Source organism: Scleropages formosus, chromosome 11, assembly GCF_900964775.1.
Source record: "Scleropages formosus chromosome 11, fSclFor1.1, whole genome shotgun sequence".
Classification (NCBI taxonomy): Eukaryota; Metazoa; Chordata; class Actinopteri; order Osteoglossiformes; family Osteoglossidae; genus Scleropages; species Scleropages formosus.
This window is the reverse complement of record NC_041816.1, coordinates 20791743-20934287: the sequence shown is the minus strand read 5'-3', so window position 1 is coordinate 20934287 and position 142545 is coordinate 20791743. Positions and strand designations below refer to the sequence as shown.

The 142545-nt window shown below is 41.0% G+C and overlaps 8 protein-coding genes, 1 long non-coding RNA gene, 1 pseudogene and 3 gene segments (V, D, J or C); 6 read left to right on the top strand and 7 right to left on the bottom strand.

Moving 5' to 3' along the window:
* Positions 1–8321, top strand: part of LOC108940907 (brain-derived neurotrophic factor-like) — a 21590-nt gene extending 13269 nt beyond the window's left edge. For 2 of the 3 annotated variants that reach the window (XM_029256331.1, XM_018763310.2), the window contains exon 2: positions 7474–8321. In XM_029256331.1, the coding sequence (XP_029112164.1) occupies positions 7495–8280 (786 nt within the window). In that variant the 5' untranslated portion in view covers positions 7474–7494 and the 3' untranslated portion in view covers positions 8281–8321. Of the gene's footprint in view, positions 1–2770; positions 2841–7473 lie in introns of those variants that run through there. The other variant, XM_029256332.1, reaches the window with a different exon arrangement.
* Positions 8322–12320: 3999 nt separating this feature from the next.
* LOC108940981 (protein lin-7 homolog C) lies at positions 12321–18038 on the top strand. The gene is made up of 5 exons (XM_018763398.2): positions 12321–12496; positions 14778–14896; positions 15380–15451; positions 16392–16601; positions 16966–18038. The coding sequence occupies exons 1-5, from the start codon at positions 12460–12462 to the stop codon at positions 17131–17133; spliced, it is 606 nt and encodes a 201-aa protein (XP_018618914.1). The 5' UTR covers positions 12321–12459; the 3' UTR covers positions 17134–18038.
* A 7291-nt stretch (positions 18039–25329) lies between these two features.
* On the top strand, positions 25330–53444 carry LOC108940906 (leucine-rich repeat-containing G-protein coupled receptor 4-like). The gene is made up of 15 exons (XM_029256552.1): positions 25330–25380; positions 30041–30112; positions 40209–40280; positions 41938–42009; positions 43378–43593; positions 43750–43821; positions 45162–45230; positions 45889–45960; positions 46366–46437; positions 46960–47028; positions 49009–49080; positions 49187–49252; positions 50575–50646; positions 50829–50900; positions 53074–53444. Exons 2-15 carry the CDS (start codon positions 30051–30053, stop codon positions 53318–53320), a joined length of 1305 nt encoding a protein of 434 aa, XP_029112385.1. The 5' UTR covers positions 25330–25380; positions 30041–30050; the 3' UTR covers positions 53321–53444.
* Positions 53445–54004: 560 nt separating this feature from the next.
* LOC114911895 (leucine-rich repeat-containing G-protein coupled receptor 4 pseudogene) lies at positions 54005–56666 on the top strand (annotated as a pseudogene).
* Positions 56667–58712: 2046 nt separating this feature from the next.
* On the top strand, positions 58713–62904 carry LOC108941026 (coiled-coil domain-containing protein 34-like). Its single transcript, XM_029256455.1, has 5 exons — positions 58713–58908; positions 59854–59961; positions 60778–60936; positions 61345–61483; positions 62369–62904. Exons 1-5 carry the CDS (start codon positions 58780–58782, stop codon positions 62494–62496), a joined length of 663 nt encoding a protein of 220 aa, XP_029112288.1. The 5' UTR covers positions 58713–58779; the 3' UTR covers positions 62497–62904.
* Positions 62905–69416: 6512 nt separating this feature from the next.
* LOC108940904 (T cell receptor beta constant 2-like) lies at positions 69417–72361 on the bottom strand (the record flags this gene model as incomplete). The annotated part of the segment is given in 5 exon segments: positions 69417–69850; positions 69943–70049; positions 70331–70348; positions 70596–70922; positions 72232–72361. Coding segments are annotated over 5 exon segments (612 nt in total), but the record flags the coding sequence as incomplete, so codon positions are not given.
* Positions 72362–80510: 8149 nt separating this feature from the next.
* On the top strand, positions 80511–81372 carry LOC108940776 (uncharacterized). Its single transcript, XR_001966590.2, has 3 exons — positions 80511–80587; positions 80967–81051; positions 81201–81372. It is a non-coding gene; the product is annotated as an uncharacterized LOC108940776 (long non-coding RNA).
* Positions 81373–81989: 617 nt separating this feature from the next.
* Positions 81990–82575, bottom strand: LOC114911883 (T cell receptor alpha variable 13-1-like). The segment is given in 2 exon segments: positions 81990–82371; positions 82516–82575. Coding segments are annotated over 2 exon segments (387 nt in total).
* A 6713-nt stretch (positions 82576–89288) lies between these two features.
* On the bottom strand, positions 89289–89884 carry LOC108940903 (T-cell receptor beta chain V region C5-like). The segment is given in 2 exon segments: positions 89289–89704; positions 89836–89884. Coding segments are annotated over 2 exon segments (465 nt in total).
* Positions 89637–104314, bottom strand: LOC108940902 (uncharacterized). Its single transcript, XM_018763306.2, has 11 exons — positions 104191–104314; positions 103542–103886; positions 95291–95386; positions 95090–95114; positions 94898–94965; positions 94771–94798; positions 93994–94049; positions 93786–93811; positions 92133–92342; positions 89832–89957; positions 89637–89704 (listed from the first exon to the last, which is right to left on the bottom strand). The coding sequence occupies exons 1-10, from the start codon at positions 104312–104314 to the stop codon at positions 89946–89948; spliced, it is 990 nt and encodes a 329-aa protein (XP_018618822.2). The 3' UTR covers positions 89637–89704; positions 89832–89945.
* LOC114911882 (uncharacterized) lies at positions 96739–103428 on the bottom strand. 6 transcript variants are annotated; one of them, XM_029256286.1, is made up of 6 exons: positions 102248–103428; positions 102040–102074; positions 98121–99205; positions 97677–97832; positions 97469–97570; positions 96739–97242 (listed from the first exon to the last, which is right to left on the bottom strand). In XM_029256286.1, exons 3-6 carry the CDS (start codon positions 99189–99191, stop codon positions 96949–96951), a joined length of 1623 nt encoding a protein of 540 aa, XP_029112119.1. In that variant the 5' UTR covers positions 99192–99205; positions 102040–102074; positions 102248–103428; the 3' UTR covers positions 96739–96948. The 6 variants fall into 6 exon arrangements, with proteins under 6 accessions (XP_029112119.1, XP_029112122.1, XP_029112120.1 ...); XM_029256289.1 differs by having other exon boundaries at positions 98121–98311; XM_029256287.1 differs by having other exon boundaries at positions 102040–102314; positions 103141–103428.
* A 6101-nt stretch (positions 104315–110415) lies between the features above and the next one.
* On the bottom strand, positions 110416–121536 carry LOC108940777 (neuronal acetylcholine receptor subunit alpha-3-like). Of its 2 annotated transcripts, none has more exons than XM_018763132.2 (6): positions 121284–121536; positions 120255–120394; positions 117013–117057; positions 112794–112903; positions 111487–112600; positions 110416–111190 (listed from the first exon to the last, which is right to left on the bottom strand). In XM_018763132.2, the coding sequence occupies exons 1-6, from the start codon at positions 121345–121347 to the stop codon at positions 111062–111064; spliced, it is 1602 nt and encodes a 533-aa protein (XP_018618648.1). In that variant the 5' UTR covers positions 121348–121536; the 3' UTR covers positions 110416–111061. The 2 variants fall into 2 exon arrangements, with proteins under 2 accessions (XP_018618648.1, XP_018618649.1); XM_018763133.2 differs by lacking the exon at positions 121284–121536 and adding an exon at positions 120483–120504.
* A 5443-nt stretch (positions 121537–126979) lies between these two features.
* Positions 126980–130165, bottom strand: LOC108940901 (neuronal acetylcholine receptor subunit beta-4-like). The gene is made up of 5 exons (XM_029256371.1): positions 130028–130165; positions 129169–129213; positions 128658–128767; positions 127434–128469; positions 126980–127159 (listed from the first exon to the last, which is right to left on the bottom strand). Exons 1-5 carry the CDS (start codon positions 130139–130141, stop codon positions 126980–126982), a joined length of 1485 nt encoding a protein of 494 aa, XP_029112204.1. The 5' UTR covers positions 130142–130165.
* Between the last annotated feature and the right edge of the window lie 12380 nt (positions 130166–142545).

Here is a 142545-nt window from a genome sequence, read left to right as displayed (position 1 = left end):
AGCGAAAGGCGGGGTGGGTCAGTGGCGCCCAACCGTTAAGTGTTTCATTTTGTCGGCAGGTGTTGTTGGCTAAGGTGATCTAGCCTTTAGCTGGGTGCAGCTGGAGAAATGTTTACCGAAGAGAAAATATCAACACGTCTTTTAGCGACGTGCCCAGCTGCTCGGCTCATAAGTTTTTACATTTAGCGAGGTATGTTTATTCATTTAGGTGACATTTTTTTCCAGAGCAAATTACAATTATTTACCCATTTATACAACAGAGTGATTGTCCTGGAGCAGTTTAGGGTAAGTGCCTTGCTAGAGGTAGACATCAAGCCTGCAGCGTTTAGGTCCAAAGGCAGCAGCTGGAAGCACCGTGCTACCGACTGCCCCCATACACTAGCTTGTACTGCTCTTGGTATTAAAACTAATTTCAATAACACGAACGCGCACCAGGAGGCTCACAAGACATATTCCGGTTTTGCAGAAACAGATTGGATGGGAGTGTGGGTGCATCCCAGCTTTGACACTCTGTTTACAGCTTGTACACATTTAGATACTGAAATAACATAACAATCCAGTGGAGGGGGAGGGGGGGGGCACAGGTTTAATAGCACCAGCACTGTAAGTGATAACAACAGTAAATTATTGAGTCGCGTTGACACGCTGATTAAGCGGGTAGGTGAAACTGTTGAAGGACAAGCCCCCGGGATGTTCGCAATGAATTGTGAGCAATCTGTAAACTGCAATTATTCTCTAAGTGAAAGACAACCTCTGTAGATGATCCATACATATCATAATTACCCACCCTGATGTGGTTATATGGCACGTGTGCGTAACAAAGGCCCCGGAATCACCGGTACCGAAACAGCCTTTTTCTTTTTTTTTGGTTGACATGATACGCGTACATCCTGCATGTGGCGTCTGCATCCACAGACCGGGAGAGAGTGGCTTGTTGAAGGAGACTCCCGTTTCCTTTGGCCACGGGGGCAAGTGAGCAAACAAGGCTGGAAGTGCGTCAGTGGGTGTCAAGACGCCCCTGCGAGAGCAGCCACGAGCGCCTGCATTTTAAACAGGGTCATAATTAGCTCGCGTTAGCATGAACGTGCTCCGGGGCGCTCGACTTTCGGACGCGAGCGATCGCTGCGGTTCGAGGAAGGACGACGTGCCCCGCTAATTAACTAGTGAATCCACGTGCGGAGCGTTGCTGGGCGAGAGCCAGATGTCCGGACAGCATGGGGAGGGCTGCCCGGTTACGTTTGCATTGGAAATCGTGCAGGTGCCTCATTTGAGAACTGACCACTGCACCTGACCGCAGTTCAAGAAGTTCCCGAACATGTTCATTTAGCCGATCCCTTTCTCCGCTGCAGCTTACAGTGTTAAGGTACATATAGTTATTTACCCATTTATACAGCTGGGTAGTTTTAGCAGAGCAATTTTAGGATAAGTACCTTGCTCAAGGGTACTACAGCTGCAGGTGGGAATCAAACCTGCATCCTTTGCATCTAAAGGCAGTAGCTCTAACCACTATCCCACTATCATTAAAGGGTCTCCTGTGGGGCTCTGAAAGGATCATGTGTGTACAACCAGTGACTGAGCTTTCTCCATCACAATCTTTTTCTGCACATCACCTTGTCCGGTTGGGTAAATGGTGTAAATGGAAGTACCCTAATGTCTGCGGGACATTGCGGCAGAACAGCTTTCCCTTAATTGTGAGATCATTTGGGTCGGTTGTAGTGGGGACGGGAGGTGCTGATGTAACAGAGAACGGGGCTTTATTTCCTTAACGTCTTTGTAAATGATTAAACTGCTAGAAAAGGACTCTTGGATACGCAGTTGCACAGCTCTGCAAAAAGTGTATTAGTGAAATCCCCACCGAGTCTAAAAGATGTTATTCCTGTGCACTCCTGGCAGACGCAGGTAAAGGTATTAAATCATCGGTAGATACCGCTTTCGTGTTTTTATTAATGAATAATACATTGTTTTAAGCGTGTATTTTTTTGCCAGAGAAAGCACAAGCCTTTACATCTCTTCCCCCCAGGGATCTGCAGGTTTTGTTTGCGGTATTTTTCGTTTCCTGTGGTGTGAATTAGACGGAGATCTGTGTCCCACAGCAATAATGTGATTCACTGCTTTTATTGCACTTTTATGGCTGCATTCTGCTTAGCAGCTTAAACAAATGGCACATTTTGTCTTTAAGTGGGAAGAGGAAATGGTGACTTGTTTTTTTCCTCCGCAGTTTTGGAAATTTGAAAAGTCGCCGTCTCGGTAGGAAACGGATGGCATGAAAGGCGCAGTTCCACATGGGGACGCAGGGCAGTGACGTCAGCCAGCGCATCCGGCACCAAACCGGTGCCTGGGGCCCGCCTGCGCCACCCGTGGGCTTCGTCTCGCCGTCTCCGGGGAAGGGCGGAAGTGGGAGTTTCGCAGGGAGGCTTGGGTTGGGTTGGGTTGGGTTGGGTTGGGTTCGGTTGGCTTGGGTGGGGTGTGGGTCTAGGGTGGGATCGCTGTAATGAGAGCTGGGACAGGCTAAGCTCCGTGGCTCTGCCGGCCTCCCGCCAGTAAACGTCTAACCGAAGCCAGACCTCGTCCCTGTAGCTGCCACCGCTGACGGAAGTGGTTTGTCCTCGGGCTTTGAATCAAACACGTCCCCTGTGGGGCTTTCCTGAGTGAGAAACACTGCGTCTGGCCACCAGAAGAGCCTTGTTCCGGATGCTGCGAATGTTTGGCAGGTGATCCGCATGGGACGGGGAAAAACATCCCAGCCATATGAATGATTCAATTTGGGTCAGGCATTTTTGCAGCAAACACATGAACAGAGGACGTAAATAGTAACTCCGTCCGGTGGAAAAGCTCGACAGGTACCTCCTGCGTCTTTTGCGTCTCCTAAATCCAACACTTTCTAAATCTCACAGAAGTATGTACCTGCTGTAATGTTTTGTTGCTGTGTCGCTTACGCAGATTTCGGTCGTTTGGCTTGCGGGTGTTTTTTACGTTGGTGCGTAGTCTGAGCGGACGAAGTGCTGGATGTAGCACAGCCGATGGGTTTTTCGAAAAGCCGGCGTGCGGACAGCGGCGTGCGGAGTTTGACTTTATTCACGGTAAATTTGCGTGAGCCGTCCAAGTCGCCCGCACGTAAAAGGCAATCAAACGTGCCCGCGATGCGTGCGTTGGCAGTCGGAAGCAGTGTGTCAGGACGCAAGTCAGCTTTACCTCGTTGCCGTGACTGATTTCCGTCTCCCGGGTCCTACATTTCGAAGAGTAATCCATCGGTTTCTGTGGAGGAGCGAGCAGATTAGGGCTGCGTCCCTTTGAAAACGCGTGTCATTGAGCTGCGGCGGAACTGCTCGGTAGCTCATTAATAGGGAGGATGTAATATTCTGAACTGGGACTGTGGGACTCCCAGCTCGCCTATTTATAGGTGTAACATCTCCATGGTAGTCTTCGCAGCATCGTCAAATTCATGACTACCACCCTAGATACCAATTATGAATGAAACAACTGCATTTAAATTGCGCAGCTCTTCCTTCCCATTCGCATGTGGCCTTCGGGGTGCCGATCCGCTCCGCTCGCTTTCTGGATCGGGGCAGGGCCACGTGGAGGACACCGAGTCAAAGGCTGTCAAAGCCCTGCAATCCTGGCTATTTTTACATGTCTTCTCTGGAAGCGGGAGGCAGAGCAATGCACGTTTTCTGAGATGTCCGCAAATACGCTGCCGTTTATGAACTCTTGGGGCTTTTCAAGGTAAGAGGCTTTTTCCTGGTCTGCTTAGAGCCGAACGGCACAGATGGGCAGAATTCTCGCGCTCCGGGTTATGCTCGTATTATTCCGGGTTTAGCTCCGTGTGCCTTTCTGCGAGGGACCGAGCCGCGATGCTCTCCGACGCTTCTCGGCTTTAACTTTAGCTCTGCGGACAGAAAGGAGATGACCGTTTTGACACGGGTTTCGATAAGGAAAAATCTGCACGGGCAACATCCATTTGCATTGACTCGGTAGCTCATATTGCGGGTGGAATGATTATGAAGTGTATGAAGAATATTTCCGCACAGAAAAAGAAGCTAGTGAGCGAATTGATACATGTGGAGCTTAAGAGCGATGAGCGAATGAATGCATTCGGAGAAGGTTCAGAGTTCCGAAACTATAACAGCAGCTGTGAAAGTCTTCCTTTTCCATTTTTTTTTTTTTTTTTTTGTAGAATTTTTGGCAAATCTTTGTTTTTTTTTTTTTTTTTTTTGAGAAAAGGGCTCCTGTGAGGATTTCTGACCTGAATGACAAGCACAGTCTGTGGACACACGTGGTCGGAGTTGACCCACTTGGCTCCCTCAGCCACCCGGTATTTAGATTTTCCATTATTGTTTATATGAGAAAGTTAATCATTTCTATATAATCTTAAGCTCCTTCATAGAGCAGAACCCCTAACCTATAAGAAAAATAAACAAATGGTGCTGTGTGAAATTCTGGGATGCCTCTTTGTTTCGTTTTTCTGTTTTCGTTTTTCCAAGCGTACTCTTGGCATTATCGTCACATGAGGAGCAGCACACGGATCAATAAAGTGTCAAGTAAATGCAGCCTTTGCGGAGAGACAGAAAGGTGATTTTTGTCACTGATTGCTTGGAAAAACTACCACGTGAAAAATATTGCGACCGCAACATTTATGTTAAGTTTCGATAAATATTGAAGATTTTTTATGACGTTGGAGTTTCTTGGAAACAAAGTCAATCCGCTTCCGTGGGAAAAGGAACCGAGTGAGTGTTAATAATCCTGATTGCCTCTTTAGCCTGAATATAGAGACAGGGACCTGGTAGGGGGTATGTTTCAAGGAGCTCTGTGTGTTGTGGTATAGCAGTATCAATGATCTAGTTTCACACACTTGTGTAATTGTACAGTAAAATTCTGGCTTCCCTTCATGAAACAATTAAGACTTGTCACAGTTGCTTTGCAAACTCGCGATTTTGCACCTAGATATGCGTTTTGGCAGTTTTTCAGCATCCGTGTTTCGACAGTTAAAAGCATGTTTTGGTTACAAAGACATTGCTGTGAAACGGGGTCGTACCAGTGCAGCCAAACACTTTCACGTGGTTTCAGCTGAGTCGCACGGTGCGAATTGGGGAAGCGGTAGGCAACAGTCGAGTGAAATATGGTGAGCGCAAAACATAACTCGGCAAGAAATTGGCTAGTTTAGACTAAACATAACTTCGTACGGTGAAGTTTCAGAGTCCTGTTGAAACACGGGGAGAGCTGGTAGAGTAGTGATTAGAGCTGTTGCCTTTGGCTCCAGAGGTCACAGGTTGGATCCCCACCTACTGCTGTAGTACCCCCGAGCAGGGTACTTTACCCTAAAAATTGCTCTAGTAACATTACCTAACTATATAAATGGGTGAATAACCCTCTAAATTGCTTTGGGGAAAAATGACAGCTAAATGTAACATTGCAGAAATGTTGGTTATTATTACAGTATCATTTTAGTTGCATTGCACCCTATGGTTTAATGAACTCTATCAACACAACGTGCTATAAAAGCATGAAATATGTGTTAAAAAAACAGTAACTGTGTACATCGAAGGTGTCATGTCAGGTTTGAACTGATCAGACAGTAGACAGTACTGTTGGTTAAAATAATGTTTGTATTCTAACTTTTTAACCAGACATTTCATTTTTAAATATGAAAAACTTAAATGAAATAAGTCTTGCTGCTGATATCTGATGGTGATAAGGCAGATGTACAGGAGTTGAGGAGCAGGCCGATATACCGAAATGAGGCTTGTAGAGCTCGACTGCTTGGGATTCAGCGGGTCAGTGGCCTAGTTTGAGCTGCTGGAGGACAAGAGAAACATGGTTGTCCCTGGGGACCCACCACACACATCCTCTAATGATGCCGTAGGTGCTGCCGCATTTAGCTCCTTGTAGGGAGCTGACAGACGTTCTGCATGACTAATGACGTTCCAAAGGCTCCCAGTTTACACTATGGTTTAAAAGAAAAAAACATAAAGCAGCTGTACCCATCTGAGGAGTTCGATCTAGTAGTAACAGAAAGTAAGAATTGTTTTCATTTTCAAAGTCTTTAGGAAATTACTGGATCGTATTCTTTTGAGTAAGGAGTTTCTTCTGTTTCCAGAAGACTGCTTAACTCTGGCTCCTTGTCCTACAAACACGACTGGGACCGGGAGGCTGTTTGTATATTGATTTGTTCATCATTCCAAAGTCACTACTCAAAAGCAATAAAAGCTTAATAATAAAGAATTCCCTTGACATATTAATAGTTTAAATTCTGTAAAAGTCTAGGATATAGCTATGATAAGAAACAGTTAATATAATTGCTATATAGGAAATACTCTACTAAATATAATACTTTATATTACTTGATATTAATGTAAGGCTTGCTAATTTTGTTCACTGTACATTTAAAGTAAAAAAAAAAAAGACTGATAATAAGAAGACTTTGTGTTTATAAACTCCTGCTCGGCTGTCATTCATAACTTATTTATCCCATTAGCTTTTGAAGCATGTGCCATCTTGTTATTGGTCACCAGCGCTCATGAAAATCATACAGGACTTGTAAACAGCTGTAGTGTAGTGTTTAGAGCTGTTCCTTTTAGACCCAAAGGTCACAGGTTTGATCTCTGGCTGTAATACCCCTGAGCAAGGTACTTACCCTAAATTGCTCCAGTAACACTTATCTAACCATATAAATGGGTAAATATTTGTAGGTAGACTAACATTGTAGGTTGCTTTGGAGAAAAGTGTCAACTAAATGAATGAATGTAAATACTATAGCAGCCAGTGGAATTAAGTCAGACCCATTCAACTGATTGATTTGCTTGATTTTACTCACATCTACTGGCTGGAAGTGTAAATACATGTCACACTCGACAGGGAAAATATACAAAAATGCAATTAAAAGGAAATGGGAAAATTAATATCTTCAGACATTCACAATTTACAAGTATTTGCATTTAAAAGATGCCTTTTCTCCAAAGCAACATTCAGCTCAGAATAAGGTGACTGTTTCTAATATGAGAATGTGTATTATAATTGCATGGGGGGCATGGTGGTGCAGCAGGTTTGGCCAGGTCCTAATCTCTGGTGGGTTTGGGGTTCAAGTCCTGCTTGGGGTGCCTTGCGACGGACTGGCGTCCCGTCCTGGGTGTGTCCCCTCCCCCTTCAGCCTTACGCCCTGTGTTGCCGGGTTAGGCTCCGGCTCACCATGACCCTGCTCGGGACAAGCGGCTTCAGCCAGTGTGTGTGTGTGTGTGTGTGTGCGTGTATTATAATTGCTTAGCCAACTCTTTCATACAGGCCGAATAATTTTCCATTTTTAGAGGCAAGTGTTTTACTGGAGTGATTCAGGTTGAACACCTTTCCCATCTTTCAGGTTCCAAGACCAGTGCTGAATGATTACGCCACCTATTACTGTTTGTCTCAAGTGAGATGAACTACAGATTTATTTTAGAATTCATACACGTTTTCTCTTTTATCCTCCTTCTTTCCCTGCAGTTCCACCAGGTGAGAAGAGTGATGACCATCCTGTTCCTTACTATGGTTATTTCATCCTTCAGCTGCATGAAAGCCACCCCCATGAGAGATGCCACAGGAATGCGGGGGCATAGGGCAGACGGCTACCTGGGAGCCACAGCACCGCAGGGGCCGGGGGGTCTGGACACTGCAGGCATGGCCCCGCTTAGGGGGTCACCATCGCTCACGGACACGTTTGAGCAAGTGATTGAGGAGCTCCTGGAGGTCGAGGGGGAAGCAAAGCTGGCCAGCGGTGGATCTTCCCAAGAAGGGCGAGGGAAGGCCGCAATGGAGCCCGAGGACGGCGACCCGTACTCCTCACGGGTCATGATCAGCAACCAAGTGCCTTTGGAGCCGCCACTCCTCTTCCTCCTGGAGGAATACAAAGACTACCTTGATGCCGCCAACATGTCCATGAGGGTCCGGCGGCACTCGGACCCGGCGCGGCGTGGGGAACTGAGCGTCTGTGACAGTATTAGCCAGTGGGTGACCGCCGTCGACAAAAAGACCGCCATAGACATGTCTGGCCAGACGGTCACGGTCCTGGAGAAAGTTCCCGTGCCCAATGGCCATCTGAAGCAATACTTTTATGAGACCAAATGCAGCCCCATGGGATACACAAAGGACGGCTGCCGGGGGATTGACAAGAGGCACTACAACTCGCAGTGTCGGACAACCCAGTCATATGTGCGCGCGCTTACGATGGATAGCAAAAAAAAAATCGGGTGGCGATTTATAAGGATAGACACTTCCTGTGTATGCACATTGACCATAAAGAGGGGGAGATAGTGGGAAAAAAATGTGTAGATTTTATTGAGAGTTGAAGAAAAGAACAAATATCTATTTGTATATATATATAAACAGGGTAAATTATTCAGTCAAAAGAAAATTTTATGGACTGCATGTAAAAAAGATGAAGTTTATACAGTAAAAGTGATATTATAGTCTATTTATTGAACATATTCATGACATTGTAAACAATAAAAAAAAAAAAAAAAAATTTAATCATTTGCGCACAGTTTAAATTACAATATTACATTCCTCAAGACATTGTGGTTTGTTTACGTTGCCAAGAATTTGAGGGGGGAAAAAAAGGAAATCGAAAGTGAGGAACAGTTACATAAAAATCCCTGCATGCTGCTTCAGTTGTGATTTGAGAAACTGTCCACTTTGGGGAAAAAGATACAGTTCTGACCAAAATATTCCATTTACATTTTCAACAGTAAATGGTCTTTCTTCTTCTCGGTACTTTATCTGTTTACTGCTCTAAACTTCTCAAGGTAATGCTGAAATTTACATACTCTGTTCAGGTGCTGTTGTCAAAGCTTTGCTGTTTATTTTTTTATCCCCATGTTAAAAAAAAAAAAAAAAAAAGATCAATATAAAATTGGTTCATTGACATAATGTTCTGGATTAATATAATTCATTTTGTATGTTGTGAAGTTGTTTGAAATATAAATTGGACTATTTGAAGAAATAAAATGACTATAGGCAACTGAAAACAAAACAAATGTCAATAAAGTTTGAGCTCTCGCTTTCCTGGTCTATGCTAGGTTTGCAAAGCCGGCAGGACTAACAACCGAAGCCTGTGCTCAAGTTGTCTCTGACCGCTCTTTTTGTTTTCATCCCTATGTACGTAACATAATCATCCTCCATCCATATTTACTTAACGTGTTCACTCATGTAAAACATGTTATGCTGTGTGTAGAATACAAACTATAAACTGTACATTTGTAACTTTTACACATTATTGGTAGCAGTTTGAAACAAAAACAGTTTAATCATGAGTTATTATAAGAAGCATAGCAAGTACCTAATATATAAAAATTAGTGCTGAAACGGGCATTCATGTTTAAGTGCACAAAATAAGCTATTTGTCTTCTGTCTAATGGTGTCCACAGTACGCTATATTTATATACATATAAATATGTTGTTTCAAGTGTTCAACACATGGTGCTAAGATTTTAGCAGAAATGGGGTACTGTTGCAGGGACGTAAAGCTAATAAAAGTTTAGTTCTTGGCACCAATGCAGAATAACTTCTGTGAACTTCTCATCGTATTCCGTTAATGGCCAGTCGTGTTAGTCTTACCTACATTAATGTCTTATTAGAATAAAAAAACATTACAAGTTAAATAAAATTTGATTTTGCAATTTCCCCTGGGGCTGAATATTGGAAGTACTGAAAATGTACCATTGATCAGGTAGCGGGAAGGGGCTGGGCTCAGCTCACCACGTTTGTGTTGCACTTTATTCCAAGACCAAACACTTTTATCACCCGTTACACCAACTGATGAATGTTGCAGAAGGGTTCATTATATCAAATATCAGTCAAAGTGAATATTGTTACACTTAACATTAACAAAGTGATTTCTTTTTACTGCCTCCAGTTCCCAAAAAATAGACAGTGACACGATATAAAGAATTACATTGAACGAAAGAGTATGAAGCAGGTTCGAGTCTCACCTCCTGTTGTAGTCCCTTTGAGCGAGGTTCTTACCTTAAATTGCCCCAGTAAAATTACCCAGTTGAATAAATGGGTAAATAATTATAAGTCGCTTTGGGGAAGAAAAGCATCACCTAAATGAATAAATGTAAATTTCGGTGTAAGACTACATGTTTACAGAAGCAACTGGCACTCAGTGGTATAACGTGAGGTCCCCTCCTGAGATTACAGTCTGGTTTTAATCATTACCGCAATCACTGCTTCCCACAGCAGTCAGCTTCGCTCAAAGCTTTCATGTGTCAAAAGGTATAATCAGAGCGGTTTACAGCCACATTGTCCACAGGCTACTGTTTCCATGTCTGCTTACATTTACCTTTTATGTTTTCATCATTATTTCGCAAAATCAGGGTCATGTTCTCTCTTTTTTCAGTTAATAGTGAATATAGCATGGGCTACCTACACTTGAACTTGGGCTCCAAATGTCTCTTGCTCAGAATAATCAAAACTATTTTGTCTACGCTGACAAGTTTATTGTATTTGTCAGAGCCCTAGACCCCGTTCCGAACACCAGAGGGTATTGAAATACTGCTGGCGGCTAAGGTCAGAATGCATAATATAGGATGTTTCCCACAGGTCCGTGCCGCTTCTGTTTCCTGCCGGCAATATCACGTCCCGCTCTGAAGCCGTTCAGTCCTTGAGACGTTCGCAGCGAGCTGGGGTCCAAGGTGCACGGCAAGAATTTACACTTCCAAGGAGTCCTCTAGCCAGACAGGAAATCTGAAAATGTCAATCATCTCAAGAGGCTATCTTTAGGACATCAGAGGAGAACGGAGTGGGTAGCAAGGAATGGAGTGAAACATACACAGACCCCCCCCACCCACACACACACACACACACACACACGCAGAACAAGTCTGAATTCCTAAACTGTTCTGCCTATTTTGGAAAATCCATCTTATCCAAGTATTTCCTTCTTAGATTTACAAAAAAATCCCAGATACCCATAAAGGTTAGGTATAACAAGATGAGTCAGGGGGGGTTCAAGCAAGTCTAATATGCCACCCCTCAGTGTATGACTCCTATGAAGACTGTTGTTAGGGCATTCTTCACTTGATCAGTGTCTTCACCAGGTTAAGCGTTACAATATAATACATCCTTGAAATGTATACTGTATATTTTAATATTTGCTATATTAGAATATAAACATGTGCATTTGAATTTTAGTAAAAGAAAAGCATTCATTAACATAAAATAAAACCTGTCAAAATGTAACTATGTAATTATGCAAACAAATGATATTTAAGTGTAGAAAATGCACAGTAAGGAATCACTTGACTTGTAATGAATAAGGGTTAAGGGGGCAAAAGGAGAAGATGATCTTCAGGAGCCCCATTCAGTGGTGACGTACAAGAGGGTGACCAGATGTATGTGTTTGGACGAGAGAGCGGGGTGGAATTAGATATGAAAGGTCAGGCTAATATGGACCGTAAATCCTAACGAAGGAAGTCATTTGTAGCTCCAGCATTTGATGTTCCGGCCAGTGACAGGCACACCATAGGTGGCCAATGATTCAGACTAACAGGGGCAACGGCCAGCTTCTGACAGTGCACCATCTGTCCAGAATTAATACGTGTGGAATCCAAGCAACTTCAGACTTCTTCCAACAGCTTGAAGCGCTAAAGATATCCTTAGTGTGGATTAATATTATGAATAAGTCACAATATGAAGAGGCTAATAGCATGCAGGTACATGGAATTCGCCTTTTTCGGCTTGTCTAACCCACATGTAGCATGTGGCATGTAGACTTTCCTGTGCGGTCTGAGGTTTGGGAATCGAGCTTGTGGGGATATTTAGGTCAGATATATTATGATTCCACAGTCAGCGTATCACTCATCTGAAAAGTGACCATGTGGCTGTCCATATGTTTGCATTGTAAATCATACTCCATCGTGATGTTAATGACTGGCACCAGCCATTAATTATTTATTACCTCATTGACTACTTGGAATTTTTTGGCCTGACAAAACTGAAAACAAAGACCAATATAATATTTTTCACCCTTCACTGAACTTGTATTGTGTAATTGCAGAAATGCTGCCAGGACATGCTGGCTGTCAATCTGTCTGTTTGTCTGTCTGTCTGTCTGTCAATCTGTGTGTTGGTCTGTCTCTCTGTCTGTCTGTGTGCCTGTTTATTATCTATCTGCCTGCCCGTATCTGTCTGTCTGTCTGCCTACCTGTCTGTCTGTCTGTCAATCTGTGCGCGTGTCTGTCTGTTTGCCCGCCTATCTATCGGTCGGTCGGTCGGTCGGTCGGTGGGTGAGTCTGCCTGCAGGTCTATACGCACTCCGACCAGCAGGGGGAGCTGAAGCGCGTTCACAGAGCCCGAGTGGCCATAAAGCTGGGTGTAGCGCGAGAGACGAGCGCTGCGTTTAGGATGACTGATTGGGAGCCGTTCGGGCTTCCGTGAAACAGCGGCTGTTCCGAGCAGAAGGAACCAGAACGAACCAGCTCGTCGCGAAACATGGCTTCTCTGGGTGAATCGGTGAGGCTGGAAAGAGGTAAGAGCGCGAGCGATAGTAGCGCTGAGGCCGAGTGGATAGCGCGGTCCGCGGCGGCGGGTTGTGCTACTACTAGCCGCTGCCGGTAGTCGGTTACGGTAGTTGGTCGTCGGTAGTAGTCGGTACGTGGTAGCCGGCGTCGTCGGTGTGAGGAAGCGCACCGCACGCACGGACTCGGAGCCCTCCCCTCTGTCCGGCGTCTTCCCGTCCCGGCCGGTGTGGCGGAAACAGCACCGACACACAGCCAATATTATAAAAATTCTTGTGTTGCCTGCGCTTCGCTTTCTCTCGCTCGGTCGGTGTGTGATTTTAAGAAGAGAAGAGAGTCAGAGACTGGGCGGCCTCGGAGTCGCGGTTAGCTAGTCAGTATCAGCTGCTGTAGTTTAGCAAGCAAATATATAAGTAATAAGACTCGGATACACTTTCGCCGGATGGATGGTCATGTTTCTGCTGAACGTACTACTAAGTGTCATGTAATGTCATATTTCTGATTCTGTCACCTCGTCGTGTAGCCGGATGGGTTTCGGTGCGCCGAGCGCGTGTCGAGTGAGTCCTGTCTCGGCTCGCGCCCATCGTGGTCGTCCTCCCTTGTGCTCTAATCGTATTATTAATAATAATAATATTATTCACGCAGGAAATATCTGTAGGCCTGCCTGGTGTGTTTATTAATCATTACGCGTGAATTATAATTACTATAAATTAGTAATTTAAATTAATGGTTGTAGACAATGAAAGAGCCTGATTGCAGGGCATTATTATTATTCCCCCCCCACCTCATTCTTTTTGTAATCTTGCAGGGAACCGTTTTCTACGTTGTGCTGTTTTTCGTTTTCTCAGTTTTTTTTTTTTTTTTTTTTTTTAGTATCTGAGGTTTTAAATCATCACACTTGAAGTGTCTTAAGTAATTTTGTTATTGGTGAAACTTTACTATGCGGTAGGTGGTGCGCTGTTCTGTTGGTCATTTTATTTGAAATTGCTAACTCTTATAGTTTTTGTTTAGTTCACACTTTTTGTCCATAGTGACTTATGGTGTTAAGATCCTTATGCTGATTTTTACTATATCAATTCAGGGTAAGTTCCTTGCTCAAGGGAACTACAGGAGGTGGGATTCGAACCTGCAACCTTTTAAGTCTAAAGAAATATAATCACACACTCTACATTCCCTTATTTCTGTAGAAGTATAGTTGTTGGTGCTTTGTCACTTTAATTCCTTGAAATTTTAATACTTTTTTTTTTTTTTTTTGGAAAAAGGATGCAAATGACTAGGGGGGGTCGTGGTGGTGCAGTGGGTTGGACCGGGTCCTGATCTCCAGTGGGTCTGGGGTTCGAGTCCCACTTGGGGTGCCTTGCGGCGGACTGGCGTCCCGTCCTGGGTGTGTCCTCTCCCCCCTTACGCCCTGAGCTGCTGGGTTCGACTCTGGTTCCCCGCGACCCCGTATGGGACAAGCAGTTCAGAAAGTGTGTGTGTGTGCGGAAATGACTAAAAAATAGAAAGTCAGACCTGTGTTGTGGGATTTGACTGTATAGTGTTTTAATTCATGTCAAATACCATGTTGTGATAAAGTGATTATTCATATTATGGAGACAGCTGGTAGTGTAGTGGTTAAAGCTTCTGCCTTTAGACTGAGAAGTCACAGGTTGGAATCTCACCTCCAGCTATAGTACCCTTGAGCAAAGTACTTACCCTGAATTGCTCTGGTAAAATTATCCAGCTCTACAGATGGGTGAATAATTGTAGGGAGATAAACATTGTAAGTCCCTTTGGAGAAAAACATCAGCTAAATGAATAAATCTAAATATTATAGATTGCACAGATTTTATTTGATTCTGTTTGTTAGCATTAGTGCTTTTAATTTATGTGAGGAAAAAGTTAAATTCCTAATACTTGTAAAGTGATGGCTTGTTTCTGAGTGTAAGTCTGGATGAGGTGGATTGAGAAAAGCAGTAAAGCATAAGCTTTCAGGTGTGATCTGATGAGTAATTCTGAAACAGATCAGCAGAGCACCTAATAAAACCTTTCTAGAGGAAGTTGTGCTGAAATCATCTTGTATTTTAACTGCATAATAAATTTTAACATTTAGTAACAATATTTGCATTACTACAGTGTTTGCTGCTACATATGCAACACAGTACACTAGTAATGTATGCAAAACAAAAAAATGAAGTCTAGTTTTATTAGACAAAAATGAACAAGGGAAAAAATAATTTTTTAAATGTTTTCAAGTATTTTGTTGGTTTTGGGATATTACCAGAGGTTTTTGACTTGAGTGCTGTTTTGCAGACATCTCGCGGGCCATCGAGCTCTTGGAGAAGCTGCAGAGGACGGGTGAGGTGCCCCCACAGAAACTCCAGGCGCTCCAGAGGGTCCTGCAGAGTGAATTCTGCAAGGCTGTACGAGAGGTGGGCAGAAACTCACGCTTGGTTTACTCAGCAAATCACCTGCAGAAATTACCTGTGCTGTTAGAGTATCTGTTTCTCATGGTTTTACTGTATCCATATTGTTTATTTTTATACTGCTTATGTAATTTCCATGATGCCATCACTGGAACTTATTCCACTGTTTTCCGCTCATTTTGAGCATAATGGGTTGCCGTGGTCTGGAGCATAAGGTATATTGCATGCTAATAATGTTTGTTTGGTTTTTTTTCCTCACCATATTGCTCTCTTTTAACTAAAAATGTTGGATCGTGTAGATGTTACTGTTGCCATTCTTTGTGCTGTGGTGTCTCGTCCCACATCTTCTCATTTAGTTTTTCCTTCTGAGTGCATTTGTATTTGATTCTCAGAGTGATGGATGTTTTGTGTCTTAAGAATTTATTTGTATAAATTTCAAATATGGGTTGTGTCAAGTTGATAGTAATGGTTTCCTAATCTGTGTTTCAGGTCTATGAGCATGTGTATGAAACTGTGGACATCAACAGCAGCCCAGAAGTCAGAGCAAATGCTACTGCCAAGGTTTTTTTTTTTTTTTTTCCCCTCCTTTTTTTTTTTTTTTTTTTTTTTTTTTTTTAAAAATCAAGTTTGTCTGATTGCCTTTTCAGGAACAAAATATATGGAGAACTGCATGGTTAATATTGTATCTATGCTAAATATGATTGGAACTGAACTTTTAAAAACATTTTAAGTAGCTCTCATGCCTTAATTCTAAGATATGAGTTGTTATAGAAATTACTTTTGTTTCATCTCTGTGAAACACAAAGCCACTATGCAAAATATCTATGGTGAACATTGAGACAAAGGCATCATTAATGTATTACAATTACCTACGTGTCTGTTTTCATGTCTTTCCCGATTTCCAAATTTGAGTTTTAAACAAAAGGGAGAAAAAAAAAAAAAAAAAAAAACTCTATATAATAAGTCAAAAGGTATCAAAAGTCCAGGTCTTAACTGATCATTGTTTTTCTTTTGTGCAAGATTTATAAAATTAAGAACTGATGCCATCACTTATTTCACCGGAAGTTTTGTTTGTCATCAGTAGGGCTTGCTGAATTCTGCCAAAAGCAGTTGTGTGAGATTCTGTACTTGGACATCAATTTCATAGTTATTGCACTCTGCTGAAGTACACATACAGAGTGAAAGAGCAAAAACTGAATTGCAGTACATTATACAGACTGTACCTTTTTCTGTATGTTTTAATTACACATCCTCTAGTGAAGTTTAAAGTTTTGGCTCCGTTGACAATATTTAATCCCATAGGGAGGTTATTTGGGGTAGGTTGCTATAGGTTTGTTTATGATGGTGTTGCGTCTTTCGCTCCAGTTCTGCGGCACAATAGTTGGATTGCGGGCTCTCTAATAGTTGTGGACGAGTGATGGACTGAAGGGACTTGTGTCCGGAGTGCTTTCACTGTTTCCATCAGGAGCATAAGTCTTTCTTCCCTCTCCTCATTTGGCAGGCCACAGTAGCAGCATTTGCAGCCAGTGAGGGCCATTCACACCCACGTGTCGTCGAGTTGCCCAAGACTGAGGAGGGCCTGGGCTTCAACATTATGGGTGGCAAGGAACAGAACTCTCCCATCTACATATCCCGCATCATCCCCGGAGGCATTGCTGACCGGCACGGCGGGCTTAAGCGGGGCGATCAACTGCTCTCCGTCAACGGGGCGGTGAGTGTACTCTCAGTGATGCAGGACACGCTCCACTTAATTCTGTTCTGAGGTCTTTATTTGCATAAAGGCAACAAAGGAAGCTTTTCCACCTAGCTGTCATTCACTTTTAATGGATCATAGTGAACGTAAGTAAAGTTGTATGAAACTGAAGATTTCTGCCTTTTTTTTTTTTTAAATTATGTGACCCACATTACATGTTTTTTGCAACAGCTGTATTTTTCTATTTGGTTGTAATCTCTTAAAGCATATGAATGATTAATGTAATACTTTATATGCCTTTTAAAGAGGGGGGGGAAAAAAAAATCAGTGTAGTGTGAGTGTGCTGCCAACTTTCCATGTCTCTCCCCCCCCCCCCTGACAGAGTGTGGAAGGGGAACATCACGAGAAGGCTGTGGAGCTCCTTAAGGCAGCCCAGGGTACTGTGAAACTTGTGGTGCGCTACACCCCCAAGGTCTTGGAAGAGATGGAGTCTCGCTTCGAGAAGATGAGGTCCGCCAAGCGTCGACAACAGAGCACCTACCCCCAGTAGCTGCCTTTTCAGACCCCACTCCATGTCCTTTTCACTGCGTCTTACACTTCTGCCTTTTCAGTCAGGTCTTTCCTCTTGGCTTCTCTTTTCTACAGTACCAGCAACTCTGCTCATGTGTCAAGATGCATGGATTCCTTTCCCCCTTTACAACACTTTGTGCCACCTGCACTATGAATGTCAGCTAATAATGCTTAGTCTTTGGTTCAATTAATCATGGTAATAGGCCTGGTCAGAGATACTTTGGCTATACCTTTTTTTATAGTTTTACAACACAGAATAATGCAGTAATAAGAGTACAGTCCTCATAGAACAAAAACTTCCACAAAGTTTGAGTTCAGCACTTCTGCACAGTCTTTGTAATCATGGGCACTGTCCCATATAAATTCTGTAAATAGCTCACCGATAACTTTGCGTTCTGCACGAATGATCACAGCCTCGTTAATCATTGAAAGTATCTTTTTTTTTTATATTGAGTCAAATTTTTAATTAAGAGCTGTTTCATTTTAACTTGGTTTGTGATGCTGGAGAGCTGTGCCTGTACAGGCTGTGGTGGTGATGTACCATAATCCTTTTTTGGGTCAGTAAGGGGTGTGTGTGCATGTGTGAATGTCTATATATTGTTTTTAACCTTCTGTAAAGACACAAAGAAAAGGAAGAACAAAAAGTCATTATGGTTAAGATAAATTTCAGGCTCCCAGTTTTTGTGGTGATATAAATATTCTTTGACATGGACCACTAAATATAGCATTGGTGAAAATTCATTTTAAGCTACTGCATGTGAATTCATGTAGAAAATTCCATTTTTTTTTTTACTATACGTTTTTGATCCTGTAGATGTTAACCCATTTGAGAGGGTAAAATCCAATTCACATGCTTACATATCACCTGATGCAAATGAAGTAAGGTATTTTTATGATTTTTCTGCTGGTATAAAACATTTATTTCAGTGTGTGCTGTTAGCAGGTTGAAAGGAGTATAAATAGTCTGTGCCCAAAACTTAGATGAAAACATCATTGTGGAAACTGCAAAAGTGTGAGCCATAAAGTGAGTTTCACTGTCTACTGTTATAAAGTGGGAAGGTGTACAAATATACCTCTTTAATTTACTTGATGTTCAACAGTCACCAGTTAGCTGGAAATTAAATCTTGCAAACTTGATCCAAAAATCATCCATATCTTACTCTAGCATTCCAATAATTGTCATTATACAGGTGTAGTTCAGAATTCAGGATCTCCCAGCAGCACTGTTGGTGTCATAAATTACACAGGGACCAAAGAAAAACAAACTGGCTATAATGGGCAAGAATACATAAATTAAATTTGTGCATTTCTGGACATTGTCTTGCACAGATTTTGAAATGACAGTATGTCTGTGTGCTGGTTTCTCATGTAACTGGTCCATTTTGTGAGCAATATGTAAAGATGTAAACTGGTCAGTTTGCTGGACTCTAATCCATTTCATATAAAGTAATTTTACAGCCACTGAAATAGGAGTCCATAAATATGGAATGAAATGCTGGATATAGTATGAAAGGAACTGCAATAAATCCAGTGCATCAGTTATAAGCTGACTCCAGGCCCAATGAAAGCCATAAGGTTTATAATTATTAGGGTTCCTGCTCAGAGACATGTTAGATGATGCTTTATCACAGATTGATTTAAAATGTACATGTACTTTTGTGAATATTTCTCTTGTACTGTCACTGGTATATACTGTTGTTTTACCAAGTGGCCATGTTTGGAAGTGGTGGGTTTTTTATTTTAAATTAACTACGCTTTTTTTTTTGTAGGTAGGGGTGGAGTGTACACTTGGATTGCGCTCCAGTTAGTTTCTGAGATGTGAGCCTTGTCATCTTCAGCTGTGTAGGTTTTCAAAATCACACTGTGCTTACTGTACTTATGGAAATCTTTCTTACCTTGCTGAGTTTAAAATGTTTTTCTAGTGATTAATTACTCTAGGGAAAATTGAGACAAATTTCCACTTGGAATAATCCTACACAGACGTGAATCTGAGATCCCTTTGTTTATTCACAAATTACTTGAACAATCAGTCTTATTATCTTTAAGCCCTAATAATATCAGTAGGTGTCATATGTGGGGAACCAGTCTTCATGGCCTAAAAAGTACACAGAGCAATGCATTTTCAGGCATTCATGTTTGAATGGGGGAAAAAAAACATTTTTAATCTCTGGCAAGGTCAGGAAAGCTGGTGTCATTTGTTTTCGATCATAGAAAATATGAACACGTGCATATAGACTTTTTGATTTGTATGTTTATTAGCTGTACCAGATGCCTTTCTTCATGGTTATTTGAAAACACATCATTCAACTTTACAAGAAGATTTGTAACTCGGGAGTTATTTTTTGTAATGACAAATTACAGCTAGTCATAAACTGTTAATCTTAGTTTAGCATCGTGACACCGAGGTGCAGTGACACAAGGCCTGCGCTGCTACATTGTGACATCTCTCTCAGAGCAGCAGGTCTGACGTCTCAAGCCTGATTTCAAGTTCTGCACGTAACGGCAATAACTTTTCTTATGACTAGACTTCTCCAACCATGTGTCCCAGTTTTATTTTTTCTAAAATGTTAACTATTTTTTACGGTGAAGCTTTTTAATTTTGATACTATTTTGATACAAATTTTCAGAAAAAAATGGTATTACTATTCATTCTTAACAATTCCCCAGTTTTGAGCAACAATGTCAAATTACTTTGTGTCAGGTGCTTTGATTTGAATTAAAACACTAAGCAATTTTTTTTATTTTTCTTATTTTGTGTAGGTTTAATGTGCAGAACATTTAAAAATAGTTTGAATGATATACAATAAATAATCTAAGTTCAGTATGTTCTGTGCATTTGTTTTTTTTATTCTTTTGAATTGCTAATAGCAATGTGGCACAAGGTTTTTTTTTTTTTTTTTTTTTTTTTTTTTTTTTTTTTGTTAATGGGCTTTACCTTTTAAAGATGGCTGTTACTTACATTGCTATTTGTAAATAGCAAGTCTGTAAACTACAGTACTTGGTTGGCTAAGCACTACCGTCTCATAACACCATACTTGTGTTGCCTGGCTTTTGTGTATCCAGGTCTGAAACTATTTCCAAACTGAGCTGGAGGAAGGGGAAATGTACGGGACTAGGATTTTCTTTATCGTCTACAGACTGCACGCATGTATTCTAACTAACGTATAGGTGGAACCTTCACAATATTCCCATTACCACTAAACGGACCACTTTATTTCTGTTTTTCTTTTTTTTTAAAAAAAAAAAAAAAAAACACCATAGCTTTTATCTGGATTTTTCCAGTTTTCCCTTGAAGTAGTCGCGGGGTGGTTAATTCACTGGAACGCAGTTTGCACAGTTCCTGTGTATCCTGTAGAGAGGGTCTGAGGGAGCCCAGCTGTGTAAGTGCCTCTTACAGACAAATTGGACATCTGCACACTGCCTGCAGTGGGGCTTTGTGCCAGTCCTCCAGGCGCCTTGTCCCCCAGCACTACACTACGTAACTTGTACTTTTGTAAGGATTGCATTTATTCATTTAGCTGACCCTTTTCTCCGAAGCGATGTACATCTCAGAAAATCCGTGTGCACTATATCAGCAGAAATAGACTTGGATGCAGACCCGTGATTCTAAAGTACAGTGTTACTTTCCACCACATGAACCAGTGTACATCACACAAGTTGCTGCATAAAGGTTTATCCAAACTGACAATTCCTAATCCCGTTCCTTTTTTTCAAAATTGAACACTTATAATACAGGAGTAGCTGTGTGAAAGCTTATGTTTTTCAACACTTAAAGCATGAATATTTACACTTACGTGAACTTAAGACATCATGGGAGATGTGAGTCTGGAAGAGGTGAGTTTTAAGACCCTTCTTAAATGTAGAGAGATTCAGCAGTTCTGAGTGAGAAGGGGAGATCATTCAATCACAATGAAGCCAGAAACGAAAACCTTTGTGCTTTTGTTTTGGACCTTTAGTGTATTATCAGCAGAAGAGACTACTGGAGGAACACACAGCCTGGCAGTAGAACCACTTGGGCTGAGGTGGGCAGCAAAGTGGCACAGCGAGCTGCACTACTGTCTCACAGTGCCTGGGTGGTGTGAAAGGACAGGGGTTTGATCCCCATTCAGTCTGTGTGGAGTTTGCATGTTCTCCCTGTGTCTGTGTGGGTTTCCTCTGGGTGCTCTGGTTTCCTCCCACAGTCCAAAGACATGCTGTTCAGGTTCCCCCATAGTGTGTGAGTGACAGAGTGTGTTCCACTGATGTATGGATGAGTGACCCAGTGTAAGTAGTGTATCTAGCAGTGTAAGTCACCTTGGTGAGTAAGGTGTGTGGGCTGGTGATACTACATAGAGTTCATTGGAAGTTGCTTCAGAGAAAAGCATTTGCTAAAATAAATAAAAAAAAAAAAATGTAAATGTTTGACAGCTGAATCATTTTATTCATTTGAAATGTATGAGGTTCTTGCAGGATTATTAAACATGAACATTATGTGCATTGTTAATGTTATGAGAACTGTTTAGACTGTTGTGTGGGTCACAGAGTGCTGCACAATACTAATACTTATTTGATTTGTCATAAACCAATATTCTAATCTGCATTAAACAGTAATACCACTAGGCGGTGATGTTTCTCAATTTTTACCCTTTTAGTCCATAGATATGGTTTGATATGGAGTTTAAACCATTTAGAAGCTTGTGCCCTACTTGAGTTCCAGCCTTTAATAATGACCTGCTCTTTCATCTGCTGTTATCCTAGAATTTGGATAAGTTAATCTTCTTAATATGTTGAAGGTGTCGTAAACACAGTAAATTAAGTTGAATACGTTAAGCAAATGTCTGTTCAGAACACCTTTTCTGCATTATCTTGGAAATTTGTTTGTTTTTTTTTTTTTTTTTTTGGTGGTGTTGCTACTGTTCAAAGAAAGTCTATGCCCAAAATTTAGAAGAAAAATAATACTGTGGTATGCAGAAATGTGAGCAGTACAGTGTCTGCTGTATAAAGTGGGATGGAGTACAAAATACTTCTACAAAAATTGTGATAAATTATAATTTACTGGAAACTGCACAGTGACCAGCTAGCTGGAAGTCCATATTGGGGGGGGGGGGAAATCATCTTTCTATAAGTAGCATTCCAATAATTTTACCACTATACATATATGGTTTAGAATTCAGGAATCTGCTAGCACTGTTGATGTGATGAATTACATAGGGACCAAAGGAAAAACAAACCGACTGTAATGGACAAGAATACTTATATGGACAAATTTATAATTTTCTGGAATTTGTCTTGCACTAATTTTGAAAAGTCAGTATGTACTGCCTTCTCATGTAACTGACCCACTTTGTGAGCCGTATGTAGTTAAGATGATGTAAACCAGTCAGTCTGCAGGACTCCAATCTATGTTAACAAAGTAACTTCACAACTACTGAAATGTGAATGCATCCATAAATATAGAATGAAATGTTATGCCCAGAATTCAGAAGAAAATATATAATATTATATATGTTATATAAGGCAATATAAGAACAACAGAAACCTAATAATGTCAGAGTACAGCAGGACCATTCCAGTGATGTGGTATCTTTGGGTTATAAATCAGCGTACACCAGTAACTGAGTCATACTCTGTTTGTTTTACTCTTATTCTCAGGCAGTGCCTTTCCCATCCAAACGTTTGAAAAATGTATACGTTTTCTTCAAATATTTAAATTTTTACTGCAATCATCTGAAGGAATGTTCGACCAGAAAGTACAACAGTAGTTTGTAGAAACTTTCCAGAGTAGCTACATTAATTTACTGCTCCAAACCACATGTGCCCCCCAGGTCTTGTTCTGTCTGACACTGCTTTGACAAATCTGCTCTGGTATTCACTCTGTTTATGTGCTGATCTAAATATTTGTCATGTCAGTGTTTCCAACTCCTGACATTTCCTTCTAAACAGTCCATCAGAAGTCATACAAGTGCTGTTTCACTCCACAAAGATCAGAGATAGTCATGCAAAATGCATTTGCATGGCAATTATTTGTGACATTTGGGTTATTCTGGGCATGTTTAACATCAGGGCTGAAAATAAGATCATTGTGTAAACTGCTGGCTGTAGTCATGAACCAGTTCAAAACTAATAATCCAAGGCCAAAATGTAATGACATAACCACTTTTGAAGTGCTCATTACAAAGCACTTAGGGACAGCTGGTCGTGCAGTGGTTGGAATTGCTGCCTTTGGACCCGAAGGTCACAGGTTCGAATCTCACTACCGGCTGTAGTACCCTCCAGCAAGGTACTTACCCCAAATCACTGCAGTAAAAATTGTCCAAAGGTATAAATGGGTAAATAATTGTAGGTATTTTTACATTCTAAATCGCTTTGGAGAAAAGATTCAGCTAAATGAATAAATGAAAAATAAGTGCTTGTAACCAGAATAACGGAAAAGCACTTAAATTACTTGATAAATGAGTAACCACGTTACTTTTTGCTTTCAGTAAAACCAAATGGCTGGTTAATCCCTTTATTTTTAACCAAGCAAAACAGCATCAATTTTTATTCATTCAAAATCACCGAACTTAAAGCACCCGACGTATTTTGATGAAGAAAACACCACATGGCCGTTTTCTTGATTTTAAAATATCTAATAGATCCCGTGGCGTTGACCAAAAGTGTAACACTTCCGTGCGGTGTATTATTTTAAGAGTTTTCAGATGAAAATCACCTTCTTGGACAATCAACTTTACACAATGGAATATAAAATAAAAAGAAAAACTGAATAGAGATGAAAAAAAGTATTCACGAATCACAATTGCACATATTTTTGATATTGGAATAAATTACAATATTATGTATGTTGGGGAAAGGAGGATCATAAAAACTTTAAATAAATGCTTTTTTGGTATTCTGCAATCTACTCCCACCAGATGGAAAAAAAAAACAAAAACAAGTTAATCCACAAATCAAATAAGAATTAAACGTGCACAGCCTCTTTATACACTGCATATATTTAAATGTAACAATTTGTGTTAGTGCACGTACAGTATTGTATATTTTTTTCTCAGCAAATCACACCATCTGACTCTGAAGTATGCTACTAAGTTCGCACGTGCGGACTGCACACAAAGAGGGCTTGCAGTCCGTCTCGAGCCCACAGTCCCGACGCTCTGCCCGGTGAGTTACATCAGTGATCCTGTCCTCTCAACTGTAAAGAAATTAAGCGCGTTACGAATTCTATTAAATGCACGACCAATGTGTTTTAAGTCCACCTATTGCGCACACCGCCCCCCTGCACAGTCAGACTGTTCCGAGAGGTACAGCTGAGCTCCCGTGACCGCGCCGCCGCGCGTTCAACGGCGAGTGACGTCATCCATCGATTAGTAGTCGGAGTTAACCGCGTGTTGGCGAGCCGCTTTTCGGGGCCGCGAGGCAGCGAAGCACGCGCTGGAGAGCCTGAGGCGGGTTTTTCTTTTTCTTTTTTTTTTTTTTTGTTTTTCCTCTCTCTCCCCGAGACGACAGAGGGAGAAGAAGTGAGGAATGGCTGCAGAAAGCTGAGTGCGGTGCTGCGGTGTGTTTCTACAGGACACACAAACCACAGGAACCGGGCAGGAGAGCGAGAACGCCTCCAAAAACTAAAGCAGCGCTTTCCGCGTCACTCTGCTCGAAAGCTGAACATTCAATATCAAGTGTGAGGACTGCGGCGTGAGGCGCTGGTCCACCAGTCCCGATCATAGAAACTCGCTTCTATATATGGGACACAGAAAACGTAAAAAAAAAAGCGAAACGAAAGGTGTCGATAGGCTTCAGTTGTCACCCACTGAAAACCTGCACAATGATTATGAGTATGTTTCTCCTTCACGCCGGAGCCCCCGGGTCGTGAAGATGGACTAAGTATTATTTACGGTCACGAACTCATGGATCATTTATTCGTCCAACTTTGATACTTTGGAACTTCTGTTCTGCTACTATACAGCTCGGGCTAAGATAAGTAGAAGAAGAGAAAGAGCGACGGTTATATTATTTAAAAAGGTGACGAAGGGGGTCGTTTTGCTCGGCCGAAGGCGCTAGTATAGGCTATGGGGCTGCGCGCGCTGGTCCTCGCGCTCCTCCTGGCTCTCTGCGGAAACTGTGCGGCCGCCAGTGCGTCCGCGGCACTTTGCCCGTCTCCCTGCCGCTGCGACTCGGACGGCGGTGCCGACTGCTCGGGCAGAGGGCTGCGGAAGGTCCCGACAGGACTCAGCGCCTTCACGTTCACCTACTACCTGTGAGTGACTTCACTGCCGATGCGCAGTCCTATCAGCCACCTTCTTCCTAGCGTCGCATGAACGTCTTCGTCATGTTCTGTGAATCTGTCAGTCAGTTAACCTAACTGTCACTGTCAGACAGTTTGGAGGCTGCAATGACTGAGTAGTACTGTGTTCGAATACCTCACCGAGGCGAGGGGTACTTAAAAGTTTAAGCAAACCCAAGGTTCAGCATCCTTGTTGTAGAACCGTGTATTTCACCAACACTTGACTTCAGTTTATCACCAGTGTGATTAATTCTAAAAAAAAAAAAAAGGCAGTGAAGTAGTGGTACGCAGCAGCAGCATAGATGTTTGTGTAAATTTTTCCAGCTTATTATTGTATGAAGTCCATTTCGTGTTTTGCTTTTTACTATCTCCAAGTTCTTTTCCTGACATCTTACCCTGTCTTACTATAAGTTGTAGTTGAAGTAGTACCTTCAGGGTTAGTTAGCTTTCCCCTGTAAGCTGATAAAACATTACACAATGTGTTGGTTAATAATATACCATAGGGATTTTCAGGTTTTTTTGTAGCACTTTTTTTTTGGCCTTTCTGGATGTACCATTTCTTCAGAATCAGTGTCACATTGTGATGCATGGATAGATTTTCACTATTTTCATTCCATCAAGCATGCATTTAGTTATTAGGGTGTTTCTGATTTTAAAAATTCAGTGCCGAAACTTTGCTGCAGTTATCAAGCCCTATGTCACATCCACTTGGGGAGGGTCTGTTGTTGTCAAGACCTTGATGAACAAATTGGAGATTGGGGCAGCTGAATGCTTGTTTCTAGCAGATGGGTTTTTTAGATCATAACTATGTGACCAATGTAAAGCTTTAAAACTGCTGTACTCCATTCAATTTTCAGTGACTGTGAATGGCAGGGACAGCTCTGCAGGTGGTGTGAAGTTGCAGAAATGTAATAAAACATGGGCCAACCAAGACCATTTATGTCTTGTATATTTTAGAAGTGCTGCAGGTGAAAATACTGTGGGTAGCTGTCTAAGTGAACAAGGAGAGTCATCATCAGAGTGTTATAAATGCTACTGGGCCAAAAAATTAGAGGCTGTATACTGTGGTAGAAGGTAGTGTAATGGTTAGACTTCCTCTCTGGGACCCAGAAGACCCATGTTCAAATCCCACCTCTTGCTTCAGAGCTAATGCTTTTAGTTTATCCAGTAGAAGAGTTAGACAGTTAAAATGTTATTTAGTACATTTATGGTTCCTGGGGATATATATCACATATTCCATGAAGATTGTGTACTTGTTAGTCCTACAGTGTGATCACTATTTAACCGCATTCATTCTTATACATATTTGCATTTTTTATTACCTTAAGGTCATCATTATGTCCCATACTTTATAACTGTTCAACAAAGGTGTACAAACTCACATTATCTAGAAGTATTGCACTCTGTCAAAATACAGATAAGTATCTGTGATAAAGAACAGACAAACTGCTGTTTTACAACAATTAACCCCCCCCCCCCCCCCCCCAGCCAACATGTACATCTGTTTAGGAAGAGTCAGCAAGTTGGCATACAGTTACATACTACTGCTTTGGATCAATCCCCTATTCCTGTGAAAAAATAATGCAGTGTTGCTTTTCAGCAAGAAGAAAGTCTCTCCTACAAGTACTACAGGTAATAGTTGACTGCCAGTGGGGTTCCACTCTGACAGTTTTGTCGTAAGTCACAAATCCCCTTATGTGAACCGAAAGAATAAATAATCTTGCATGAATACTGTTTTATGAAAGGACTTTCCTATATTTTCACTGATTTCATACATTATTCATATCAAAATAATACAGTACAGTATTTTCACGCAACACAATTTTCAGTTTCTTTCACAAATATGAGGTTCTGTAAATAAAAATTTTGTAAATGAAATTGCTGAGTTGATAACTGGTATGGGTGCCTTGTGGCAACATGGCCAGCTGATGTTGCCATACAGCAGATGGAGCGGTCATTGTTAGATGTTACAACCAGACATTAGGACTTGAAAGTAATGCAACTAGGTTGATGGGACAGCCTTTGCAAGTCCATGTTATAAGTTGCTTATAATGTAAGTCGAGTACAACACACAAGAAAACATAATGAACAGCACTGTATTTGGGTACAATTGGGTCAATTTTTGGGGTTCGCACTAGGTTTTTTTTTTTTTTTTTTTTTTTTTCTCCCCCCCCCCCCCCCCCCCCCATTGAGTTTAGTGGCAATTTAGACTAGGATTTTAAATTTCTTACTGTCAGTTTTCACAAACTCATTACACATTTAAATTCTTGTCAAGGTGCATCATAATTTCAGTTGCTAGCTTTCTAATTGCATATCTTAGTTCTATCTCTAGGTCAGTGTAAGAGGTACTTCTCAATAGATACTCCCCAAACCTTTATTAGATAAACAAAAGAATGTATTGGCTAACTGTAGCAAACATTGAATAGATAAATTAGTCTTATCAGTCTTTAAGGTATACCTGCAGATATTTGTCAGAGGCTGAACTGGAGTCCATTGTCCATTCGTGTGTGTGTGTGTGTGTGTGTGTGTGTACAAAAACTTTGCGGACAGCTAAAATGTAGCATGACTTGCTATCTTTGGAAAACTGGTGTACATTTATACTTGACATTTTACATGTCCTCTAGTACATTTGCTTTGGCAAAAGAGAAAAAGGAGAAAATGATTTGAGAAATTGTGGCTTTACAAAACATGGGGGCAGGACATCTTAATTAGAGAATTTTTGTCCAGATGCAGAGAAGGAGGAGGAGCTCCATAGCTATTGTTATTCCACTTCACTGGTTCCTGTTGGTGGCTGTCCATTGATGCATTCTGTCCATTTCAAGTTGAATAACACTTTTGTTCTTGGTCAGCAGAGGTGAAAGAGGCTTTCGCTCTCTTTCAAAGACAGTCGGAAAAGGTTGCCTGGTAGCAGCAGTGGGGTACTGTCTCATGTCTGATTTATAATGCTAGAGTCTGAAATTGTTTTCCCATGTAGTCCCTGGGTCAGCAGATCCAAGGCTTTGTACACATTTCGTACAAAATACTGTATAAAATGTAATAACCTTTCTGAAACGGTGCCCAGCTGAATTCGGACAAGAAAGGTCTCACCTTCCCGGGGGCCTGTTTTTTGTGTGTGTGTGTGTGTGTGTGTGTGTGTTTTCGCCATATACACAATGTTTTGATAAGGTATTGTGATTGACCTATTTCCTTTCACTCTCAGAAATTAAACAATGACTTATTACTCATGCATACAAGAATTCATCTATCTGGGGGACTGCACTTCAGTGTCACTTTGGATGTAAAAAACCTTGTTTGCTGGTTTGCAAAGTCTGCAGTTCCATGGACAACTGGGACAGTGTCTTCATTGTGTTCGCAACAATTCTTGTGCAGAGCTCAACTGTGGAAATGATCTGAATGGAGTTGCAGGATGAAAACAGATGACTCATAGGCTCCTTAGCTTGAGATTCCAGGATTAGAATGACACATGTAACTTGAAACAGGTTCAAAATACAGACTAAGAAATGTAAGTAATAACAATTGGAACATCAATTAAAAAGTGCAAGTAAAATGAACATAGGCTGACTATACATTCAAAGAGGTCTGAAAAGCCATCTGTTGCAGAATTATAATTATAAAATTATTGCACTTTTAAAAACTGCTCAGTTTTATTTTAGCAGTTATTTGAATTTGCATTAATTCCTACTGATTACAGAGAATTTCTCGGAAATAATATTCTGGAAATACTGTATCGTGATTATCTATTGAGAGAGAAATCACATCTTTGTGTGTGTACCATACCATGCCTACAGTTTACTGCTCTCTTACATTCAAATAAAAAATGTGGGAAAAGTACATACTTGGAGAGAACAGTCTAACAGGTATAATTTTATCCAAAGCTCCCTTTCCTTTGGACCTCCCGTAAGATTCTGCCAGCACATAGTAGTTCTCTGGCTTCATGTACAAGTCACATGGGAATAAAAAAAAAAAAAAAAATCTCTGGGCCTTGCTTGCATATTTGTCATGCTGCAACATGTCTCTTTATTGCTGTTTTTTTTTTTTTTTTTTTTTTTTTTTTTAAAAAATTCTAGATCTGTGTTCCCTGTAGGCACCTTTTACATTAACATGTATACACTTGTTTTTGCATCTGTCAAAGAGGTTTTGGTATCAATTTTAAGCCCCCATTTTAGACCACCAGAAAACAGAACCACACATGACTACCTTCTAGTGTCACATTATCAGGTAATATTCTGAAATCTGTGTACCACTATAACATAAGGCCCCCTGTGCAATTGATTAGGATTTTTCGGTTTATTGATTAAATTGAGTCTGTCTTGGGAGGCTAAATACAGCAGTTTTCCTTTGTGCTAAATAGTCATGATTTTTTTGGTTGTATTGGCAACACACAAAAATAACAATGAAACCCCCTTTATTTGCTATAAAAATTAAGATGCTTCTTCTAGGTTATGATGTTACTTGTATCTATAAGTATGAATATATGTTGGGACACCTGATACTCTGGTCTAACTTGTATAAAAGCTGTACTCTAAGGTCAGTCTTTCCATTTCTGTGCAGTATAATGATAATACAGATGTTTAATAGCTAAGGTATTTGTTGCTGTAGCAGTACTTACCCTCTTTTCTTTTGGTTTTTGCAGAGATATTAGCATGAATAATATCACCAATCTCCCAGCAAATGTCTTCAGAAACCTCCCGTACTTGGAGGAGCTGTAAGTATACCTCTTTATGATATCAAAGGCTGGCCAAGCAAATTCTGTAATATAAAGGTTAAGTTTGGTAAAGAAAGGGAGAAATTTAGACTTGGGTACTTTGTATTTACACATTGTGTTTGCTAAAATTTTTAATTGACAAAAAGCGGTTTGAAACATATTAAAGTTCCCAGTAGAACATGTACGAATAGCAAAAGGGGAGAAAATGTATTTGTATTCTCATGAATGAAAATATATTTTCTTATAGCTCAAATGAGAGAAATATTTGTTGAATATTTAAACTGTGTGTCACACATCGTAAACTCAGAAATAAAGTTGGTTGATAGGGTTCGGGGTTTAAAGTCAAGCCAGTTCCCTGGAATTTTGATGGTGCTTGCAGAATTTGGGCTGTTCTGAATTTTATGAGATGGAAAGAGCAGTTTCTTCAGTTTAGTATAGGTGTGAGTAAAAGACACCCAGTGTAGTGTCTTTTTCTACACTTTCCCTTTTCTAAACCAAATACACATCAAACACACCATGTGAAACCGCTTGTCCCATATGGGGTCGCAGGGAGCCGGAGCCTAACCCAGCAACACAGGGTGAAAGGCTGGAGGGGGAGGGGACACACGGAGGATGGAACGCCAGTCTGTCACAAGGCACCCCAAGTGGGACTCGAACCCCAGACCCACCAGAGAGCAGGACCCGGTCCAACCCATTGTGCCACCGCACCCCCTAAACCAAATACTGTTTTTGTAATTACTACTTGTATTTTTGTAGAAACTTGATATTTTTGTGACTTCTTAAATACCACAATAAATATCCAGGGGTTTCACCTTAATAGTCCCAGTACAGTCTTTTTTTTTTTTTTTTTTTTTTTTTTTTTTTGCCTAAATCCTGTTTCAGCTCCGCATGAATTGCTAGTGCGAGAAATTGAGAAAAGTTGAGGGATATGATGGAAGCATTATCTTGTCTATTTATAAAATGCAGACCTAGGAGCTGTGTTGTGTTGTGTGTTTTTTTTTTTTTTTTCTCTTTTTTTTAATTGGGCCAAAAAGTAATAAATACATACTGGGAAAAAAGTTGTAATTTATTTAACAACTTGTCATTTCTGAGCACATACTGTAGTCAGGTGCAGATGGCATGTTTTCGGTTCAAGATGTATTAAACACCCTTGCTGTAATGCTTTTGAATTTGTTGTACTCTGAAACTTTTTAGTGAGCCTCATCAGCTGATCTTAGTATACAATTTGTTCCCAAGTTATTGAATTTTTGCTGTGATATTGCATTTCATACTTCTGATTTCTAGTACTACATATTCTGTCTCTTTCTCTCACACACACACACACACACACACACACACACTTGCTGAAGCCGCTTGTCCCAAGCAGGGTCGCGGCAAGTTGGAACCTTACCTGCTAATACAGGACTCAAGGCTGGAGGGGGAGGGGGCATACCCAAGACGGGATGCCAGTCTGTCGCAAGGCACCCCAAGCGGGACTCAAACCCCGGACCCACCGGGGAGCAGGACCCGGGCAAGGCTGCTGTGCCACTGTGTCCCACCCTGATGTCCTGTGTGATAAATCTAAGATTATTTTGCGAACTGAAGTGGGTCTAGGGTTCGAGTATCGCTTTGGGTGCCTTGTGTTGCCGGGTTAGGCTCTGGTTCGCCTCGGGACAAGTGGTTGTAGACACGATCCCGCTTGGGACAGGCGGTTTCAGACTGTGTATGTGTTTGTGAACTGAAAAAGCTTGGTATTATCAGAGCTTTTTCTGTGGCAGCAAGACTGGGATATCCATGTGGACATGGAAGTCAAGCATCAAAGTACAACAACACAAAGAAAAGCTTTCCTCAGTAGCTTTGCAGTGGGTTGAAAAACTAGAAGCTCTGCTTCAAATACAGTAAATACCCTGAGTCCACATGCAGGATTGTGGCTTCAAGTGCTGAAACATACTCATGTGTGCTTCTTAACTTGATGAACCAGGGAAACATTTCACAGACTTAGCATTCTTATTGGATAAGATAAATCTTTCTTTTTCCCACTGGATCAGTGGCTGACTGAATTTAACTTTAAGGCTAGCTGAAATAGCTTGCTTCAACAAAGGCTTAGAAGCATAGACAGTAAAAGTAATAATTTGTGGAAAATCTGTATGTTGACTGCTGAAGCATATGCATGCTCCTCCAATAATGGAGTTGAGTAATTTATTGGAATAACCTAGTTATGTGAATTCCAAATGAGAGGTGATTGAGAAACATGCTGCCTAAAATGAAATAAAAAAAACCAGAATGAGTTTTTGTGTTCCAGTGATAACACCAACATATTTTAAGGCTCACAAATTCTAGTCTGTCTTTTAATGTTATATTTTTATATAATAGAAGGGGAAAAGGAGAGTGTATAGTTGGTTGTGTTATGGAAAGTGTGTGACCATGTAAATAAACAGCTTGAAAGAATGTCTATCTCCATCCAGTGAATGGAGTCCAGCCACTGCCTTTGAAACTCTACTTGTTCACTAGCATTCATTTTTCTAGACTACTATACTAGATTTAGCCAGAAAATAGCCAGATTGACACCACAGATGGACAGACTGTCCCAAAATATCTAAGCCAGACCATTGTACAGAATAAAATGCCCTATGTAAGAGTAAAAATACCATATGACAGTTTTTCCGTTTTAGAGTAATCACCCCTGTTGTATGAAAAAAGCTATGTTGCAGATCTAGATTTTTATAAGCTGCTGCTGCATATTTGTCTAAGGCCCTGTCATATGAGAGATCAGTGTGCATTTCATATTAAAAAAAAACAAAACTTGGTTACCAGTGTCATTTACTTGTATTTGTAGTGTGGATGTACAGTAAAACCCAGGCAAGAAATTAGCAAGCAGATATGAACCTGTTTTATGATGTATTAGAGCCATCTAAATATGATATTAGGCACAAGTTATTCTTTCTGTTTTATGCTCCTGCATGACAAAGTACAGTACTAAAGCATTTTCAAAATGGCAGATATGCAACATCCCCATTGCATTTCTGCTTGAACAAAACATTTTAGAACAGCTTAATCCTTTAACTCTCTTTTTCCATAACCTACAATATAATCTGGTTTTTGTCATGGAGGCTGAGAGAAGGTCACGCCGAATACATAGTTTGCAAAATCCCTCCTGGAGAGGAAGATGTAGACAGCTGGCCTGAGCTGAAGCCTTCAGCAGCCAAACCTATGACGGAGCACAATAGGCTACACATAAAATGCCAGACAGCATCACAGTTTTACTTTATAGATTTATAGCTGAAAGTGGGCAGCAAGTATTGTGTTTAAGAACATATTCTAAAGATTATTGGATTGACCTAGTAAAATGATTGTTCTTTATGTACTTGAATATTATACCATAGCTATTCAAATGTGTAAGAGTTCCTTTGGATAAAATGTTGTCCAAACAACGTTATATTAGATGTGAAATATATGTGGGTTTCTTGCTACGGTTTGAAGGGCTGGTCAGCAAAGAGTCCACAGCCAGCTGCTTTTTACACAGAAGGGCAGTTGAGTTAAGGACATGTGTTAAAGACCCTTTCCTTGGCCATTAGTTTCTTTGTGGATTGTATTTCTATTGTGGATGTTAATGTGACACCGAGAAATTTGTTTGGATGCATAAACTGCTGGGAAGTTGATGGTCAGCAGAGTATAATTACTTGCTGCTGGCTGGAAAACTAGTGCTGAGGTGAGATCATTCCTTCCACTGAGTCATGGAAATCTCCATCCCACTCCCACTAGTCTTGCTTTACCTGTCCTAAGAACACAATGGCATCTGCTTGCTCTACTGACGTACGTGCAGTAACTGGTAAAGATACATATGTTTTTGAGAGGCAGTAGGTTCTCGGAGAGGTTGCCTAAGGTGGCTGGCAGTGTTACTTTTTGTGGGAAGATTTTTTGCTACAAGGCTGGGCACATGTTTCTCAAAGTCTCGGGAGAATTTTTCTGATGTTTTGGAGGGGGGACAGATTTAAAATGATGCTAGAACATGACTTGATGTTTTATTAATTTGTTGGTGTGTGTTACAGCCCTTTGAATATGTCTTCAGTGCATGCTATAGGATTATTGCTTATGACACTGTACTACATTCATTTGAAAACTAACATTCACCTTGCATGCTTACAAATCTAAGGTTTTTGCAAGTTCTGAATTAGTAATTCAGAAAAATAAGTACCAGTTTATTAAGGATAGTTACTCTAAGTATGGGGAGAGCCGACCATGACGTTATAATGTAGGATGCAATAAAAATTTTCATCACAGGAGAGAGTGATTTACAAAAAAAATACACTTTTGATAGCTGCTTATCTCAAGGCAGTTGCAGGGTTCAGAGCCGATCCTAAAAGCATAGGGCTCTAGGCAGGGTACATCCTGGATGTTATGCCAGTCCACTACAGAGCAGACACGCACTGCACGCAGTTTGGAGATGCCAGTCCACTTGAAAAATGCAATCAAAAACAAATGCAAGGTTATTAGAATTTATAATCCATGTGAAAGTCTCGGAAGACTTTAGATGGTTAAAGTGTAACCACGCAGAATTATGTCAGCATTGAGTGTATCCTAGTATGACTCTTGTGGCTGCAGTCTGTCATGCTCTAGTCCCTATGAGCTGGCACAAGCATGGGCGTGAGGCCAGAGAAGAAGCCAACACACGTGCCACAAACCAGTGTGTGGCAGCTGGCATCCTGCAAGTTTACACCAGAAAGGACATGTTTGCTTAGCTAAACCCCATGCCTCTTTACTGTAGCCATAAACCCCTACATGTATAAAGTAACCATTTCTGGTTACTTCATTCTGGATATTTGGATACTTGAGTACTGCTTGATTGTTTATCACGTGAAATGTTAGTGCTGTTAGGTAGGATTTGTTGCACAGGAGAAGCATGCACACGTTTGTAGGATTGAATAAAGAAGTTTAAAGGATCCAAACTATTTTTATGCAGTGCATGAGGTACTTTTGCCTAAGACAAGCTGAGTAAAGTTAGCACAAATTTGACCCCTTAAATGTGAACAGGGTTTGGATTAGCTTTTAAATTTAATTTGTAGGGGGCAGCTTGTAACATAGTGGTTAGAGGTGCTAGATTTCAATCCAAAGATCACAGGTTCAAATGCCATGTCTAGCCATGTAGAACCCTTGAGCAAGGTACTTACCCTAAATTGCTCCAGTAAAATTACCTAACTGTATTAATGGGTAAATAATTGTAAGTAGCATAACATAATTTGCCTTGGAGAAAAGCACTAGGTAAATTAGTTCTTAAAGTTTTATTCATACACTTTAACAGTCAAAATGAAATGACGACATAGGCTGTATTGAGGCAGTGTGGTCCAATGTTGCCAATGTTTTTTTGCTTTTGTGAGTAGTCTAGTCTCCAAGTAAATATCTGGAAAATAATGACTTGTCTTTTATTGTAATAAAATGAGTAAATGGATTAAAAACCAGAAGTCCTTGACTGTGTATCTGTCCAAACGTCATATTCTTTTCAAATATAATGTCAGACTGCTGTGCCACAGACAACAGTGTACATGTAATGAAAAAGCTTGGTTAAGAATCCTCTTGGTGAAGAAATAATACTGTGAATGTATTATTACTACCCTCAACTCTGAGACCACAGGGTGCATTTCTGAAAACACGGTCCATGTTCACCCTTTCGTCACTATCGGTTTTAAAAGCTTAACACATGCTGTTTTGATTTCTTAGCTGTATGGCAAATAAAATACCAGCATGTGATTCTGAAGAAAATTTAAAATGTGTACTTTTGAGAGAAAGATGGGAGAACATCAGTGCAGCCATCTTCTGATTGGCAATGTTGCACTAATTTTCCACATCAGGCCACTGTTTATAACTTCCCATTGCCATGCTGACATTTTCAGATAAACGGCCAATGTCATATCTTCTGTGATATTAACTGATGCTTTTTTTATATAAAGTTTTTTGCTCTTTTTCTGAGGAAAGGAAGAATGTACTTGTAATCTCATACATTTTAAGGGTGAAATGAAAGGGTTGGTTCTAAGATGACAAAGAACATTTAGGAATAGGTCTGAATATATACATATTGCATGTAGAGTGGCATAGTAAGTGTACCAGTCTATGTTTATGTGTTTCTGAAACCCGTTAGTCTTTAAATAAACCACATTAATGAATTGTTATAGAACCTCGTTTAAATATACTATAGTGTCTATTCATCTAGGAATATGATAGCTGTCTGTTTGTTTATGATAGATGTCTGTTTTAGGGTCTTTTACGGTTTTATATCACATAAATTGATAACTTCAAACATTCAACCAGACTTGGAAAATAATGTTTTAAAAATCTTGAACATTTTGTCAAGTTTACATATTGACCTGTATAGCTGGAGAAAGATCCAAGGTTTAAGATGTTTTGTTTTGCAAGAGTGTGCATAAAACTGTGGGTGTTAAGTTTCATACACAGATTGCGTGAGCTGGTGTGTCCACCTGTATGCTCCCTATTGAGTTCCAGTATTGCAGCTACTAGCTGTCGGGCTTCATTGAAGAAATTGGTTGCACATTTGCTGAGCAGGATTAGAAACATCTGCTTTCATATTGATGGTCTGTTCCTTTTTTAATCTTCCCCTTTGCAGGACATGTATTCACTGCAGAGATTTGAATGTGTTTTTATGTATGCTAGAAGTTTGTTTTTTAACTGTAGTCCCCTAGATCTGCTTCTGTAAAAAAAAAAAAAAAAAAAACGAAAAAATGAATTATGAAATACTGTTTTCTAAAGATTAATTGTACAACACTCAGAATATTTTGTTCCTTGATAAACTTGAGTTTCATAATATCAGATGAAAGTCTTGTAAGAAACTAGTTGTGTTGAATGTTCAGTTTTGTTTAATGCAGCTTCTTGTGTGCTTTTGTCTTTATTCTTGAATGTCATGAAACTTTGGTCATGTGCACAGTGTATTAGTCTGTTTCTTGTTTCTTTTGTGTCCTGAAAGTTGCTGCATAGAAAGACATAGCTGCCACAAAGCAATCAACTGAAATCATGCTGCATTTTGCAGATTTGCAAGTGCTCCCTGCAGAAGGCAGGATTTATCCTTTGTGGTTTTTCTGAGCTTAGGATATGATTACATGGTAGTTTTTAGATGTCATAATTGCATTTCTTTTGTCAATGATTATATGGGTTTGGTGACCATATTGTAATTCCCTGAAACTTTGAATGACATTTACAGGGACTGGTTTGCCTACTGACATTTATTTGTATCCATGGATTTCTGTGGAAGCACAGTTAAAAAGCAACTTGTTTCAAAGTAAAGTAGGGGAAAATTCGCGCGCGCACACACACACACACACACACACACACACACACACACACACTTTCTGAACCACTTGTCCCATACAGGGTCACGGGGAACCGGAGCCTACCCGGCAACACAGGGCGGAAGGCCGGAGGGGGAGGGGACACACCCAGGACGGGACGCCAGTCCGCCACAAGGCACCCCAAGCGGGACTCGAACCCCAAACCCACCAAAGAGCAGGACCAGGACCAACCTACTGCGCCACCGCACCCCCTCGGGAAAAATATATAGAAATTTATAATCTATGTATGTACATTACATTTATTCATTTAACAGATGCTTTTCTCTGAAGCAATGTACATCTCAGAGAAAATACAATTTGTGCATTGCATTAGGATAAAGGGGCATAGTTGCAGATGTGATTAAGTAACCTTCGTTTTCTTTCCACTTCATGCACTGATGTTCATCGCACGGGTGGGTGCATCAAGCTCAGAATAGACGAATCCTGATCACTTTCCTACATTTTTTTTTTTTAGGGTACACAAACATTTATTCAATACAGGAGTAGTGGCTGTGTAAAAGCTTATCTGGACATAATCATTAAGTTACGGTGCATGAACATTTACACCATAGATGAGCTTGAGAGATCATGGGGGAGTGATCCAGAAAAGAGTGAGTTTTCAGACCCTTCTTGAATTTAGACAGAGTTTCAGCATTTCTGAGTGAGAGGGGGAGGTTATTCCACCACAACGGAGCCAGAACTGACAAACTCCACACATTACCTTTCGTGCGCGGGACCACAAAGTGAGCGGAAGTAGATAAGCGAAGGGGTCTGGTTGGGGTGTAGCGGTTGATCAGGTCTTGTAAATAGCTGGGAGCAGTTCTGTTGATGCATTTGTAGGCAATAACCAGGGTCTTGAATTTCATCCGGCCAGCTCTGTACTGCCAGTGTACAGAGAAACGAGTAGAGGAGATTCATGGGAACACTTTAGCAAGTCAAGCACAACACGTGCAGCAGCATTCTGTATCAGCTGCAGAGGTTTGATGGCAGTAGCGGGAAGGCCACACGAGAGAGTTGCAGTAGTCCAGATGGGATGTCACTGTGGCCTGGACAAGTAGTTGGGCAGAGTCAGTTGTGAGGTAAGGGCGGATCCTGCAGATATTATGCAGGATGTATCTGCAGGTCCAAGTTGTGACCTCGATGTGCTGAGAGAAAGATACACTTGAGTCAGTCGTCACTCCCAGAGTCTTAGCCAAGGAGGTAAGCAAAATGAGTGAGTTGTCCAGTTTAATCGAGAGACTGTGACAGGACAGGCTAGCTGGGAGGTGAAGAATCTGTTTTGGAGAGATTGAGTTGGAGATGATCAGACATCCATGTAGCTATGTCTGACAGGCAGGCAGCAATGCGTGCAGAAATGTCTGATGTTCCATGTGGAAAGGAGAGGATGAGCTGGGTATCATCAGTGTAGCAGTGGTATTTAAATCCATGGAAGGCTATGACCAGGCCGAGGAAGGAGGTATAGATTGACAAGAGAAGAGGACCCAGTACCGAGCCCTGTGGGACACTGGTTGAGAGAGAGGCAGAGGAGAAGAACGGGCGCTTCGCCAGACCACTTGATAGGATCTGTCAGATAAGTAGGACTCGAACCATCTTAGTGCCGCTCCTTTGATCCCAAGCTGACAGTGTCGAATGCTGCAGACAGATTGAGGATGACGACTGAGGAGAGGGAGGCGGCTCTAGCTGACTGGAGAGCATCAGACACTGCCAGAAGCGTTGTCTCCGTGACGTGACCAACTTTGAAACCAGACTGATATCCATCAAGGAGATGCTTCCTGGTGAGGAAATCAGATAGTTGATCACAGGCCTCCCGCTCTAGAGTTTTAGACAGGAAGGAGAGGATGGAGACTGGTCTGTAGTTTTGGACTGAGTTGGGATCCAGGGAGGGTTTCTTTAGCAGAGGTGAAATGAGAGCAGAAGGCAGCTAGGAAACAGCTAGAGAAGAACAAGGAGTTATCTTAGAGATGAAGGTGGAGCGTTGCAGGGAAATGTTCTGTAAGAGTGACGATGGGATTGGATTAAGCGAGCAGGTGGTGGCTCTGTGTGATATCAGGAGGTCGGAGATTTCAGAATGTATGTATGGTTTTTTTTTTTATTATTATTTCCCAGCTCGGTAACTTGTGTTACTGATACAATTGACCCATTTAAAGCAAACATCACTGCTTTCTATCTAATTAAATCTGTCAGTGCTTCCCACAGTTTTTGCTGGCAACTAAATGAAAATGGACATTTTCCGATAACAGCTTTCTTTGCAACATCTTCCCTGCTATTCCACTGCAGGAATTGTGAATAGTTTGAGAGAAATATATAAAATGCAACTTGTAATTATGAGTTACAGTAATTTATGTATAGCTGTCATTCCAAAATTTGAGCAGTGTGTAATTTGGCATCATTGTTTAATATTAAAACCATTTTGTGACAAGTGTCAATGTGAGTCAGTCTGTAATGTACACACGTTACAACTTCAATTTAAAGAATAACTTAAAATACTAAAATAGCATTTTAAGACTCATTTCACTTCTATTTATGGTTCACTGTCTGACTTGAAGGCTATTGTAACTTGACCTTTGCTAAATGTTTCATTACCATAACATATATGTTAATTAATTGGAGAGACTACTTAATTGATAGCAGAGTATATTAGTAATTGTGTTTAGATCAGTGTTTGAATATGACTGCAAGAAGTTAGCCTTCTAAAAGCTGGTTTTTGCAGTGATTAAGAAATTGTTTCAAGTGTTTTCAGTGTAAACTCAGCTCTGTATAAATGATTAACTTTCTTTCCTCAGGAGGCTGGCTGGTAACTACCTGACCTTCATCCACCCTCAAGCTCTGTCCGGACTTCATCAGCTCAAAGTCCTGTAAGATCTATCCTTCATTGAAAAATTCTAGTCATTAGCAATGTCTTTCTCCAGGTGTATAATCTCAAAGTCAGCCTCCTCTTTAGGTACTGTTCTTAAATTTGACTTACATTTTAAAAAGTACATTTACATTAATTTAGCTGACACTTTTCTCCAAAGTGATGTACAGTGTTAAGGTTACAAGCTTACAGTTATTTACCCATTTATACAGCTGGGTAATTTTAAGTAATTTAGAGTAAGTACCTTGCATTGAGGGTACTACAGCTGGAGATAGGATCGAACTTACAATCTCTGGATAGAAAGGTAGTCGTTCTAACCACTACACTATTCTACACAACTCTAACCATTATACTACCAGCTGTCCCTAAAAAGTATTTCTACATATTTAAGCATGATTACAAATTTGAGTTTTCTGATAAGAATGGAATCAAATTTATCTTTAATTTGAAAGATTGAAAAAATAGATTTGTAAAATATATAGATAAATTGTTCCCCTTTTACAAAATTTACCAGTACAATATAGAAATAAATCCTTGCACTATTTTAATAAACATTTCTAAATTTTAAATATCATTACCATGCTGCCCAAATTCACTCTTATCAAAAAAACACCACTCTGTATTATCAGTTTCCCCTCATGTTCTTGAATACATCCAGAAACAGCAGACATCAGCCTGTATAAATATTTTGTAGGCTCCCGTTTAGGATCTTAGCTTTTTTTTTTTTTTTTGTCCAATGACACTCCTTAATGTAATAAGACTGCTAAACAATTTCATCTGACTGGCATATGCAAAGCTTCCTATTCTTTCCTTCTAAATGACAACCCCTTGCAATGATGCTACCATCATTAATGGTAGGTAATGGGTGATGTGCTGTGTTTGAGTTGCCTCAAAAACAGTACTTTCATTTCAGACTAAGCAGCTCAATGTTAGTTTCATCAGATCTCAAAAACATCCTCCAGAAATTCTTGGACTTTGTCAGTTCACTACTGTGAAACTCCAGGTGCAATTAATTTTACCATAGTTCTTGAAAACATCACCCATGCACCTTCACCTGGTAGGAAGAACTTAGGTATTTCCCTGGAAATTATTTCTGCTACATAAATGTATCTTTACTGACCAATCCTCCTGTTTGTTGTAATATTGCTAAAATCTTGTATCCTTGTAACACTTGCCCTACTCCTCTGCTCTAATCTTTCCAATATTACTAGGGTCCTGTTCCAGATTCTCATACTTACCCAGAGCTTTGGAAATGGAAATTCTCCACTTTACCTCCAGTCTCTTGTCTCTCACTACCTTCATATTCAAAAGCTCCTATCTGCCTCTTTCTTTGCCTCTGCTATCAAGATGCCCTAAAAGTGTTGCTGATCTCACTTTCAGCTGTCCAGTTGTGGAATGAACTTCCCTTCAACATTTGATCGACTCCTAGTCTCCTGGGACCCTTCAGGTGCCTCTTGAAAACTCACCATTAAAATAACACTTTGGGACTAGTTGAAACCCTGGCTCTGCTTTGCCCACCCTATAGCCTTTACCAACCATGTCTGTCTTTCTTTGAGCATTTACCAATGTTTCATATTGACTGAGTGACTTTGATTTATGGGAAAGGAGCATGGCAGAAGCAACGTCATTGACATATGTTGCCCCTTTTTCTTTTTAAGGATGTTACAGAATAATCAATTGAAAACTGTCCCCAGCCTGCCACTGAAATGCCTCCCTTCTCTACAGTCTCTGTAAGTTGAGAAGCCACTGTTTTATCTTTCTACAGGATTCTGATAATTTCACACACATGCAACCAGTGCCATTTATACACTCACCTCAGACATGTTAGAAAATTCAATGAAATTGCAGATACATACTATATATTCAAATGTGTATATATACTATATAAATATGAAACTTAGAATTATCCAAGATATTTACTGGAAGTATTATGATTTTCATCAGTTCTGCATCTGAACATGCTATTTTCTTCAAATTTTTGCTTGGCATACAAACAGGAATGCCAAAAATGGTTTTACACTTTTACTACATACTTATTTTACTTTTTAATATTTTCGTACTTAAATGTATTTTAGTTCATTTGCTGTTTTTTAATAAATTTTACTCTTTTGCTCATTACATATGTAAGACATTATAAATTACATTTAAAAATAATTTTCCAAGTCTCCTTCCTTAGACAGTATCCACAAGCCCTGTGAAGAGAGAATTTATTCAGGTAGAAGTTTAATTCAGAATTTTTACTTGAGATGGATTCCTTGACTGGTACACTCTTTGACAAAAAAAGGTAGCTTCACTAGCATTTGCTTAGATTGTAGCATTGCTTGCACACACAATGATTTTAATTGATACACATTCCCTAAAAGATCAAAAGCCTGTTTTATCTTAATGTTGTTCTAAGAAGGTTTCACAGACCTATCTAGAATTTGTTCTGTTGTTGCCCCCACTCCTGGAAATATAATGCATAACACCTGTATTGTGAGAGGACATGGGTTCGATCCCTGCTCAGCCTGTGTACTTTGCATCTTCTCCCCATGTTTGAGTGGGTTTCTTCCCATAGTTCAAAGATGTGTTTTGAGGTGAATTAGCCATAGTGAGTTTGTGTGTGTCAGAAAGTGTATTGCACTGATGTATAAATGAGTGACTCACTGTAACTCACTGTGTCCTCCAGTATATCTAGCGTTGTAACTCACCTTGGTTAAACAGTTGCGGGCTGATACTACTGCATAGTGTTCGTTAGGAGTTGCTTTGGAGAAAAGTGTCTGCTAAATTAATAAATGTACTAGCCAACTAGTGTGTTCATGCTGATGAAGGTCGGAGGCTGAAACATATGAAATTTAAACATTGAATTTAACATTGTACAGTAGTTACAGTAACGGTTACTTCATTCCAGTATTTTCAGGGGGTGCAGCAATTTCCTCTGTCCTCTTTAAGCGATGCCGGTTTTGAATAAATGAATAGTAAGTGAATAAATGAATAGTACCTTTGCACCAGAGAACAGAACACACATTCTTCTGGAAGCCTCTGCATTATATGGAATGAGCTCATATTGGTGGGTTGCTTAGTCAGCAAGACATGAGGAATGTCCTATCTCTTTACAGGCGCCTGGATGCCAACCACATCACTGTGGTACCAGAGGATAGCTTTGAGAGCCTGAGGCAACTTCGCTACTTGTGGCTTGATGACAACAGCCTTTCAGAGGTCCCTGTCAGATCTCTTAGTCACATGGGCAACCTTCAGGCTCTGACCTTAGCCCTTAACCACATCTCCTATATTCCTGATTACGCCTTTGCCAACCTCTCCAGTCTTGTTGTCCTGTGAGTTGCCACTCAGATGTTCATTCTCAAAGCAGCCCATTGCACAATTTTACATGTGCATCTTTTCATTCAGAATAGGTCCAAGCATGTACTGCGCTTTCTGAAAAGTCGGAAATATGACGGTGGCTGTGGTTAACCGACTCTGTTTTTCCTCAGACACCTACACAACAATAAAATTAATGAAATTAGGAACAATTCCTTCAGTGGCCTTGACAATCTTGAAACACTGTAAGTACCAAAAAATTCCAGTTATCATATTTGCCAAAGTTCAATGTAAAGAGGTTTGTCCCACTGGAAAAACAAAACATTAGAGAGAAAGCATTACAGTTTATAGTCAGGTTAGTTCTACTTTTATGGTCTGATCTGAAATATAACGTGTGTTGCAGTACAGCATGGATTGCCCTGTAGTTGGCTATCCCATCCAAATTTGTTGAATTTATTTTTTTGAGGAACAGGAAAGTATGAATTTTTTGTGCAACAATATCCATTCTCAGCTAAGACACACACAAAAAAAAATCGACAATTGTGTATAGCATTTTTGTAGTAGTACCATATATGGTAAAACTGCTTTTGCTAGCCACAGCTTATTCATAGTAATAAGACTTGAAAGGTGAACAGTGGCAGATCATAAGTTCTGCTGTTGGTATTTTTCTGCTGAACAGGTCAATATAATATGTTGTAGTTCTAATTCTGATAAAGAACTTTCCAGTGGTTAAATTAGTTGCAGAGTCAACAGATGGCAGTGTAGTTCTGCTGTACTGCTGCTCCCTGTCTTTGACAGCTTCCCTGAAGAGCTCGGTAGTATTTTACTGAGTCCAAAGACCTGTCACATACAGCTAGTTTTGAAAGGTTGCTGTGATCACCTTAACTGTACTTGCCTTCCTGATATCAAATGCCTTTTTCTTTTTTTAAGTATCTTAGAAGAGTAGAAAATTGAAGCTGAAAAGCTCAATACCAACTTCATATATGTTTACTTAGGCAAATTGTTGTTTCTGAATTTTAACTATTTCATGTTTTAATTATTAAATTTTCCTGTTACAAACATGACAATATTTCTGAGTAGGATGTTATTTTTATCGTACTACAGCAAGATGTTTATGTATCAGTTTCCTCCTGTAATTTCTGCCAAGATAAATTAAGCAGAGTTCAAGCTTTGTCATGTTTCCCTTTTCTTTGTCCATTTCCTCCCATGCTCCTCTGGATGTAAATGTCTTGATGTCTCCAACCTAGTTTTAGTGCAGTTCATTGTAAGACCCTGCAGATTACTTTATAACAAAACAGTTGGAAAAACTGGGATTTGCCTTTGTGAAATGTGTTCTTCTATACTGACAACTGTACTGTGGAATCTACTACTAACTGAATAGCTGCAGTTATTGTGTGGCAAAGTTAACAGACAATTTTAATGATGTATCACCCAACAGTTTTGACTCATTCCACTTATTGCAGGGAATTGTATGCAGAGAGGAACTAATATTCTGTAGATCTTTCAGTAGCAAGACTCCTTGACATCACATCATCAGTGTGGCTCAGCTGAGTGAAAGTGGAATGACTAAACACTCTGTTTTCAGGGATTTGAACTTCAACAACTTGGTGTCTTTTGCACAGGCCATCCAGGCACTCCCAAAACTCAAGGAGGTGTAAGTTCCATGTCTCTGTGCATATTGTTCACCTGGTGAGAACAGCACCCAGTAAAAATAAATTGAATTAAAGGTGAATTAATTGTTGTATCAGAATTATCTGCTTTGCCTGTATTCAAAGCAGTTTATATGCACAGCTATCAATTTCTCCATTTCTATTTACGTCTATTCATTTAGCAGACCCTGCTCTCCAGAGTGACATACATCTCAGAGAAAAATACAATGTGCATTACATTAACAGAAAAGACTTGGATCCAGACACTTGATTCAGACACGTGTCATTTTATTTAACACGATATTTACTGAAGCAAAGTAATGCCGTACTGATTGTTTGCAGATAGTTTCACATTCATTCTGAGAAATAAGTGTGCGTGTACACCCAAGCTGATTTTGTTTTTGTGTTTGCAATGTCATACACATTTCTCTGAACTCTTGGATCAAGAATCTGACATTTTTACACTAGTTGTGTAATTTGCCACAGGAGATTGAGTTATCCAAATGAGGTACAAAAAGTACAAAAAATTTCTTAGCTTCATTTTTCTTGCTTCCGTGACACTGTGAAACAGCCTGAACACTAAGAAACCTGCAGTTTTCCTACCAAATTTCCTTAGATATATAGAATTTATGCATGTATGCAGTGATTAACTTTCTTTTTCAGTGGGTTTCACAGTAACAACATTTCAGTGATTCCAGATGAAGCATTCCTTGGGAATCCTCTGCTTCGTAGTGTGTAAGTAGTTTTCTTAAATATAAACCTGGCTTGCTCTTCAAGAATCAGATTAAAAATGCAAATGGAAATGGATCATATACAAAACAAATATTCTTGAAGAGGTTAAATCTACTAAAAATATGAAAATTTAATATTGATTATCAGATGCCATAATGGGACTGAATAATAAATTGTGTAAATGATGAAGAGTTAATATTACAGCAGTGTTTTGGTCAATTGGATCTTTAGAATATGTGTCTGTCCCAAACCACATTCCCTGCCCCAGGATTTTTAATCAGTTAAATGCATTCCAAAATCTGCATTGATATGGAGCTCATAGAAAGCTTTCCAGGACAGTCAGTGTAGCATAAAGAGCCATAAATTGTCTGAAATATCCTTCTCATTTTTCCCCCCCATGTTTTGCAGCCACCTTTATGACAACCCTCTCTCTTTTGTGGGTCATTCAGCCTTCAATAATCTCTCATATTTGCCTTCTCTGTAAGTCTGCCAAGTATGGGAGCTGGTGTTGCACGCATTTATCTTGAAAAGAGTTCCTTTTACTTGTAAGTTTTAGCTTTTAAAGCCAAAATAGTTGTTTCCCAATTGCTACATGTGGAATGATTAAGCATGCAAATCCTTTCCGTATTAAGTGGATTCATGGCCTTGGTTCCTAGATGATATATACATTTATTCATTTAGCTGATGTTTTTCTCCAGTGCAACTTACAATGTTAGTCTACCTACAGTTATTTACCCAATTATACAGCTGAGTAATGTTACTGGAGCCATTTAGGATAAGTACTTTGCTCAGGGGTATTATAGCCAAAAGTGGGGATCAAACCTTTGGATCCAAAGGCAGCAACTCTAAGCACTACACTACCAGCTGTCCCAGCATCACAGTAATATATATTGCTAACAGAAGCTTTCTCATATTATTAGTAAGATAGTAGTTGATTTGTGATGGTTCGAATGTATGGCAATGCTAAATGAGGATTTTACTTACAAGGAATGCATGTTTCAGCATTTTGCGTGGAGCCAGCATGATGCAGGATTTCCCCACTCTGACTGGAACCTTCAACCTCGAGAGCCTGTGAGTCACATAAACCGCTACTCTAGGAGAGTTCAGTGTATATATACACTCACCGGCCACTTTATTAGGTAGACCTGTTCAATGTATGGCAATGCTCGTTAATGCAGGTGTCTAATCAGCCAGTCGCATGGCTGCATCTCAGTGCATTTAGGCATGTAGACATGGTCAAGACGATCTGCTGAAGTTCAAACTGAGCATCAGAATGGGGAAGAAAGGTGATTTAAGTGACTTTGAATGTGGCATAGTTGTTGGTGCCAGACGGGCTGGTCTGAGTATTTCAGAACCTGCTGATCTACTGGGATTTTCACGCACAACCATCTCTAGGGTTTACGGAGAATGGTCAGAAAAAGAGAAAATATCCAGCGAGCGGCAGTTCTGTGGGCGAAAATGCCTTGTTGATGCCACAGGTCACAAGAGAATGGCCAGACTGGTTTGAGCTGATAGAAAGGCAACAGTAACTCAAATAACCGCTCGTTACAACCGAGGTATGCAGAAGAGCATCTCTGAATGCACAACACATCGAACCTTGAAGCAGATGGGCTGCAGCAAAAGACCACACCGGGTACCACTTCTATCGGCTAACTGAGGCTACAATTCGCATGGGCTCACCAAAATTGGACAATAGAAGATTGGGAAAAATGTTGCCTGGTCTGATGAGTCTCGATTTCTGCTGCGACATTCAGATGGTAGGGTCAGAATCTGGCATAAACAACATGAAAGCATGGATCCATCCTGCCTTGTATCAATGGTTCAGGCTGGTGGTGGTGGTGTAATGGTGTGGGTGATATTTTCTTGGCATACTTTGGGCCCCTTAATGCCACAGCTTACCTGAGTATTGTTGCTGACAATGTCCATCCCTTTATGACCACAGTGTACCCATCATCTGATGTCTACTTCCAGCAGGATAACGCAACATGTCACAAAGCTCAAATGATCTCAAACTGGTTTCTTGAACATGACAATGAGTTAACTATACTCAAATGGCCTCCACAGTCACCAGATCCCAATAGAGCACTTTTGGGATGTGGTAGAACGGGAAATTCGCATCATGGATGTGCAGCAGACAAATCTGTAGCAACTGCATGATGCTATCATGTCAGTATGGATAAAAGTCTCTGAGGAGTGCTTCCAGCACCTTGTTGTATCTATGCCACGGAGAATTTAAGGCAGTTTTGAAGGCAAAAGGAGGTCCAACCCGGTACTAGCAAGGTGTACCTAATAAAGTGGCCGGTGAGGGCATATCCCCTATTTAAGAAGGCACTTCGTAGTGATAAGAGTGGGACACCTATTTTGTGCAATTAGTAATCCTTATACTTTCTGAAATGGCCTAACATAGCCCCAGGAGGCTCATAGTGTGCACCTTCAAAAGCATTGTGCCATAGTGTTCACGACCATATATATAGCTTGCTGAGATTTTGCATTTACATTTATTCATTTTGCAAATTGCATTTCTCCAAGCAGCATACAACTCTGAGAAAACAAAGGTACAATTTACCAACGTACAAAGGTCCAAATGCAACCACACAATTCTCAAAGTGCAGTCAGGTTGTCTGTTGCATTTTAAATAGCATACATTACTTAGATAGCTATATATAAAACTGGTAGAGTGCAATGTTTTTAAAAAACAGATAATGTGTAGCTGCATATAGAATTTTGGTATATGTAATTTTGATAAATAATGTATTACAAATTGAAAGGGTAGATAGATTTGGAGAGAACTGAAGCTAAAAGATATATTGTGAGATCCTTATTGAATGTTGAGACACATTCACCAGTTCTGAGTGATGCTATAATGAGTCATTAGTCTAATTCCAGAGTCAGTTATCTTATGGTAGAAAATTATGTTTACAGCCATTCTGTACTGCAAGGTACAGCCAGTTTTGCCAAGTATGCCATGGTGATAGTTATTAAAATGTCACAAGACAGACTTCTTTGTTTCATGACGGCAGTGTATTTTGCCTTCTCTCATTATAATTTCAGTACACTGACTGGGACAAAGATCCATGCTATCCCTCCAGGGCTTTGTGAGGACCTCAGGTCACTTCGGACACTGTAAGTGAAATTTAGATGTTTTTTTCTGAGCAGACAAGGTTTTATTAAATTCTGTCCCATAACTATGCTTTTTTTTTTTTTTTTTTTTTGTTTCAACCCCCACCAGAGACCTGTCCTACAATCAAATCCAAGAGCTTCCTGGCTTTCAAAACTGTTTCAGGTTGGAGGAACTGTAAGTTATAATGTGCCTACAGTATAAAAACCATTGCATTGTATCTTTGAATGATGTCATAAATTATTAAATCATGCAATTTATGTATTTCTAGCTATAGTGATTTGTGGGAGAATTCAAAAACAGCCAGGCAGATTCCTAGATTGGAAAGTACAAGAACAATTTATACTGAAATAAGAAACAAAAATTTCTTTGTATCTTCACCTGCAAAGATTACTGACACAAATCAACAATTATTTTTTTCAGTAGAATAGGTGAATATTTTTTAAAAAAATCACCTAAGGTCATTTAGAGGGATTTTAAATAACATACATTGGTGTGTGTTAAATCAACAACCAATAGTGTTTAAGAAACCTGTAATTTTGTCAAGAAACTAGCAATGAAAAGATTGAGATCTCTGCAAAAACATGTAAGAAACAAAGCACAGTCAAGCTAATTTGTAAAGCAGTTAAAAAAAAAAATTGTAGTTAATCTCTCATAATGCAGCTATTTTCTACTTATAAAATAACAATCCCTTTTGTAAGCTAATGAAGTTGATTTGTAGTAAGATTGAGAAGTTGGCTGGAGTAGCTGGTAAAAATACTCTGAAATGCTAATAAAATGTTAGTACTTTAGATTTCAGTGTGTCAGTAATATCTAAGGTGTTCAAAATGTGCAGTATTTGTTATTCCAAAATTGCCCACACCTTGCAAATGTGGTCAGCTAGAATAATATATTTGGCAGTGTTTCATTTGTATTCTCATTTTATTTGTGTTTTCTTTGGACTGCAAGCTTTTTTTCCTCTAGGGCTGACTCTCACAGCTGAGCGTTGTAGCAGGGTGAGGGGGGCAATAGCAGCAGTGTGTCAAGAATGAGAATACACCCAATTTCAAATAGGTGGACTAACAACCATTCATTTAAAGCAGGCAATGCTACTGCAACCCATATCCAGTGGAGTGTCAGCCTGTCATCGCCTCCAGTGTCTGTTTGCCTCCCTCAAGCCTCTGTATCATGCTTGCACAGAAAAGGAGCCCTATTCACATAGAGCAGGGTGAAATTATATTGTACTGGGGAGTCCTATATTTCTGTTATACTCTATCAGTGTAAAAATATTTAAAGTGGCAATAATTAGAATAGTACATGACACAGTTTGTATAGATAATCCTTGCTTTAGCCTAGACAACTACAGGGGACTGATAAATGCATTCACAGACTGGAACAGGTGAAACTAGATTACTGGAAATTGAATGACATTTTAGTCCTGTGCCCTGTAGGAATGACAGCCCAAAACACTGATTACTATGTCGAGTTTACTTCATTTCCTTGTTTATATTGCTCTGCAGGAACCTCCAGCACAATTGTATCCGGCAAATCCAGGCAAAGACCTTTGAGGATTTGGCTACATTACGCATATTGTGAGTTACATTTCATTGAACCTTTGCAGCCTGTTAAATGTTTTGAGTTTTGTGGTATTTGCTCCTAGAAAAATTAATAAGCACTCTATTCTTAAATGTATACTTTTTTCATGTACTGTATTTTACTTATGCCACAAAGTTTAAATGCACAACTTGTAATTTTGAATAAATTCTTTTCACAGAGACCTCAGTAGAAATAAAATCACATCAGTTCATGGAGATTCATTTCTTTCCCTTGGAGGTTTAACAAACCTGTAAGTAGTTAAGGTATTACAGTACAGATGTACAACTTCCTATCTAGTTAGTTATGGCATTGCAGTATCTTCATCTTCAAAATCCCAGGAATGCAGAAAGTTCTGTCAGTTTGAAGTGAAAAATATTTTAGGTTTCAGTAATTTAATAGATTTATATAGCCCTCCACGAACCGCCACCTTAACATGGTGGAGAGGTTTGAGTACCTGAATGATCTCAGGAGCTATGTTGCCTGGGGCTATATGCCCCTGGTAGGGTCTCCCAAGGCAAACAGGTCCTGGGTGACAGATGAGACAAAGCGCGGTTCAAAACCCCCTTATGACTATTAAATCAAGGTTCTTGTTTACCCCGCCCAGTATGGGGTCACCGGGGCCCCATCCTGGAACCAGGCCTGGAGGTGGGGCTCGCATGCGAGCGCCTGGTGGCCAGGTCTATGCCCACAGGGCCTGGCCAGGCTCAGCCCGAAGCCAAGACATGGAGCCGCTCTTCGGTGGGCTCACCACCTGCCGGAGAGGCCGTAAGGGGCTGGTGCGTTGTGATTTGGGCGGTGGGCGGGGCCGAATGCCTGGCTGACCCAAACCTCGGGCTCCATCTCTGGCTTTTGGGACTTGGAATGTCACCTCACTGGTGGGGAAGGAGCCTGAGCTAGTGCAGGAGGTTGAGAGATGCCGTCTAGATATAGTTGGGCTCACTTCCACTCACAGCTTGGGTTTTGGAAGCAGTCTTCTTGACCAAGGGTGGACTCTCCACTATTCCGGCCTTGCCCAGGGTGAGAGGCAGCGGGCGGGTGTGGGCTTATTAATAGCCCCCCAGTTCAGCCGCCATCTGTTGGAGTCTACCCCGGTGAACGTTTGGCGGAGGCCCCTGTCAGAGAGGTGTTCAACTCCCACTGCCGACAGAGCTTCAACCAGGTCCCGAGGGAGACTGGGGACATTGAGTCCGACGTGACACCTGGGAATATTGATTACTACATCTCATTTAATGTCAAACTGTTTAAATGTCTCAAGCAAATTGCAGTTTTCATTGTTGTTTGCATTGTTTTAATTTTCCATGTAACCTGCTCAGAAATCCCATAGAGAAAAACATTTAATTGAAAAAATTTCAACTTTATATTATGCATTTTAAATAGGACAAATAAACTCCAATATGAATTCTGTAACCAGGAATGACGCTTTAGCATAATAATGGTTACATGTTTACCGTATTTGGATGTCATCACAAATATTTAACTATCCAATGCCTGTCTTGTTACATGTTCACAGGCATTGCCCAGAATCACGTCAGCAAGTAGTAATAGGCACACAAGCATAAGCAACATGATAAACTTGTAACGTTACAGACATAAACACACTATTTTCAAATAGCTGCAAGTATTTGAAGGTCTCCACATATTAATCAAAAAGACTTTTAAAAGGAATGGTGTCATACTCGCATATGTCACATACACTGTAGACCCAATATAACGCGACTCGATACAATGTGAGATTTCATATAATGCAGTGAGAGCTTAGACCCCAAAGACATGGATTAAGTCCTTTCCATGTGATTCAAATCCGGGTAGTTCCCAAACACATTCCGAAAGTTGAAAGATAATTATGCAATATAGCGATTAGTATCACACAAACCTACAGTGAAAAATAAAAAAAAAAAAAAAAAAAAAGACATTTTCTGGAAAAAACTTTTGAACAATTCCTGGTAGATATGTTGTTTCTGTCACTCATGATGTTGTAAAACCTTTTCTTTCCGCAATCTTTTGGTGTAACTTTGCTCTCTTGCTCCAAAGCAGTACCGCTTTAAATTGCTTAGATGTCGGGAGACTAATTTACAAATAAAAACGAAAAATCTTGAATTGCACTTTATTTAGTGTTAGTCATTATGAAGTATGTACACTTCGACGTATCGCTTATTTTCGCTCACGTGTGTGCGGACAATTGCTTCTACTGATGTTAATCTTCTCACAGCAGCAAACTGGAGGTTAAACTTTCTTCAACCTTTGCCAATACCGGAATCTCGTTACAACATGGACTCCTAACACAGCATGAAAATTTGGACCCCGCCGTCCATGTTATATCAGGTCTACAGTGTATATTGTTTTGACAAGATTTTTAAGGAGTTCAGCTATTTACAGGTCATAATAATGTGCCATTTTCTTAATGCCACTCTACTCTGTTGCAGTGACTTGAGTTTAAACTTGCTGAGCACTGTACCCACAGCCGGGCTGAGATCTGTGAGACACCTGAAGTTAGCAGGCAATCTGGAGATGAAAGGAGCCCTGGCAACCAAGGATCTGCCTAAACTCAGGTCAGAGGGCAAAAGTGGTGGTCCGAATGTGATTTACTTCCAATGCGGAGCAAAGTCAGAAAAGACAGAAAAGATTTTATCATTCCGTTTGTCTCATTCTGCACTTGTGTATTTTTTGTAGTTGAAATAAGATTTACCCCTTTTTTTTTTTTTTGGGCCCCCCCCCGCATAGGATGGTAACTGTCACTTATGCCTATCAGTGCTGTGCCTTTGTGAGATGTGACTCTGAGAGTGTGACTAGCAATGAAGACTGGAAGAGTACTAGTAAGTCTTTAGTTTGTACTTCCGCAGCAAGTAGATGTCACATTGTGATAACATAGCTACTGTATTTCAGAGAATCATGGCTTAGACTATCCAGTTCAGCATCTATAACCAATACAAAACTTTACAGGATAGGACAGGATAATACTTTTTAATTCCTGTCAGGAAATTCACACACAATAGTTCAATATAACACATAAAAGTGCAGAATGAGCAAGTCACATAGCAAGGTTATCAGTACAATACCAGGACATTAAAATAGTATTTTATAGTGTTTATTTTGGCTTATGCATCAGAAATCTTTTTTAATGAAACCATGTTTTAAAATGATTACTTGGTGTTACAGGTGAGGAAGAGGAGGCTGAGATGATCCCGCATTGTTCTCCTTCACCTGGTATACTTTTCTGACAATTGGATATGTGCTGTCTACCAGAATAAAACAGCAATTAGTAATGAGAAATCTCAAAGTCCTCTGACCTAAGGATTGTTCCTTGAGGGGGGAGGGGGAGAGTCAGACTAATTTCTGAAACATAACTATTTGTTCTGGTTTGCAGGTGCCTTCAAGCCTTGTGACCAACTGCTGGGCAGTTGGATGATCAGGTTAACTGTGTGGTTCATCGGTCTGTCTGCCCTGGTCTTCAACACAGTAGTGCTGGTGGGCACATTCTTCCCAAGGAGTGCATTATCTCCAGCCAAGCTGTTAGTGGGTCTGCTGGCAGGCTCCAACCTGTTGATGGGCATCTACGTTTTTCTGCTTGCTGTCTTGGATGCTGCAACGTGGGGCAACTTTGCAGATTTTGGTGTGTTGTGGGAAACGGGACTGGGCTGCCGGGCAGCAGGCTTCTTGGCCACTTTCTCCTCAGAGTGGTCTATTCTGCTACTTGCACTGGCTGCAATGGAGCGTAGTTTCTCTGTGCATTGTTGGGTGTGCAAAGGAGAGGGGCGGCACAGGTGGGGTAACTGGATCTATCTGGCTGCTGCCCTGCTACCTTTGTTGGCTGGCGGGGCAGCCTGTTTTCCCCTCTTTCATGTGGGCGAGTTTTCCTCTTCACCTCTTTGCCTGCTCTTCCCTGCCTTGGGACACCCCTCACTGGGCTTCACTGTTACATTGGTGTTGCTCAACTTGTTGGCCTACCTTTTCATGGCTGTGGTCTATACACACCTCTACTGTAGTCTAGGGAAGTTAGACCTGACAGACCTTCAAAACATTAGCATGCTCCGCCATGTGGCCTGGCTCATCTTTGTGAACTGTGTCTGCTTCTGCCCATTAGCTGCCTTCTCTTTTTCCCCTCTCCTTCCTGGATTTGCCAGGAAGCCTGAGATTATGAAATCAGTCACGCTCATCTTCTTCCCCCTGTCAGCCAGCCTCAATCCTGTGCTGTACATATTCTTCAACACCAACTCTAAGGATGACTGGCTTCAGCTGCAGTGTTGCAACCAATCTAAGAGCCAGGCAGTGGTAGCAGGAAGGGTAACCACCCGATTTAGTCGAGATGGAAACACTGCCCTTGTCCTGAAGTGTGACTGCAGGACATACTCCCAGCTTCATGGCAGTCTTGCCTTGGGCCAGTGCTGTGAGTCCATTTTGGTCCCTAAAGCATTAGCCTGCAGGCATTTGGCAAGGTCTTTAAGCTGCCCAACACTGGCCACGGTGCCATGTGGACAGGCTCAAGGCTATTGGTCCGACTGTCGCACTGTCTCCACTCATTTTGGGTATGCCGACAAAGGGGACTCATTTGTGTCCGACAGCTCAGACTGGATCCAAGCCTGCTTCTGTCAGAGTCGTGGAGTCCCCCTTGTCTGCTATGCCAACAATATTCCACGCAACAAAGACTAACCAAGTCATGGAAAACAAGTTTTGCTCTTTTGTGCGTGCGTGCGTGCGTGCGTGCGTGCGTGCACTTGTCCATATATTTGTGTCTGAAAAACAAATTCTAAGCATAAGAAAATAGAATTAAATGACTACAGGTTCCTCGTACAGAAACAAATTCAGGAAGCATTTTGGAAATTACTAGACTTGCATCTCAAAAAGGGAATCTTTCAAAACAACATTTTTGATGCATGTAACATTGTTCAGTACATTGATTTGTTTGTGTCCTTTTACATGAGCAAGTCACATGAGTGAAAAGGAATCAGTTTTATTTTTAGGGAAAACATTATTTGTGCTGCTTGTTTCCTAGGAGCTTACATTTTCTGAATGTTTTTCTTGGAATTAGTTTTATTAAAATACTGAAGCAGAAACTGGTATTTCTTTTGTTTTGTAAATAGTCTATTGCTGTAACTGACAGTCTGTCAGAACAGGGTTTTCTTGATGTGCTTATCTTTTGCCTTCTAGTAACAATATAAAGTACAGTAAATGTTATTGTAAATTGTGCCATTATCTGACCAGAAACTTCTGAAAGGTGGCTCTCCAAACTGTCAAAAGTGAAACTGCTACGGAATGTTTTTTTCATCTAATCTTACAAATGAAAAATCATTCATCTGTAGTAAAGGTAGCTTGTAAAACACCCAGAGTTTGTGACAGACTTGAACGGTGGCTGTAATGGTGCTTTATTAGGAGCTCTGCAGCAAAGGACTGCTGTTACAACATTTTACTGTGTTTTGTTGACTTTTTTTTTTTTTTTTCCTTTGAATGACTATTTGATACTTGGGAGCCAAGTAAATTTGAGTATCAGAGTCTAGTACTTGTTTAATTATACAAGATCCAGTGAACATTGTCCGCTGAATGACCGTGAATACAAAATATATGTGCTATAATGTCCCAAGCTGGTTTATATTCATGTAGCCAGTTTGACTTGGGTTTAATTAGACTGTCCACCATGTTTTAAACCTTTCATTATAACCACAGGTACATTAAATATATTATCCATTGTGTACCTCATGTATAGCATTAATAATTAATATTGCATTTTTTAAAATGGTTCACCGATTTCCTTATTTTCCTATTAATTGGGTCTGCCTGAATCTCAGGTATCCATCTTTTAACGTGTACATGCTTTAGTGATTAACAGCTAAAACTGTCTGACAGTGTGACAGTACGTTTAAACATAACTGACGTGAGCATAATTTTCAGTAAAACATGACAAAAGCCCATGTAGTGATACATTTAACATGCTTTAGATTTTTATGTGTTCAAACAGTTGGGAAAAAAATTAGGTGATATAATTTGCTTGATTGTTTTGCTCTTTTTTTTTTAAAAAAAAAAAAAAAAAGGATTCATGGTTTGCCACCTTAAGTGAAACAAAATATGTGCAACAGGAGATGTCTGCAACTGGGAAATACTCAAAATGCTTGTCTGAAACCAGGAAAATCAGCTTACCTTTTACAAAACATTTGTTCACAAAAAAAAAAACTTCCTTTTTGTGTTTTCTTGTGGCCAGTTTTTCAGGAAGAAGGGTCTTATTGTTTCATGAGGAGCAATATTAGTTTCTTTATAAATTGCAAAGCAGACTATCTAAAATTCAGATTTATTTTTCTATAATAAGATGTGAACTGTGTGATAGGGTGAGGAATTTTTAATACCTGTATACATGGGTCTACAGTACAAAAAATTTTGTAGCTACTGTAAAATGGATCACTGGGATGCATTGAACCATGTGAACTACCTCTTAGTGTGTATGTAAATTTTCCATCTGGTTGTACATTATTACTGAACTGAATCACATCTGGTTTATAAAAAGTGGGAAGAACTTTAGTGTATAATTTGAAGAGTTTGCATAAATAAATATTGAACGTTTTTAAAGGTATTGTGTTTTTTCCCCACTACGCTCAGCATGTATTACCCTTTGAAAACGAAACCAACTACTATACTTCCTGTTTCATATTACATGACAGTGAGTCTAAATCAACCCTACGATGGGGTAAACATCACCACTGAAATAGTAGATTTAATACTATTATTAATTAATTTAATTGGCAATTTTCTCCGAATTGAGTTAGGAAGTTGTTAGCTTTATTTAGTTATGCATAGTTATTTTCAAAGCGAACCTGAGCTGCAGGGATCCCAGGTTAGGAACCGTTGTATTAAGGGACGCTCTGGTCGACGGCTTCTCCGTTGGTATGGTAACGGTAGTGCACCGATTGCGGACTAGACCTTTGATTGGTTGAACGTTCGCAACGGCAATAAACGCGGTGCATGACGGGAAACGCTTCAGTGCAGCTGTCGCAGCCCTTTCAGCTTTTCGCTGCAAAAGAGGAAAATGTAAGTAAAGGAGCGAGTGTTCAGATTCTATACGTTTCAGAGCGATAAACGCATAAGTTTATTTTTCTTACATTTATACAGCTTGTTTGGGGAATTACAACTAACGCTTTCCGATTCTCTGTAATGACTGTCTGCAACTTGAGTCTACAGAACAGACACACAGCAGACTTCAAACAACAAGCTCAGAAGTGTGTTTTTCTGATGCAGCAGATTTTGAGGTTTTTCTCACCTGCACCTCCCTTCCCCGTTTTGCTGCCCGCGGACATCTCTGTCGCCATACCTGCTATTCCCTTATTTGCATTCATTCAGGACCACGTCCACGTCGACTGCCGTGGCGCCGCATAACGATTATGATAATCCCGGGAATTTCGAGAATTCTAAGCGAACTCCTTTGAGAAGCGAAGGGGAGGACAAGCCGGACGAGCCTTCCATATCTGGCAGCGCAGACTGTGAATCCGCAGGCGAATCCACGTCCTCCTTACTCTCCCCAATCTACCATGACAGCTTTGAGTTTGAGAGCGACCCGGAGGAGCGCGAGGAGGTGGCTTCACAGGGCCCTGAGTCCAGTTCACAGTAGGGATCTTATCGAGCTTAAAGACACAGAGCTATAAAATACAAGCAGCCAACCAGTGTCAACCACTTGTCCCGAGCACGGTCGCAGCAAACTGGAGCCTAACCCAGCAACACAGGGCACAAGGCTGGAGGGGGAGGGGACACACCCAGGACGGGACGCCAGCCCATTGCAAGGCACCCCAAGCAGGACTCGAACCCCAGACCCTCCAGAGAGCGGTTCCCGGCCAAGCCCACTACGACCCCCGCTCGGGGCAAGCGGTTGTTGACGATGGATGGTTACTAAGCTTTGTAGGAAGTTTATTAATTAAGAGTATTATTTTTTGGAAGCATTCTCACTTCACAGCCCCCCCCCCCCCCCATCAAGTGCCTAAAACTTTTGCACAGTACTGTATATGCATGGACAACAAGTCAACTTGGAATACTAGGCAAATTGTTATATATATGTTAGATTATATACACATCTGTTACATATATATATCATTTGTAACGTAACCATATATATAATCTGTGCTGATTTATCCTATTGTGTTTTGAGCGCAAAGGAAATGACAATGCCAGGAGAAGCTGAAATGAAGAATTCATCCTCTCCAGGATCGAATCTCAGCCCTTGGGAAGAGTGGGTCATTTCCAAAGCCAGGCAAGATCGACTCAGAATGGAGCAAAAAGTCAGAGAGGTACAGAAAGTGGTAGTTCAACTATTCTCATGTTAACTCAAGTGGTTTTTTTTTTTCCTTCTTTTAAATAATTCCAGTTTTTCAACCAGAATGTACAGGTTCCAGAAGAATATTTAGTAGAACAGTGCAGTGCAAACTTCCAGACTTGCAAACTGTTGGCCTTTCTGTATCATGTCAAGCTCCAAATGTATGGATATCATGTCATGCATCCATAACTTTTAAAATAAAGGCAAGAATATTAATATATTTAAGACCTGTGGCCTTCACTGAAGATTGTTTTGTTAGCGTAACAAGGCTAAACTCTTGGACACAAAATACCCTACAGTGTTTTTCCAGAGTACAAGTCTGGCTTGATGTAGTTTTACTTGTTCTAATTGAAACCAAATGTTGGTAAAAATTAAATGTTTCATTTGCCATACTAGTAAATATTAATTATTTTTCACATTCAAGAACAGAAGTTTTTTTCTGTAATTTTATGAAACATATGAACATTGAATCAGGTATGTTTTTGTCCATTTGTCCTCATTTTACTCAACATTAAAAATGCAGTTTTTAGTGCAATCATTCAAAAGATGGAAAAAAACAGAACCTGTAGTATAATTTGACAAAAATGGAATTTGGTTCTTGTTCATTTTACATTTATTTAGCAGATACTTTTCTCCAAAGCGATTTCCAGTAAACTCTATGTAGTGTTATCAGTCCACGTACCTTATTCACCAAGGTGACTTCCACCGCTAGATACACTACTTGCAATGAGTCACTCATCCATACACGTTCTGCTTTTTTTTGGTAACCATTGAAATTGTCAGCCTCCTATGCCGAAGCCAGGGCTGCGGTTGAGATGTCAGAGGAGTACTGTGGACTAGACAGAGCAGTAGTAATGTTGCACAGCTCTCTGTACAAGTGTGAGTGGCCAGGCAAGAATGTGACTCTTGACTGTTTCAGGAGGCTTCCCTGAAAGAAGCTAAGATGCAGCAGGAGAAGGAACAAGAGCGGAGAAAGATAACAGTGGAGAAGAAAATAACTGAGTGGCTTCAAATGAAGAGAGACCAGGTGAGTTTTGCAAAAACCAGAAAAATTTCCATATGTATTTAGCCTACACATTTATCCAGAGCAGCCTTTCTACAGGGTAAATTACACAAAGGGCTATAGCAGGAACATGAATTGACAGCCTTACATTTTCATTTTCAAGTGTTGCCAGTAGCAGCTGGAGTGGAATCAATAATATATTGAATAATATATTTTAAAAAGGGATGCCTCAGAATTAATGAGGATTATACAGACTCTAACCCTTGCTAATTCAGACTGAAGGGTTAATGTGAGTTTATATAAACAAATTTTAACTGACTGAGAATAATTTATGCTTTGATTCAGTCCTAACGCATCATGCAGCCACATTTTTACGTGCCCCGTACGCTATTTAGATGAATTTAGCTAAATATAAGTATGCCTGATGATGTCATGTTGGTTGTTTAAAACATTTTACTGTAATTATAAGACAATTCTTCAGCGGCATTGTTGTGTTGTAGTGTTAAGCACTCTGCTTCTAGGCTGTTTGTACATTTACATTTATTAATTTATGTGGTGCTTTTCTCCAAAGTGACTTACAATTTTAAGATGCTTACAGATATTTACCCATTTATAAAGCGGGGTAATTTCACTGGAGCAATTTATGGTAAGTACCTTGCTCTAGGGTACTACAGATGGAGGTAGGATTGGTTCCAAAGGCAGCAGCTCTAACCAATTCAAGTTCTTGAATCACACATAATTACGTATAATCAGGATACCAGAAGTATTTGCAGCTGTTCAGTAGGACATATAAACCATGTTATGGTCTGATATATAGTATTGTTCTTCATTTTTTTCAAGGAAAAGGTGGAAAAACAACTGAGGATGAACAAAGCACTGGAGGAAAAGCACTATAAAGAGCAAAAGAAGAGAGAAACTGAAGAAAAGGCACAGAAAAGATATATGGAGTGGCTTCAAAAGAAGAACCAAGAAGCAATGGAGAAGAAGCAGAAAGAAAAGGTATCGTTTTGTTGTCTGTGTATGCTTTTCTTTTCTATTCGGTGTTCTGTAGTACACAGCTTTGTGCTGTGACATAGGGTGAAGCTGCTGGGAACAGTTGGTACTACAGTGGATAGAGCTGTTGCCTTTGGACCTGAAGGTTGCAGGTTCGAGTCTCACTTCCAGCTGTAGTACCCCTGAGCAAAGTTCTTATGTCAGATTGCTCCAGTAAAATTACCCAACTGTATAAATTTGTCAATAATTGCAAGTAGTCAGATAAATGTGAATATATGGGGCATTGCCGTTCCTTTATCAGTAAAATACCGCTTGTAATTTTTCTTCTTTGTGGTGAGACAAATGTCTGCTTCAACGCTGTTCTTCTGATCTGGTCCGAGTTCAAATGCATTTCTTACACTGTGTGTCTTACAGGAAGAAACAGTTAGAAGAGACTTGGAAGCCAGAGAGCGGAAACAAAGGTCAGAAGAAGAGTTCAAGAAATGGTTAATGAGTGTGAAACATAAACCTCGACCTGCAGCCAACACTTCCAGTTCAAGAAGAAAGATGGCAGGTACAGATCTCCTGGGCATGTTTGCCTTGCTTTATGATGGCAGGGTACCTTACAGTATCTTTTATTTATTAACTGTATGCTTTTAAAAACCAAATGATACTGAGAGGGCAATCTCTGTTGTTTACTAGTTAAGTAGAACACAGTGAACGCCCACATAACCACTGGAATCCATAGAAAGTGACAAGCTGTTAAAGTATCCCAATTTATGCTTAATAGGTGGAAAGCAGCCATAGGCTGTGAGTACATTCAAACTGTGATACAAAAAATACCGAGGTACTAAGCGTAATATTTCCACAAAGGGGGTAAACTGAGCAGTACTGCCCCAGTGCCTCCGAGCCAATGGATGAGCATTTCCCCTACTCTGCTTTCCCAGTAACCTGCATTTCTTGCATACCTACATTGTCACAACTGTTACTGATCTGTTCTTAATCTAGAAGTGAGGTTATTTTCCCATTGATAAAAATAAGGAATAGCTTCGATTAAAAGCTATTGAAGGTAGTCTTTACGTCGTGAACTTGCAGTAGCTCACATCGGGCGTATTTCAGTAATTCAGAAGCTCCGTGTCAATTGCTATAGTTACTAGCAGTATCTTGCACCTGGGACTCTACCACTTGGCAGTAAACTGTCAAAAAAGATTATTGCTCAAACATTGTGATCAGACTCACTTCCACAATAAAGTCTGCTTCTAATGTTCCCTGCAAAAGATGAAAAATGCAATTATATTGGTAGATTGGTCATGCTGGATAGGGATTGCCGCCCAAACAGTTCCAAGACAATTTCTCAGTAAAACAGCAACCTCTTTGAATTAACGGGGGGAACTGGTCTTACCGGCTTTCTTATGAAGCGTATAATACGTTTACAGACTTTACCCTGGTGTGCCCACAGGTTTCTATGACAATGCATATCCAGCCCCAAGCTACTGCAATCCCATCCCGTGGAAGCCCATTCACAACCCTTTGCCACACGACGTGCCGAAGAACTCATCCAGAACAAGTCAGAGGTGTCGGAGATGAGTCAAGCTGTTATTTATCACCTGTTGCAGATGAACTATATCAAGAAATGATGAAACAACATACTGTGGATTGTCTTGTACTGTGATGGGCTTCTCTGCCAACCCCAACGACTGTAGTGGACTTATTGAGCGGCTACATTATTGATATTACTGACAGGATGTTAACCTCAGGTATATAGATGAATTTTTGATCTGTTGGCTTCAAGATTGACTTTTGAAAGGTTTTTGTATTTTTATACTAATAAAAGTCCAATAAAAATTAAAAATGTATCCCAACATAGACCAGATTTAACGGCTTTACTTGTCCAACAAATATATCAGTAACGTCTGTGCAGTCCGTTTGCCAGACATAGCTCGATTGTCGGCATGTGCTTTTGTTTTGTCCTATTAGTGGTTTTTTTTTTTTTAATTTAATGACGTTGACAATTGTGAACAAATTTAAAATCTGTGTAAATGGGAGAGCAGAATTTTGTGAGAATTTAATCGTGTAAAAATGGGTTACTGTTTTAGACCTAGGCCAGCATTAGTTTTGTATTGTATTAAACATTGCAGTTACATTAGATTGATGGCCTATAGTGAAATACTGGAAACACAAATTGTGTCATAAGACTTTGTATTGTGACACTTTTTATATTATACCATAGCAATAAATTGGTCAACACCATCATCTGCTGTGACTATCTACATATTTATTGGAATTTCACTTCTGCACACAACTTAGTATGTGTACCATCAAGCTGTGCTTTCATAATGGTGTGTCTGTGTGTGTAGGTGAAGTGCTTTGTTTTCTTCCACATGTTTAATAGGGCAGCTGGTAGCATAGTGGTTAGCGCTGTTATCTTTGCACCCATAGGTTACAGGTTCAAATTGCAGCTGTAGTACCTTTGAGTGAGGTATTTACAGTAAGTTGCTCTAATAAGAATTACCTGGCTGTATAAATGGGTAAATAAATGCAGGTAGATTGACACTAAGTTGCTTTGGAGAGAAGTGTGAGCTAAATCTATATTGCAGTATGTTGCTTTAGAGAAAAGTGTCTGCCAAATGAGTTCATTTGTAAATATATAGTCTATATTATGGCCTAGTGTGGGGCAGAGTTGACCACATGAGGACAGTAAGTCTCGAGGACAAAGGCTTTATTAATGCAATTTAACCAGATCTACAGGGTATGTGGTGCCTTTAAATCACAACGTGAAACAAACAAAAACTCGGACACCGTTGGGAGAAATGGCCAGCGTAACACCCTGGTCAGTCTGAGGGAGGCCCTTAAAGTTCCTGCCCCAGTCTCAGACCAGTTTAATCAGTCCTTGCTGCTGGTCGTCATTAATATGTTACACAGATGCAGGCAATGAGGAGCTGTGTGTCAAGCTCCTCGCCATCTAGGAAACCTCCGCCCACCAGATGACGATGTGTAATACAAGAAAATGCTAATGGTCAAGTTTTCTAGTGACAGGTGTTTGAATGCAGTACCGTAATGTGCTCATTTTAAGTCTAAAACCAGAGACGCTGTTTTTACACCTACGGTTCCAGCTGTGTTTTTCAAGGCCGATTGTATTAGTCACTAAGTATGACAAAATATTGGCTCTTTTACTGTCCAGGTTGATTTTTTTAAATGCTCCATTATGATTGAATTTATCTTAAAATGCCCCCACCCTCTTCCCTTCCATCCTAACCTGCCTCCTATTCACAGATGCTGCCACTAATGTCCACCTTGGAGTCCTATCCTTCTCTCTTGACTTTGTCCTCTAACTTCCAGAGCAGCATATCCCACCTTCAGCCCATGGTTACCAGACTTGCTTTGTGCTAAGAGAACCAAACTCTCTGCTGCTGAGTGGAAACATTTGCATCTCATGAGCTTAATGGTTTATAATTAGCCTCTTTCAGTCAACCTAAAGCCCACTATGAGGATCACTGAGATACATATCAACTAAACTTACATTCAGCTGATGCTTTTTTCTGAAGTGACTTAGTGTTACAATCATTTATACAGCTGGGTAATTTTTCCTGGAGTAGTTGAGGGTAAAGACCTTGCTCAAGGGCATTACATCCAAATGGGGGGAATCAAACCTGTGACCTTTATAGCTCAAGGCAGTTGCTCTAACCACTGCACTACCAGCTGACCTGCTTCTGAATTGATGAAAGTGGCAGTGAAGTGGAAGAAAAGTAATAGTAAGTAATTAGTAATTCCATTTCAGCGGCGAGTGAGTACTGCTGTAACCGACGGGGGTGTACTGTATAGTCAGACGCCTGAGTGGAAGTTTACAACGTGTGTTTGCGTGTGTCATGACATCCTGTTTGTGAAAAAGCTATCTGTACCTAGGTCCTCGCACAGCTCAAGCGACAGCTCCGTCACCATGTCTCCTCTTGTCTTACCGTGTTTTCTGCTGCCGTTTTTTTGGTACAGATAATGTCGAACGTACTATGTATATGATTCAGAAATAACCTTGCTAAATACTCAACCTAAACATTTGTTTTTGCTTTTTTGTCTTCCAAGGACTTATTATAAATGCCGCAGTGTTGAGGCAGAAGCCTTTTGTTACGGCCAAAGATGGAGGTGAAAGCGAGCTGACGTGCAAGCAGGATGGCTCAGACGACTGGATGTACTGGTACCGGCGGTCGGCCGACAGAGCCTCGCTCGGCCTGCTGTTCTTTTCCCGTTCCGAATTCGTGGATACGGAAAAACGTGTGGCAGATGAACGCCTTTCAGCTCGCAGAGATGGAAAGCAATTTTTCTACCTGAGAGCAAAGGGTCTGAAAGCCGATGATACTGCTGTGTATTTCTGTGCAAGCAGTATTGGCACCGTGTTCGATGTATGAGGCGCCGCTGTACAAAAACCTTTGCGGGAAAGTGAGTTTCCTGAGGCCGCCAGGGGTTGGCGTGCGGCTCCGAGATAAATACACCTCCGAGAGCATACGTGGCCTTTGAGGCAAGTTCCACGTGGTTATTTTGCTGACACTTAAGTGACTAACAATTGTTTACCCATTTGTATTGGTGGGTATTTTTTTTGCTGGTTCAGTTTAGGGTAAGTACCTTGCTCAAGGGTACTGCAGCTGGAGGGGAGGCTTAAACCTACAACTTTTAGATTGAGAGGCAGCAGTTCTAATCACTACACTGCCAGTTACCCTGTATTCGCAAGCTCTACAAAGTACCAAAACATTCCAGAAAGCATCAGATTGTAAAAAGTACTGGAGTATTTGGTACTGGGAGCGCGGTATTGCAGCGGGCGTGGCTCGGTCCTGCTCTCTGGTGGGTCTGGGGTTCGAGTCCCTCTTGGGGTGCCTTGCGACGGACTGGCGTCCCGTCCTGGGTGCGTCCCCTCCCTCTCCAACCTTGTGCCCTATGTTGCCGGGTTAGGCTCTGGCTCACTGCGACCCCACTTGGGACAAGCAGCTTCAGTCAGTGTGTGTGTGTGAGATATTCAGTGCTTGGAAGCCAATGCCAAAATTTGCTAATTTCAACAATTTGGAATATTTTTCTAAAAACTGAGATATAGTACGAACTAATGGCAGAAGTATGGTTAATGTAACAAAATTGAATGGAAAATGGGAAAAAAGTCAACATGAAATTTCTGTTACACTGTGAAATGAATGAACAAATTTAGTGACATCTCTGTGATTGCTAGAAAGACTCATAGGTAAAAGACTATCAAACTTGTTTTTTCAAAAAGGTCCAAACAGTTTTTTTTTTTAATATTAATGTTTCTCCATAGAGAAATTATTCTGCTTTAAGCAATAGCAGTATCATGTGGCAGGCTGAGGGGATCTCAGGCCATCTGGTGATTTGTGGGACCTCAGGGAGGAAACACACACAGACTGGACGGGGATGGAGCCCATGCCCTCTCACACCACCCAGGTGCCGTGAGACAGCAGCGGTACTCGCTGTGCCACCGTGCCACCCATACATTATGCAAACCCCTAGTTCTCGAGCCAGGATGATCTACACAATGAAAAGAAACAGCAAACCCAAAATGTAGTGGTACGTGAGGACCCCGCTGGCAGACTGGACCTGCTGTTCGTGTGTGTGTGTGTCCTCAGGAATGATCTCACACTCCCCCCTGTGGAAAAGGGAAATTCTGCCAGAACACAAACCTTTCTGCTTATCACAGTGCTGTTTGTTTCTGCGCAAGGATCCATGCACAAAATCTGAAACGCTCAACAGCCTTGACTGGAAACCTATTAGCACGATTAAAATCATATTATGCTTTTGTGTGTGTGGGAAGGACTAAAAGAGCCTGTTTGTTTCTTGGAAAAGAGAGTGCGTAGAGTGCACATGCTGCACGTTAACCAAACTGTCGCCGCAGGAGATTTAGTGCAGACTATCTATGCAGCCGGAAATTAAATGGCACAGGCAACATCGGCACCGGCAGCTGCGCTCCTCGCTCTGCGGAGAGCAGGTCACAGGTGTGAAGCAGGAGCCCCGCGCTGCACGTCTCTCCTCAACAGCTCTCCCCCCTTCTTCTGGTACAACGATCCACCGGCATCGCTTCGTGGCCTATATCCTGCCACCCACTCTCATAACCGTTCCACCAGACCACATCCTACACTGTGCACACACTTGACTTTCAGTTAGAGTCTGCAGCATTCTGCAAGACAGCTTGGTTATTTCTGCAAAAAAAAAAAATCACTTATTTAAAACAATGCATTAGGACCATCAATTTGTGAGGGAGCAATAATTCTCCAAATTGTGCTCTTCCTCTTAAATGGTGAAATACATCAGTATTAATGTGGTCTTTTATAATGTAACACCCAGCTTCCAATATATTTCTAACAATGGTTTATAATAATTCTGTCCTAAAAAATTATTTTTGTTTACAACAGTTGCAACAGTAAAGACGAAACAGTGTCTTCCTACAGGCTTATAATGAGTGCAAAGTGATGCACTAATACAGTGTTTTATAACGTAAAGTGTGATGTATAGTTGAATTAAATAAGCAAAAATAAAAGGATAAACTCGATAGGCAGTTATCTGTAACGCATTGTTTTCAAAGCTCATACGGAACCTGTTTCCTGTACCCCGCCAGGAAACGTGTTCTATTTTCTGTGCTCTGCAAGAGAAAGGCTTCTTGCAGGCGCCCACATGTTGGAACATTTTTTTCTTCATTTCAGTCATTAGCAAAGACAAACACCAGTGTTGCTTTTGCTAAGGTGCTCTTTTATTCATTTATTTTACCTCTGAGACTAAATATGCCCAGTGACTGCAGAAGACAGACTACCCACATTAATTTTGTTCCTAAGAAAACTCAACAAATTTCGCGCAGTTGTCGCATCAAGGGGCCGCTGGGAAATACGTGAAATTCCTCTGTAATCGTTCATTTTACATCACAATTTGGATTAATTTCCTGCTACCTAAGGCTGTTAAGAGCTTTACATTCTTTTCAGAAATTCAATGACGTTCAGTCTTCAAGCCGAAAATTTTGTTGCGCTCAACACCTCAGTATTTGGGAGATGTTAGGAGCTGTTTGAGGAGTTCTGACAGATTGCCATTGTGGTTCTGCTGTTGCTTATAACTGAGAGCTCCCCTCCACACTTAACGCACATGGGCTCCATCAATGTGTGTCAAAAGGGTGGTGGAAATGTTATATCTTCTTACACATCAGTTGATGATAAGCTTTAACCACCATACAAACAACTACAGCTTACGGTGCTGCTCGAAAGTATATGAACCCCTTGCTTCCCTCAGCTTTACCACGAAATGTTTATTTAATCAGAGTCAGACTTTCTCATGTGACACAATGGGTGTGCAATGACCAATTCCATATGTTGCTGTAGAGAAAATCATGTGTGTAGTAGAAAAACAGAAGTAGTGCAGGTGTAAAAATAAGTGAACCCCAAGTAGATAAGTGGAATCAGGTGTGTAAATCATAATTACCTTTATAAGTTTATTTTAATATTTTATATAGGAATAATGACCATCCCTATAGGGTTTCCTTTCAAGGAAAAGGAAAGCACTGTATGTAATAGTGATTTCTGTATTTATGATTAGAACACTATTTATTGTGGCCCAAGAAAAGAGATGAGGTTACGGTTAGTTCCAGTAGCATGATCTGAACATTATATACAGTACAGGGAAACCTGGAAGAAGGACATTATCTGGTCATGACTGGCTTTCTACATGAACTCAGGTTTTCCAAGCGTACTCTTCTCTTAGTGTTCCGAAAACAAAATTTCAAGCTCCTTTACAGCAATATTCCTTCAAAGGGAATTTACAACAGTATCTCAGTTGTACTGCGATCCAACTTTTCCGAGAGCGAGATAGGATAAAGGGTTAATGAAATTGTGTTCATTCAGCAAAGTATATTTTTCCTAGTGCTTCTGTGACTATAATCTAATTTCTGTTTTTGGCGGAAGGTTACAATTCACCTGTGTCACAATATTAATGAATTTTGTAGGATATGGTCAATTTTCAGAACTTCTTTTGTGCTACATGATCACTTCTACTAACTTTTTGTCCTTACGCTGTATTTATTTATATATTTGTATTGTCTGGTGTGGTCATCAATAATACTGCATTTACCTTGAACAGCATGGAAAAATGCTTATATTATGTGTCAACTTTTCAAGCGATACCCGGTACAGAGCAATAACTGGAACACGGGGTGTACGATCACCCCCTGTATACCTCACCATAAACTAATGTTAATAACAAACACACAGCATGAGTGTATCTCTAAGACATGCACATTTCAACTTGACTGATTGTAATTAAGTAAATTTATTGCCCTTTAGAAATGAATATTGTGCATTCAATCTTAGGTCATACTTTGGCATTAAAGAAAAAAAAAAAAGACAATTGATGATTACAAGTTCTTTATTTTGCAAGTCAAATTAGTATTACTGTTATTTTTAAGAATAAAACTAACTATTGGTTAACAGTAAAATCTTAAACACTGAATTTTCCAAATTCATTTACACAGTTATTACTATATGAAATGAGTTAAAACTGCTTGCGTTTTGTTTTTTTCTAAGGTTAATACAAAGTTTCAGAAATGTTGGGTTCCAATATATTGGTTGAATAGCATTCGTTAAAGATGTTTTTTGCATTTTACCTATTTTTGTACCATTCATCTTCAGTAATTCATGATTCACAAATATGTGGAACATTTACGCTCACCTGGATCTTATTTCTATTTACATAGGAGAACTAACATGCAGCCTAAAGCAACATCTAATACACAAGCAAGATATTAAAGAAAACCATTTTTGAATGTTTCAAAGAGAAGTCTGCTGAAAAAGAATTTTCACATATGTGACGTGGGCAGCACCTTGTCCAATGTCAAAATTAAAATGTCTTAAACTGAAGCTGCTTGATCATTTCGTCTCAGTTGGTCTTAGTCTGTGAATTTCCTGGTTGTGGAGTCCTGTGGGGTAACAAACATTGAAATATTAACACGCAGCTTTTAACCTTCAGCTACACGTAAGAATGTTCATTATGACTTGCTTCATCTCTCACCTTCAATTTAATTATAAAGACGATGACAAACAGGGCAAACAGGGCACTCTTCCCCAGGAACAGCAAGTATGAAAACACAGCGAGGTTTCCTGTGCTCATTAATTTATCTGGAACAGCCAATTTTAAAAACATGCATAATGAACAGGATTAGTGCACCACTCAGTTTCACCAAAATACAGTCATTATATAAATGCATTTTCCTTTGCAACTATTCATCTGACAGAATTATTCAATATACTCCTTGACATAACAGTTTTTTCCCCATGGAAAAAAAGTAAAATATTAAAATGAAAAGCATGTAATACTTGCTGAGATTCCAACAGCAGTACCATGTAACAGAACTATTGTTTTCGCAGTAATGGCAATCATGCAGTACTGGTGATCTCACCTGCAGTAAATCCACATTCTGAAATTAAAAATAAAAAAAAAAAGTCAACATTAGGAATTCACAATACAGAGTTAGCGAAAGGAAATGAATTCCAGAAGATTTAGAAACAATACATTGAAATGACTGTTACGAAGGCCGTCTATTCAGTTGTATAGAGTCATTCTCACTAATAAATGCACCAAACTTATACTACAAGGATAAACAACAAGCACTTGGATACAGCTCAAATGTGCTGTCTGATTGTTACTATATGTTGCGCACTCACTTTTTCCTTGGATTTCTTTTGTAAAGGACTTGGTGCCGTTCTCAGCATAAAACTCCACGTGGCATTTGAATTTGTTCCTGCTCCTCTGCCATTCCTTCACCGAGATCCGGAGGCGGCTCGTGATGCTGTACGTCTTGTCCGGCGCCTGCACGGCTGTCTCATCTTGTACGGACCTCTCATCCCGCCGGTCATTGAGGTACCACGTAATAGTGATATGGTCAGGGTAGAAACCAGTTGCCACACAAACCAGTGTGACGCGCTTCTTGTCCTCGATTTCCTGACTGGATGGTGGCAGGATTTGCACTTCTGGGTACGAAATGTTGCGCTCTGCCAGGCAAACCACACAGAAAAAGTGTCTTTAAATTATTAGCAAGGAATGATGAGAAAATGTACACATTTCCTTCACGAAAACTGAGAAGAACACTGGACTTGTGAATTTTTTTAAAGGACCCACCTAATACTGTAACTTTAGTTCCGTTGCCAAAATAAAGCACATCTGAACTGCACAGTTTTGAGCGGCAATGAAAGAACCTGGCAAACTTTCTTTAGATGAATATCTTTACTTCGGTGGAAACCAGAACCAGACTTCCAGTCAAAAACAAAGCATACCGACATTATTTTTCAGAAATTCCACATCCACTGTAACCATACATTTCCCCCCCATTGTAAATATTGTTTAAATTAATGTCTGGCTCATGACATTCACTGTGAGTAACCAATCTGGATTTACATCATTGCATTTTTCATCTGTTTACTGCAATTTCTTACCCAGGACTGTTAAGAATGTTTCTTTCCCAAAGTATTGCTCCCTGTTTTACACATTAGTGGAGACTTGAAGCAAATTGCTTTCACCCACACATTCACGATTAACAGTTCAGCATTACTAAGATATTCTATTCTTTCACATGATGCTTTTCTCCAAAGCACCTTACACAGTTATTTACTCATTTGTACAGCTGGGTAATTTCACTGGAGCAATTTAGGGTAAATACCTTGGTCAAGGGGAGAGGTGAGACTTGAACCTGCACCCTTTGGGTCCAAAGGCACCAGCTCTAACTATTTCTGTACCAAACTACCTCAGATATTCTTATTTTCCTCACATTTAGCTCTCTATACAGCAGACATCCAAAAATTTCTCCCTAGTTTCCTCCTCTCCAGATGCTACATTTTAATCACTTTTGCATTACTTCACAATGTTTCTCCTTAAATTAAAAAAAAAAAAAAACACACCATATCATATCAGGCATGCACATCTGCTATATTTCTATTAAACAGCTCCAACTGCTTTGTTTGCCCTCTTACTAAGAACACGGAGTTTGGTTCCTGCTCCAAAGAGGCAGGCTCAACATTCACAGCTTCATCATGCTTAGGGTAAAATCCAAACGCTCGTGATCAGAGACAAACAAAGTCTCTTTTTTTTTTTTTTTAAACATCAGCTCACAGCATTAGAAGAAGAATGTTGTTTGTTTCTATGAGAATTACCTAGAACTGTAAGTTTCGTCCCGCCGCCGAAGTACGCAGGCTGAGATTGTTCACACTGTTTGCGAGTTCGCAAAAAACAAGCCTTTCATGGCACCGCGTTCGTTACATTGTTACCGCTTTCGGACTCGTACGTGTCCGGAAAGTTCTCTCTTACCCAACACGGTGAGTCTGGTTCCTCCGCCAAAGTAAGCAGGATCATAAGAAGCACCGTTCGAGGGGCTCCGTCCAATTCCTCCCTCCTCTTCCCCTACCCTCCAGAACTCTCTTTTCAGTGGAATATTAAATTATGCACGCTCATTATTTCTATTCATCGTGTTTTCCCATCCGAATCAATCCAGGCTACCATGTCTTATAATAAACTATAAACTGTTACCCTTAATTTATACAACAGTGACGACCTATTTATCGGAATTAGAGACGCTGAAACAACAAGCAACCCCCACCCCTTTTTTAAATAACTGTACTGAGTTTTACTGGACATCTGGTAGTGTAGTGGTTAGAGCCGCTGCTTTTGGCCCCAAAGGTCGTAGGTACGAATCTCACCTCGGGCTGTATTACCCTTGCGAAAGGTACTCAATTGCTCCACTAAAATTACCCCCCCCCCATAAAAAATGGTAGGCAGATTAACATTAATTATAACCCGCTTTGTAGAAGAGTGTTAGATAAATATAACACTACATCGGGTCCTCCTTTCTGAACGGTTGTTCCGGCGACGCTCATTCAATAATAATATTATTATGATCCAGCAGATGCCTGCAATACTCAATAGGTGTGTTAATAAGTGTCAACAGTTCAAGCGGTGGTGGGTTAAGGCATGAGCCAGATAAAAAGGACAATTTGGATGGAGGTGTGGGACACTCGAGCTCATGACGATCATCATGGCTAAAGGGTAACGAGTTTTATTGCCGTCGCCGAACACAGCAGGGTGTGGAGGAGCGCAGGGCCACATTTACCACCAACCAAAAAGAAACAGACCCCGGGAGCTGGACAAAATACTCCCGTTACTTTTCCGCAAATGAGGAAAAACACACGTCAGCGTCACAATTCAAGCAAAGTTCAATGAACCTTTTTTAACATTTCTTACCCAAGACGGTCAGTTTCGTGCCGTTTCCGAAATACGCTTCATAGTTGGCACAGCGCTCGGCTGTAAACGAATTAGCGCCGCTGCGTTTCGTGCTGCGATCCTACTTCCCGACCGCGTTAAAATGCGGACAAATGTCACACTCACAGATGATGTGGAATTAAAACACGGCCATTTAACACACGGGGCGTGATCGCCGGGTCCGTCCCGACTGCAGAGCCAGTGGTCCACAGAGCGAAATGACACCGAGCGGCCGGTCACTTCTGGGCCGGACAGAGCGGCTTCTGGTCCCGCGAAGCAGCGGCGCGCCTCCGCCCCCCGTCTCGCGCCCCCGTCCTCCGCAGTGTCCGCGCTGCCTCGCCGATCCGCGTGCACGGCGGGCGTCGCGGAGCCCCGTAGGTTTTTGTACATTGTCTCTACGGAGATGTATCACTGTGCCCCCCCCTGTCCCCACAGCGTTAAACAGTCAGTCAAAAACAGCAGGGCACGACCGCGCGCCGCGGAACACGCGCGTGAACAGCCGGCGAATACAAGAGTGTATATTTATAGTCCGCACGTGTGGGCAACGCCTTCCACGCGCTCCGCAGCCGCGTGGGGGGTGAGCGCGAGAGATCCGTGGGGGGGGGGTCGATACCTTTAAGTTAACTTCGAGGTCTTGTACAGGTTAAGTGTGATTAAAAAGTAATTTTATTTGGTGCAAAGATCATGAAAGAATATGACTGCTTTTGCCGCTAAAGAATATTTATAACAGCAGTGTACATTTAGAATTATCATGTGACAACATTAGCAAACAAATACAAGACTGTTTTGAAAGCACTGTTCAGGAATACTGTATTGTAATATATATTATATATAACAATAACACTTGTTTAAAAAATCACATCGGTTTATGTTCCACCATTAAAAAAATGGCATTTTTTGTTCTTATAACCTTAGAGAAAGAGATCATATCTCCTAGGGAGTCAAGAAGCAGCGCAACCGCTGTTGGGCAGCAGGTGGCGTAATGATTAAGCCTCTTTCCCTGTAAATCTGAAGATTCCTTGTTTGAGGCTTCTTCCTACTACAGGACGCATAAATAAGGTAGGCACCCTGGACTGATGCAGTTAGAATACTCTGCTGTGTAAATGGCTAAATCATCTTAATCTTGGTTTACACTGAAATGTACTCTGAAAGAAGGTGTAAGGTAAATCAAGATTAATAACTCCTGCAAAAAAAAAAAATCTGAAGTTGCACAGACAAGTTTTCTTCTAATATATATCAACCAGTCTGATTAACCAGTGGTGGAAAAACACTATTAAAGAAAACCTGTCTTGTTTAACATTCACGAAACCGCATACAGTACATAGGAGAAAATGAAATAAAGATGGCTATATAAAAAAATGGGTCAATATTTAATACTAAGGGCTCGCTACAAGAGGGCGCCATCATATAAAGCAAATCACATATCTCCACTGCATAAGTTACCCCTGTAGTTCTTCAACATGTGAGCTTCAGTGGGATAATTACTGTTTGGTTTAGTCAGCTGAATGTGGGAATTTTTTGATGATAAGTAAGGGGGTTCTGCACACATTTGCCAGATGTGAGACCAGCTGTGCAGAAATAAACACTTGTGTCGGATGTCTCGGTGTCAATAATGTTCAGGGTCACGTGCTCTGTTCTCTCTCTGCTGATGGTGAATCTCCACTGATGTTTCTTCCCCTCTCCCCATCGGTCATGAAAGGGGAAAGGTAGACCAGCTGTAGGCCTGGACTCTACTGCTGTTGGTACCAGTACATGTAGATGTAGGAAGCACTCTGGTCACACTGCAGGTCCACAGAGGTACCTGAGAGAGCTGCCACATGTGACAGCCACTGACAGACCTTTAGGTTGCTGTGACACGGCACATCTGTAGAAATGTCACCCCAAAATCCAGCATGAAACCTTTCCATTCCTGCCGCTGTGGAAACAAGCACTAAAGTGGGAATTACATTACTTCATTCAGCAAATGCTTTTCTTCAACACAACTTCCAACGAACACTATGTAGTGTTACCATCCCACACTTTATTTACTCAAGGTTACTTACGCTGCTAGATACACTAATCACAATGGGTCACTCATCCGTACATCAGTGGAACACACTCTCTCTGTCAATTACACACTAGGGAGGAACCTGAACAGCATGTCTTTGGACTGTGGGAGGAAACCAGAGTACCCGGAGGAAACCCACGCAGACATGGGGAGGACATGCAAACTCCACACAAACTGAGCAGGGATCTAACCCTTGTCCTCTTGCACCACCCAGGCACTGTGAAACAGCAGCACTATGTGCTGTGCCACCCCATCCTTTAGCAGTGTGTAATTCCTTTACTGTTAAAAATAAGTAGAAAATAGATTTATTCATATGAATTCATATTCATATGGTGCGCAGTAAAAGTAAGTGAAGGAACTCACAAGCCAAGTTGGACAGCACTGCAAGGAAGAGAATATGATCCATTCTCTGAGTCTGAGGTCCGAGAAGCAACTGCATAGGACTGGTGCCTTTTGAAAGAGCACCTTGACAAACACAAAAAGTATGCAGCTTTATGGTTTCATTTCTGGCTTGACTAACTTCCCTTTTGATCATGCTTTTGTGCATTGTCAGACGTGTAGAAGAATAACAACGAACACATCAACTGTACATGATATACAGTATAATAGATCCCACATGATAATGTTTTTGCTTAACAGAAAGGAAAACTACAGCATTTTTATCACGACTGATTATAATCCACTTTTTAAAAATACAAATATTGCGCAAGCCAGAAAAAACAGGTTTACTGCTAGTGCAGCTCACCATTGTTTCCATCTGTTTAGTAGACAGTCAACTGCTTAGTTCTGTTTTACAGCATATAATGGAAAGGATCTATATGTCCTTATTTGACATCTAAGGTCAATAATAGTACTGAAGCTCTACATATATTTTTACGCACAAAAAAGTTTTTTACATGCTAAAGAAACACAAGCTCACAATCAAAAGAAAAGAATGATCAGGAATTTTCTAGTGACGAAGAGACTCGATTTCCTGCTGTAGTGGCTCACACCTTCATAAATCAAGAACAGCTTGTAGTGTAGTGGTTAGAGGTGCTGCCCTTGGATCTAAAAGTGGCAGGTTTGATCTCCACTTACAGCTGTAGTACCCTTGAGCAAGGTACTTACCCTAGAATTACTCTAGTAAAAATGACCTAGCTGGATAAATAATTATAACTTCAACATTGTAAGTTGTTTTGGAGAAAAGCATCAGCTAAATGTAAAAACATAAAAGAGCTTTTACAAAATGACACCTTTTTTTCACAAGAATAAAGGTTATGTAGTCATCAGTCCGCTAGTTATGTGCTTTATGACTGTTTTAAAGCGTGACCAAGAATATGTGATTATTTCCGCTATTGTAGAAACCGAGCTCATTGACCACAATATTCTGAGCTCTCTACAATTCCTCTCTGAAAACGTTTTCTCCAAAGCTGAATTTTGTGTGCAGAATCTATGCAGTCTATTTTAAACACATATTTCAGTGCAATTTTTTTTTTTTGTAGGAAATGTACCCAGTGACATAGACACAAATTGGTAAATAAATCACACTGGCCAATCACTAGTAGAGATTCATCATTCATAGTTGAAAGATAAAAGTAATCACGCATCTTTTTTATTTTTTTTCAGAAAGTATCTGCTCTTTTCTCCTGAACGAGTTGGATCTCGGTCACATCAGTTTGCTGTGTGCGTCTGCGAGGTATCAGTCACACACTGTGTGCGGTATTCAGACAGGGGAGCCTACAAGATGATGAACTGTGGTGAAGAAGCACAGTAATACACTGCTGTATCTGCAGCCTGAACTCGGGTGATCTTCAGCGATGTCTTCTCAACACTTTTCCTGGAGACAGAAAACCGATCGGGGATCCCGTCACCTTTCTCCGTAGCTTCGTCTGAATTCACAGTGTAGAACAAAAACCGTAGTGGTCCGCCGGTCTTCTGCTGGTACCAGTACATGTTAGCGTTAGATGTACTTTGGGTGCAGTTAATGTCTGCGGTCTGCCCTGCTCTCAGCATCATTCTGTGGGGGATCTGGGAAACTTTGACACCAGACTGACTCTCAGCACCTGCAGGATAAAAAAAGTGAACACATCCTAATCCTTTTTAAGAAAATTCTCATTTTCACAAAAAAAAAAAAAAAAAAAAAAATACTACCAGACAATTGTCAAAGGAAAATATTGATATCAATATTGTATGTTCCATTCAACAAAGATTTTAATTGCATCTACCTGTGATAAGTAAAATGAGGCCTCCTATGAACACAATGAGGTTCATTTTCTTTGTGCAGGATGTGCACATTGTGCTCTGTTGGTTAAACCCTCCCACCTTTGTCCATTCAGCCTGTGATGCAATTTTTGTTCTGCCTGCATCAGTGGAATTTTTCAAGAAAAGGAAAACACACACACACACACACACACACACACACACACACTGGCTGAAGCCGTTCATCCCAAGCAGGGTCACGGCAAACCGGAGCCTAACCCAACAACACAAGGTGTAAGGTTGTGCCACCCGCTGTGCCACTGTACCCCCTCTAACAAATAAAAATCAAACTGGTAAAAATGAATTTAATTTTTGGCCAGAACAGAAATGTAAGACATAATCTTTTAGAAATGTGAGCTTGAAATTCCATGAGATCTGATCTGATTTGAATCCCGCAGCAAATGAGTTCTGACAATTCAGTTCAATTTTTGAAAAGGTGCTGAGAGCGGGGTTTTTTGAGAATGTTACTTCTGTGTTTGTCAAAAACTCAGAGACAGATCTGTGGATATAAATACGTATGTGCCTATCAGAATACAATTATTTCAAAATAAAAAAAAAAAATGACTTCTTCGTACAGCAAGATTTTCTTCCTGAAACCATACCAGCGCAAGTACTTTTCTGAAGGGTAACCTCTTACAGAGAGATATTTTTGAGTCCAATTTAATTTCTCCTTCTTCCATCTTATTTACAGGCTCTTTGTTGAAAACCTTCACGTAAGTCTGTTGTAGAGTTGAAGCATCTCAAACAGACACTTTTAGATTGTTTAAAAACCCAAAGGTAGTAGTCTGTCAAAATTTTAAATTATTTTTAAAAAAATAATACACATTGTACATTTACTGATTTTTATTTGCTCCTTATAACCGAATCATCTATATTTTTACGTTCTTACATACTGCTATTTTGTGTTGAAGAATATACATTTGTTTCTGTTTCTTTACAACAGTAACTTCTGCTCAAATATTGTTTTAGGAAATCATTTGCATATGTTTGCTTTTATATATTTTTTTTACAGAGGTTGTTTGCCCTCTGCAGGTGGTAGAGCAGTCACTCCCACATGATAGTGTTTTTGCTTGATAGAAAGGCAATGTTGTGTCACAGTGTTGTAGCAGCACAGAAGAAAGTTCCACTGTCTGCAAGTTCTACAGACTTGATTTTGAATGAACCCATGAAGACACTGTTTTTGCTTGTATATGTTATTTCATATCTGCTCTGGTCAAAATCCTTTTCAAAGTTTGGATTGCTGTTAGTTGTAAGGTAGGCGATGAGTTCAACGCCTCTCCTTGACAGCTGGCGGTACCAATTCATGTATATCAAGTTAATGTCATTGTGAGTGCAGGTAATCTCCACAGGGCTTTCCGCTGTTTTCAGAAGCTGCTGTGGAGTCTGAGTGACCTTCATGCCATGGAGCCCTGTGGAGGGAATACAGCTGGATTTTAATACATTTCAGTTTATTAGAAGCATTGCAAAGTAAATTGTGCTCCTTTCAGTCATTTAAAGCAGAAAAAACCATGACTTCATTGCCTAACTTTAAGATCTTTGGGTTCTTACCATGCAGGAAGAATGCTACTAACAGGAGGAGTATGGGATCCATTCTCAACATATGTGAGCAGTAGGTAGGTTAACTGCCAGTTTTGGATCTGAGAAGGAGGGATGTTCACACATCAGCACAGACACTAAAGAACCACATTTAAATTTCTGTGGGCAACCCCTTCCGGCTTACTTCAGGGTTGACGTTGAATATTGACTTTTGAACGCTTATGTTTCTTAAGACTTCTTTTTTACCTTCCTAGTTAATTCTCCCAAATATCAACATGATGTTACTGCACTTATAAATTATGAACATGCAACAAATCCGCTGCATTATAAAAAAAATACAAAAAGGGACTAACTGTTTATTAACATGTATTTTAATCAATTTTGTCAGCTTTCATGACTGGAGGACTATTTATAAACACTGACACTGCAGACCACCAGGCTACGCTGCCCAAGATACTTGTGCACCTTAGGTTTTTAATTAATTGTATTTTATTACTTGACTATGTTGCAATGTCCCCCTTTCCTAATTCAAAGGTTATGTAAGTGATGGACTGTGTCATGTTCTCTTCAGATGATTGTACTAGTCTTACTATGCTTGTGCTGTGGGTCTACATGGTTTCACGGTGACACACACTCTGTGGGGTATTCAGACAGGGGAACCTACGAGATCATGTACTGTGGTGAAGAAGCACAGTAATACACTGCTGTGTCTGCAGCCTGAACTTGGGTGATCTTCAGTTCCGTCTTCGCAACACTTTTTCTGGAGACAGAAAACCGATCGGGGATCCCGTCACCTTTCTCCGTAGCTTTGTCTGAATTTGCTGTATACAAAAGAAATTGTAGTGGTCCGTTGGTCTTCTGCTGGTACCAGTACATGTAAGAATTAGATGCACTTTGGGTGCAGTTAATGTCTGCAGTCTGCCCTGCTCTCAGTATCATCATGCTGGGGCTCTGAGAGACTTTGACATCAGACTGACTCTCAGCACCTGAGGAAACAGAAAGTCAACATCAACCTTATTTATTTTAACTGTGCGGAACAATGCTAGAAATATAAATCGATTATTTTACATTTTATAATACGCTCGCTGAAATGAACAGTTTTAACAATTTCGGAAAAATCCCCAAATTTTTCTACCTTCAAGTACTTTTAGAAATCTATTGAAATGAAACCTACATGGAATTAGAAAAAAGAAGCACTTTAAGAGAACAACTAGACAAATCATCTCTGTGCAGAGCATTCATTGACTAGCTGCCTGCTGATCCCGCACTCAAACACACATACTCGCTTCGTTCAGCAGCCCTTACATCCGATGTAGCATTTCCTGGTGAGCGTTTCAGACGAATCACACTGCCGAGGCTCTAGGTGTTTCCAACTAGACTCTTAAAACCTTAGAAGACAGGGCGAGAGCGAAATTACAGAGATGCAGTTGGATGCATCATTGAGTGTTCGGCAGTTTATTTTCATTTTAAAGTAGTTTTTACATATGTGCTTCATATTATTGTTCCCAGGAGGTAACAACAAATGCTGTGCTGTCACCATTGTGAGAGCAGAATAAATAATGGAAACAAGCAATGTGTGAATATCAAGTAAGTAATAATAAGTACCTTTAATAGTTGTGTTCAGATCAGCTTGAGCCCGTTTTGGGATGCTGTCATGTAGTGGAGGTAAACTAGGTTGCAGTAGTGCTTCACGGCTTCTGGACTTTGGCATCAAATTTAGGTTCCAGTCCAGCTGTTTATGTTTTTCGCGTTCATACATGTACTATGGTGAATCTAAATTGTCTGTATGAGTGACTTGACATCCCATCCAGGATGTGCCATGCCTTGTGCCTTCTGATTAAGAAGATTCGCTCTGGGCTGCTGTGACTATTATATGTGACCCTATGTTAGATACATGGTTTTTGAAAGTATGTTAGATCCTCACAGATGTGTGTGTTTTTTTTTTTGTGTGTACCACCTTCTACAGATAAACAGTGGAGCACATCCTCACCAGCTGCATTACATCCTGGTATGGCACCTGCTCAGTCCACGACTGTAAAGTAGGACGCAAGGTGATGTGATCGGGTCAGAGCATCACTGGAGCTCAGTTACCTTCAGTACCACGTATATTCTGTATAACACACACAGCTTAAGAAAGCTAATGGTGTCACCAAAGACCTCAGCCATCCTACTCAGTCAGTTTTCTTTTGCTTTCCCTCAGGTAAGAGCTACTGAGCAATCGGCACTCACTCCAAAACACTGAAGAACAACTTCTACCCGGGACAGAAGACTTATCAACACACTCCAGCGCTTTATTGATATTATTATGTTGTACATAATGCATCAAAGTTTCATAATTTACAGCCTGTTCAGTTGTCTGTATTTGTTGTTTACTGCCCATGTCTATTGTGTGACTTTATTGGTGCTCATTCGCTGTGTTTATTATTACCTTCACAGTTGGCAAGTGGAATTTTGACACAATGCGTACTAAAGACAATAATCCTTAAGTATAAATACCGTTAAGCAAAGAAAAGCAAACTAGAACTTGGAAATGGATGAATGGATGTGAAACAAGTTCTGAACCATTTTTCATGAAGATGCTTTCTCACGATCAAGGCAGCTGAAGCTTTTCTGTAGGAGCTTCTAATGTCATTCCACACCAAAAACTCAGAAAACCAGAAATGTCTAATTCCGTAATAATTTTGACAGCTATACCAAAACCTCTTAGCAGGTAAAGTTTGGGATTGCTACACACCGAAAACACTTAAGAATCCATTGCGACAAAAATAATAAGGAGCTCCGATATATGGAATGGTTGCATGAGGCTACAAAGTAGTTTTACCGTGATAGCACTAAGAATGTGGTACATTGTCTTTCATGTTCTCATTATTTTCTATATAGCAGATTTCATCACAGACTTCCCAGGACGGACACTGATAAGACAAGGCGTCCATTTCCACTCTGATAATTCTGCCCATTTGGAAGTGAATGTATAGAATGATGAATAATGTCTCTACCTGGTGGCAGGAACTATGTGTCGCAGGACTTTTTGCATTAGAGAAAGCCAGGTTTTACTGACGTGTTTGTTGCCGCGCAGAAGTACACAGCGCTGTCGGATGTCTGTAAACTTTTAATGACGAAAGATCCAGTCAGCGTGTTAGGCTTTTGTATGTCATATCGTTCCGACTGATTTTTGAAGCTCTGTTCAAATTCTGGCTTCTGAGAAGTGATGATGTTGGCAATAAGCTCAATGCCTTTGCCTGGGTGTTGCTGGTACCAGTAAAAATAATGCAAGCTGTTGTCATCATGGGAGCAGGAGATGCTGGCTGAACCCCCAGCTTTCATTATTAGATCGCTGGGATTCTGATTGACAGTCGCTCCATGGATACATGCTGTGGATGAATAAAAACCACATCAATATTCCCTATGAAAGTTTCTAAGTTGAAAATTTACAACTTTAAGAATTCAATAAAATGTTAATGAAATCTCACATTATTTAAAAAATACATATTGGTCTAGCTGCAACAAAGCCATACTTGCAAACAGGAGATAGGGCAAAACAGCCCTCAACTGGATGTCATTCATGCTTATTGTCAGTGATGTCAAGTGTTCTGGTGTGAAACTTCTGCTCCACCAATTTATGACGGGACAGGAAATGACCCGGTAACTGTAGAGGGAAATTCTATGTCCTCAAATTTTATTTTAACATTAAAATATTAACTATGAAATCCATTCATTACATGCAGAAACTAATTTGATGCATATAATATAACCAAATCTCAAAACAGATGCATCATTTCACACCACAACTGAAAACCTTTTATGAACCCGTTATGAACACCCCTGCCATAGTGGTACATTCCAAAAAGGAAGAGCGGGAAAATCCCATGAGGCCCTATAAATCCAATTTTAAGAGGCTGCTTCTGTTTGATAGTCAGGGTGTGATGTGTCATGTACTAAAGAGATGATACGGGAAAGCAGCTGAAATAAGCAAAGTACAGCAAATGTACATGCTAATGGAAACGGTGAACTTTTGACCCAAACGCTGAGAAATGGTAAGTGTTAAGTCTAGCGACACGGCCTGATAGCTTATTTCTGTGTGCGCACCCACAAACACAGTCACAGTGTCGTGGTATTGTAGTGTATTGTCTTTGCCTTCTTGACAATATTATAAGAGGTTGTGTGATATATGCACTGGCTTCCTATAGCTGCCCGAATCAAATTCAAAACCCTGGTTACTGTGTACAAATGCATCAATAGAACTGCTCCCAGCTATTTAAAAGACTTAATCAACCAGTACACCCCAGCCAGGCCCCTTTGCTCATCTACTTCTGCTCGCTTGGTGGTCCCGCGCACGAAAGGCAAAGCTCGGAGGTTCTCGGTTCTGGGTCCGTTGTGGTGGAATGACCTTCCCCTGTCACTCAGAACTGTGGAAACTCTGTCTGTTTTCAAGAAGGGTCTGAAAACCCACCTTTTCCAGATCCACTTCGCCCAAGATCTTTCCAGCTCATTTACGGTGTAACTGTTCACGCATCGTAACTCCATGAGCATCCCCAGATGCGACCTTTATTCAGCCAATACTCTAGCATTGTACTTGGTCATTTGTGTATCTTCTAATACACACACACACACATTTTCAGAACCGCTTGTCCCATACGGGGTCACGGGGAACCGGAGCCTACCCGGCAACACAGGGCGTAAGGCCGGAGGGGGAGGGGACACACCCAGGACGGGACGCCAGTCCGTCGCAAGGCACCCCAAGCGGGACTCGAACCCTAATATTTAAAAAAAAAAAAAAAAAAAAATTGGTGGGAGGGTATTGGGATTTGTCTATCCTGTGTCTTATGCACCTACTCAAACGATGAACCTCGGCGCAGCAAATGGTAGGGAACAAACTAGGTTTGATTGAGACTTTCATGTCTGCAGCTGTGTCTCCTTCTCTTAATGTAATGCATAAATTATACTTTTGCTGAGATGTACGCCGCTTTGGACAAAAGCGTCTGCTAAATGAATAAATGCAAATGTAAGCGTTCATACTGGGACAGTCTAGTCTGTCACTAAATTCTCAGTCACGGTCACCTCATCCTCCAGCAGAGAAGCTCAAGGTTCACAGTACTGCCCTGATGTGCTCCAAGGCATCCTGTGATTTAGTGACTGTAAATGGCCTTGTGTGCGACTGATCTCCAATGGACTGGCGTGTCCTCCAAAGTGCGTTCTGTCTTACGCCCTGTATTTCACGGGACTCGATCCAGATCATAACTACCGAGATTTGGATAAGCAGCTATTGAAAATGGATAGATGAAGTTCAAACTTCTGTTTAGCGGTACTCACAGAAACCATAATCTCAACTGGAAATAACAGTCAAGTATGTGGAAAAGGGTCTTTATCAGCTAACTTTGAAAACAGATTTATCATAAAATAATTTCCTATATAAACAGTAGAAAATACATGTGGTTTATGGTTCTCTTCCCCTGTGCTAACCTCAATTCCCCACACTTTCACCTAGCAGCACCGAGGCAGTTTTTGAAAGCGAGCGAGGCGATGATGGGCCACTGTGTTGACTAGCGGCGCAGAAATACACAGCTGTGTCCTCCGCTCTCAGTGCACTCATCTTAAATGAGCCCGAGAGTGTTTCGGGCTTTTTAATGTCACATCTGGCCTCCTCTTTTTTGAAGTCCTTCTCAAATTCTGCTTTGCCATTGGTAATGATGTAAGCTATCAACTCTAAAGTCTGTCCCACGCGCTGGCGATACCAGTACATGTACTGAAGGTTATTGTTGTTGTGAGAGCAGGAGATCTTGAGCTCTCCTCCCTTATGTGTGACATGTTCCGAAGGGGTCTGGTTCACATTTGTGCTCCATACACACCCTGCAGAATAGAAACAGTAGGTCAGTTTTGGTGTTACTATTAATTGTAACTTGTACAGTCAAAGGCACTCATACCTACATTTTTTTAGACTGGGAAAAGTAGAAGTTCCCGTAGATGATAAAGTTACCTACTTATAAAGGCGAGGAAAGAGAAGAGAAGCAGCAGCTGTTGAGAGATCATCCTCTCCAGTACTGGGGTTGTAGCTTTCAGGTCAAGTGTTTAAGACACTTTCAACAGCTGTTAACGGAAACCAAAGCATCGAACCACAGAAACATACGTCACACTTGGCAGTATAGAGTCTCCCCCACAGGTGTGATCCATTGACGGAGGGATCGAGTTAGATGGAAGAAGTGTGTTGAACTTCTGCTCAAAAGCAGAGTGCAAGATCATTGGGTTCTTTTGACAATTTTCAGGCACCCATGCGTCCTGTCTGGTATTCTTCCGTTTTCCATTTTTTACGTGAAGATGTTTTCGCAGACATCAGCTTGACGGTGAGGAGACTAAGAGCTGGATCAGTGGCCCAAATGTACTTGGGCACTAATATATGTAAAGTCACATGTTTTGGCCTGGTTAGAAATGGTTTGCTGCAATAAATATAGTCTTATGATATTTGTACTCTTTTAATATCATTGTAATTTCTCTGTTTGTGAAGAAAGGGTAGGTGCTGATGTTTTTGGCCAGGTGTTAGAATGAGGTTGTGTCACTGTGTTCTCTAGCAGCGCAGAAATACAGAGCAGTATCGCTCAGAGCTGCCGAGTTGATCTTTAAAACGCCACGTTGAGCACTAAGCCTTTCAAATGCGTATCTCTCCTTTTGAATCCCCGTTTCAAACACAGGAGCGTTAAACACAATCGAATAGAACATTAACTGCAATCCCTGCCCTCGTTGCTGCTGATACCAGTACATATAACTGTAGGTAGCATCGTTGTGCTGGCACGTTAATGTTATTTCACTTCCGTTTGGTTCCAACGACTCTTGTGGGATTTGGGAAACAGTCACACATCCAAGACCTATGAAAGAAGCAACAGCACAGAAATATTACATGTAATGTCCAGAAACAGTCAAATCATGTTGTTGAAAAGCATCTTCTAAATGAATAAATGTATATAGTGGTTTTAACCGTTGTCACTAAACATCTATTGGGGGTTTAATAGTTTATAATGTGTTTAACATTTAAGGTTTTTTTTTGCTGTAGTTTTTTTGGCATACTGTAATAGCATTTTTTTGAGGAATTACAGCAACAAGATACAAGAGGATGCAAATAAATGAATAAGTAATGATGAAATTGTACTTAAAAAAAACTTACATGGCAGGTAGGTGAGGAGGAGGATCAGAATGTGAGTCATCCTCACAGTGAAGTCTTGTTCATGTCTGGCCTCTGACTCAGAGATCTACCTGTCACACATCTGCTGCTCAGAGCTACCTGGGAAGGGCAGCAAGAAGTGAGGTAATAAATTCAGAGGTTAGATGGGGGTGTGGTGGTGCAGTGGGTTTGGCGTGGGCCTGCTGTGTGGTGGGTCTGGGGTTTGAGCCCTGCTTGAGGTGTCTTGCGGCAGACTGGCATCCTGTCCAGGATGTGTCTCTTGCGCCCTGTGTTGCTGGGTTAGGTTCCATTTTGCCTCGGGACAAGTGGTTGTAGACATTGCGTGTGTGTGTGTGGGGGGGGGGGGTTTAGAGAAGAGTGCAGAACTTCTTAAACCATTGGTGGTATTATCCAGCAGCTAATGACCTGGCCGTCTTTCAGATTGTCTGGTGAGGGTTAAATTGTGACATTGTGGCTCATTGCTGAAATTCATAAGTCATTCACTTAAAAACCTTATTTAATTTAGCAAGTGTTTTATAATAATTTTAATCCAAGGTTTTTTTGTCTCCTGTAATAAAGTTTTGGTCACTGTAAATGATAGGGTTTACTGTGTGTTTCCTACACCTTCATTTGTGTTTTTCACACACCTGACTAATGAAAATTTACACACCATCCATGTCTCCTTTGACAGGAATAACTGTACCGGGCAGTTAGTTGCGCAGTTGGCTGGTAATCTCCGGGTTCCTCGTTTGAATGTCACCTCGGGACCTGCTATTGTTCACTTGATCAACGGACTTACCCTGAATTGCTCCAGAAAAAGCACAAAAAAATATCTTGCTGTTAAAACAGGTAGAACTGCAATGAAGGTGTTGGCGAAATAAAAAGTAGCGATAGAGGTATTTCACATGGAATGAAGGGAGAGATGTGAGTAATGTAAATGTAATGTCTCCCTTTCGTGGCAGGGCTTTGTCACTGCACGTCTTTTTTGCTGAAGGCGGAGGCAGGTCTACCGCACTGTGCTGGGTAGCCGCACAGAAGTATAGAGCACTGTCTGTCGCCTGCACTGTTTTAATCATGAAAGATCCAAACAGTACATCTGTTTTTTTAATATCGTATCTTTTCGTCTGATTTTTGAAGTGCCCCTCGAATTCTGGTTCTTGACCAGTGAGAATTCTGGAAATTAGCTCAATGCCTTTGCCTGGTAATTGCCAATACCAGTAAAAATACTGCAAGCTGTTATCGCCATGGGAACAGGAGATGCTGGCTGAATCCCCAACTTTCTTCACAAGTTTCATTGGTTCTTGAGTGACACTTGCTGCCCAGACACACGCTGTGGAAAATAAAATAAAATTAATTTTAACAACTTAATTCAGTGACAATTGGAAGGTTTAACCAAGACAAAATCAAGCTCACGTGTGTTAACAGTGTTTCAACACTTTATTGAAAGATAGTTTGTGAACAAATGTAGAGAAATGCAACTTAAATTGGAATATAAAAATAAAACATTGAATGTTAAGTTGGATAAAAAAAAACATACTTGTGAGCAGGTGATGCAGCAGAAGGGATCTGATGTTACCAGTGTTCATGTTTGCTGAAGACTGTTGCTGGTGATCTTCAGTAGTGTGAGATGTCAAACTTGGACACACCTCCCTTACAGCAGCACACTGATTCAGAAAGTGACTTCTTTCAATGCTGATTATATCGCTGAAGTATTTAATCTAACAGATATAAAATTTTCTCAGTGTTTCGATTGGTTGCTGACTTTATCTACCATAGTTATTTAGTAAGCACATACTTTTCAAGTATGTTGGTACATTTAAATGTTGTCAAACATTTTTTCCCCCAGATTACTGTTATAACAAATTGACATGTGGATAAATTTACATTTATTCATTTAGCTGATGCTTTGCTCCAAAGCAAATTGCAATGTTAAAATTATTACAAGCTTACAGTTATTTACCCATTTTTACAGCTGGTAGTTTTACTGGAGCAGTTTAGGGTAAGTACCTTGCTCAAGGGTATTGCAGCCAGAGGTGGGGATTGAAGCGGCAGCCTTTGGATCCAAAGGCAGTAGCTCTAAGCACTAGGGTACCAACCAGTTACAATGTCAATGAAATTATTTCTTCTTAAATGTTCAAAAATGTAGCAATTAGTTTTGTCTGGTCCTACATGTGCAATATAAAGCAGATGCTTATGTGCAAAATAAATTTAGTTACAATAATCCATTTTATATTAGCGCAAGACTTTTGGAATAATTTCCAAATTTACTTACTTTCATGTAGTTTGAGTACAGTTTTACACAGGATATTTCAGCTCTTTACAAAAGCACATTTATTCCGTTAACTGATGATTATCTAAAAACAGTTTTCCAATGTCTGAGAATTAAGCTACATACGATTTAGTCACTTATACAGCTGGGTAATTTTTACTCTCAGTTCACAGTGCGTTCCTTGATGGGGGTTTAAGGGGAGTACATTTGAACCCAGATCCTTTGATTGCATGGCAACGGTTCTCTTTTCTGCAATACTTCCTTTGAATATAAGGATCTGTTGTGCAACTTACATTTAATTTCTCATCCTCTTCTCCTAACTGCATAAATGAGCAATCTTATTTGTCCCACAACATGGAAAGCAGGTATAAGTTTGAGAGAAATGAGAAAAACAGAAATGAGAGCAAATTCACCTGACTTCTACAGGTTTTTACATTTTCAATTCTTATTTTAATTTGTTAAAGTAATGAAGATTTTCTGATATAGTTTACTCTGTTCTACAGAGCTCACTTTTGTTTATGGCTAGAAATATTTTCTGACCCTTCCTAACATACTTTAGCACTTCCATTCATTCCAGATGTGTGTAAAATATATTTTAGTAACAAGATTCATTATTATTTGAATTACATGGCTAAGGAGACTGAAGAGCAGCAAAACAAGGACATGTAAGTTAAATACACGTGACTAAAGATTCTGCTAAGCTTTTGTAAAAATTTCAAGTTATAAAATTAAAAAATATGTATCTTTAGAGTCTTAGGCAGAACTTGTGGGAAATATGAAGTAAAGTGTGAAACATCTAATCACTTTCATTGTTTTGGTGATGAACGGATACTGTAGAAAGGGACAGAAAAGGTTCAGAATGACCACTGTTACGACTCGCCATCCACCAACCCCCCACTTCCAGCTAGCAGCCCTGGGGTGCCCCACACCGGGGAAGTTTTTGCGAACGAGTCGCAGTGTAATGGGCCACCGTGTTGACTTGTGGCGCAGAAATACACAGCTGTGTCCTCCGCTCTCAGTGCACTCATCTTAAATGAGCCCGAGAGTGTTTCAGGCTTTTTAATGTCACATCTGGCCTCCTCTTTTTTGAAGTCCTTCTCAAACTGTGGTGGACTGCTGGTAAGAATATAAGCGATAAGCTCTAAACTTTTCCCCAGGCGCTGGCGATACCAGTACATGTAGTCAAAGTTGTTGTTGTTGTGAGAGCAGGAGATCTTGAGCTCTCCACCCTCACGTGTGATATGTTCCGAAGGGGTCTGGTTCACATTTGTGCTCCATACCCTCCCTGTAGAGCAGAAACAGAAGATCAATCCTGGTGGTACTATTTAACTGTAGCTTTCAGTGGCTTTGACTGTATAAGGCACATCTTTTTAGACTGTGAGAAGAGCAGAAGTCCTGCAGATGTTAGTTACCTACGTGTGAAGCTGAGAAAACAGAAGAAAAGTAGCTGCTGTGCAGAGCTCATCTTCTCCAGCACTAGTTGTAGCTTTCGGGTTCAGAGCTTAAAACAAATGGCCCCTTCAGTGTCAGTTTCTGAGCTGTTTAAAGATGGAAAGAAACAAACCGCAGAAACACATGTCACATGTGGAGGAACGGTGTCTCCCCCTTGAGACCAGCGATGCTTATAAGAAGGTTGGGTTTTTTTGGTTACAAGGTAGAAATGCATCATGGTATTCACTTGCTGTGCGGAAATACGCCACACAGTTGTCAAATTCCCTCTTGCAGCTCCAAAGTTGTAGCCTTTACAAAGCTATCTGCGGATTTTCGTGGGGAATTTTCCCTTTTCATAGCGAATAAAATGTCATTTGCATATTTTTGCTGATGCTTTTCTTCAAAGAATCTGAAAATGTGAAGCTACTTACAATTATTTACCCATTTATACAGCTGGGTAATTTTACTGGAGCAGTTTGGGGTAAGTACCTTGGTCAGGGGTTCTACAGCTGGAGGTGGGATTCAAACCTGCACACTACCAGCTGCCCTGTAAGTTGGGTTCCTCACGATTCTGTGTTATGAAGTCAAGGGACTTTTTAAAGCAAAATCTTTCTCAGCAAGACTGAACTTGAAATTGAGGCTAGGGTGTGGAAGAAGAATAAATTGTACATTTGTGCAGCTCAGGAGGAGGTTGTGGCGTTGACGCATTTTCCATTTTCAATTAGGCTTAATTTGAATGTTCCATTTTTTAATAGAGTTGTTGACTCTGATTTACACGTCACTCGCTTTGAGAAACTGTTGGTAAACCAGTGGATGTGAATGTAAATGACCAAGCATCTCATCCAGATACCCTGCTTTATGTGCTCCGTTTCCAGAGTAGATACCAGGACAAAAAAATTAAACTACTTGTCTAAGAATTATGGGATGCATTTCCTTTAAATTATGAAGGAAGAGAACCTTGATGAATCTTGTTTCCATTTGCTTGACTTGTAGTACTTATAATAAGACACATCTAAAATTGTCCTTTCCTATCAAAATAATTTTGATATTTTGATATAAAACTGATAGTTTATCAAGTGATTTCATTCTCTGCCTTTGTTGCATTAGCTTAATGTGCATCTGCCTTGTCAGTGCTGCTCCCCGATCCCAATATATGCTCAACTGATGTAAAAAATTTTTTGTATCTGCTTCGCTCAGCCTATAATCCTGAGTACAGTAGCAATTTCTAAACTTTATCTGTTAACCAAAAAAAAAAAAAAACTAAATCTGTTTACATATTTAAAGCATAACAGTTCTGAACTGAATCTAGATACTCTTTATTGGGTGAATTACTCATGTAACGTGTACCTACAAACCCTGAAGTATCAGACTAACATGACAGTGAAGTGTCTGTTTAAAACTGTTTTACTCTTGTGAAATGCTCTTTTATTTATATGATTTTATTTTTTGTATCATTAATGAGTTTGTTGCTTTGCAAAAAAGTGGCTGCTAAAGGAATGAAAGTAAATATGCTGGTTGAATGTTTTTGGGGAAATCATTTTATTGGACATTTTGATTTTAATAAAATGTACTTATACCTCTGATCACATGGTGTTCTTACTCCTCTTTAGAACCACAGAGAATAAGCCTATTGATTCTTGTAATAGCTCTTAATACCATTATGTAGCTGTGGAACACAAGCAAGGACTACAGTAATAATGCAGTACTAATTGAAAGCAAATACTGAGAGTAAGACATTTCTTCAGCTCTGTTCAAAAAGTAGACAAAAAGGAAAGCAATACACAACTACAAAAGCACTGTTTTTTACCCCGGAAAATTAAAGGCCTAAATGGAAATCTGACAACAAACTAATACAGAAAAGTTAATTGAACAATAATTTGAAATCAGCATGAAATATACTCAAGTTTGTATACCGTACATTAAAAGGAAATGATCAATATCACAAAAGAAACAAAGTACACTTAGCTGATGCTTTTCTCCAAAGCATCTCATAGTGTTAAGGTTACAATTATTTACAGGTAATTTTCTACTGGAGCAATTCAGGGTAAGTATCTTGCTTAAGGGTACTACAGCCAGAGGTAAGGCTCGAACCTGTGACCTTTGGGTCCAAAGGCAGTTACTCTACTACACTACCAGCTGTCCCCTACGCTTCTCTCTCCTCTTACGAAGATCCGAGTTGCACGTTTGCAGATCCAACTAGTTCCCTGTTTGCATGTTTTCAGTAGCACTTTCTTGAACTCTTTTCTAAGAGAACACAGTAGTACAGCAGGTAAAGCTGGTACCTTGTACTTCCCAGGCTGCTCTTTGGGTGTGGACTTTACATGTTTCTTCACATACATGCACTCACAAACCACTTCCCTTTCTCTCCTGTCTTGGAAACCAGACGTATGGTTGCTATGAGTTGGCACTGCCATATATTTTCTGAAAGTTCTGTGCTGCGGTGAAAATGGCCCGCGTTTCTGCTCGTCACCGTTAGAGGGAAGAAAAACACACTGAAAGGCAATGAAGTTTGTAGCTTCACAAAACTGTTCTGGAGCAAGTTCATACAGCATATTTTTTTTCTTTATTGTAGCTACATTTACATCTATTCGTTAAGCAGACGCTTTTCTCCAAGGTGACGTACATCTCAGAGAAAATACAATGTGTGCATTACATTAGCAGGAAACTGGACATGGATGCAGACGTGTGATTAAGTGCAGTTAGTTTCTTTCCACCATAGCTATACCTGAGTTTTACACAAATTGCCCAGTGAACAGAGATACATGTCTATTAATGCGCTTTTTTGATACAAGGAGTATGATCATTTTACAGGACCAGGTAAACCTTATGGTGCAAATGTTGTTCATTCATGATGTTCCCATGTTCCAGGCGAATGACCCCATACACTCTACTGCAGAAATTCACCACTTTCCGTGGTTTCCCCAGTCACAGATCTAAACGTCATTGACCCTAAATGGGACATGGTGCACAGGCTGCAAAGTAAATTTCCACCTCCCACATCTTTCAAAGAACTGGAGGCTTTTCTTGAACAATTATGGAACGTCCCACTAGACATAATTCGGTACTTGCATGACATCATTCTAAATTCAGAAGATGGTACTATTCCTTATTAGGTTCTTAATAGTGATATATTGTTAGGTATTTTCATTATTTTCTCCACCCCCTCTACATACATACCAACATTATGAGTGCAGTTTAATTGCAGTACTTTCGGTGGGACCTGTTTGCACAAGCTCTCCATGGATATTTAGCTTTTTACCTTTGTAGAACCTCATCCTTTTGTGTCCTGACTGCTGATTAACAAATTTGACATGTATCTGCCATTACATTGGTATTACATTATGGTAATACAAATTTGGTATCTGGCATGTACAGAACCTGAACTTGTCTCTTTTGTGCTACTACTTCTAAAAGTTGATTGATTGTTTCTGTATGCATGCATCAGTTACAACTTCCTTCCGTTTTTATTATGTACTTGTGAATACTAATGATCCAAAATACGATTTCCAGTTTCCTGCAAATAAATCAGAGAAGACAGGTTTGGATCTGTACAGAAATGAAAGGCATCAAGACTAAGAAAATGCAAAATTACATGGTGTAGGCAATTTTGCGTGAGAGGCTGTGTTGCTGTGGAAAGTTTGTGGTTAAAAGTATCATGTGGTGCAGGCCTGGTCTTTTTTGAGCACAGCAAAGTGTGAACAGAGGCACTTCAGCAAAATGAAAAAACTACTTAATGTGCAGCAGTAAAAAAAAAAAAAAAAAAAGTCCCCAAACAAATAATTTAAGCAATATATCCAATTACATCTGTTTGATACCATAAGACTTAAAATCCACTAGATGTTTGAAAAGGATACAGGGTTAAATCTCTTCGCTTACCTTGTGAAATACATTGAACCGAGCCATTTTATTCAACATCTATGAAGTTAGACACTTACCTCGACTACATGATATATTCTATCATCTGTGAAGAAAATGTGAATTAGAAATTAAAATTTTTGTCACTTGCTTAATTGAAAACTTTAAACAAATTTTGTGGGTTGACTGGCTTCCGTGTCCCACCTTTATTCTGTCATACTGATATTACAAATGAAATACAGTCGAAAGCCAGAGAGCCCATTGGAAGATACATAGGAATATACTCACCTCTGTTTTCCTCAGTTTCACTGAAATCCATTAATTCATCGGGTTCTGACTGTGAGCTGCATCAGTCATGCACAAAACATAATTCTTTAAGGCTGTGTGAAAGCCAAGCTGAGCAACTGAAAAGTCAAACATAAACTGTTTATAGCCTTCATTATGCCTTTATTGAGAATTAAACCATTTTGTTTAATCTCTACTGTTTGCACTGAAGATTAAACATCTATTACACAATGAGCAACCAGATCGCCACCTGACTGCTCCAAAAGCTACTTATCCAATACGATTCCAGAGAATAATCTACGGTGGTCACCATCGATGATCTTTGAGCTCCAGAAGTTTGCTGAACCTAACTGTGTAACTTGGTCTGTGGCCTTTCTTGGCTTTTCCTCTCGGGTCTTTGTAACGGTAAATCATTTATTCATCTTTGTTTTATATAAATGCTTCTTTTTACAGGCAACTAATTTGTTGCTAAAGACCCTGAAGCAGAATGGTAGAATGCTAGAAAAAAGTCAAGTGCAGTGTATTTTAGTGAAGTGAAATCCCCTTGACAAACACACAGATATGAATTTATGGAAAAATCAGCCATAAAGAAAAAACAATTCAAAGGTCACAAGGCCAGCATTGCCATTGTCTGTATCCCAAACTTTAGACACCTTGTAAGTGATGTGTTCAAACATTAATTTTCATGTTGTATTTAGAAAGGATTTCAGTCCAAACATCATGAAAAGAAATCATTGGCTGGTTTGCATAAAAAGCTAAGTGAAATTTTAAAGGACTTACCAGAGTGTGTCTTGAACAGTTGCGTAATCTGTAGTGTTACAGCAATGGAAAAGTGAGGTGTGTATTTGAGAAAATAATTAAAAATCTTGATATATACTGTAAATATATATGTTCTGGCTTGACTTACCCGGCATTGCTATGTTGATAAGCAAATCTTGTATTTGTGTCTCATTCTCATTTTCTTCTGCTTGTTCCCTGGAAGGCGATTGTTTTGAAAAAAAATTCTTTTAACATTCTTTTAAAGATTTCTTTTAAGATTCTTTTGCTCCTTCAGCAGCACAAGTGATGCAAGTTAAAAGTTGTTCTAAATTCCACACACCTGTGACAGTGACTTGCAAAGTTTCCTGTTAAAGAAAATACCGTATTGAATTTTCGATGTCATGGATGTCCTTAATAAAATTAAACATCTTCCAAATGAATTTTATTCATCACATTAAAATATTTCATAACCAAAGCAAACAATTGTGCTGTTAAAATGAAATCCAAAGGACCAAAGTGGATTTAATGCAGTGCCACTTACCTTTGTCTGTAATTCGCATGGATCTCCAAAATTCAAGCAGCAAAGCAACAGCCAGCAAAAACACGATGACCCCCAGTCCGACTGATGTTATATACACTGTAACAGAGGATTGTTGGTAACTGTGAATACCCTGAATGTTTTTAACTTTAGTATTGTTTGAGTTCTTTCATACACCTGCGTAAAATCTTACACGGGGCAAAACCTTTAGTAAGTTACTGTAACAAAAATAACTGCTGTGAAATAAATATGGTCAGAATAAATAATTTACAAGAAAACTTCCCACACATTGAGCCAGAGTTGAAACCATATTGAAACAGCCACAAATTATTAAAAACCTGAAACAGAAAACATGTCAGTAAGAACAATATTCTATTTTTTTCATTTGATGATAAAACCTTTGTATCCATGCTCATTTACATGTTTTTAATTCTACTGGACTATCAAATGCTTGCTGAGAAAGACAAAGGAAACAGAAAAACGTTGAGATGTACGTCACTTTGGAGAAAAGTGTCTGCTAAATGAATGAATATAGCTTCTGCCCATTCTGAAATCGCTGCCAAATTTTAAAGAACACAAAAAAGTGACTTATATGGAGTCCAGTTCTATGGAAATGAGTTTTTATGTACTTTGTAGTACAAGAGTATTGATTTATATAATAACTAAGAGAGTAATAACTCATTGATGCTTCTAGTGATACAATTCCTACACTGTAAAAAATGATATGTGGTTCTACAAAAAAAAATTTAGGCAAAAATATTACAGCAATAATTTTAAGTAAATGTCAACAGCATATATTATTTAGTGAAATCTACTTAATGAAATCAAGTGAATTTACCAAAATTATTTATGTCCACAAAGCAACAGCATCAAAAAAAAACTTGTTCATTCTACTAATTATTTTAAGTTATCTACCAAATAAATTTAGTAATATTACTTGGTTGCTTTTGATAGAGTTAGAACATTATTTTAACTTAAACTACGTAAATCAATTAAGCTTTGCTTTTCTTTTGTGTGACTTTTTAAATTACTGCATTGCACAATTGTATTAGATGAATTACATTTTAAATATGAAAACATTTCTCTTTTTTAATTCTGATTTGTACAGTTCCAAGAAATGTAAGAATTTAGGTAAAGTTAAAGCAGCAGTCCAATTCTCACAAACCAATAAAGAAATTCAATAAAACTTACAAAATATAAGAAAAAACTCACAGGCACATGTAGTTAAGTATTTATTTTGTAATATTTGTACAATGCTGTATTTGTATTGGACAGGTTTTGTATTCATCAAAAAAAAAATTTATGGCATATTCAAATACTAAAATACTAAAAATAATCATCAGATCTCAATCTGATATATAAAAGTCAAAACAAAAATGTACACATTTTCTAAACTTCTACAATTAAAAATTTGTACAAAACAGAAGTTACAAGTAACATAAATTGCCATATTACTGTCCCAAATTTCTACATAATTATACAGATCAACTGTACCTGAACTGAAAATTTGCCACACCTCATACTGTGGTCTGATGTTGCATCACTAAACAAATATGCATTTTTGTGGTGTAAATCTTAAAACATTTTAAAGAATGTAACTTGTATGTCAATGCTTGTTTTAACACTGTGTTCAGCCAAGTAAATTGTATTGCATGACTACATTAAGCAAGCTTATTCTTAAGAGACTGCATTTTGGGTGAAAACTTACAAGTGTCCAACTCTAAGATGAGCTTTTGAAATGCTTCAAATGTATACCTGAGCTGTTTAGGGTAGCTCAGATTTAGAGCATAAGTGAGGCCAAGAAGAACGGCACAAGCTTTAGCCACATTTCCTAAACCACTCACTACTTGGGCACCCTCCAAGACAATGCTGATGTCATCCTGCTCACCCCTCTTAAAGACAGAAATTTTCATTGTGTGGTGCATGAGATCTTGCTGAAAATCTGTTTCGGCGCACTACAGAAGACAAAGAACAGAACATGGGAATTCCCTTTATCAGTATAGACTTTGGAGATTCAATATATTTTTTTGAAAACTCAAAACACAAGAGATTTTTAAAAATATTGTGTTTAATCACTACTCAGTTTGTTTTACATGAGCACAAATACAAAATTCCAAACTCATAAAACCTGCAATTTTTTTTTTTGGTTAATTCTTAGTATTTTGTAAGATAGATACTTACATGGTATTCCTGGATGAGATCATCATCCTTTTCACCCAAGTAATGAACCAAGCAACGAATGACAACTTCTCTTGTCTGGTCAATAGTAACACCACCAGGGTTCTAAAATGTAGCAAAATGTACTATTGATTACCAGTGCCAACAATCTCTAAGATCTTGTTAAATATATCCAACCAAATCGATTAAAGATTACATTATTTTAAAATACCTGATGAATGGCAACCATTTTGTCCTGCAAAGTTTGTCCAAGTGCTCCTCCTTTGGCACAAAATATGCTCAACAGATTTGGGGTATACTGGTCCAACATCTGCATAAATTTTGGCTCTAAATCCAAAGTGGTAATTCTCCTGAATTCTTCATTTATCTGAAAGGAAATAACAAAACAAAAAATCAAAATGTAAACGATTTATACAAAAGTACTGCATTTATAGGGCACCTCACTATATTGTCTTTATGTAAGTTTATGGAATGTAATGTTATAAGCAATGCATAAACTTGCATGTCTTAACCAAAACATGAAATTACTGTTCATTCAATGTATAACTTGTCTACAGCAATAAATTAAATTTTCCATATGTTGTTTTTAGCAATACTTGAAATCACATATTAGAGAGGTGCTGTAAGGATAAAAGGTTGTCATTTAATGACTCACCTGCTGGGGGTTAAACAGTGCAGGCCATCTGTCTTTAAAATCCACAACTCTGGGGGACAGGTTGACAACTTCATGTCTTCTGAGCGCGAAAGTTTTTGCCATTTTTGCTTTGATCACCATGGTATTGTCCCTCTTTTTTACTTCACTAAGCAATTCCAACCTTTCTTGCTCCAAACTCTCTTCACTCTGACCTGTTGGGTATGGTGGCAGGTAATTCACTTCTGCTTTCCTCGGCTTTTTGACATTCTTTGCGGGTTTCCTGTTCTCAGGACTCTTACTTTTCAGCGTGTTACATGTAACTTCAGGACAACCAAACTTGCTGAGTCGCCTTCTGTAATCAGCCATTTTGTACTTAAGACTCATCTGCCAACCATAATATCCACTTAAGGAACCAGGTTCTTTTAGACATGGATATTTCCGAACAAGTGCTTCTGCCACACAGATAATCTGCATACCTGAAGGATATGCTGTATAAGCATAAATAGCCTGAGTCAGCCTTTCAGTTATATTTCTCTTTACATTTTGGACACTCATAAGAGTGCCATCTCTCATGTAGGCCTCCATTGCCTTTTCAAGCACGATCTGTACTTCTGGGGAGAAACATGGAATTGTAAATTCTTGAGGCCATGGTAGCCTGTCTGGGCTACTCTGTGGAGAAAGGATGAGTGTATCTTGAGAAGAAGAGGAAAGTGCATCATCTGACTGGGTTGTAGATACATCTGCCCCACTGTAACCTGACGAACTATGTATAAATGCAACGGCAGATGATTCCTCTTCAAACTGTAATGTACTGGTGCTAGGGATGGTATCATGTTGAGTACAGAATGTCAGCACCACAGGAGAAGGGAACACAACTTTGACTGTATCCTTGTGTTGAATCTGGTCAGTAGAAGTAAGTGTGAAAAAGTCATGAAAATCAGAGTCCATGTACTGTAGGCTAAACTCCTCGGTTATAACAAATGCTTCCTTTACAGCTAATTTCAATTCATCTACAGTATTTGGGATTCCTAAGGGAAGGACTAGCTTCCTGATTTGCTCCTTAATAAGAACTTTTAGTGCTGCAGGGTCCATGTTGTATCTTAGACCTAAGACAATAAAAGAAGTGATAGTCATTTATAAAAATAGCACAAAGCAAGAAATAACACAGACCTAAACCTGAATAGTTTGTGAGATCATACAACAATCTAAAATGTACAACCTATGTAACGCTTCAGAGTAACCAAACGATTTTTACCAACACAATAAGCTGCCAAAGGATAAGAATCACCAAGTGCTCCATGCTCAACAAGAAGAAAATGCCCAGATGACTCAAGGTGATATGATCTTAGATGCTCATTGTAATAAGCAATAAGAGTCTTGACAATGAAACTGAGACCTTTGTCCAAAACTATCTGAACGATCTCAACAAAGTCAGGTAGACCTCCAGTACAACCATAAGGCAATATCATGCCCACTTTGTATGTTGTTCCACAGTAAGATACAGCATTGGCCAACTGCACACTTGTTTGGTTTGGTGATAATTTTCTTATGGCCTCCTGTACCTCTGCATGTACCAATTCCATAGGCATTTTGTGCACCTTACTGACACACACTGAAGGTGTCACAGTGCTTGCATAGGAGTGGTAAGCCATCATCATTTGGTGCCTTGTAGTGAGTGACAGCAAAACATTTCTGAAGTTGGTAGTATGCCTCACTACACGTTTAAAGAAACTATGTTTTGATTCAAATCGCATTGTCCAAAATCCAACAAGTGGTCCAAAGGCTTCAATCATTTGAGGATAGTGCTCCAAGAAGTGGTGTTTTGGAAGCAGTCGTTCATTTGGAAACACACTTAAAAAGAGATGGCGATGTTCAGATATCTTTAAGTCAAGGAAAGCAATACTTTCTGCTGTGTGGACAGGTGACACGACAAGTTCAATGATGTCTTTTAAAATCATGAGAATGTGCCATGCTGGTTCATCCAAAGGTATCTTTGACCCAATAAAGAGTGGGAGAAGTCTGATTAGTGCCCAGTTCTCATGTGCATTTCCCCCTACGCTATGGCGAGTAGCAAAATTTTGGGGTATTGATTGAGGGCTGTTAGTTTTGTCAGTCCATTTGTAGGGGAAGTGTTTAATTGAGTCATTCAGTTCACTTAATGTGACGTATTTTTTCTTGATAAGAACAGAGAGGCACAGTGCTAGCTCTACTGGAATGATACCTTCAAATAAGTCATGAGCTATATCTGGAGGATAACCACAGGCAAAGTGAAAATGTGTCAGTTTCTCTGTCAGTGGACAAGCCTTTTTGACACCAAAACAATGGGTAAGTGTAGGATTTACCTTCATAGTCTCAACATGCTCAGCATATGCCTCTTTTGTCCTTTGTGGAAAAGCCCCTGATCTTACTTCTTTCTGCTGGAATTCACTACGACATCCTAAACAGAACCTACAGATGTAATCCCCAGTAAAACTTTCAACTAAACCACTGAGAGAATGGGCACCAAGGTTGTCTGCTACAACACAAAGTACAGTCCCTTTGATGGTTTTTCCAACACTAGCAATGAAAACTCCTTCCTGTTCTAAGACACAAATATCTTTCAAAAGTGGTTCCAAAACTGCATCATATCCAAACCTTCTTACATCATCACCTTTGCTAAGAATAGCCAAATGTATTGATGTCAGAGTAGATCGCAATTCAGGAGGCATATTGGCCAAAACCCAATATACTGCTGATATTTTGTGCTTTTTCTTAGAGGTTCCAAGTGGATTGCACACCTCAAACTCATCAACATAAATAATCAGAGAGACTTTTAGTTCATCCCCATCAAAGAACCTATTTTCCTTGAAATAGCTGCCATCTACAAAAGACTCAATATGGGATGGGTCACTTGAAACTTTATGTTTCAGCATGTCCAATTTCATACTTTTGCTGTTCAACACCTGCTGCAATGTCTCAAGAATAGGTACATAGTGATATTGCCTACTCTCAGCAGCATCTAGAACAAATTCTACTGGTTCAACAACTTCAAAATTGTCCTTAAAAAATTGTTTTCTCTTGAAGGCAGACCCAAGGGGACCACCTGCTTCTAATGCTCTTACAATAGGGTTGGACTTACAAAGTTCATTTACAAATTCAGTGACATTCTCTTCACTGAGGACACAATTATTCTTACTTAAACTTGATTCAACAATGTTTTTGAACAACTGGGAATGGGATGACAAACAAGACACAAAGCGGAGTTCTTCAACCAAGTCATCAATGCATCTGGAAGACACATTGTATATGCTCTCTAACTTCAACAGGAGCAAGGCTATTTTGTTCACAACTGTCTGTGATTCATCTTGCATTTGGTAATCCCCATCTATACATCTGTTCTCAGTGTCACTGTCCTGCAGCTTAGTATCAAATGAATGTGATTCAGTCTCCTTCATCACTAACACATCGGTCTTGAAATCTCTGTAAGAGTGAGGATTATGTTTTCTGCTTCTGTGTGTTACAAAAGTCCCATATCTATTTGTCTTAAAGTTACACCCTTGAAATACACATTCTATGGTTTCATGACTTCTAAGATGATGACCTAAATGTTGAAAATAGTCCTTCTCAGAACAATGTTGTGTGCTACAACTTTTACAATTTAAAGTAAGCACTTCTGGCACTTGATTGTCCTCATGTATATGGTATCTACTTAAATGTGTGTTAAGGGCACTCTGTGTTTTGAAAGAGCATGGACAACTGGAGTGTGGACACAGTACAAAATGGCCATGTGTAAATGAACCATGATGAAATCGATAGTGCTTCAAGACACCTCCTTTCGTGGAGGCTATCCACTGACAGATCTTGCACTGCCACACCATGATTGCAAACTACATCCTCATACACCCAACTACCCCTTAAATCTGAGCTTTAAATGTTAAATTGCAAGGGAATCTATGCTTACATGGCAGAACATCTATAGTGGTCTTCAATATATACCTGTAAAAAAGGGGGGGAAATAGTTTAAAATATAACAGCAAGTGGTAATCATCAGGGTTCAAGCACAAATTGCTCCCAAAGTGGCTGATTTGTCCAAAAATTCTTTGCCACTAGCACATTGAAGTGGGGTATCCCTTTAACGTGAACAGCTATAGAAACTAGTTTAGACTTACCTTAAAAAGAAGGAACAACAAAAGTCCGGCAAAAAGGTATTACGTCTACGTTGCACAAGCAATCCACCTGCAAATGAGTTTGTTGGAATTCACAATGGTTGACACCAATTACCTAGCTAAATAACGTATGAAAATGGAAATACCAAGTTAATACAATTATCAGCCATACTTCACTTGAAAACAGTGTGACTAAGATACATTTGACGAGAATTTTACTTTGAAGGTTAGATTGCTGTATAAAACGGATAGTTCTCTTAGCTACAGTAACAGCATATTAATTATTAATACCGAGTTTGGCGCCGTTTTCTAATGCAGCCAACAGTTGATTCATTCAATTCATTGTAATACAGGTATTACAGATGGCATGCTTCACTTGAAAAAACTAATGTGACTAACATACTGTGTACATATCACAAGCATTTTACTTTTAAAAGTTAGACTGCTTTCTAAACGGATACCACTTGGCTACACCGGAGACAAGTTGGTTACATTCAGTTTTTGGCGCCGTTTTCGTTAACTGAACGGTTCAGCCAGCAGAAAAAAGACACGGAGAGAAGTAGATTCAGTCAAAATGCATTTGTTACCACAGGTATCAGAGATTCTTCACTTGAAAACGTTAATGTGACTACTATTTGTTAGTCTCATATAACTGAAGGTTTGATTGCTGTAAATTTGTAAACGGATAGCTCACTCAACTACTACAGTGAGTGCGACACACCAATTTGAATTTAATTCGAGTTTGGCGCCGTTGTTTCGTAATGCGGCCAGAAAAAAGACGGAGAGATTCGAAGTAGATTCTCAGTAAATGCATAAAACCAGTGAAAACTATGTCTGCCATAAATGTACCGATACAGTACAAGTGTTAAATTACAAACTATATACCTATAACTCACCTTATCAAGAACGAACTACTACCCGACAAATACTAACGCATGCGCAGGGAGAAAGCGAGCCAAAATTTCGATGACGTCGGCAAATTACAGGCTAAGGCTGAACTCCTCAAATAAAATGATTTAATCTCACACCTGTCTATTTTAAAAAACAAAAAGCTGCGCAAAAGCTCCTAAAAATAATCAATTCGATTATTTTCTGTAATTATTTCTGTGAAAATGAACCAATATTTTATGTAAAATATGAAATCTTGATTTAATAGATTAAATGTACTTATCATTTACTTGAAATTAATTTATATTTTTAATAAAATCTGCTTCACCACTGATTCATTTTTTACAGTGTAGACTAATCTATGACATGATGCACAGTACATACGAGATTTCTTAATAAATACACTTACAGCTCTCATTGCCGCATGTGTCTCTCGACTCCACTTGAAGGAGTACTGTGTTATTTCCTTGTAATTCCATCAGTGTCCTGGACAGTATTTTTTGATCAAAGAGCGCACAGCTGTAATTTCCATTACTCTCCTTGCTGACCCTTGGGATGGTGAAAGTGGCTTGGAGTTTCTCCCTGTCCCACAGCTGTATCTGCACACCAACTCCATCCTTATAGAGGCAGGCGTACACTGTTGGGCTCTCTCTGTCCAGGCTCTGCGGGTCTGACACGGTGCACTTTAGCTCCGCATCCTCCCCCTTCCTCGCTGGATTATTTCCCAAAGCAAGGTTTCCAGGGAGGTAATCATCTTGGGTGAAAGGAATCAAGTGTATCTTTTGGTGAAATACATGTAGACGTGTTCGTATCTGTATAACGTTAGTTTTTTCTAGGTTCAACATTTGCTGTTGTCATTCCACACTTACGTACCAGACGTAGCCGAGAGGACAAAATACAGCAGCATGCAATACACTCAGCAGGCAGCATAACGTCTTAGTTATTGCTAAAACCATTACAATGCCAATCATGGAATTTGATTTTAAATTTGATCATTCAAACATTTGTATTTTTTAATTTTACTTTATTTAATCAGTATATAACATTTAATTCCTTACCGAAGACCTGGAGTAAGACATAGTTATCACCAACTCCTTTGACTTCAGTTGGCTCATATTCATTGTCTGAGAAGACACAGCTGTAGTTGCCAGCATCCTCTTTTTTGATATTTTGAATAACCATTACAGTCTCACGTTGGTCTTTTTTCTGTAAATGTCTTCTGATCCCGACCCCATTCTTAGAGAGGTAAATGTAAACCATTTCTCTTGGGTTGTCTTTCTTGAAACCAAAGGTGCTGCAAGTTACTTGTAAGTCACTTGCAACTGTAGAAAAAGGTTTCATGAAAATCTTAGCTGGATGTATGTCACCTGAAACAGTAAAGGAAGATTGAAACAGAATCAGTGAAGCAACACAACACGTCTTTTGACATAAGCATACATATCCTTTTCCGTTTATTCCCCTATGAAAATCTTTCCGATTACAGAGAAAGGTTTCATAAAAATCTTTAATGCGTGGATTTTATCTGTAACAGTAACTGAAAAAATATTGTGGATTATGAAAATGTTAGTTATATAACAACTGCAATTATTTCTTGACAAGCTCTGCAAATTGCACTCTAAATCATCTTTAAATCATAATAGTGATGGGAGCTAAGCTCCAACAGTAGCAGTTTGATCTCTGAAGCACATTGTGAGAAAATTTTAAGGTGCATAAAATTTTTGGAAAAATTTTGATTACAATTGAGAATAATGCTTCTTTAAAAATTCTTATATAAAGCTTATTGCAGGCTTTTTACACCAAACTGCATTTACAGGTGATGAGCCAACTTTTTTCCAGTAATGTCTGTATGTTATTAAAACTCTAGCATTTACAGTGAAAGTACTTTATGTAACTTGTAAAATACAAAAGCAATCATCCATGTTCTGTTTTATTACCTTTCATATGGGCATCTGTGCTGTTTGCCACCAAAACTTCAAAGGAAAGAAACAGTCTTATTACAGTTGTACCGTTTGCATTAGAAGAAAATATTCAGAATATTGCCTAAGTGTGAGTTACGGTACAAGGAATATACTTACACATGAGTAGTAACAGGACACACATAGCTGCATTGATGATAGAAAACCAGTCTGAGATGTCTTTGCTTAATGTAGTCTTGCTTATTTGTGTGTGTGTGTCTGTGTATATATTTTTAAGCTAGAGGGGGGCGCGGTGGCGCAGCGGGTTTGACTGCGTTTGTGGCTATTCACTATTATTATTCTGGTTGTGTTTGAAATTAATTATTAGATAATTAAATTTAAAAAATTAAATTATTGATTTATTCTGACATCGGGGGGTGCGGCGGCACAACGGGTTTGGCCTGTGCCTGCTCTCTGGTGGGTCTGGAGTTCGAGTCCCTCTTGGGGTGCCTTGTGACGGACCGGAGTCCCGTCTTGGGTGTGTCCCCTCCCCCTCCACCCTTATGCCCTGTGCTGCTGGGTGAGGCTCTCGTTTGCCAAAACCCCACTTAGGACAAGCGGTTTTGGTCAATGTGTGTGTGTGTGTATTCTCAAGCATAAAAAAACTGCTTAAAAAGTACTCTACACCAATTCTATGTGCAGCAACCAATGCAATGTATGCTGGTTTCAATGGTGGCATCAGGCAATCTGACAGTACTTGAAGAATACTGTGTCTGCAACTATATTTCTTCATCTGTTTGTGAAATGCACTTCGTTTTCTCTGAGTTGTGCATCACTTTGGAGAAAAGTGTCTGCTAAATGTAAATATAAGGTGCTGATTGATTAAAAGTGTAAATGTAATCAGGTGGCACAAAACTGCTGTAACTATGGAATTTCTGGATTAATGGGTGTACATATAATCTTTGGTCACATCAGTCACCTTGTATTCACCTAAAACAGCATATTGAATTATAATCAGCTATCAAAATTGACCTGAATAAAATTTGAACCTGGCATGAACTCCAGCAACAACACCTTGGGCTCCCCCATCAGAATTCTAGTGGCCTTCCTGAAACCCTGACCTACATCTGCCAATGAGGACTTTAAATCGGAAGCCCAAAGTCATTGTCTTTTCTGAGTCTTGCATGCTTCCTTTGCAAACCATGTTCCCGTTGATCTGCTCAAATGTGAAAGCCCTAGTGTATTTTTTACCTGTCTTGACTCTCCTCCTGAGTACCTTTTTTGGTTTGTGCCTGAAGTTTTGTTTGCGCTTGAAGATCTGCACCATCATTGCTGTAAATTACTGTACTGTAACCCTGGAGTTAAGTCTCCTTCTCCTATCGAGTCTGTGTGGAACCAATCGGTACGGCTTTTCTGAAACAGGCCGTTTACGAGCTTGCTGCCCATGCGTATCCAAAGCACCATCAGAACACCTAATCTTTCTGCACGTTGATGACTCAAAATGACCCTCCTTCTACATACCTGAGCACTGTGTGCAAAATGAAGAATGCTGCAGCCTTCTTGGTATGTACCTCCGACCACAGTAGAGCACTGATAATAGAGACAAGCCCTGCAGGAAGAAGAGAGATGCTGTGTTTTAAATAAGTCATGTGCTTGTTCTGACTTCACTGGATGCAAAATGATTATTATTGTCACATAATGTTACTGTGGGGCGAGCATCAAACATTTTATAAAATGAGGACTTTACAATTGTTTCGTCATGGATCAGTTATAAATTAGTTCCTCCTGTGCTGAATGTTGTCGTGCATTCAGTGGTTTCTACATGTTAGGTAGTCACATAGGGATCAGATTTATATTCTCATAATTGCACTTTTATTGCAATCTAAAATTATTATTATTTTTTCCTAAATCACACTTAATGGCGTGTGAGAGAGAGAGAATGAATAAGAGTGTGTGATCAACCCGTGATGCACTGCTGCCGTATCCAGGGTGCACCCTACATTGTCCCCTAGTGTTCAAGGTAAAGATTGGTAAAGATTCCAGACCACCACTAAAACGCTTTAGATAAACTGTTATTGATGATGGATGGGTGGAAAGCCTAGTAAAACTAATAACTTGTCTTGATAACTCAAGGGAGGGGCTTTTAAAGCAACATACACATGGACTTACACTCCTGATGTCGATCATAGCCAAAATGATCATATTTCATGTGAGATTTCGGTTACAGCTAAGGTTTGGACTAGGAATATGATAACCGTTAGGGTTTTAAACAATTCACCAATCAAAACTTGTGCCTAAGATGAAGCCTTTCTGTTTTCATTTGCACTTCTGCATATGTTAATTTAGAAACCCTTTCCTTTACACACACACAACATCTGAAGCCACTTATACCATACAGGGTTGCAGGGAGCCAGAGCCTAACCCGGCAACACAGGGCATAAGGCTGGAGGGGGAGAGGACACACCCGGGGGGATGCTAGTCTGCTGTAAGGCACCCCAAGCAGGACTTGAACCCTAGACCCACTAGAGAGAAGGCCCTGGGCAAACCCGCTGCACCACCACACCACCATGCCACTGCCCCTTTTCCTTTATTCCCGTATATTATTTTTATTAGCGTGCATCTAAAGTGAGGCAGCTTTCTAAATATATAATGAATACAATAGAGCAATTAAATATTATGGATGGACAATAAACTAATATTTCCTATAGGTTGTAAGAGAAGGAGCCGCATATACTTATACAAATGTCTTGGGAGTTTTGTTTAAAGTATTACCAAACACAGGCTGTTTACCCAGTTTTAAAATTACAGGCTTAACTGCATGTGACTACTTTCCTGTGTTTTAAAAGTACATGCTATGTTTCATTTGGACTATCTTCCCTGCCAGATGCACTTTTATTTTGAGTAAACCAAATTACTGCAAGAAATGAGAGTAGGTAATGCAATTATTTCACCATGACCATATATTATTTATGGCTATAACCTCACAAACGACAAGTCTTTCTGGCCCCAGTCTAGATTCATTGTACCACATATGCTTACAATCTCATCAGCCGTGTATAACAGTGTTTTGGACCTTTGTGATAACTGAATAATTAAATAATGGTCCATCTACCGCAAACAAAATGATATGAGTGAGTTAGAGTTGCATTTGTCTGCAGTATATGTTAAATGTTGGAAAATTTTTCAGTACAATTAACTTAATACAACTAACAAAACATTAAATAAATTGTAAGCAAGTCATTCTAGAAAAAAAAATTCTGATTAAAGAATAATTAATGGAGAATTTTAGTATGATTTTCTGCCTGTTTCTGACTTTGCTGTACTTTTCTGTTGTACTGCACAACTGCTTCCGAACACATTTTTAAATTTCAAATGTTTAGTAGATAAAGCAACTTTCAAACTTTCCATTAGCTACTGACAACAGCATGAGAGTGGCAGATAACCTATGAAAAAGAAAGACCAGGGTGGTCTTAAGAGCGCTGATATACAGATGCAATTGATATGAACCTTCATGGTTTGTGCAACGCTGACTTACCTCGACTGGCAGGAATGAAAATAAACTATATGCGAGTGCTGAAGAAACAGAGAAATTAATATTACTCGTAAGATTTTTAGCATGTTTTGTGTGATTAGTCTTTTGTAGTAAACAAAGACCTGAGAAATTAGTCTCTTCTGTGCTGAAGGCTGTGGCGCATTCAGTGGTTCCTTCATGTTAGATCTTTGCGTTGGGATCGCAGACTCTATTTTCTCTTCTCAGGTCAATAACCCTTTCATAACTTATGGAATCCAACAGTATTCAAAATGTCCTCCTTTTAACTTTGCGATGTGGAAAAACCTTCCGTTTTAAGATGCATTTATTCGCTGTGTCTAGGAGCTTTGGCGGTGAGCTACACAGCAGTCTGTGGTGCAGAAAGCCTTGGCCTTTGGCACTGCATACATAACTCTGAGTGCAGCTGCTAACCATGTTTACGTCCTACCACTATGTCAAAGATTCAATTTCCCTAAGAGTGAAAAGTACTGATGTTCTCACACGGTGATGAATTTTCCAAAGGGTAATGCTTGGTCCACTCCGACTTGTAATGAGGGATCTAACCTCCTCGGCTGAACCGCAGCCAGGCCCATCATGCAGGATGAGCAGTTGAGTACCTCTGGACCTTCGATTCAATTAGAGGCCACTGATTCAGCACATGTGGCAGTTTTTAAGGCAATAGGGTCATTAACCACTGGACTCCCCAGCCGTCCCATCGAGATACCCTGTTCAAAGTCGAAATTCGCGTTGGGAGTTTAACGTGCCATTTGTTCTCGGAACTATAGATGTGTAGTCGGTGCACTAACCACAGCTGTGAAACAAGGACAGAAACATATTAATTCAGAAAGCATAAGGCCATGTTATACAGAGAGTCGGGCACTGGGTGCAAGCTTTTCTGACAGGAGTGCTTTAGAGGAAACAGTGAGCACTTGGACATTTTTCGTAGAAATTCCACGTATGTGCAGGTTTGGCCTTTATGGTGGGTTAATAGTTTACAGATGTGCTTTGGCCTTAACAGCTGTAAGCTGGCAGGTGGTGAAATTAAAATTTGATTGTTAAAATAGATGGTCAGCTCTGACACAGTCAGCATGGACAGGTAAGCAGCTTGTCTGAGGTGTGAGGGAGACTTGGTTAAGTGAGGCTGGGAACAGGAGCGCTTTCACAAGTAGCCTGGGGCTGGTGGTGCGTTGGCTGATTTTGTTGCTTTTTTTGGTCGTTGCCTGTTCATCAGTCCCTCCTGATAGTGCATGGATGGACTAATGTGTTATAACAACATCTATAATAATATTAAGATGTGAAACACAGATAAGAAGCTAACAAATTGCTCTAAATAAAACTTATGACAGTACTACACCACTTGGGGCTGTAGGTGGCACAGCGGTTGGAACTGTAACTTCTGGATGGGGAGGTTGTAGGTTTGAATTCCATCTCTTACTGTAACACCCCTAAGTAAAGTCCTTAGCCTACATTGCTCCACTAAAAATTAAACAAATGGAGAGAAAAGCATGTACTGATCTTTTGCGTTCTTGCTAGTCTTAAATGAAACAAGTACCTTACTGCACTCCCTAGGACACCTAAATTGACATGAACGCAAAATGAAAGCAGACAAGCAGGATATGTTCATCACTTCCAGGTATCGTGGCTTTCAAACCGAAAGACTAACTGCAGCAGAGCCAGCACTTCCTCGCTAAACTGAAGAATTAAGTTTACTGTGGTCTGGACAATGTTCGATGTAAATCCCGTGTCATCGTGAGGAAAGCACTGCTGCCTTAGAAAAGCAAGAAGACAGTAAATACAAAGCAATATCTGCTTTATTTTTTCAAAATTAGCTATATATACAGAGCACGTGGGGGGAAACGGAAGCTTTTATTTAGTCCGAAAAACTATAAAAATGAATAAACAGAAAGTGGCGTGTTGCAAGCTGCTGAAGACTTTAATTTTGCATTTTAAAAAATTAACTGGTGTAAAATTAAACAAAGTGTAACATGTGATCCTGAACTTTACCCTTTTTTTTCCTCCATATTTTCTTGAGAAAATGTCGTAAATAAAATCCAACAATTGTGTTGCCCAGAAAGAATGAAACAAAGTCAATAACCCAAATCTAAACTTGCTTCAAACATGTCATGGAAATGGACTCTACTCCGCTGTTGTTTCTGTGGGTTACCATTGTACGCTAAGAATTTTTACAATACGGCATAGAAAGACAAGTAATATAGTGTACAAGGAGGGTGTTTCTCCTAGTCTCAATAAATTTAAAAGCTCAGTGGCTTGCAGCAGTTACTGCATATAAAGTCTACATATAACACTAAACAATCCTCTACTACAGTATACAGTAAAATGAAGCCCCTTCTACGGGGTCTTAGACTGCAACCTCAATTTTATTTTTTTTACACGAGACCTCGTTCTGATTCTAGATTGTAGCTGTGTGACCCCGTATGAATTCCGCACACCAGCTGCATTTGCGATTTCAAAAACTGGCTTCTGCTTCCGCACAGTCTGTACGTGTCAAATGTCCTCTCCCATTAAGAGAGGCTGGAGGAAGAGGCCTGCAGTTCCCAGAATGCAGACCAGAATAAAAACCCACAGGAAGATCCTGTCAATCACCATAGCCACGTACTTCCAGTCATCTTGAACCTAAAACACAGGAAATGAGGAGGTGATCATCAAGGTTGCCTTGCCTCTTGAGTAGTCTCTAGAATGTCACAGGAAATGTCAAGGAAAATGGTGCTGGATATATTGGACATGCTCTGTCCCACTGACTGGACCCAATTATATGCAACGTTCCACCACCAGAGGTGTGCCAGTTGGCTGCAAGGCTGAATCCCGGTTACCTTCTGTTCCTACACTTCATCCACCCCTCTACACATCATAATTATGTGTCACTGGAATCCACCAAAGCAACTCAACTCAACTCAATATGAGTCACTCACCTCTTTGGCTTCATTCTGTAGTCTCATGTTCTCGGCGATGTACTTAACGCTTTCAATAGCGTCCCGTACCTCTTGCGAGAGGGTGGGCAGGGACAATTTTCCACCCTCCAAGGACTCTGAGCTGGAGCAAGAGCTTCCGTTACCACCGATCCCGGTGATGGTGCCCAGTCCACGCACGATGCCCCCGCCCCCATCAGCCGGGAGCTTGGTAGATCTCTGCCGCCAGCAGCAGTTGCAGCGTCCCTCCCGGCACAGGAAGCTTGAGCCGGCCTTGGTGGCATCGCGGTTGAGGTTGTTGAGGTTGCAGAGCTCGGTGCTGAGGAGAAGGTGCTGGTGCTGGTGTAGGCCCCCGCTCAGATTGTGCTGTTTTGGGGGTGGTGGCGAGTGAGGAGGTGGGGGGATGGGATCCCTCTCTGGCCGGGTCATAAACATCACCCTAGGCAGCATCCCCAGGAAGACGTGACGCACCCAGGCAGGCATGGTGTGCGTCTTGGGTGTGCGGTAGTGTACATTGAGCACAAAGACAGTGATGACAATAGAGAGGGTCACAAAGATCATGGTGAAGAGGAGGTACTCGCCAATGAGTGGAATGACCAGCGAGGTGGAGGGGATGGTCTCGGTGATGACCAAGAGGAACACGGTAAGGGAGAGCAGCACAGAGATGCACAGAGTGACCTTCTCGCCGCAGTCTGAAGGCAGGTAAAAGACCAGTACAGTAAGGAAGGAAATAAGCAGACAGGGGATTATCATGTTTATTGTGTAGAAAAGTGGAAGCCGGCGGATATAAAGAGAGTACGTGATGTCGGTGTAGATCTCCTCACAGCAGTTGTACTTGATGTCATGCTTATACCCTGGGGCATCAATGATCATCCATTCGCCGCTCTCCCAGAAGTCCTTCAGGTTGATGGTTGAGCCGATTAGGACCAAGTCGATCTTGGCCTTGTCGTAAGTCCACGAGCCAAACTTCATGGTGCAGTTCTGGTAGTCAAAGGGGAAGTAGGTCACATCAATTTTGCAGGAGCTCTTGAAGATGGCAGGTGGAATCCACGTGACATCTCCATTGTAGCGTAGCAAGGCCTTGGTCTTGTCATCCACCTGGAAGTCTCCCACTGCACTGTGCAGGAAGAACAGCAAGGTCTTACTGGCATTCAGTGCTTAACTTTTATTTTTTGGACAAAGCCGGACAGTACAATGGCAGGAAGAACATTATTCTGTAGGCTTTCTTCAACTTAATATGAAAACATAGAAGCAGAGCATACAGGTCGTCACACAGGGTTACCACTAACTCCAGCGCTTCGTGGACTTACTTATTATAGAGAACGATGTCTGGTTTCCAGATTCTGTTTGATGGCACCCGAATGAATTCTACTCCACCGAACTCTTTGGGATCCCACCTCAGTTTGTAGTCATTCCAAATCTGCAAAGTTAGAAGTTAAAGAAAAGAAAAGAAATTTATCACTATAACCACATTATTACCACAACCACCTGTAACGTTATTAACCTCAGTTTACAATTGAGTATAATAATATATAATATGTATTATAGTATTTATATGATAATCTATAGAAATACTATAATACATAAATAGGTTAATGTAGTAAACAATATGCTCCAGTAGTTTCAAAAATAGTTTAGACAACACATAAATGTCAACAAATAGATGGAAAGTACATCATTCTTCCAAACGGAACAATCACTCTCGGGTTTCAGGGTTCAAGTACTTTTAAACATGTAATAATTAGAAAGTTTACACCGAACCTGAAAAATACACCGACGATGTTCAAGATCAAATGTAAATAGGATGGCCGGAACGCTGTCGATAAAACAGATCTTTGTCTTGTGAGCATTACAAAGGGAGGATTAGTTTTATCTTACTTTTGCATTTATTCTTTCCACAGATACTTTTCTCCAAAGCGACTTCCAGTGAACACTATGTAGTGTCACCAGCCCACACCTTTTTGACGCAAGGTGACTTACGATGGGTCGCTCAGACACACACCAGTGAAACGCACTTTCTTTCTATCTGTTTCTCTCTGGGTCATTTTAGAGTCACCAGTCCACCTGAACAGCATTTGGACTATGGGAGGAAACCAGAGCACCCAGAGGAAACCCATGCACGCATGAGAACATGCAAACAGAAAAGAAAAGTGACTTTGCAGGCACAGAAGTTCTTTTTTGTATTTTCAGCAGTCACAGGAGACATGCCATTTGCTTATATTTTGTTCACAGACAGACATCAACGATTGAAAATATAAATCTTATTAGGTAGGGGGACCACAATATACCCAGAGTACACACACACATTTTCAGAACCGCTTGTCCCATACGGGGTCACGGGGAACCAGAGCCTACCCGGTAACACAGGGCGTAAGGCCGGAGGGGGAGGGGACACACCCAGGACGGGACGCCAGTCCGTCGCAAGGCACCCCAAGCGGGACTCGAACCCCAAACCTACCGGAGAGCAGGACTGCGGTCCAACCCACTGCGCCACTGCGCTACCGCACCCCCCATATACCCAGAGTACTGAATACAAAAGTCAGGTTATGTAGTGGGTAGCTGAAAACTAAAAAATATTTTAAAAAAATCCTGTGGCGAACACCAGAAGCTCAGTCCGTAAGTATGTGGATGACCGAAGGGCATCCAGCGTACCGTGACATGAGTGGATGCTCCTCTGGAAGTTATGATAAACGGCGCCACGTGACAATACCTGCGCTATAGTGAAACCTCTTGACCTTGAGCCTTCGCTCTATGTAGGTGGACATATTTGCAATTTCTGTACCTGAATGTTGCTGTGACCTCGTGCTCTTCACGAAACTAAAAAAAAAAACCCTTAGCACACACAAGTGTCTTGAGGTCAAGCCGTATGCACTTAGTATAGTGCTTAAGTAGATGATGATAATGTCATGCTGCTTAGTTCCAACAGAGCACATACTGTTCCGCTGTTTTCACTTTCCTACATTTTCTACATTCCCCCGAAAGGAAATCCCTTTTCATGAGTGTGTCCACTAGGCAACAACATACAATAATAATTGGAAGTTTTGTACAGCTAGATAGCTGATTATTTTCTGGAGAACCTAACCCGTACGGCAGAAGTGCTCCTTTGAGGCTCTTAAGCTTTAACATTCACGTCACCGAGACCGTTTCCTCCATGCGCTCCGCAAGCCGATTCTATAAATCATTCCCTCTTTTTAACAGGCAGAATGAGACGTTTTTATTTGCCGATTACACCGTTCTCGCTGTGAGGAGCTTTATAGCTTTGACCTTTCCGCGTGCCTTTCCGAGCCAAACGCGGAGAAGTGGAGCATCCGCGGCGTCACCGGTGCCGCACATTTGTCGCCTGACACGTGTCTCAGCTGCTGGAACTCGCATCTGATTTTCTGAAGCCAGAGCTGCCGAGGTTCTCCACTTCTCATTCCGATTGGCGGCCAATCAGTCCCTGGCTGCAGTCGTTAATTAATTAACAGCACAAACAATTCATTTATTTGATTAATTACTCAAAGAAAAAAATATTCTTTTTTTCGTGAAAATTGCGTTTTTGTGATGCTGCATATTGTTTTGACAGTTTTTTTTAAGCCTTGAGATGATATCGTGCTTTGGTTTTTAACATTCCTCTTTAAAAGCTCATCGCACTGGGTTTGGTGTCTTTGAGTAGCCCTTTTCTTTCCTGTTCTTATATTGTACTTTTCTCATTTTATATAATGTATATAATATGTCTAGGTAGCTCACTGAACTGCTCTATGCAGTAATAACTGTTTATGTTATTTACCTAATGAGTTGCGCACTGTTTCTCAGTTTCTTTACATTTTGCAGCTGAACATGCATGATCAGTAAGAAGGGTAAAGACAATGGTGACAAGGCATCATCGGTTATAAAACTTGTATTTTATACATCCTTGCAAATATGCTAAATACAGAGGGCTTCCACTATTATCAGAATTCAGTATATTTTACATTTATTGCTTTAGCTTGTCTCCAAAGCAGCTTGCAGTGTTAAAGTACTTACTATTATTTACCCATTTTTAGTGGGGCAATTTAGGGTGAGCATCTTACTCAGGGGTACTATGGCCAGAGGTGGGATTCAAACTTGCAACCTTTGTGCCCCTAGGCAGCAGTACCAACCACTACACTATGAGTTACCCCAAATAATGTTTGCACATTTATCTCACTCTTTCCTATAACACAAATTACAATGTTAATATACCTACAGTTATTTACCCATTCATACAGTGGGGTAATTATTACTGGAGCAATTTAGGGCAAGTTATTTGCTCATAGATACTACGGCCAGAGGTGGGATTCAAACCTGCAACCTCTGGGTCCAAACGCAGCAGCTCGCACTACTATGCTACCAGTTGCCCCTCCTAAAACCCTTTTTAAATTAAAAATTTATATTTGTGGAGAGGGGGTGCGGTGGTGCAGTGGCGCAGTGGCGCAGTGGGTTGGACCGCTGTCCGGTGGGTCTGGGGTTCGAGTCCCGCTTGGGGTACCTTGCGACGGACTGGCGTCCCGTCCTGGGTGTGTCCCCTTCCCCCTCAGGCCTTACGCCCTGTGTTGCCGGGTAGGCTCCGGTTCCCCGTGACCCCCGTACGGGACAGGCGGTTCTGAAAATGTGTGTGTGTATTTGTGGAGATAGAAATATGGAGAAATGTTATCTGAGGGGTTGTTAACTCAGTGTTGTTTTTCACCAGCATTTTTATTCCTGGACACTGTGCGGCTAACTATTTACTTCGCCTTACCGCTGGATGGCGCTATATCTACAGTAAAGGGCGTTCCTCTGTGCAGCGGACAATCCCTGTGCGGTGGGAGCAGCACACGGGCACATTGTTTGTCCTGTTACATCAACAAAATAATACATCTAAAAACACTATCAGGGCTCTGTCAAATTACTCACGTCTCTCATACCAGGTGGCGGCTCACTGCAAAAAATGGTGCACATGTTCATTTCTGCATTTTAAAATGCAATCATTAGAACGCAGTGTAAACACGAGATTCCCAAATGACCCGTAAATCAAAGCTTCAGGGAGATTTCAGAGGACCCTAGTAAAACATGGTAAGTTGTATATGTGGGAAAATTACAAGAATACACTTAGAAGACCTACTGGCAAGTCTTTTGACAAGTAAAACAGGTTACGTTGCCTAAGACAGCTCTACAAAAAAAAAAAAAAAAAATCAGCTCTACCATTTACCTTCTCTATCAGTGATTGACCTCCAATTTTATGGATGATACTTTCAAAAATGAAAAAAAAAATCTAAATAAAATGCTAAAATCTATAACTAAAAGCTTAGTGCTTATGAATATTTAAAGGTGTTTAGATACATACCCTATTGGAAATTTTATTGCATGAAAATGCCAACAGAAATAATAACAATTAAGATCAATGAGCAATGAAATGCTGGAAAATGTTAAGGGGGGGGGGGGGGGGGGGGGGGGGGGGGGGGGGGGGGGGGGGGGGGGGGGGGGGGGGGGGGGGGGGGGGGGGGGGGGGGGGGGGGGGGGGGGGGGGGGAAAGAAAAAAACAAAACTTACATGTCTGAGCCACAGGTTGGTTTCCATGATTTGGTTAACCTCATCCTGGAAACAGAGATTAATTTATCCATAAATGACACAGAGCCGGAAGATGGAACACGTTCATCCTGCACTGCATTAATGAATGGTGGTGGGGGTGGGGGGGGGGGGGGGGTGTTGTCAGAAGCAATTACTCTCTGAAAACCCACACCACATAGCCGTCTGCGTCCGCAGCCTGAGCTGGGAGGAAGCAGGGCGGATGAAGGGGTGGGGGGCAATGCTGCGAAGAGAGCAAGAGCTATTCGGGATCAAGGGACAGGAAGCCTAGAGGGCAGAAGACGGAAGGGGCAGGACACCTCCGAGCGGACCACCTGAGCCCTTCGGCCCGGCGGCGCGACGCACATGGCGGCTGCTTTCCGCAGGCGCCATGTGTCCGAGCAGAGGGAACTGAACTGTAGCACCGCACCCCGCTCGGAGGGACATGGCCCTTATTTCTGGGGTGGAGACCCTCCCCTCATTGCCAGCGACAGGAGCAACTGAGTTCAAAGCTCAGAGGTGCCATAACTGCTCATACGGTCACTTCACTCCACAGGCCACAGACCAGACAGGCTTTGGTTCAGACGGTATGATCTGCAACACTGGTCTGTGCCCCTGAAATAGCAAATGAAATATCACTTAGGTCACGAACCTTTGCAGAATGTCTAAGGTGTAGAGTTCAATGATGATAAGAGCTTCCAGGGGTGTGTGTGTGTGTGTGTGTGTGTGTGTGTGTGTGTGTGTGTGTGTGTGTGTGTGTGTGTGTGTATGCAGCTTTTTACCGCAAACTGCATGTTCAACACGTTTTAACAAGACAAACTTTAAAGAACATCTATTTTGCTCTATGTGCAGCAAATGTTATGGAATATTTTACAGTCATATTTCTGAGGAAATGCATAAGCCTACATGATATTTACTTATTGTTCCACACTTTTCTACAAAGCAACTTACAATGTTAAGCTACCTAAAATAATTTACCCATTTATACAGCTGGGTATTTTTTACTGGAGCAATTTATGCTAAGCACCTTGCTTAAGGGTACTAGAGCCGTAGATGGGACTCAAACCAACGATATTTGGGTTCAAAGGCAGCAGCGTTAACCGATACAGTACAAGCTGCTCCCTGGCACTGATGTTAACCTAGTAAAATGGTGGCATGGTGGTACAGAAGGTATCACCGGTGCCTCACAGGTCCTGGGCCGTGGGTTCGGATGCAAGTCCAAAACCGGTTTAATGTGTGCGGTGATTGGATCTTCTTTGCTGCTGACGTGGGTTTCCTCCCACAACTCAAAGACGGGTTTTTGGGTCAACCGGTGACTCTAAATTGCACTTTGTGCATGTCTATGTGTGTGTGAGTGAACAAGTGTGTGTGATCACCCTGTGATCACCTACCTAGGGTGCACCCTGCCTTGTGCCCTAGTGCTCAAGGTAAAGACTGGCTCCAGACCACCACTACCCTACATTAGATATGAAGACTAGTCGCTTGTCTAGATCACCCAAGGGAAGTGAACCAACATACATACGGCCTGAAACCCCTGATGCGGACACCCAATTGATATTTGATGTGAGCTGATCAGCGTTTCTTCTCCACGCAGCGAAGCAGGGTTTGTCGAGTACGGTAGCAGGATGTAAATAAGTCCATCGATCAAAAAGCCGCCACTTGTTTTGCGTTTCAACAGACGCAAGGGTAAATTATAGTATTTTCCAGTGTTATATTGCTCTTAAGAAATGAGCTCGTTTGGATGACAGCCCAGCCCTTGAAGACAGGCACTCCATTTAGGACGTTCATGAGAAGCGCGAGAGACGTGCGGCGGGAGCAGATATGTCGTACCGAATAAGCTTCCTTTTCGCTCCGTGCTCTCGCACCAAAAATTGTGCCGGTATATTGAGTGACGTTGTTCTTAGTGTAATTTGACAGCTTTTCGAGATCTTCAAAAGACAAGAAGCTTCAAGCTTTCAGAAAAGGACTTTGTTGAAACAAGAAGGTTTGTTTTCTGGTGTTTCTCATCATCCGTGCCACTTTAATGGGGGGTTAGGGGCGGCACATTTTTTTTTGGATTCTCCCGGTTTCTGTACTGCTCTCCTTGGCTTCTTTAATTATAAGTATTTCAAATATTTAGGATCTCTGCTCTCGATAATGTGAGGGTGTCGACATCAACGTTACTGTGATGACACCGTTTTGTCTCTCACACCCTAGGCTTCTCGCTTTGTGCCTGATCTCCGGAGACAGAACCTTTTAACTGAAATGTCTCCAAACCCAAAAGGACAAGAGCTGAGACCATGTGACTAGCATTTGGTACACTTTGCATTCACTGCAAGCCTTAGCCTTCGCTGCCTCCCATGCTCGAGGAGCACTCTTGGGTCATCCTGGTTCTCCGTCCTGCTCAGACGGGGGGTGACCGCCGGCCCGCCGGGGCACCAGGTGCTCATCAGAAGTGGCAGTGATTGAGTGACGGAGTGGACGGTTCGCCGAGTAGGGAGGGGAACTCGAGGAGGAGGGGGGAGCCCGGAGAGCTGACGCTTCCCATCTCCTCCTACTCGATCTCCCAAGCGCACGATGACAAGCGCAACTAAAACCAAATTTGGACACAGCCCAATCTGACAGGGTTCCCCGCTCTGGGCCACTGAGATGTATGTATCTTGCACGATTCAATATCCAATTTTACTGCTCCACATCTACGTCTTTGTCCTTCCGGTGGAATCAAATTTGTCCAGTCCCAACCCCGAAGTCCCGATCACCTTTTGCCATGAGGTGTTGTGCTGCTCCCAAAAACGAGCCCAGTCTTACATTTCTCCAAAGTAACATAAAACGTTAAGTGATCCACAATGATTTACCCATTAATACAGCTGGGTAGTTTCTCCTGGGGCATTTCAGGGTAAGTACTTTGCTCAGTGGAACTATAGCACCAGGTGGGATGAGCGTGCAACCTCCAAATCCAGCGGTTGAAGCTCTAACCACTATGCCACCCACTGCCCCTTCTTTTAGGAATTCCTTCATTGTGGTAGGAAACCTTCTGCTTGATGGTTTAGGCAGGTAATGTTAGCTTACTGACACAGCCAAGGTCGTCCCCAGACACTACAATTCGCAGCTCTGTGGGAAGACTGGAAATACTCATTAGGGCAGGACTGGGGGGAATGGGGTTAGGGTTGCGGTTGGGATTAGTTTTGGGGTTAGGGTTAGACCGATGGATGATTGGGGCTGGGCAGAGGTCAGTTGCGTGCACATACCACTTTCACCAGCTGAGACATGGACACCTCGAACTGCACGATGACCGGGTCCGACACATTTTCCACGGGCCGGATGTACTGGTTGTACTTGGAGAAGATGACCGAGAAAAGCCTGTGCTCAGCCTCAGAGCAAGACGCTCCTGGAAAAGAGGGGGATTATTTACCCCAAAGTCAAAAAAGGGGTGCAGTCACTCTCCTTTCATTCTACAAATCATTTTCTCTTCTTACTTTACACTTGGTTGTTTTTCTTTGGTGTTTTTGCTTTGACTTCTGCGTGCGAGTTGCCCACTATCATCCTGTCCCCTGCTCTTATTTGCAGAGCTCAAATAACCAAATAACGGTCCTTCCAGCTTTAACCCTCTACGCCCCAAGAGCCCCAACAGTTCGTTTCCCACCTCTGGGGGAAAAAAAAATAAAATCCAAAACCAATCGATGTTTTTAATATCGACACCAAGTTCTATAGCTCAAAAAACAAACAAACAAAAAAATGCAAACATGATGAATACAAAACAGTTCCAAAACCTTTCTTCACGACGCAACACTGTGGCTGGAATCCGCTTTTAAACACTGTTATATTCAGTTGTAGTTTAGTCACTGCTTCAGTCAAACCTGCAGTCTCGAACAAAAATCGCTCGATTAAAAAAAAAAAAAAAAAAACGTTTTTTTTTCCCGCGAGTCAGGAAAAAATACTTACCTCCCGTCTATCCGTAAACATTACATTCTACAACAGAATGAACGAGTTCCAAATGAATTAAAACAGGAGACTCCGCAAAATCATCATGGATGGAGCAGCAATATATCGCAGTATTAATTATAATATCAAACTTTTCAGTGTATTTTGTGGGGTAAATTTGAGCAGCAACAAAACAACATCACAGCACCATCATATTATTATTATTATAATAATTATTCAAGGAAGGTGCAACAAGTACCTAGCCTCCTAGCGCTCACGGTACTACTGCACTTTTCTTCGGCAGAGGACGAGTGTGAAGTGAATCGCAGAAAAGAAGCGCTGAACTCAGATCGTACCTGGGAGAAGCAGGAGGAGCAGAAGGGCGCAGGCAGGGAAACCGGAGCCCCGCTGGACCCGCATGTCTGTCGCTCCGTCCGTTCCTCCGTCAGTCAGTCCCTCAGTCAGTCAGTCAGTCAGTCAGTCCGTCCGTTCGTTCCGTAGTAGACGCGCGAGCAGCACCACGACACGAGTCCGCCGTTCGCGGGGAGCAGCGCGACGCCGATGAGCGCGCGACACACAGTGGTGTTCGGACAGTGCGCGCGCTGCCGGGGCGCGAGGACGCGTGCGGAGGGAGGGCGCGAGACCTGGCAGGAGGAAGTCGAACGCTGCCGCGAGCCCGAGCGACGCGGGGGGTCGGTTGGCTACTACTTGGTGGTGGAAATTCCACGATCGTAGCAGAACCTTCCCGATGTCCGTTTTCCCTCGTCTGAGCGGGGATGTCCGACACAATTATTGTCATCAATAATCAATAATCCATAATAACCGCTCGTTCGTTCCAACTCTGCACCCACTTTCGTTTCGCGCGGTAAATACACATGCACCCTTGCCTATTCACTATATCTGGTTGTGTTCGAGATGAATTATTACATTATTAAAATTAAAAAAATTAAGTTATTATTGCTTTATTCTGACATCTGTATTCAGGTTGTTAGAAAAAAAATCAACGTCACAACTGTGTACAGTGCTCAGCACCATGGTATTCTTACAGTGTCGGTTCTTGGTACCTTAATCATAACGGGTTCGAACCAACAACCTATGGAATAAGCTACTGGACAGCAGCTGTGAACGCTGCCATGGCCAGGACTTCAGTAATATCACTGGCACACTCACTTACTTATTAGATCAATTAATTAGTCCAGCTCAGTCTATGTGGAGTTTGCATGTTCCCCCTGTGTCTACAGAGCGTTCCTGCAGGTGCTCTGGTTTCCTCCCACACTCCACAGACATTCAGTTCATAGGAATCGACCACTCTGTATTACCTGCAGCTTGTGAATGTTTGTGTGTGGCTACCCTGTGACAATGATCAGTTGTCACACTTGTTCACGCCTGTGGCCTCGTTATACTGTTAAAAGCACTAGAACACCTAACTCCCACATTCTTTGAATCAACACATATAGCATCACTCACTGTACGCATGAATATGATGTGCAATATTTACTGTATGACAAAATTTGAATGCAGATTTATGTCCCACTCCTGTTATTATAAGTATGGTCAAACCTAAAACAGGTCTGTTAAGGCCCATGTGAGTAACACGTGAATAACATCAGTAATTGGTTTTACAGATACGATAAAATGTTTGCAAACCCCAACTGTCTCCAGGCCTGTATGAATATGCACATAGAATAGATGAGATACTTCCCTATGCTTCAATTTTGAAAGCATCAGCTGTTCCAGCCTGAAGAAATCGTACAGCAGATCAACTTTTACTCACAGCAACAAAGAAAAATTAGATGAAATTTTACGTTTTTTTTAGTTTAATTCAGGGGGGTGCGGTGGCGCAGTGGGTTGGACCGGGTCCTGCTCTCCAGTGGGTCTGGGGTTCGAGTCCCACTGGGGGTGCCTTGCGACGGACTGGCGTCCCATCCTGGGTGTGTCCCCTCCCCCTCCGGCCTTACGCCCTGTGTTGCTGGGTAGGCTCTGGTTCCCCGCGACCCCCATATGGGATGAGTGGTTCAGAAAGTGTGTGTGTGTGTGGTTTAATTCAAGCCTCTGCTGAGACATCAATTTGTTGCATATATAGTAGGTAATTTTTATCTCATCTTGTGAACAGTTGAACATATCCTCATAAATAGTGCTTGTATTTACATATCTTTATGTTACTTTATTTATCAGACACTTTTCTCCAAAGCGACTTCCAATGAGTTCTATGTAGTGTTATGAGCCCACACACCTTATTCACCAAGGTGACTTACGCTGCTAGATACACTACTTACACTGGGTCACTCATCCATACATCAGTGGAACACACTCTCTCTGTCACTCACACACCGTGAGTGAACCTCAGCAGCATGTCTTTGGACTGTGGGAGGAAACCCACACAGACACAGGGAAGAACATGCAAACTGCACACATACCGGCGAGGATGGAACCCACGTCTTCTTGCTGCGCTGCCTATACTGTATGTTTGCTAGCTGGTGACTAGGGGCAGGACTGATGGACATGCAGTCTCCCTCATGTGATTTAAAGCACCTAGAATGCGAATGGAAAAATACTGGACCTTTTTTTTTGGCCACATGCTGACCAATGTCTCTGAGAGCAATAGCCTGGACTACTGAGCCTGGTCCAGCATGGAGCCGCACCTGAGCAATTCCATCTGTTAGCCTGGGTGAACATCTGAAGGCCCTAGGTTCAGAACTGCGCCGTAAGTGTTTCCAGTTAAATGAACCTCGCGTTATTCTCACATCGCATAGACTGAGCTACTAGCTTATATAAAATCAATGTGCACAGATGCCTAGCTAATTACCATAAATTAAAATATTTAGAAGGAACCAGCTATGCAAATGTTTAAACTCACTAAGATCAGATGGGGTGTGATGTGAACGAATAGTTTTACACAACACCTAAGAAAAATTCAACTAAATAAGTGCATCATGTTGCTCAACCTTACTTAGTTGACTTTGCCCAACATAACTCAAAATGTTAAATAATAAGATTTGCAATGATTTATTAATTCATACACAAGGGCATTTTCACTGGAATAATTCATGCTACATTATTTGGTGACCTTGGTAGGAGTGTGTGATAAAACTCAGAGTTATTGATTAAAAATGACAAAAGTTGAATTATTTTTTGCAACATGAACGCAGGAGGGGGTCTCGCTGTGTTTGTTTCGTACACTTAACGATAAAAATGAGGGTAAAGCATCTTATAAGCTACACAAGAACTGGAGGTACTGGAATGGCACATCATCAAAAAGAACTGATGAATCTTTATTTCTATTCTGCAATGTGCTTCCCACTCCTTTCTTTGCAATCAATATCGTAATTATGCAGTATGCCAATCCTCAGCATAATGAAAGAGCAGGAACCTTTCATTGCAAAGATTTATTATGTGTAGATGAGAAGTTATAATTTATAAAAAATTGTAAATCACCATATTTAATGGTGTTGTTGAGTAGGGTCAGGATATTGTGTAGGTGTTGAGTAGAACTGTTGAGTACTCTTAGATGGGTATCACGGTGTATTGTTGTTGGCGGGGGGGTATTGGTGGTTAAGGGAGTGTAAAAAAAAATTCTAACAGTACTTACGATCTCATATGATCAGCAGAAACTGGACTCACGTGTTTATTGAGCTGATATGTGTGCAATTCCAACATAACACATATATTTTTGTAAATATAATTTCCCACTTCATTTTTCCTTAATTTTGTGCTATAAAAAAGCTGAGAAGCAAAAACTGTAGTATGCTGTCACTAAATTTGTTTTATTGTTTGTGAGGAAAAGTGTGTTATTCCAATATTGTTTAGTTACAGATATTGCAATCTAGATAATTAATCAGTGTGAGGAGAAGACCTCATATAGGCTGCACTCGCATTGCCCTATGCTTTTAACCGTCAAACCGCATAGTCATTAATTTTCTTTATGCTGCATCTCATCTATGTGCATATTAACTTTACATTTATTTATTTAGCAGACGCTTTTCTCCAAAGTGACTTCTAACGAACTCGAATGAACACCTTATTCACCGTGGTGACTTACACTGCTAGATACACTACTTACACTGGGTCACTCATCCATACATCAGTGGAACACACGCTCTCTGTCACTCACACACTATGGGGGAACCTGAACAGCGTGTCTTTGGACTGTGGGAGGAAACCAGAGCATCTAGAAGAAACCTACACAGACACGGGGAGAACATGCAGACTCCACACAGACTGAGCGGGGATCGAACCCAAGTCCTCTCGCGAGGCAGCAGCACTACTCACTGTGCCGCCCATTAAACTGTCACAGTAGATTTGATTGAAATCAGTTATGTAACCCAGTTCCACACAGGTTTCAATAAATCAGTTCTTACCTTTTGAAAACACTGAAGTCATTCTAAATAGACTAGTAAATGTTCAGTGGAAGCGGTCGGTACAGTATTTGCAGTAGCAGTGAGTGCGGCGATACCCAGTGTCACCAGTAGATGGCGCATCGTGATTCTCGCAATGGACACACACACGTTACTGGTGTGTCATGTACCAAACCCCTCTTACCTACCACACACACACACACACATTTTCAGAACCGCTCGTCCCATACAGGGTCACGGGGAACCGGAGCCTACCCGGCAACACAGGGCGTAAGGCCATAGGGGGAGGGGACACACCCAGGACGGGACGCCAGTCCGTCGCAAGGCACCCCAAGCGGGACTCGAACCCCAGACCCACCGGAGAGGAGGACTGTGGTCCAACCCACTGCGCCACCGCACCCCCCTTCTTACCTACCACTGCATTGTAATTAGGAAAAACAATAAAACTGCTCACTGACCAACAAGGGGACTTTAATAAAATAAATCACAATTTATATGCATTAAATATAACGTTGAAAATTAAAATCAGTATATTGCTTAATAAAACAATGAGAATATGGCATAATAAATAATATAAAATGAACACGATAATAGAATAACTGCAAAACTCACAATTGAATTCTATTATATTTTTTTTATAAATGGCTAATCATCCACACACTGTCTGAAGCCGCCCATCCCAAGCAGGGTCACGGCGAGCCGGAGCCTATCCCAGCAGCACAGGATGCGAGGCTGGGAGGGGACGCACCCCAGACGGGATGCCAGTCCCTCGCAAGGCACCCCAAGCAGGACTCGAACCCCAGACCCACTGGCGAGCAGGACCCAGTCAAGCCCGCTGCACCTCCACACCCCTGTGCCCCGTCCCACTCCAATCAACCACGCACACACACGCAAAAAAGTTATGAGCTGATGAACACAATAATAAGCACACAAAACAATTTCAGTCATATAGAAATTTGGATTTATTTAAACTAAATCGAACCTTCACAGCATCTAATATTTCTTATTACTTTTGAAATATTTTGCAGTTGCAAATTATGAATAATTAATGGTTTTCGATAAATTGATGGCTTCTCTGGAACAGTGAAGTATTATTTGTAGTTTTGAATCATTACATCATATATATTATTGTGCAATATTTAGCTGAATAAACAATGATTGTTCTAGATTTCCATAAGTAAATGGGTAAAATTGATTACAACATTGTGTTTCATTTTCCATCCTTGTAAATATGTATCTTTTTCAGTTTCATTCTGAGTCACAGAGAGAGGAAGACTAACACCAGATTTATTAACACTTTACACCTGTGAAACTGACATAAATACATTCCTCTGTCACACGTGAATTCAACAGCTTTCCGGCAAACACAGAAACGTTTAGACGCTGAATAATGCAAAATAAGTAGAAATACAGAAGAAACCTAAATGTACAGCAACAGACAATAATATTTTTTGGGTGACAGTGAAGACTGTTAACAGACAAGACAGCATGTGCCAGTGGGCTGATCGCTTTACTAGAGTTCCCTAATAAAAGAGGCTCTCTGAGACCTCTCTGACCTACACTAGTTGCAGAAGTGTCAATAATCACTTCCATGTTGACAAAGTCAGTCTTTATGCACATTTCAAACGCTGTATGTAATTACCGTAGAGATAACGGCACAGAGCCGGAGCAGCCGGACTCAAAGCAGACCGTTCGATTCAGCGTCGATGTCCGTCTCTCCTCGGCGTCTCTCTGCTGTGCTGCTGCATCGGCATGGGCTGCTGCTGAAAGAGGGGCTGCAGGAAGAGCCCCAGGGTGCCCACCACACACACGATGACAAAGATCCAGAGGAACATCCTGTCCACCACCATGGCCACATACTTCCAGTCCTCGATAACCTGAGGACGGAAAGGGACACAAGTGGACCTCAACGTGGGATGGAGAGGACTTCCACTCCCTGATGGAAAACACTCAATGACGTGCTGACAGGCATAACGGCAAAAGGACAGTCTCCGGACAAATAAGTATTGTTCATTTTAACCCGTGTATTATCATGCCACAGAAGTCACACGCCTATAGTGTATGTCATTGCAAGTTTAAGCCTGGCTCCTCAAACCCAAGTCCTTCCATGTTCCTTGTTACTCTTTATTAAAGTTTCACAATTCAACTTACGCTCTGGTCATCATCATCTCCCATCATGTGGTCAGCTACAAATCGCACGCCGTCCACAGCCTCCTGCACATCGGCCCCCCAGTCCGAAAGCGCTCGCTGATGCAGATTGTACAATGAGGAGAGCCCATCTGTGTGGGGATCTGTGGGACGTGGTTCGCCCTTCCTTAGGGACGAATTGAGTGCAAACGGGGCTGTGCTCTTGCCCCCCGATCGCCCCAGTGTAGAGCGCACGGAAGAGGACGAGATAGTTTTTGGGGGAGGGGTTGAGCACGCCATGCCTAGCGCGTCCCTTTGCTCCCGGAGCCGCCGCTGCTCTCGAAGACACCGTCGCGCAGAGTTGTTCTGCGGGCGTCTCATAAAGAGCAGGCCAGGGAGCTTTACGAGGAAGAGCAGTTTGACCCAGGTTGGCATGGTGTGGGTACTGGGTGAGCGGTGGTGTACATTGAGCACACACACACTGGTGATGATGGAGAAGGTCACTAGCACCATGGTAAACATCAGATATTTTCCGATCAGGGGCACGTCCAGCGATGTGGGGGGCACGATCTTGGAGATCAGTAGCAGGAAGACAGTAAGTGCCAGCAGCACAGAGATGCAGAGGGTCATCTTTTCACCACAGTCGGAAGGCAGGTAGAAGACCAGGATGGCGAGCGAGGTGATGAGCACACATGGGATGATCAAGTTAATGGTGTAAAAGAGGGGTTTCCTCTTGATGATGAAGTCATAGGTGACATCCACATAGGTGGGATCTGCAGGGTTGACTGTCCGTCTGCCTGGGAGGGCCAGAATGTCCCATTCCCCACTGGGGGTGAAGTCATCCATGCTGGCCACATCGCTCTTCAGCACCAGGTCGATCTCAGTGTAGTCGTAGGTCCATGAGCGGAACTTGAGTGTGCAGTTCTGCTGGTCGAAGGGGAAGTGCTTCACCTCAATCTTGCAGGCGCTCTTGTAGATGGCTGGTGGGAGCCAGAAGATACTCCCGTTGAACTGGACGATGACATTGGTGAAGACAGTGACTTCATATGTGCCATCCGCACTAGAAATAAGATGTCAGGAAAGAGAGGAGAAGCACGTGAGGGCAATTACTGCAAAATATTTTATGAGTCTGCATGTAATTTTCTGTTACAATTTAAATCGGAGTAACCTCCCATTATATGCATCTGTAAAAAATGAGACCTGAACAACTTTCGAGAGAAGTCAACCTGTCGAGGGTGTTGCACTTACTTGTTGTACAGCACGATGTCTGGGAGCCATATGTGTCGTGAAGGAATTCTTATCTTGTCTATCCCATCGTATTCGGAGGGATCCCATGAAAGTCTGTAGTCAATCCAATTCTAGAGAAAGGGCTTTACGTTACCACTTCATATCACAAATTCCTATTTGTGAACTCATTATAGAGTTACCAACTTGCACTCAAAGGACTTTGAGCCTTGGATTCTGCCTCTTGCTCTAGTACCCTTGAGTAAGGTATTTACCCTCCAGTGAAATAAAAATTACCCCGGTGTATAAATTAGTTATTATTTAAGTTGCTTGAGAGAAACGTGTCAGCTAAACAAATATATGGAAATGTGAAGAATTATTTACATGGTTAACTGATTTATTGATTAATAATTAATAGTTAAGGTAATTGAACCTTAATTTTTTTCAGTGTTCGGAATGACGTGCGTTTAAACCCGAGGGTCACTGGCAGTTTGTTATGATTTACATTTCAGCAGATTTTATTTTCAGCGCTTACCTGAGTTAACCAGACGTTGGTCGTCATGATCTGCTCCCTCTCGTTCTAACAAGGAGAGTCTACGTTAGACCGGAACTCATTTCTACCACGGCGTAATACTGCATCCCTTCAGAAATCACACTTTGTTAGAAAGACTTCACAACAGATGAATCAACTGAGCACCCATATTTTGGTAAAACTGCACTCATTGCATCTGAGCATCGACTGCATTTCGTACTTTATCGTGTTACCCTCTTCCTCCGCCTTTTACATATTAAAAATCCTGTGTGCGGCTGGTAGCGTGGTAGTTAGAGCTGCTACCTTTGGCTCTAAAGGTCAGAGGTGTGAGTCTCACCTCCAGCTGTAGTTTACTTGAACAAAGTACTTACCCTGAGTTGCTTCCTGAAAAAAAAACTTACCCAGCTGTATAAATAAGCAAATAATTGTAAGCTGCTTTGAAGAAAAGTATCTGCTGGATGAATAACTGGTGTAAAAATCCAGAGATGACCAACTGTGAGTCTCTGATTGAAGATGTCAGTCAGTGTAAAAACAAATAATTCAATCACATTTGTGCTCTGAGACTTTACAAGGCAATCTGAATTACTAAGTGCCCCTAAATAGTGGGTGTGCGTGTCCAGGGTCAGGAAACACCCCTTAAAGCGGACTGCTATGGCAGGTTAATGGTGGCTCTGAAGTGCCAGGACAGGCTTTCCCTGGAAAAGGAAAGGGCAGGGCGGGTTTTATCCTGCTACCAAACAGAATGTGGCAGCGTCCAAAAAAAAAAGACGTGAGCAGACATGCTGCCTCACTTTGTCCACGAGTGCTGATGGATCCACATTCTACAAAACACACACACACACACACACACACTCTCGCTCACCACGCTGATGAGCTGGGCAAGGGACACCTGCAGTCTGATGGTGACACGTTCCGTTCGGTTGATGGCAGGACGGATCAGCTTGTTGTACCGCTCCTTATGCAGCAGCCAGTTCATTAACCTCTCCTCTGACTCTGCACCATGACCATCTGTGGAACAAATGAGAAGCTCTACATGTTGCTGACGATAAATCACCATAAAGGCCTCTCATTTTCATTACTTCAGCTATTTTCACGTATTGGAAATAACTTCTAAAATAACTCTAATAGGAGATAAACAGGGTAAAACTACTGCAAAACTGAGGAAGAAATAACAATGGTGTGCAACCGGTATGGAAGTACGGCATGGTGGCGCAGCAGGTAATGCCAGAGCCTCACAGTTCCTGAACTGATCGCTGGAAGTGAGGTTTGAATCCATCTCACGCCGTATGGAGTTTGCACCACAAAAACCATTTCTGCTCCCTCCCTTGGCATGGAAACCATGTAGAATAATCTTGAACAAAACCTTGCACCTTAAAATTCTACAGCGATGTAGTACCTCTGAGAACGGGCCTCATATGTACTGGCAAAGAGTAGAAAGTTCCACAAATACCGGTAAAACGTGTGGTTATAAAACCTACTAAGCAAAGGAAAATATATACACACACACAGAGTCTGATGCTGCTTGTCCTGAGTTGGGTTGTGGTGAGCTGGAGCCAAACCTGGCAACACAGGGTGCAGGGGACACACCCAGGACAGGATGTCAGTCCATTACAAGGCACCCCAAGCAGGACTCGAACCCCAGACCCACCAGAGAGCACCACCACCCTCCCTGAAGGAAAATTTTGTACATTTACCAGATGCTTTTCTCCAAAGCGACAAACACATTTTCAGAACCACTTGTCCCATACAGGGTCACAGGGAGCTGGAGCCTAACCTGGCAACTGAGGGCACAAGGCTGGAGGGGGAGGGGACACACCCAGGACAGGATGCCAACCCATCACAAGGCACCCCAAGCAGGACTCGAACCCCAGACCCACCAGAGAGCAGGACCCATGTCAACCCACTGTGCCACCACACCCCCCAGCAACAAGCATTTCAGAGAAGATACAATGTGTTCATTAGATTAGGAGAAAGCGAGACATAGTTGCAGACATGTGATTCTTAAGTAAACGTAATTTGTTTCTTTCCACTTTATGCACCGATGTTCATCGCACGAGTAGTTGCATAAAACTCAGGAGAGACTAATCCTGATCACTTTCCTAGAATTTTTTTTTAAAAGTACGCAAACATTAACATACATTTTATATGCATTAACTGTTTACAGGGAGGTGCAGTGGAGCAGTAGGTTGGACCAGGTCCTGCTCTCCAGTAGGTCTGGGGTTCAAGTTCCGCTTGCGGTGCCTTGTGATGAACTGGCGTCCTGTCTTGGGTGTGTCCCCTCCCCCTCTGGCCTTATGCCCTAGGTTGCCGGGTTGGGTTCCCGCGACCCCGTGTATGTAAATGTTTACAATGAATGCATATAAACTATGACATACTAAAGCTCCCAAAACAGTACTTTCCTATTGCTTCAGCAAAAACACGAGCGATGAAACCTGACTGCACACATATTATAATTCTCGTATATATATATATTTTTTTTTCATTTTTGTGTCATGACCATGTTTTACTGCTCTGCCGGGAGACGTGTTGCTGACTGTGCAGTTTGTATACCTACCTGTAGGCACAGCTCCTACACTGACAAACTCCACCATCTGACACAACATATCCACGGACCTCGTCAACCATTCTCCTCAAACAGCAACCTTTACACAGCCTGCAATCTTCCAACTCATCTCGCCCGCTCCCTTGATCGGTGTCCTTACCCCAAATTGCTCCAGCGAAAATCACCCAACCGTATGAATGTGCAAATAATCATACGTGACTTAGTTGTTTGGAGAAAAGCATCAGCTAGATAAATGCTAACGTACCAGACTCCATGCGAAGCCCTGAAGGCTTCCAATGAGGAATCATTAAGATTCTTTGCAGGAAAAACCCAACTGCTATATTACATGCCTTCTCTTTTTAAATGCCAGCTAATGAGGGCACCTTGCAGTCATTGTTTAAGTACTAAGAAATTGTAAAAAACCCTTAATAAGGAAAAATTCCAGAAATCTTCAGCAGCCTAGTGCGGTATGCGTTCGTTCACTCCGATTAATGCCGTGGCTCTGATTAATGTTTGTCCCGACTTTATAGCAACCTCAGTAAGAGAATCAGCAACTTCCCCGAGCTCTGGATTCCGACGATACACATGTCGCTACAACCGTATACAGTATAGCCAATACGGGATGCATTCTGTTTTCCACATTTACACTTTCTCTGACCTCTTTCTTCCCACCCTCACCATAATACCCCTAAAGTGACATTTCTAAAACTCACACCAACCTTTTATCTTGCCTGATACTTTTCCTCATCGTAGTTTCCACATGGTGCCATCTCTGCCATTGTTTGTGTCACAATGACTGTAAGTGCAGGACCTGTTCTATGTATTTTATTTCCCTTTACTGCAGGAAAAAAAAAAAAAAATGCTGGTCTAAAAGCAAAACCTTCATTCATCAGTCCATCCATCAGTCATTTTTCTTTTGCTCTACCACAAAGCACACTTTAACAGATGGCATGCTGTAGACAGTCTGAGAGGCGGAAGTGAGCCATAATAACTGACCCAGACATGGGCACAGTGACCTTTAGTGCTTTGGACGACCAAAGGCCACACTATGGGAGAAAAAGAAAAAATGACGAGGAAGGACTTTTCTACCACTAATAATCATCTGCTACACAAAATTAGCTGTAAAGTAGCAGTGATGCTCTGCAAAAATGTTCAGAATGGTGTTGAAACACGGAATGACTGCAAATGCGCCATTAACTCCATTTAATGGAGTAAATGACATGCACGGTAGCGTTTGTGTTAAACTCGTAATTACCTAAAAATGACTCACAGTTTACAAAACTATTGCACTGACCCTTTCTTTTACGACTGTAAAATATGTTTGAACTTTCTGAGACACAAAGTATAACTGTATGCTGTATTGTAACAAGTTTAACACAAGTAACACGTCGGTATCAGTAACGGGAAAATTACTTTCTTGTGGGGCAAAACATATTTTTAAAACCCCTCCGCTGCCACAGTGCATTTCCCTCAACTACCTGGCACCCAGCAAACCTGCTACAAACTAAACTGTACATAGCTGAACTAGTAATTTGCACAACTGGGAGGCAGGACACTATTTCTGTTTAATAGGGGTTTACTTTTTATGATAGATTGTTTATTTAACCCTGCTCTGTGTGGTTGCATTGTTTGTTACATGTACTGTTATGCTGAAAGAGCCTTATGTTATATAGAGTACTGTGCAAAAGTTTTACGCACTTGGGGAAAAAAGCTGTAAAGTGAGAACGCTTCCACAAATAATGCTCTTAATTAACTTTCTACAAAGCTCAGTAACTGTCCATCGTCAACAACCGCTTGGCGAGCCAGGCTTAGCCGGGTCCTGCTCTCTGGCGGGTCTGGGGTTCGGGTCCTGCTTGGGGTGTCTTGCAATGGACCGGCGTCCCGTCCTGGGTGTGTCCCCTCCCCCCTCCAGCTTTGCGCTCTGTGTTGCCGGGTTAGGCTCCGGTTGGCCGCGACCCCGCTTGGGACAAGTGATTTCAGACTGTGTGTGTGTGTGTGTGTGTGTGTGTGTGTGTGTGTGCGCACTTTCTTTCTTTAATGTCATACAAAACCCTTAGTGTAATACTGTAACTTTTTGCAAAAGAAATGCTTGGAAATCTAAAATATACTCTTTCCCATTGATACGAATGAAGAAGAAATTAAATAACCGCCTAAAACAAATACTTCTGTGAAACATCTAAGATGCCTAAGACTTTTGCACAGTACTGTACTCCATTTAGTTTTAAAGATTTGATGCTTCAACAACTGTTATAATGACATACACTAGCGATGGGATAAGTTCCAGACACATAAAGCAAGGCAGCCTTATCCAATAGCTACCAGTGAAGGTTTCAGCATATGTTGTCTGTCTTATGATAGTCACCTGCAACCTCTATTTCTTCCAGTTCCTTCAAGTTTTGTTGTGAAATCAGAGAACATAAACAATTATCTAATATTACGGTCTGTAATTTTACCACAAAGCACTGGATTGTTATTATAACATCAACCAGCATAATTTATGATGGTCGCTTGCTTTAAACAATCACAGTCAAACACATTACTTGTGTTTATGTGTTCAGCTCAGATTCTAGAGCCAAATGATTGGCAACTCTACTGCCGGTCATTTAACCATAAAACTTGTGTGAACTTTTTTTTTTTACAACGTATGACATGAGGATGCAGATATGCAAACATCTGCCGTCTGTTGCAGCCGAAAAACTTGAGTTCACCAGGCTCTGTCTTGCAATACGGAGTTTATATGTACACCTGGCCCTATACAGAGGCCTAAAGACACAGTGTGCATTCACATGTCGCTGGTGAGTGGCTGTCTTTCTCTTCTGGAGGCTCAGTATCCAATATATACCAGACTGCACAGCAGTCTTCAACTCCTGTCTCTAATCCAGTTAGTCTGTAATCCATTGCAATCCAGTCGCTACATCTAAATGGGGGTGGCATGGTAGCACAGCAAGTAGCGCTGCTGTCTCACAGTGCCTGGGTGGTACGAGAGAACAGTGGTTTGATCCCCGCTCAGTCTGTGTGGAGTTTGCATGTTCTCCCCGTGTCTGTATGGGTTTCCTCCGGGTGCTCTGGTTTCCTCCCACGGTCCAAAGACATGCTGTTCAGGTTCACCCATATTGTGTGAGTGACAGAGAAGGGTGTGTTCCATTTGATGGAGTGATGAGTGACCCAGTGTAAGTAGTGTATCTAGCAGTGTAAGTAACCTTGAGTAAATAAAGTGTGGAATGGTAACACTACATAGGGTTCATTAGAAGTCCCTTTGGAGAAAAGTGTCTGATAAATAAATGCTTCAGTTACAAGTTGCCAGAAATCAATAGAAATAAACAGCTTTTTGCACAAGTGGCCCAGGATGACAGAAAGGGCTGAAGGGCTTTGTTTTAATGTGGTGCTCAAAAGTTAATGTACATGTAGAGTGATTATGTTCATTTAATTGTCCTACATGCACAAACTGCCCTGAATGGAATACTGTCATTCAGAGAAAAAAGAGCTGTCATTTATATATGTGAACACATGTGAAGATCCATTTAATTAAAGAAGAATTAAAGAACACCTAATAGTACTTATTGCAATCTACCATCTCTTTAGTGGATTTTCTTTAATAGTAAAATCTCTACCTTGTAGCATTTCAAAACACAAATAATATCAGCCAGCGATGCACACACTCACTTTCAGAACTATATTCTATATCAGAACCTTAAAAAAAAACACTATGTACACGATTCACCACATATTAATCATCTTCTTGTCCTTATGATAAGGCTTATCCTTATCAGAAGAATAGTATTCTTTTTTTTATTTTCGGTATGCTTATGTATTATTCGCTAGCAGAAAGTGGAGATTTAATTTGGCACTTACCGAGCTCTGTTTCGGCTGAATAACATTTTTTTGTGCCATCAGGAGCGCAAAAACTGCTGATGTCCACACGTCGTCGGACAGCATCACTGTACAGTGTACACAACAGGTGTACTCTGCCTAACTGATACAACCTTACTAGCTCGTCTGTTATTATTATTATTATTATTATTATTATTATTATTATTATTCCTTACGATAACTTGACGAATCGACATACGCGCCACAGACACGGGTCCGTATATGAGACCGTTCTGTAAACTTGTGAAATTAAATGCAAAGTCCGTTCAACACGTGTCCTTCCCACTTACTTTGTGACTAGAAGTAAATGAGTCGTCCTGCTCGCCGCGAGAATCAATCATGCCGATGTACTTACTGCGAAACAAAGTAAGCAGGAGGAAACAGAGGCCGACGGGCCCCGTCATCATCATGATCTGCGCCCGGTGCTCCCGCAGGGGGTCCCGCAGGGGGGGTCCGACAGACACTGACAGGTGCTCGCGGCACAGGCTCTGAGTTCCCGGACGCGCAGCTTCGCGATCATGATGATGGTGCGGTCACACCGGGACTCGGCCCGCGCCGCGCATGCCTGGGGACACCCCGGAGGAGACCCCCCAGTCACGGCGGGGACCGCGGACGTCACGATGCGTTCCTCGCCGGACTCTCGGCCATTCGACGCGATCGCCCAGACGACTGCCGTTTGGCCCCCTGCTCTCCCGCGCGCTGCGGCGACGGACAACCCGTCTCGCACCCGAGACACGCGCGCAACTGGCCCGCCTCCGCCCGCCGTAGTCCTCGCGCGCATCGCGTTTTTAGTTCTCCTTCTCAATTCACACCCGCGGAAAACTTCTTTCTTTCTGTTTCTGTATGGATGACTGCAGTGTTAAATGATCTGTTTCCGTCAGAGCGATGTTGTGTCTGACTTCTACTGAAATCAGCGCGATGCCTGCCACTCATTTCATTTCGTAATCCTTCCTATTTTTTAAACACTCCGAAATAGTTCCAATATTCAGTTGTTACTATATTTAGTTCTCTCCTCTAATTCGCTGGAAGAAAAATCTTTGCTGTGTGTCAACTCTGTGATGTTGAACTACCCTGACCCCGCATATTTAACCGGATATATATAACTAATATATACTGTATATAATTGATTTGTCCATGTTCAATGTCCATGTTCTAATGCATTCGTTGTTACCTCAGTGAGACACAGTCCTTTTCCTTTACCCCAGTAAAACCACACAAGCACAGAATAGAGGGGCAGCTGGTCCAATAGTCTTGTATGCTTGGATTTAAACTTGGCTGCAGGTTAAGGTAATTAAGCTAAATTGCTCCGGTAAAATTGCCCAGTTTATAAATAGTTTTGGTATCTTAATACTGTAAATTGCTTTGGAGAAAAGCGTCAGATAACTGAAAAAAATGTAAATGTATAACGGGTACGGCTCATGTCTGGTGACAAATAATTGTGTCTGAAGTCTGTGTGTAATTCAGCATTGCTGTAGTTTTATTATAAAATTTCATCATTTTACACTGGTACTCTCATTCTGATTCTGCGATCCCTGCTGTCCAGTCATACATAACAGAATTTATTAAAGAATCACATGCATCACATGATAATCTGCATAGCCCGGGTATTTCAGTTTTGAATGAAAGGTGAATGAAACCTGTGTTTTAATGACAGTTTGATTTCAGAATCAGAATCAGAACGAGCTTTATTGCCAAGTATGTTTACACATACATGGGATTTGTCTTGGTGACAGAAACTTCCACAGCACAGACAGAATGACAGTGATTTATATCCTTATCACTTTAAATTAGTAATTTACTTTAACACAATGTACAGTTTGTCTTTTTATAAATTTCACGTTTTCTTGTAATCAGCTGTCTATGTGAATAGATTTTCCTCTGGATTTGTTAAGAGGAGTCTGGGTTTTGGTGTCAGTGTGTGTCTGTGTAAATGCCCTGGTCTGTGCTCAGCCACTGAAGAGTGACCACGACTTGGTCACTCCTTTAAATAGAAGGTCATTGCACTTTGCATGACCCCATACCATGCTGTTCCATACCTCCTCTCCTCACAGTCTCTGACTTGAATGATTCCTTATTTAAAAACCTAGTGTAAAGGTAATAATCGCACGCAATCACATATGGACGACATCAATGAGACATTTAGACAAATGTTCGAAACGGGTTTCTAATTGATTACAGAAAACATTAATCAAGTTATAGTGATGCGGACTGGACAATAATTCTCATCAGCAATATTTAAACAGTGATTGATTGGAACATCGGCACACAGCGAGAGGCCACTCCCGCGACGACCATTATCACGACTACACCCTAACTATCGCGACAACCCCCGGCGAAAACCACTGTCGCGACTATCACACGCACACACATTTTCAGAACCACTCATCCCATACGGGGTTGCAGGGAACCGGAGCCTACCCGGCAACACAGGGCGTAAGGCCGGAGGGGGAGGGGACACACCCAGGACGAGACGCCAGTCCATCGCAAGGCACCCCAAGCGGGACTCGAACCCCAGACCCACTGGAGAGTAGGACCCGGTCCAACCCACTGCACCACCGCGCCCCCTCTGTCGCCACTATCGTTTTTTTTTTTTTTTTTTTTTTTAAATTTAACAAATTAAACACATTACAAGAACGTTAACCCAGAACAATCAACCCAGCCAGGAAGAGTAAAATAAAAACACTCCAATAACCAGACATTACATAAAGACCTTAAACATATTATAATAATAAACAGTCTTAACGACCTTCTTATTATCACATTCCTTGATAGTGTTTACGTACTGCTTAACTTCTTTAAAAGAAAAACAGAAAACATGATAGGTTTTTTATTAGCAAATTTGGACCTGTGTATCTGATATTTAGCCAAAATGATTAATAAATTAATGATATATGCTGCTTGTTTCTCTGTACGTCTATCAAAACGAAAGAACCCAAGAAACAGTACATATTCATAGTACAAAGCAAAATGCTTACACACACAGTTTATGAATAATGTCACGACTATCACTATCGCGATCGACTATCCCAACCACTGTTGCGACTATCGCGATCAACCGTCCAACGCACGCGTGCTTGGTCACTTTTGAAGTTGCTCCCGCGCAAACAAAAACAAAAAACTCGCGGACGGCAGAGACAAAAATATCATATGTGAGGAATAAACTTGATATTTCTCGAATACAAGCCTTAGCTAAATATACGGGCAGTGTTTCAACAGAAGTCCATCTATTTTTTTTCCTATAGAAATGAAGCTGTTATAAACTTAGTACCTTAAAACACTCATTCGCAAATAGTTCAGACTCGGGACATGATACTGAAGCCAACATTTCCTGTCTTGTTTTTATCATCTCGGAAAGAAGCTTGAGATTTTCTCCCTTTTTCGAGAAAGCAAGGCATAAAAGACATGTATCCCTGTGTCTTCTGGGCGGCACGGTCTCACAGCCCCTGGGAGGTGCAAGACAATATGGGTTCGATCCCCGCTCAATCTGTGTGGAGTCTGCGCGGGTTTCCTCCGGATGCTCCGGTTTCCTCCCACAGTCAAGAGTATGGCTGAGTGACGCAGTGCAAGTAGTGTATCTAGCAGTGTAAGACACCTTGGTGAATAAGGTGTGTGGGCTAGTAACAGTATCCATTGTAAGTTGTTTCGGAGAAAAGTGTCTGCTAAGTGCATAAATGCAAATCTGCATAACATTATTAATTACGTGTCATTCATATAACGTGATAGAATGTTCAACTATATAATAAATTATAACTCTATATAGCGGGTGCGGTGGGTTGAACCACAGTCCTGCTCTCCGGTGGGTCTGGGGTTCAAGTCCTGCTTGGGGTGCCTGATGACAGACTGGTGTCCCATCCTGGGTGTGTCCCCTTCCCCTCCAGCCTTGCACCCTGCATTGCCAGGTTAGGCTCCAGCTCCCTGCAACCCTGTATGAGACAAGCGGTTCAGACAGTGTGTGTGTGTGTATCTATTTGTATTATATATAGTTATCACACACACACATTTTCAGACCCACTAGAGAGAAGGACCCGGTCCTACCCACCACACCCCCCTACAAATAGATATATATTTTTAATAGAGCCTCCCTCTTTCAGTTCAGTTTCAGCAATACACTGACCCAACAAATATTCACATAGTCCCAACACAACTGGATTACGTAAACGTAGATGGATTGTACACAATGAAATTGAGACAAAATGCAAAAGAATTGTGTTGCATTAACTAATTTTAATTAAGTAAATTGAACAAGCAGTAAAAATCATGTTGAGGGAACACCATCTGTTAGAAGTCTAAATAGATTGGAACATTTTATTGCAGCGTGATCATATCACTTTTTGATGACTGTGTTAATTTCACTTGGATGTTATGCAATATAATTATGTTCTCATCTCAAACATACGCGTATTATAAAGTTGATTGTAAATGTATTGTTTTAGTATTTTCAGTAGAGTTACTGTGCATTTTTTTCAGAGAGCAATGCAAAACACTCATGGCTTTAAGCCACTTTTCCCACCCATGTGAAAGCATTACTCTTGTCAGTGCACAATAAAACCCTAGTTTGTGTACCAGAGTAACAGTGTAATTTGGTCTGGGTCTAATGACAAAAAAACCAGCAGTTTCTCAGTTTTTGCAAACACGAGAGCTCACAATAAATACATCGTTTCACATTAAACTATTGATACTATTATTTTGTCTTTGTTCCAATAGATTAAAACATGCACAGTTAGGAGATCCAATTGCTCATGCTGATTTGGAGCCTATCCTGGAAGCACTGGGCACAAGGCTGAGAGCGGTACACAGGATACCAGTCAATTAGGAGATTTATTTTTATAACCTTTTTGGTGCGTTATTCCCATGCCTTGCAGATGACAATTTTCATTAGGAATGTCTCTATTTCCGATGAACTGCTGCTTCGTCATCTTCAGTTAATTCCTGCTAAATCACAGTAGTAACTCACAGTCATTGTGAATTTTGCATGATTCAGACTCAAATGGCACTGAGCTGAAGTGCAGCGCCATCAAAAAGCTATTTTATCTGTCTTTAGTGGGAACAGGTTTCTGGTTGCTTCCAGTGACAAAGACACAAGTCCTCTAGACATTAAATAGCTTTTTTTGATCAGCACCACATTTCCGTTGCATGAAAAGAAACTGTGATTTGAGGACATCATAGTGTTTGGAGGAGGAAAAAAGTCATACACACAGTGGTGGAAGAGGAGAAAGTCATACACTACAGTAATGGAGGAGGGAAGACATGCGGTATAATAGTACGGCATGGAAAGTGTCACTCAAAGGCTGCCCCAGTGATAGCAACACTACATGGGACAGCAGCATATGCATGGGGTTATGGACTTACCCCGCAGAGATGAGTGGAGAGGCGGTGGAATCACCTTCCTTGCAGTGGAGGCTGAAGGAAGAGAAATGACCAATCAAGGAATTGCTGCTGCAGGGCTCGCCGCTCTCCTTCCCTCAGTGGGGAATATATATCAAACAGGCAGTTCATTACAGCAAGTGCTTGGCTCCAATACCGTACTGCCGTGTGCACAAGGCGATCAATTGACACCCCTCCTCCCATCTTCAGGGACATGGCCATCTTGAGTATACTGAAGAAGCCTGTGAACCATACAGCATATATAGGTAGTCTGAAATGCTGCAAGTCTCCCGCGCTCCACATGGACTCTGTTCTACTGCGACAGGTCATTAGGTGGTTCTGGGTCACAGCGGTCCTGCAATTCTTTCAAGATTGCTCTGAATGCAGATTTTCAATTCCGCTTGAACTTTCCATGGCCAGTCACTAGGACAGAAGGAATGTAGAATTAGCATACTCATCCATGATCATACCCTGTTACCCTGTGCTCTTAACTAAACTGAACCATCAGCACAACACATCTCACGAGTATTGACTGGGCCTGCTAAGCTCTCAGTCTGGCAGAGGGGGCAACTGATTTAACTCCTGTCTCCTTCTCCACCCAGGGCTTTCCATCCCAACGCACCCCACACCACGCCACATCTCTGTGCTTAAAGGCTGTGAAAGCTGGACTTTATGTACTGCGCATGGGTGATGTACTGACCAGCTGGGATTTTTATTTCTTTCACGAAATAAAGAGCGGAAGACAGGGAATGCTTAATGGAGGAGTCTGCTGACAGATGAGGATAGTCACTGCAAAGATCTAGTGCCTCTTCTCAGTGTGGACACAGTGCCAAGTTCTCCTCTGCTGTGATCTTGTTGCACAGTCTGATTTCCATTATTGCAGTCTTAGTTAAATCACACCAACATAAAACTACATCGGTTCAGGATTTTCAACACTTTTAATGAGTAAGTAGAAGAGCAAATGAGATAGCTGTAGCCTGCATGGATGCCAACATCCTCTCAGCATCAATATCTGCTGTTAGATGTAACCAGAGTACAGAGATGTTATTAGTTCAATATACATTACTTGTTGAAGATTGTCGGGTGCTCCAGCTTCCTCCCACAGTAAAAAACATGCAGTTCAGGTGGACTGGTGACACTAAATTGCCCGTATTATGTGAATGGGTGAACGAGTGTGTGCATGTGTGGCTACCTTGTGATGAACTGCCGTCCCATCCAGGGTGAACCCCCCTCAGCCTGGCGTCCAATGCTGCTGAGATGGGGCCCCGGTTCACCACGACAATGCTCAGTACAAGCAGTCATTGAAATTGAATGATGGAAGGAATAATTTTTAGTTTTTTGTTTTTTATTTTTTTAGTTCAGTAGAGCAAGAGTTGCTGCTTGCAACCAGAGAAAAGAAAATGCATGTAAATAGTATAGAAGAACAACAGTACCCACTTGATTTTTAAAATAGTTTACATTCGCCAACGCATTACGTACATGTATTTCTTCAAAACAGATGAATCCCCATGTGTGTATGAGGCCTCATTAGGCTGGCAGACAGGCTGAGTGATTCGTCAGGAATCATTAAACTCATCTGGGATGGTAAAAGCCACTCGCTGACG

Coding starts and splice junctions, on each gene's coding strand:
- LOC114911882 (XM_029256284.1), bottom strand. CDS start 99,233: ATGACTATCACTTCTTTTATTGTCTTAGGTCTAAGATACAACATGGAC. Junction 97,571..97,676: donor AAATGGTTGCCATTCATCAG/GTATTTTAAAAT, acceptor GCTACATTTTAG/AACCCTGGTGGTGTTACTAT. Junction 97,243..97,468: donor ATCTCATCCAGGAATACCAT/GTAAGTATCTAT, acceptor TGTCTTCTGTAG/TGCGCCGAAACAGATTTTCA.
- LOC108940906 (XM_029256552.1), top strand. CDS start 30,051: ATGAATAATATCACCAATCTCCCAGCAAATGTCTTCAGAAACCTCCCG. Junction 42,010..43,377: donor CTCCCTTCTCTACAGTCTCT/GTAAGTTGAGAA, acceptor ATCTCTTTACAG/GCGCCTGGATGCCAACCACA. Junction 50,647..50,828: donor TTGGCTACATTACGCATATT/GTGAGTTACATT, acceptor TTCTTTTCACAG/AGACCTCAGTAGAAATAAAA.
- LOC108940901 (XM_029256371.1), bottom strand. CDS start 130,141: ATGAACTGGCTGCTGCATAAGGAGCGGTACAACAAGCTGATCCGTCCT. Junction 129,214..130,027: donor TTGCCCAGCTCATCAGCGTG/GTGAGCGAGAGT, acceptor TCTCCTTGTTAG/AACGAGAGGGAGCAGATCAT. Junction 127,160..127,433: donor GAGATGATGATGACCAGAGC/GTAAGTTGAATT, acceptor TTCCGTCCTCAG/GTTATCGAGGACTGGAAGTA.
- LOC108940902 (XM_018763306.2), bottom strand. CDS start 104,314: ATGGTTATTCAAAATATCAAAAAAGAGGATGCTGGCAACTACAGCTGT. Junction 95,115..95,290: donor CATGCGAATTACAGACAAAG/GTAAGTGGCACT, acceptor TTTCTTTAACAG/GAAACTTTGCAAGTCACTGT. Junction 94,799..94,897: donor TATCAACATAGCAATGCCGG/GTAAGTCAAGCC, acceptor GTAACACTACAG/ATTACGCAACTGTTCAAGAC.
- LOC108940777 (XM_018763132.2), bottom strand. CDS start 121,347: ATGCGGGTCCAGCGGGGCTCCGGTTTCCCTGCCTGCGCCCTTCTGCTC. Junction 112,904..117,012: donor CCAACCTGTGGCTCAGACAT/GTAAGTTTTGTT, acceptor CTAACTTTGCAG/ATTTGGAATGACTACAAACT. Junction 112,601..112,793: donor GACATCGTTCTCTATAATAA/GTAAGTCCACGA, acceptor CTTCCTGCACAG/TGCAGTGGGAGACTTCCAGG.
- LOC108941026 (XM_029256455.1), top strand. CDS start 58,780: ATGACAATGCCAGGAGAAGCTGAAATGAAGAATTCATCCTCTCCAGGA. Junction 59,962..60,777: donor TTCAAATGAAGAGAGACCAG/GTGAGTTTTGCA, acceptor ATTTTTTTCAAG/GAAAAGGTGGAAAAACAACT. Junction 61,484..62,368: donor TTCAAGAAGAAAGATGGCAG/GTACAGATCTCC, acceptor GTGTGCCCACAG/GTTTCTATGACAATGCATAT.
- LOC108940981 (XM_018763398.2), top strand. CDS start 12,460: ATGGCTTCTCTGGGTGAATCGGTGAGGCTGGAAAGAG. Junction 12,497..14,777: donor ATCGGTGAGGCTGGAAAGAG/GTAAGAGCGCGA, acceptor GCTGTTTTGCAG/ACATCTCGCGGGCCATCGAG. Junction 14,897..15,379: donor TCTGCAAGGCTGTACGAGAG/GTGGGCAGAAAC, acceptor TCTGTGTTTCAG/GTCTATGAGCATGTGTATGA.